At 41.5% G+C, this 144179-nt stretch overlaps 1 protein-coding gene and 1 long non-coding RNA gene across 5 annotated transcripts; both read left to right on the top strand.

The window, feature by feature from the left end:
- Nucleotides 1-26826: 26826 nt before the first annotated feature.
- Nucleotides 26827-105691, top strand: FAM193A (family with sequence similarity 193 member A). 4 transcript variants are annotated; one of them, XM_082051984.1, is made up of 23 exons: nt 26827-27304; nt 57860-57925; nt 60313-60558; nt 62795-62961; nt 63184-63351; nt 66068-66302; nt 69769-69893; nt 74412-74556; nt 79356-79433; nt 80666-80836; nt 81035-81144; nt 81297-81539; nt 83485-83638; nt 83740-83919; nt 87060-87311; nt 89600-89798; nt 91052-91324; nt 91631-91913; nt 94161-94347; nt 96099-96329; nt 98136-98976; nt 101289-101370; nt 104811-105691. In XM_082051984.1, the coding sequence occupies exons 1-23, from the start codon at nt 27038-27040 to the stop codon at nt 104902-104904; spliced, it is 4797 nt and encodes a 1598-aa protein (XP_081908110.1). In that variant the 5' UTR covers nt 26827-27037; the 3' UTR covers nt 104905-105691. The 4 variants fall into 4 exon arrangements, with proteins under 4 accessions (XP_081908110.1, XP_081908111.1, XP_081908113.1 ...); XM_082051985.1 differs by lacking the exon at nt 80666-80836; XM_082051987.1 differs by lacking the exons at nt 57860-57925; nt 60313-60558.
- A 21014-nt stretch (nt 105692-126705) lies between these two features.
- Nucleotides 126706-132901, top strand: LOC309439028. Its single transcript, XR_014183911.1, has 3 exons — nt 126706-126839; nt 129485-129758; nt 132609-132901. It is a non-coding gene; the product is annotated as an uncharacterized lncRNA (long non-coding RNA).
- Nucleotides 132902-144179: the final 11278 nt, after the last annotated feature.

Genomic DNA, 144179 nt, shown 5'->3' with positions numbered 1-144179 from the left:
CTCTACTCCACCCTGGTGAGACCACATCTGGAATATTGTGTCCAGTTCTGGGCCCCTCAGTTCAAGAAGGACAGGGAACTGCTGGAGAGGGTCCAGCATAGGGCAACCAAGATGATTAAGGGAGTGGAGCATCTCCCTTATGAAGAAAGGCTGAGGGAGCTGGGTCTCTTTAGTTTGGAGAAGAGGAGACTGAGGGGTGACCTTATTAATGTTTATAAATATATAAAGGGTGAGTGTCACGAGGATGGAGCCAGGCTCTTCTCGGTGGCAAACAATGATAGGACAAGGGGTAATGGGATCAAGCTGGAACACAAGAGGTTCCACTTAAATTTGAGAAAAAACTTCTTCTCAGTGAGGGTGACAGACACTGGAACAGGCTGCCCAGGGAGGTTGTGGAGTCTCCTTCTCTGGAGACATTCAAAACCCGCCTGGACATGTTCCTGTGGGACCTCACCTAGGTGTTCCTGCTCCAGCAGGGGGATTGGACTGGATGATCTTTTGAGGTCCCTTCCAATCCCAAACATACTGTGATACTGTGATACTGTGAACTGCAGAAACAGATGTCCTTGCATTGTGTCTGATTTACACTTGATGGCAGCGAGTGCTGTTTTCATATGTTCTGTTTAAATCAATTTAATTCTGTAGCTCAAGTGCAGCAGATTGAGCCTTTGGGCTTGTGAGGATGTTTTAACCTCCAAATGTTTTATGTCTTTTTGTCTCTCTTTTGCCTAATGATGAGAAACCCATCTTGGTTGGTTGTGTGGTGCTCTGTCTCATCTGAAGAACAAATTCATAATATTTTCTACATCTGACTTAGGACCTGCTAACAATGAGATGCATTAGAGCTGCTTCATATTCTTTCTGACATCCTGAGTCCTCCTATAGTTTCTCTTTAAAGATTCTGGGAAGTTAAGAGGAACAGGAATATCTAGTCTGGGGCTTCCCAGAGGAGAAGAGCCCCATCTGTACCAGGGAGACTCTCTGGTGCTGTGTCCAGGTGCAGTCCAAGGGTCCTTTCCCCTGACATGTCACTGCAGAGAGGGGTCCCCCCCATGCCAGGGGTGAAGGATGAATACAAACCTGATGCGATGTATCCTGGTTTCGTTCAGAATGAGACGGAGGTTTCTAAGACCATTTTTAAAAGATATTGAATAGTTGCAACATCTTTCATTCAGTAAAGCCCTCGATTCCAGCAGCAACATAAACCTGGAAGCTTCACTTCCCGCTAGTAACTCTGCTACCTAGATATTGTAGATGCAGACTTGGTATATTTTTACTTTCCATATTAGATGTTACCTTAAGGTTGTAGGCAAGGCAGTTAAACGCAGATACATTATGAATGAAAATATGAATGGGGACCCTGTTTCCTTTCTCAAATTGCATGATCAAGACATAGGCATTAAAAACCTTACACAGAAAAATCACAGGTTATAATAGTGATTTAATACAGAGGTAACAGAGATCGGGGGATTAATGGTCTCAGAGGCCCGCCTATGTAAGCAACTGCAGACATCCATTTTAAACACACTTCAATTATTCATATGGAAACTTGTTTCTCAGGGAGTGAGCAAAATGCATTCACATCTAGTGAGGGATTCTCTTTGCTTCCTGGGGAAGGTGCAGGACCTCTGCTGCCTCTGGCAGCTGTTTGTCCCTCGTTTCAATTAAAACTGTTCATTCCTTTGATCGCTGCTCCGATACCCTCTGCCCTTCCCAGTCCCCAGAGGCACATGTGGTGGCAGCTCCTGCAGAGCCCCTGAAGGTGCCAGGTTAAATATTCTCCCCAGCACAGAGATCCCAGCTGAGGAAAGGTCCTCGCTGTGCGTAGGAGCTCACGCTGCTCCGGATGGCAGAGACGTTCAATGTAGGTGCCTCGTGGCTCTGTGGGGTGGGCTGCATGGAGCAGCATTATTTTTTTATGCAAACTCCAGTGTAGCTCTCTTTGCGTATCTTGATTTGCAGCATCATGACAAGTGGGCACTTTATAATTAGCGTGATTAAAAGCGCACGCTTTGCAGTGGAAGGGAGCGTGTAAATCAGGCGTTAAAGCTCTGCTGCAAGGAGGTGGTGTGCTACGGCTTCTTTCCTTTGCCATAAATTCCTCTGTAAATCTCATTCCAATTCTTGCTCCGTGGAGGAGGGATATGCAGCTGTGGCTATTTCAGTGACCAATGTTCCAGCACCATTTCCCCGAATCATTTATTAATAGCCACAAAGATCATAGCTTATTTCTGACTAATTCAGCAATCAAAATTTTAGACATGGATCATGCATATATTTGTGCCTTCCTCCTCACTGGAGTGCAGACAAATGAATTCTAAAAATAGCCCGGGGTGAAGGTTTAAGTCATTCATTTAACAAGGCTCTTCAGAAGCTCCTTTTCTAACCTGCCAAATTATAGGATGGTTATAATTTGTTTAAGTCTTTCAACATTTAAGAAAATGCCTGCTGCATATTGAAGCATTAGTACCCTTTAGCTGAGCAAACTGAGCGTGGGGCCGCAGTGGCAGCCGGGACTCGGTGGGGACGAGAGCTCTCGGCTCCACGTCTGGACTCAGGAATTGCAAAGAGCTCATTAGAAGAAATGCTTGCAAAAGACTGATTTTCCAACACTTCTGGCTAAAAAATATTTGAAGTGCTTTTGTTATACCAAGGGCTCTCTGTCAGTAGAGATAATGTATTAGGTTTGCCATCCAGTGCTCCTTTTATTTTCGCCCTTTTCCTGCCTCTTGCATTTGAAGGCAGAGAGCACTGCATGGAAAGCAGTGCTGCTTGGCCGGGTGGCTTTCACCATCGCTCGGAAAGAAACGGGACTTCAGCTGGAGGTGCATGGAACTTAAAAACTATGTTTAACGTTATTTTTATTTGACCAGCAAAAATCAGCCAGTTCCATGAACTTCCACAGCCTTCTGCAGGAGCTGCAAATGGTCCCCCCGAGCTGTGATCCGAGGCGAGCAGCGGGGAGGGATTCAAGCAGTGCTGGAGGCTGATGACTCAAGAAATGCCTCCTGGTTCCCTACAGCAATTTCTGGGGCCCCCTCCCCTGCAAAGGTGCGGGGCTGTGGTTTGCCATGTGTTCCGGGACACCGAGGGGAAACGGCTGGTGCCCTGTTTGCGGGATCTGCTGTGAACCCCCCGCTGCCCCTGGCAGCAATAGGGTTCTGCAGGGCAATGCCTATTTGTCTCAAGAGAAGAATGGAATAATTGTGTTGGGTGTGCAGCAGCTCCTTGGAAATGAAAGTAGGATGAGTTTGATATTAAAGAAATAGAAGTAAATCTGTGTATACTCTTGTTACACCTCACCACTGCTACCTAGCTAGAGTATAGGATTTTATTTGGTTTATTGTTGTTTCATATCTGTTTGGATGTCTGGTAAAGTTTATTTTGAAATTATTTTGAAAACAGATATTTATGCTTCTATATATAATATAATAGAATCATAGAACAGTTTGGGTTAAAGGGACCTTCAAAGCTCATCCAGTGCCACCCTTGCCATGGGCAGGGACATCTTCACCCAGATCAGGTTGCTCAGAGCCCCATCCAGCCTGGCCTGGGATGTCTCCAGCGATGCAGCATCCACCACCTCTCTGGGCAACCTGGGCCAGGGTTTTACCACCCTCACTGTAAAACATTTCTTCCCCATGTCTAGCCTAAACTATCCTATACACTGACTTTACAGCTGAACTTGCAATGTTTAGATATTCTGGACTGGAGTGAGACTAGCAGGTCTAACATCCTCAGTCATCCCTCTGGGCTTCCACATCTCAATCAGCAAATATCCAAAAGCACCCTTAACATCCGAGAGATCCCCGGGGTAACGTGCTGTGTTTATAGGCTGGGAAATACCTGCGGTCCTGGGCTCATGTCCCACATCCCCCGTTTCCCACTGCACCGATGCCCAGAGCCATGGTCAGCTGGACCCCGACACAGCACAGTTCACTGGGACAGGAAACTCCATGTGTCCGTTTAAGCCCAGATCAAACACTTTGGAAGAGTTCGGGGCAAGCCTGGTGTTTGACGGTGCAGCTTTGGCTTGTTCCTAGACAGGCAGGGCTCCTGGGAAATGTCCCCTTCGATGCACTGACCTCTCAGAGAATGACACAAATGACAGCGTGAGGGGGGACTCTGTTTCATGCCAATCCTATGTTTGGGGTTTGGTGCCATGTCTCCCCATTTTCTGGTTGTGGGAATAACCGAAACATATAAATTGGATAAAAACAAGGTGGGGGAATGTACCATTGGCTGGTGCTGCACCATTTTGGTGTGGACATTCACCCTGCAGAGGTCTGAGATTAGTGATTCTAACCAAAATCCAAAGCGTATGTGTGCATATGCCGCCATTAGTTTGTTTCTATTATTGTGATGAAATATTGTTGGAATGTTGGGTTGAAGATTTTGTTCATTAAACGGTAACAAAATGTGATTAGGAAATAATGTCTCTGTAACTAGTCTATTTTTGCTTTATGCCCTGAGCAATTTGAAGAAATTAGCGGCGAATAGCAAATTTTGTCAGTGTTATGAATAATTATACCTGCAATTATCAAACACTTGTTATTAAAGCAGATGATGAAGCCGGCAATTTCTGGGTAAGCCGCATACTGATAGTATTAAAGGAAGGCAAGAGAAAAACAATGGAGATGATTAGAGATCTTGGTGGGATGTATGGAAGAAAGCTGACTTTTATTTAGCTTAATGAAAGAACTGTTAGAGAGGTTTTAACACAACTATTTAGTATATTGCAATAACAGGCTCAGTAAGAGAGCAAAGGGATTGTTCAAGGTTAATGGCAAATGTTAAAACACGTTTTTGTGGTTGAGCTGTGAGCCAGGCATCACACCAACACCTAACCTTATGTTTTACATGAGATAAGAGGAGAAACACCTGACCAATGCCCTGGTGGGTGGATGAACAGCAAAATGATTCAGCTCACAGAAGGGCAGTTTGAATTTAGCACCAAACGTAGTGGCCGAGTCCACTGGGACCCTGTCGGGAGGTTCCCAGCCCCTGGAAAACAATTTTTAAGAAAATGAATAAGGCTCCTCTGGAACTTTTACTTTCTGGGCAGCCTAGAAATGAAGCAAAATATTCTTCTTGTAGAACTAAGTATTTTGTCCTAAAGCATTTTTGTTTATAATTGTGATAGGCCAGTGCAGGACACTGATATTGCAATGCCCAGCGCTTGCTGACTTCCCAACACCATCGCACACAGGGCTTGTGAGCCCCTGTTCTGGCCCTAGGGGGGAATTCTTCCCCTCTTAGCTCAGATTTATTTCAATTTATGTTGATCTTAATTCATACTTATTTTGGTGTTGTACGAATTTCTCTGTCAAATAGGTAAGCACCCTTCAAGGCGGTGAGGGGTGAGCAGCAGTGTTGGGGTCCTGGTAGTGGTGGCTTTGCCAGATGTTCTGCTGGTGTGGACCAGCCCAAGAGCAAAGGCCAGACAAGCCATTTTCCTCATCCTCTGGACGAGATAGGACAAGAGTCACCCAACACCATCAGATGTTGCCACTGCAGAAACCAAGGGTCACTCTCCTACTTGAAGGTAGAAAGACCAGAACACCTATATATATATATGTATATATATATATATATAAAATTCAGAATATAAGACCACAATATATGGTTCATATATATCCAATTGGTAATGCAAAAGGGTCAAAAGTTTGGAAGGGAGCTTCATATCTGTCCTCAGTAGACAGGACAACAGTGATTTGGCTGTTGTGCATAGGTGCTGGGATCCTATGGATTTGCCTGTGACAGAAGGCAGTCGCTCATGCTCTGGTGTATGCCACCAGATTGCTCACCTGTGGGCCAGTGTGGATTTGGGACCCCTGTATCATAAATTCACATTGTATTTTGTTCCTGGAGGTAAGATGCCAGATGCGTTTAAACGGTGATGGGCTCTGTGTACTTGAGGATCAGTGCAGAAAAAGAAATTATGTCTCAGATTAGAGATCAGAGATGAGCAAAGTGAAAACTCATATTTTCCAAATGACCTCAGCTGCAGTGGAGAGATTAATGGGCAGCACTGGGATGTCTCCATTACACAGATCTCCAGTTAATGGTTCCAGCCAGACCAAAATGTTTTCTTTCTACTGCTGTAGAACAGAAGCAACTCTGCTAGAGGAAATAATGGATATTAACATTCAAAAGGATGCTGATTTGGACTGAAATAAAATTCATGTGGTTGACAATATGTGCTGGAGTTATAAGATCAAGTAGTGAATTAGTTATGAAATTGTTACAGAGAGGTCTTTGAAGCGGTGAATGGGGGTAAAGCATGCCGTAATACATTTAGCAACTGATAATGCAAATTGCAGAAGAAGAGAGGAGGAGAGGAAAATGAATTAACTCTCTAAAACGTTGCTGAGTATTTGTGGGGAGGTAATAGCTTTCCTGACACTTCTTATAAGAACCTGATCATTAATCCCGGGGTCCTGGAGAAATGGCAGTTCAGGTAATTGCTCTCTCTTTGCCCGAGCCATGGCCACAGCTGCAGCCGGTGCTGCTGGCTCTGCCTGCTCCGAGCCCCTCTGCCAAAGGGAAGCACTTAGAATCACGGAATGTCCTGAGTTGGAAGGGACCCACAAGGATCATCAAGTCCAACTCCTGTCCCTGCCTGTGACAACCCCACAGTTCACACCATGTGTCTGAGGGTGTTGTTCACTCTCTTCTTGAACACTGTCAGGCTTGGGGCCGTGACACCTCCCTGGGGAGCCTGTTCAGTGTCCAGCACTCTGGAACAGGCTCCCACCTCTTCTGCACCCTTGGGTCATTTGCAAACTGGCTCCTCCAAAGTTCTCACAATGTTTTAAGACCCTTAAAGATTAAGGACAAAACACCTGTATTCTTGCAGAAATGTGTCAGTGTTTCCCCGCCAGGTCCCCACCAGCAGCACCGTGGTTGGTCCCTGTGTGGGGCTGGAAGCTGCTGTTGATGCTGAGGAGGTGTCGGGTACCTTCACTGGCCTGACTTGGCCAAACAAGTGATGGGCTTGTTCTTTAGGGGGAAATTTCTACCAGTCATGGGAGATTTGGAGGACTTCTTACAAGGCATGTAGTGACAGGACAAGGGGTAATGGCTTTAAACTGAAGAAGGGTAGTTTTAGATTAAATATAAGGAAGAAGTTCTTCTCCATGAGGATGGTGAGGCACCGGAACAGGCACCCAGAAAAGCTGTGGATGCCACATCCCTGGAAGTGTTCAAGGGCAGGTTGGATGGGGCTTTGAGCAACCTGGGCTAGTGGAAGGTGTCCCTGCCCATGGCAGAGGGGTTGGAACTGGATGATCTTTATGGTCCCTTCCAACCCAAACCATTCTGTGATTCTAGAATTCCATGATGGAAGTCCAAACCATTAAGGAAACTAGTTGCCACTGTCCTAGAAGGGCATGGGCTGATGACTCAGAGATGAAGAAGTCACTGCTTCAGCATGGGAAAGCCATTCAGAGCAGCTTCTGTGACAACATCCCTTGGCCGTGAGCAAGGGGTTTGGCCCTGTTCTCTGGCTGGGTTCCCCATTTTCCCCCCACTGAGCTGCTCTGCCTACTGCAGCTGCAGCTTCCCACCCAGAACTGCTTGGCGCTTGGCTGGAGGAGATGAGCTTGGCGGGAGAAGATCGGAGGAGGCGGTGGGGACACCTTGCATTGTGCAGGCAGGTCCTCCCCAGGCTGGGGAAGAGGGTACATAGACACAAGTGGCCAAGACCTGCCAGGGAACCCCTGTCCCTGCATGGGCTGTTTCGGGATGGGGAAGCTGAAGGCGCAGTACGGCGTCAGTGGGGTGGAGAGCGGTGCAGGATGGGTTTAGAAGCAAAGCTCAGTATTATTTCCATGAGCTCCACTCATTGCAAGTGATGGATGCCTGGATCCGCTGCGCTTTGCAGGGAGTTGTGATTAGAGTCAGCTGCTTCTCAGCATTACACATCCTGGTAGACGACTTTGAATATGGCCCTTTAGTTCCTTTTAAGTTGAAATTCAATGGGTTTTACATTGCTGTATCTATGAAACAGACTGGCATATCTGTCAGGTCTAGACAGGACTAACTGAAAGGTAATGTAGCTCCTGAAAGCCACAGACATTGAGCTACACATTCACCTTAGTTGAGACCTGACAAACTCTGCAAAATAGCCTCACTCCTTCCACAGACAGCTGGGCCCTCAGATGGACACTGGCTTTATTTCCTGCATGGATTTAAAATCTCTTCATCTGAATCACAGAATTACAGAATGCCAGGGATTGGAATGGACCTCGAAAGATCATCCAGTCCAATCCCCCCGCTGGAGCAGGGGAGCTGGAGCTGTGGGTCAGGCACACACGAGTGAGTGTATCAGCATCCCCTAAGGCCAGCAGCACCCTTGCCACTTGCGCCAGGCTCACAGCCTGTGTGAAAAGTGAATATTGAATCTCATTCAACTGTTGCCAGCACGCTTTGAATCCCAGACTTCTATTTTCAGTCTCAGCATGATGCAATCAACATTTCTCACACGAATACATACATGTTCTTAAACAGTTTGACCACTCCAAAACCTTTGCTCAGCCTCTTTCCACCAAAGATAAAGCAATTTCTGCATTGAACATCCCCTTACAGAAGCATTGCTGCAGAGAACACCTCGATGATACCAGCCACCACAATTTAATTAGCACCCAATTTCATGCTGAGAAAGTCTCGCTAGGATAACTGACGTAAGAACAGGAAGCTGTGATGTAAGAACTTGCTCTACATAATACAATTAATAATTTGGGTGCACTTAAAGCAACAGTGTGTGACTTGAGTCTTGTGAGTGTGTGTGCAGCCTGACCCAAGCCTGCACACATGGGTCTTCATGATGTCAATCTGCGGGAAAAACACGCAGCTAGAGATGTCATCACTTTGGTTCACCACCTTCCTCCTTCTACCTCGACGTGCCCACTCTGCCACAGTTTTTAATTGCCAGGACTCACATGTCAGCAGGACCTGCAGCTCAGCGTTTGCTGCTGCTCCAGCAGCGACCTGAAGCTCTGCGCTGCCCGGAGAGCCAGGCACCTTGCTGCAAGCCCTGAATGCACTTTGAACAATTATAACTCAATAAAAATGAGCGTTTTGCAGAAGTTCAGTACGTCAGAGGGAGATTAAAAGGCCACAACTATCATGAACAGACGTAAGCATCAAGAGACGTTTATTTTGAAACAGCTTTGGTGCTCCCCAGTGCTCCCTGCACCAGTCTGAACTAATGTGTAGTAAGTCTATAATCTGCCAGTGACTACCTACTCAATATGCTGCTGAATTGATGCTTGCACCCTAATTCAGACACATATTGTGTCCTCTGGATGTACCACGGTGCTGCCTGGAACTCAGCACAGCAAACAAACGCACGTATTCCTACACAGGCAGAACACAGAGCTGCTGTAAGCCTAGGATTTGCACAGCACAGGAGTCAGGGTGGTTTTGATTTTGCACGTGGCTTTTCATCGTTTTCCATGGAAAACAAACTGCCAATATTTCCCTAGCACACCGCAGCCCAGTTTCTCTGGGTACAAATAACAAATACGTGAGCTGACGCAGCGCTGTGCTGCTGGATGTGGAGGCAGAGGGTTCACAGCACCCCATACTGATGGCCAGGCACCATTCTGCAGCCACCTGCAGCTTTTGTGTGGTCACCATCAAGCCACAGGGAGAATCAGGATGGGGTCAGCCCTGAGCTGAGGAGAATCAGAATCATAGAATCATAGAACAGTTTGGGTTGGAAGGGACCTTCACAGCTCATCCAGCACCACCCCTGCCATAAGCAGGGACATCTTCACCCAAATCAGGTTGCTCAGAGCCCCGTCCAGCCTGGCCTGGGATGTCTCCAGGGATGGGGCATCCACCACCTCTCTGGGAAACCTGGGACAGGGTTTCACCACCCTCAGTGTAAAAAATTTCTTCCTCATGTCTAGCCTGGATATCCCCTCTTTTAGTTTAAAACCATCACCCCTTGTCCTATCACAATTCATCTTGAATTCTACACAGCTGGGCAAAGCTGCCCTGGGAATAGGCAGCCTACAAACTGCACATGTTCGAGGCCTGGGGCTGGCTCTATCAATTTTCCTTTAAAACGTGGCGTTGGTTGCTCAGAGGCCGACAGCAGCCCAGACCAGGTCTTGGTCTGACCTGGACATCAAAGACTACCCTGCAACAACGTATTTTAATGTTTTAAAGAAATGCCCACTATATCCAAGTGTGGATGGTATATGCTTAAGGTTTCCCCACAGAATTACTAGAAGGAAAACCGAAAAGGAGACCGGCATCTTCTGGGGTCAGTATTCTGTTTGTTTTCTTAGGACACTGACTGAAATGTATCTGTTAAACCAAGCATCCACTGCTTGCAAAACCACAGGCTTTTATGAAATTTTGAGCTGAAGAAGGTCAGCAGAAAGACTCTAGTGAGGGTAAATCAAGCTCAAAATAAATTTAGCTTTGGGCTTGTGGCAAAACTCTGGAGACAAAATTCCAGAAAGATGTTTTATAGTTTAGAAAATGTTCCCCAAGATGTTAGGAGGTCCAAGACGCAGCGAGGGGCCAAGTGCTCCTGTAAGGAGCCCATGGAATGGAACACATGCCTTTTGATTTATAAAGCGAGAAACCTTAAAATCAGAGTCTTCCTCAGGCAACTCAAGACTTACTATTAGGCACGAACAACATTTGCAACCATCACCTTAGAGGACAGAACTAAACAAGGATCAAATGATTAATTTTGTTGTTTACAATGTGGGTACATTGCTCATTCCCAGGTGCAAGGACTTGAACTTTATTAGAAAACACTCACCATGGCATAAAATAATTGCCTTAATCTGTCTTTTTTTCTTACTGATCTTTAAAAAATCATTACAAATAGATCTTTTATTTCCATCTTTTTCTACCTCCTTTCAAACAATGCCCCATCCAAGGGCATCTCTCAGCTACAGCTGCTGCTACCTGCAAGAGAATATATCACAGGCTTCACCTCCAGGCATCACCTTGGAAACGGCAGAGCAGCTTTACGCAGTGTCCAGAGGAGAGTGGGATGCTTTGCAGGGAAATGAAAAAGGCATTGCCCTTCTCTGAAGTGCTCTCAGCCTGTTGTTTATAGCAGGTAAGGGTACCCAGGTGGCTGTGTGTTGGTGTGGGCTGACGCTTGCGGCTGCCAGCCCTGACTCCACGGCCCCGAGCGGGGTGAGCTCAGCGGGGTGAGCACGGCCAGGAGCGCAGCTCTCGCTTCCCAGGCCTGGGATGTTGTTTCCAAGACTTGCATTAATACTGGTGACAGAGGCCTGTCGAGCGTGTCTCTCCACGTCTCTTTTGTTATTGCAAGGAGGAGTTTTTGCACTGCGTCAAAATTTTCTGCACCGCAGAGGGAGCCCATGGCTGTTGCAGCAACGTAGCTCCGATTACAAGGAGTCGCATCGTGCTGAAATAAATCACATCTTCCACCGGCTGAAGTCACCGTGGAAAGGAATGGCTTCAGAGCCTGCAGATCTAAGGCTGGTAATGGACGAAATGGTGCTGCATGTGTTCAGCTTCTCATGGAAAGTATTTACCCGTTAAAGCAGAAAAGTAGTAGAAAAAATACATAAGAGTGACATGGACACTTACAAAGCTATAGAATAAAGTCAGGCTGTTGTTTCCATCTTCCTTTTATCACACATTTTGCAAGCAGCCCGGTACTGTCACCCACCCTGGCCCCGTGCAGACAGAACAGCTCTGCTGACTGCAATGTCTCCGTGATGGTGTGGCCACCCCAGAGATCACTCCTAACACACAGCCATAAATAAGGCAAAGTGAAGGTTGGGGAAGGCACCTGTGGCATAGGTCAGTCTCATAGCATTTCTCCTGCTGCAAACCAAGGGGATCCTGCTTGTTTTATGTAATTACTAAGGAATTTTGCAAGAGCCATTCTGTGCAAAAAGGGTGGCAGAGCTGGGGGAGATGTCACTGTGCTGGGGGAGTTTCGCAGCCTGCAGTGATGTGAAAGCTACGTGTGCCCCTGACAGAGTTGTGGTTTTTTATGAACTGAGCTGTACTTTGTAATATTTTCACAGCAAAACACAGTAATGGGGCTGATGGTGAGAGGGAAGCTGGAAAAACAGCCAGAAGGTCAACAGAAGTGGTGTGACTGTGGGTCAGAGTGAGCAGCACTAATCGGCTTCAACTTGTCAGCTGTCTGTGATATTTGTACATGCCTTTATTTCCAGGGGTGATCCAGGGATGCAGTAAGAATAAGGATCACTTCAGCTTGCAGGCAGAAGGATGCTTTCACTAAAGGCGAAATGTTTTGACAATGCTCCTGAAACTGAAAAGGCATTTTCCTCCATGCTTGGTCTTGACGAGACAGAAAAGCCACTTGGGTGAAATGTGGAGATGCTGCACCTGGAGTGGAAATTGAGCTTTTCCCAGCTTACTGCTGCTGCTGAAGGTGAAGGACTTGCTGTCCACACTGGGAGCTCCCATCACGCAGCCCTCAGCAGTCTGTGCGCAGTTTCCCATCATGGATGGAGGCAAGCAGGACTTTGGGACTCAGGACACAATCTCATAGAGATAAAGCCAGGAGAAGCTGCCACCAGCTGATGTACCAGGGACGTGTGCATGTTGGTGGCCCCCTCTGTACCTCTGTGAGCCCCAGAGGAAAGATGTGGCCACACAGAGCAATTCAGCAGCCACACAGGATGGCTATAAAACAGAAAGCAAGCAGGTTTCTTTGCTACTTTGACTCTTGCAGGCTGCCTCGGGCTGAGAAAACTGAATGATCCACAGAGCAAATGAACAAATATAAACCTCTGTCTCTGATGCTGGTGAGGATCTGGGAAAAGAAGGTCACCTGCATCTCGCGATGACGGAGGCACCAACAGGGCCTCAGGCTTTGGGAAGTGATGGAGTGCGACAACGGGAATGAAATGAAAACTATTAATTAGTATTGTTATTGGGCTCTTTTATCAGAATGAGGTAAGTTCATGGGGAAAATAACCTTTTTATTTATAGATGTTTGGGTTTTTCAGCTGAAGGCCTGAGCTTGCAGACATGTGCAGCCATGCATGGCCTCCCCGGTGCTGCAGTAAAGCCAGGACTAACTTCCCCGACAGTGGTTACAACTGGGGGGAAAATGGGTGCTTCTTGTTGTCATGGTTACTCTGAGGCTGGACTTGCTGTGAAAGAACAGGTTACAGTAATATGGATGTATCCTAAGCTTTTTTAAGAAAATGCTGCTTTTTTTTTTTTTTTTAAGAAAAAGTTTCCATCCCATGTAGAGGGGACATGGATGAGCTCACGTGTTGCCGCGGGGCATTTTGAGATGACCACTACACTTAACTGTAGCGCACAGACCCACAAAGGTGCTCTGCGCCTCGGCTGCCTTTGTACCTGGGCCTAATAAAGTGAAAAAAACAGTAGCTCAAAAACTCAGCATTTTTCCTTGTCCCCTTTGCCTTTTGTTCTTCTTTTTTCCATGGGCTGCATTTTCTGAGCTGTCTTCTCCTGGTCTCTGCTTCCCCACCCTCCCTCGTGCTCTCAGCTGCCAGTGAAGCTTGGTGGCTTCTCTTCAGGTGAACTTCACTGTAGCTGAAGGCCCAGAAACATCTCCAAGAATCCACGTCTTCCTTTCTTCCCTCCAGTCACTACCTCCCCTCCCATGACGTTCAATCACGGGACACTCATCTGCTCTCCCTGGCCCACCACCTGGGACGTACAGCCCTGTGAGGTCATCAGTTTCTCGGCCTTTTTTTGGGATACATCTTCTACCGCCGTGTTGTTTCTTTCATTTGCTCCTCGCCAAGTCCAAGCCCACTTTGTGCCCTTGGCCCGGCCACTGCTGGGGACCCGGCAGCTCTTCAACCACTGCTTCACTTCTCTGCTTGGTGTCCTTATTTCTTCTGACACAGGACATGGCAGCTTTGGTATCACCACCTTCTCCCTCTCCTTCTTCTCTTGGATTAGGCTTTTTCATATGAAGCAGCAAGCAAATCCAAACCTAATCCTGCCTTGGCCCACTGCTGAACCCAAATATGTTCAGGTTTCTCCACCAAAGCACAAAAGCCCTCCTGGTCTCCACAACAGGCACCTATTTGACACGGTGTCCTAAAGGTCACAGGTGGATTGTGATGTGCCCTAAGGGGATGCTTTTCTCATCTCTCCTCCACTCCCCCTCTTCTTTCTGTTCTTACCAATAATTACAGCTCTGGTTAGACAAAGCCTTCATTGTACCAGAGCTCCAAGGATAACAGAGGAAAATGCTGTAAAAACTCACCCAAGTTGCTGCTTTTGTGCCCAAGTTAACTAGGCAAAACAGATGAGACATTTTGCAGTTTAACAGCAACAGTGGGAGCTTTAGCCAATTTTATGCAGAACTTGAAAATACGATCAGAGATATTCTCCAGCAAACAGGGTCACATTTTAAAACCTGGGAGGGAAAGAAGATTTTGCTTTAACAGCTAAGAACATCCTGACTATAAACTCAGACAGATCTATTTCCCTGAGTTATGGGCAGATCAGTGTCTTAGAGGGCGGGAACTGCTGCAGCTCCTTTGGCTTCACATGATGGTGTTTGGACCCCAGCATCTCACCTGGGTGATGAAAAAGGGACTACAGGTTTTTTGTAAGGCTTTAACAGTGAGAGCACTAAGGAAATACTGTATGGAACTGGTAGAACTAGAACAGTTATTAAATTGCTATGAGATAGCCATTCAGTATTTTATTGCCATTTTTAAAAAGAAAAGGTTTTAAACTGTTTTAATAAATGCTTGAGCGATGGTGCTTTAACCAACTACCACAACTACTGTGACAAGGCAGTGGATCTATAACTCCTGACTGCAGATCTGAACTGCCCGAATGTTAAGCCATCCTAATGCAGGATGACAAAACAGAGTACAGCTTTTCAAAGGTTGTCTATATTGGATACCATTTCTTAGATAGTTTTATAGTTATTTGACCTGTGCCAGTATAATTCCACCGACTTCTTACATGATGTTCAACTACGGTAGGTTTTTTTACAGATCAACCTACTTTATAGGTCAGATTCATAATGTGCTTGCAGTCTTCAGTGGTTTATTCTGGAAACAGTAAGATACCACACTGGAGAAGATCAGAAGGAAGATTTGCACAATAGTTTTTATTTTCATTTTAACCAAGGGAAACTGAGGCCAAGGAGACTAAATAAACAGTCCTGGCCACACGAGGCATTGGGCAGAAAAGGAAACTCATCCCAGACCCTGTACGTCCTAAGCTAGAGCACGAGCAGAAAGTACCATCCAAGGAGTAACCCAGGCTGGATCAAATCCTAAAGGGTACCCTCCGCAGAAAGATATCTTCCAAGAAACACATTTCTGGCAGCTCTTCCCCTACCAGCTTTCTAAGCTTTCAAGCTGCCAGAAATGAATTGGTCTCTTTGACAAAGCTTTTCAATTCATTCAGGCTGAATCCGCTGCCCTTTCTGGATTAAAGTTATTAACCATTATTTTCTCTATGATGCATCTGGCTACCACACACTCTTAAATAAAGACGTTTTCCACTTTTTTTGTTTTGCACTTTGAAGCAAACAAAATTGCTGAAAAGGTAGAGAGGTGACCCTTCTTTGAGAAGTGCAGGATTTTCAAGTGAATCTTTAGCTCAGAGTACTTCTCACAGCAGCAAGTTCTTCTGCTGAAGCACATGATGTAGTGGTTTTGTATACCATTTATTTGCAGTCATGTAATCAAATATCTCTTCTTTATTCCAACTTGTCTCTAATTTAGTCACCAAGAAATAAAAGAATTGGGAGAATATACTGATGTCTTGTCCAGCACAACAGCATTGTCATATTTTTAATTTTGAATGAGATGACTAAAAGGGCTTCATTAGCCCAAGACAGGGAGCTGTTGTATGGCCTGTAGAAGCTGAAATGTGATGGAAAAAAAGTATAAATAAAGTTACTGTAACGAAACCAAACTACAGCCTACTTTCCTTGACTTCTGTTGGCATGAATTGCCTACAATAATGAAGGCGTTTTAAAAGGGGGAAGAGAAAATGTCTCATTTCTCAGTCAGCCTTGACTCAGGTACCTAATAGAAAGGATAGGAAAATTTACCCTTGAAAAAACGTTTCTGACTATTTAAAGTTGCAGCACTGCCTCAGTGTTGTTCAAAATTATTTAGGCACCACCCTGGAGGGAACTTAGTGATGCGGGAGGAACACTTGCACAGAAGAAGAAAGAAAGATGCTGCTTTTGTGCCCAAGCTTGCCAGTATATGCCAGGGGTATCAAACAGGCAGAAATCAATGGAGCGACCCAACTGAGCACAGCACCTTTCCAGCTGCATTGACCTGCTCTCTCTTGATGTTCTCTGTAATCAGTAGGGTAAAATATTTGCCCTTTTCCCCAACAAACAGCACGTGGCTGATGGTGTGATGCCCTCTCTGAAGGTGGACGCTTTGAAAACAAACAGGGCTGTACGACTGTGCCCTGACTTCTCTCTGGAGTTAAAGATAAAGGTGGGCTCAAATGTGGGCGCTAAACATCACCAGAGGGGCCAAGTTCCTTCTTATCCACGTACGTGAACAATCTGATGCACGTGGGGTTTTTACCACTTCAAAATACATACATAAATATATAAACAAACTCAGACCAGCAAAAGCCCTGAAATCCAGCAGCCGTAGCCCTCTGTTAATGGTTTGTGCCCAGAAACAGTGCATGTTAACAAGCCCATGTCTGATGAAGCTTTTGATATTGCTCTTGCACTTGACAACTCAGATACTGAAGTGGCTCAGAAAATGTCTCTGCCGGCCTTGCTAACTCACAAACGGCCTCCGTGCACTTACAGAAATGCCTCTTGTAAGCACGTACTGTGCAAACACGTCAGTGTTTATTAAATCCAGGGCTGAGATGTGGACCAGCCTCAGCCACCTCTGATACCAAGGCAAACGATGCTCTACCCGCTCCAGGATCAGCTCTTAGCTGGTAAATAATGCTACATTCTCATTCTTCGTCACGTAAATTCCCTTTCTCTGGCAATCGCACTCTCTTGGAGTGATGCCAGCCTTATCCAAATGTGACTTGCCCTTTGGGGAATTTCCTTGAATATTTTATCTTGTAGGGATGAGAGAAGCTCAGAATTATGACACCCTGTATTCATATAAATGCCGTGAAATGGTTGTTTACAGTGAACGGCTTATCAATCCGGCAAAAAGCCCCACTGTGCAAATGATGTAAAGTCATTAGAATAACAGGTAGCTCTTAAAGGACCTGTAGCTGAAACCCAGATGTATTTATACTTCCTGCTATGAGGTTTCTGGTGCTCAGCATCTTTTTGAATCAGATCATTATATTAACTGCTCAAGTTTCCTGAGGATTAAAAGACCTGGTTTGGACTTCAGGAGACAAGATAGAAAGAATTCAACAATCCAGGGGCAAGCCCAGTCAGTTCCAATAATCTCATCAAGCAAACTAAATATTTAAGTTGAAGTACAGATGCTTATTGTGGTAAGGAATTTGGTCTGGACTGGAATTTAACAGCTGGCTTTGGTATCTTTGATCTTGGACCAAACGCCAGCCCCCAACGCCCCAGGCTTGGAGGCATCTCAGTGAGGCCAACTCTGGATCTCAGTCTTCAGTGAAATATGCTGCTCTACCAGGGGTGGAAATAAAGTTTCCCATGGGGTTGGACTCTGCATCTCCACATTCCTTCCCTCCCCCCCAGCTCTCTCATTTCTCATTTCTCTCATTGCCCTGGTCGGGCAAGCGGCAGCATCTTTGATGCTGTGATCGTGGCTACGCACGGGCTGACCTGCTGACGGGTTCTTGCCTCTCGCTACGGATAAGAGACCAAAAGTGTTTTTCCCTTTTTGGGGCTACCCTGGGGATGTGAAAGTTAATGTCTGCCTAAAACGTGTAGGATGGCACATCTGGGGGATCTCTGCCTCTGTCAAACAGAACTGAAAGTAATCACTGGATTAAAAATAAATCTTAAGCATGTCACTGAGACAAAGTGGTAGTGTATGTGTTGGTTTCCTTTGCACAACATTGTTAGAAACAGCATTTTGCCTATAGAAATTAGCTTTTCTAGTTCACTTCTTTTTTAGTGCTTAAACTGATATGTTCTGCAGCCAAAAACCTCACTCCAAACATGGGATGTGTCTACTGTACAGTGTTGGGTGATTCAGATGAACCTTGTGTCAGAGGCAAAAGCAGTCAAACTTAGTTTTGGTGCCTTGTCCTCCACCATATCATGTAGCTAAAGATCATGGTTTGGTGCTGGGTGTCTGCACCCCAGCCTAGGGTGCAAAGGTAATAGGCGCATGGGGGTTTGAGCCCATTCCTGTAAAGGATCTAGAGGCTTTCGATGGACCTCTTCTCAGACTCTGCTCAGGGTGGGGACAGAAATAAGGACTTGCACATCGCAGAAGACTTGGGGAAGTGATAGGCAGAGATCAGGAACCTGAAACAACCAGGATTATCGGCTTCATCACGGTTCCTGCTGTTTTTTTTGAGCAAGGCACAGTGCAGTGCCTTGCTATGGTTTCAAAACTTCTTCAAAGTGAGTTCCTCATGTTTGTTGCCCTCAGCCTGCCCACCTGGGAACACGACTCCCACCCATTCTGCCACACCATGAGACCTACAGACCCTGCTCCTCGCCAAGTCTGAGTCTTTATTGCTTGGATTTGATCTGTGTGTTGCCTTCCCATCTCACTCTCCACCCACCCCATAATAAAGTATGGGCAGTGCACTCACTGTACCACCGCCCCTTCCCTCTTTCTGGGTGGTCATTCCCAGGGGAGCACCCACATGCTCCTCATTCCGTCAGTGGGGAAGCCACCAAGATATGAAATGAAGAAGGAGCATGTTCCAGGTGCATGAAATGACATTGGGCTTCCTGACGACAGCAGGGGACAACGCTCCAGGTGTGGCTAGTCCAGCTGAGCCGGCCTTCGCACCATGAACATCACCATTGCTCTCTGCCAGGCAAGGCCATGCCCAGCAAATTCTGTGTTATAGGAGAGTTACTAACATTTTAACAAGGAGTGTTATTTGCTTCCTCAGTAGAATCTTCTCCATGACCACATGTTTTTATTTGCTCTGTATTTTTAAGGCTGAGACCAGAGATCTTTTGGAAAACTTAGTGTCATCCAGCAAGTAATTTGGGGGCTTAGCAATAATAAGCGAAATTTTTAGAGTGATGTTGAAGGTGGTCAGGTAAATTGGGCTTTTCTTGGCTTAAAGTCTACGACTGCAGCATCCTAAGGCCCAAGTTCTCCACTTCTTTCTGTTCAAGCAGGATGGACAAACATGCTGTCTGTGACTGCTGTGAATGCCCCAGTGTCACACTGGTGGGGAGACATTCCTGTCCAGTACTCCCTCTCTGCTGCCACCAAAGAAAGGTGGTGTGAGTCCCAAAACCCCTTTGTTCTCTTATTTTGGGTTCAACTGCTTTACAAATGGCAATAAAAAATCATGAAGCTGATTGCTCAGAGACAAGCAGAGGGAAACAGGAAATTTTTAACCCTTTTCTCTGCTGGATTTCTCAGACACAGGATGGAAACCAGGGTGACCCATGGGCTCTGTTGAGCATACTAATTTTATGAAGATATCTGTCTGCTACTAAAACCACAAGTCAGTGATAGGGAAAAATTATTTGGGATATTTTGAGGAAACAGCTGACAAGGAGATATTATTTTTTTCCCCTGTGGTGAAAAATTTAAAAGGCAAAGAAGCAGAAATAGAAACTGTAAGGCTCACAAACTGCATTGTTCATTTTGATAATGTGAAAAAGCTACAAGTGAACAAGTGCAAAAGCAGAACATGCTCCTACGGGTACAACGTGCAATGAAATTGGACAAAGGTTTGTAGGTGCTAAGGGGTGCCAGGAGGCAGGTTCTGCTCTTTCAGCTGTCATACTCTGAATTAAAACTGATGGGTGGATTTTGAAAGATGAAATGAAAGGGTCACAAGAGCCCCAAACCGTATTATACAGCAGTAGCTGGAAACAGAAGAAACACCATTAGAATATTTCTGACCTGATGGGCAGAACCAACCCAAAATGCTGGGAGACCTCTCAGGGAATGGTTGCTTCATCTGAAGGATTATTGGCAATAATGATGGCAGCAGAAGGCAGAGAAGGTGACCATCCCTGGTGACTGTGGCCTTCAGAGGGAGCAGAGAGCTTGGGCTCCTCGGGGCACAGAGCTGGGCAGGCAGGACTGGAAACTGAGAGCAAGGAAGCCGCTGCTGTATTTTCCTGCTGCACGGGGACTCTGTGAACAGCGAAGATCACACCGTGGAAATATGGAAATGTCCTTTTCACTCCCCAGCGCCGCAGCAAAGCTCTGAGCGTGTTGCTTAACACCTGTGCTGAAAGGTGGAAATTGGATTTTTTTTTTCTGAAACTCCAGCTGGGAAATGAAACTTCATTCCCTGTGCACTTTATTTTAAAGGTTCAGAAGCATTTGAGGGCAGATGTGTCCAAGTTGCTCGGCTTCATTTTGAACTGCTGCTGGTATTGTAGGCAATACCCGCAGGCTGACCGTTCCCTACACAGAGGTGTATCTCATGGTCTTGTTAGGATAAATTGGAACGGGTAGAGAGTCTTATCTGTGTTTTCAGTACTGATGTGCAAAATGTTTCTTTGTAACTGTTTTGATAGGGATGGTAATGTGGCTTTTTAATGCAAAAAAGCACCACATTTCATTATGTAAACTGTTAGCTCGCACAGGGCATCATTACATGACATAACCTGTATTTCAATGGCTAGAATTAAGCAATGCCTTATAAAAATTGGGAGATGTCTCAAAAGACATTCTTCAGAAGAGGCTGAAAGCGTTTACTCTGAGGGGAGGAAAAGTTGAGAATCAAAGGAATATTGGGAAAAAGGATGCTGAATTAAGATAAGTTCAGTAGCCACACACATTCTAGCATTGCCATTGTAAGAAACAGACCTTTGTCCAGTCTATTTACTGAGGTACTCGGGAGAAAAAAAAAACCAATATCTTGCTTTTGTGCCTCAGCATTTATTGTTTATAAGTTCAGCACAACACAGGAGTCTGTCAGCGCTGGCACTGCAAACAAGCACCCAGGACTCACACATCTCAGCTACAGCAGGTACCAAGTCAGGGCTTCCCTGGGATGTTGTTCTCCATGGTGGATGCTCTGGAGCAAGTCTGGCTTTGGGTAAGACCTCTCTGCTTGTGGCTTTGAAGAACACATTTTTTTAAGGCCCAGTGAAGATTGTCTAGGAAAAAAGCCAACAACAATAAAGCCAAAAAGGTAACAAAGCTCCTGAATCCAAATTTTGTTACACAACATGCAAGATTCCTTTTATTTTACTCTAAACCTTTTCAGCATTAAAGTTTTCTCAGGTGAGGCATCTGGTTGTGAAACACATTCCAGAGGAGATGAAGTGAAACCGAATTTGGCCATCTAAAGGAAAACCTGCAGCCCTTTGCTTTACAGAAAGCCTTGCTAGAAGAACGACATTCCTTGCATCATTCTTCAGTTTAGTCCCACTAAGCAACCAAAAAACATCCTCAACCAAAGCAAATAAATCAATAACCTCATCCCAAGAACATGTTCTTTCTTTGACAAGGAGGCAGTGCCTAGGACACCATGAAGGCCACCCCAGAACCTGTTAATATCCATCGTATGCCAAAGGACCTTAGATGCTCTGGCAGTGGTGATGACAAGAAGAGGTGAGCTGATTAAAAGGTGCTCTGTGTAGATGTAGACTGTGATGCTGATCCAGTGATTTCCATGCCAGTTTGTCATCATGGTGCTGTCACTGTGTGACCACAGACAGAGCTCATCTGTGAGACCTCAGTCACCTCCAGGTGCTTTCCCAAAGAGTGGTGGGATGTGAGTCTGGGATGTGGATCACAGAGATTGGCTCTCACAGTGATGCTGATCCTTAAGTCGAAGTACAGTAGGTCCTCTTCACCCAATCCAGGGACAAGATAGAACAGTCTCTGGAGGTGAACGACATGGACCTCTAATGCCACAGCCCCTGTCAACACTCATGAGATGAAGTGTTTGCTCTCAACATTTTCTAACTGTTTTCACTTATGTATAAATATACACTACCCTAAACCCACACACATGCATGTTCACTCTCCTGTAGAGAAGCCTTTCAGAAAAATGAACTTGCTATTAAAATGACAGCTTGTTGGACAGCAAAGACAAATGAGTGCTCATTGCAGAATAACTACATTGACAAATTGCTTGAGTTGTATAATGTTCACGTCAATGAAAAGCCCCAGGTCCTCAGCAAAACTGTAGCAATATGGGAAAAATACAGTGAAAACCAGGATCCCAGAGTAGGTTTTGGAAATATAGATAAAACAACAGTTCAGTGAATGGGGATAATTAGAGAACGGTGTAGAACAGAAGGACAGCTTTAAACTCTTTGCCAGGCTGTCTTGCATGTGAGTTGTTCCTTTGACTTCTGTCTATCACTAATGTCACTAAGCTGCATTTGCAGAATTGGGAACTAATTGTGTAATTATGAACCCTTGAAATGAAAGAAACCATACATTTTAACCTCCTTGGCACAGAGACTATTATTTCAAGAACAGTAACAATTAGCAGATCTCTTATTTTCTAATCGCAGTTACAACAACAGTTCAGTGTATACATTTCTTATGTTGTTGTGTGTGCAATGGGAAATCAGCACAAACACTCCAGCAAGGCAGTAAAACCATATTGAGTTTTCCCAGCCACCTCGCATCTCGAAGGCAGAACTAGAAGGTAACTGTGACCTGCACAACTCTCCATACAGCTTCTTATTGACTTCATGGCTCACAGAGAAAACTCCAATGCTGCTGAAAGTCGTTTGGTTGAAGGAAGAGCATGGGAAAGCACTGCAGTGATTTGTGCCCTTTATGCTGTGAGTTTTTATAAAGTTTTTTCCTGGAAGATCTGAAAAATTTTCAGAGTATAAATAATTTTCCATCTCCAAAGGATTTTGAAGTGCAATGCCACACTTCAAATTAACAATGACGTAAATTAAAGTTAGTTTGTTCAAATCACTGAGTTTATTTTCTTAGTGATGCAGTAGAACATTTTAAATAATTTAATTCAAATAAGGGCAAGAAACTTAGTTGTAGGTCTTCACAGCAGGCAAGTTAATTTCCTCTCCCTTTTGCTCCGGTTCATACAAATGGTCAAATCCACAACCAAAGTGGCATGTTGATTTCTAAAACAACCTACTGGCTCAGCAGCTAATTGTAAGTTAGAAACAAGCTGTGGTAGTTGAGTTCAGTTCAAAACCATAGAAGTACTTCATTTCCCTGAGCAACCGTATTTACTCGCAGGTTTTAAAAAAGATTCTGACCTGCACAGTTTATAAAAACCTACTGTCTCATACTGTGGAACTTCTTTAATATTGAAAACTGATATTAAAAAGAAATCATCTGAATAGCCCTTATTTTCTGAAGTGTAAAAGGAAAACATCTATGTTTTTATAAGGAGAATAAGGGAATTAAACTCTGTGATGTCAGACTAAGTAGTATTACTTTAACTCCTGTATGGTTGAGTGATTTCACTATAATAGTTTCTCATAATAATGCTTTTTATCTGTAATACATAGGGGATAGAGAGACTGACAGAACTGTAATCTTTCTTTCAGAAGCATAGTGTTAAATGAACAGAGGCCAAGTGAAAATACAATTCTGAAAGGAAGATAAAGACAGTACTATATAAGACTGAAATAGGACATGAAATAAGACAAGTGAAAGATGTGAGCTCTGAAAATAGTGCCATGTATTAAGAAGAGATGTCACACAAAGTCAACTTTGAATTTATGCTACAAGGCCTAGAATGTATTTGTTTGTGGTAAAAGTCTGCATACAATTGCATGAGTTTTGTAAAGCCCCTACTCTTGCCACTGCTATTTGTTGTTTATGCGGCGCAGTGTGCGCTGAGCGTTGAACACGCTTCTGAAGAACAGGGCCCTGCCTCAAAAAACTCACCATTTACTAGACCACAAAACGAACAAACGTGTTCTCCTGGTTTCACAGCTGCCTGTGTGTACACACAAAGCTCCTCCATGTACGCCGATGTAAACTAAGCCTGGAGCAGCTTCAGCATAGATGGCAGCTTCTGCTGGAGCCGCCAACCGCTCATCAGGACTCACTGAAATTAGCGCCTTCTTCCACTTCCCTCCCAAAACTCCTGCGCTGTGTTTTCACAGAATCACAGAATGTTCTGAGTTGGAAGGGACCCACAAGGATCATCAACTCCTGTCCCTGCGTATGACAACCCCACAGTTCACATCATGTGTCTGAAGACGTTGTCCGGTCTTTTTTGAACACTGTCAGGCTTTTCCTTGACCTTTTAAGCATGGTGAACGAAAGGCAAATACACTGGTGCCCCTGAACTACATACTGACACACCATTGCTACCACACAATGCCATCAAAACTTTAACATTGCAATAAAGTTTTACACTGCCCTGAGTTATCACCAGGTATAATGTGCTTGTATCTGTTATTTTTATACCATGCCGCCCAGTCACGTCAAAGCCCAGCACTACGTAAGTTCATCTTTCCTGGGCCAGCAAGCGCACTGCAAGGAACAACCGCGGGAAACGATGGCGATGGCAGCAGTGGTTTGTAATCTGTGGACAGGGGTTGATGGCAGGAGGAGCAGCCTGACTGCCGTGGCTGATGGAGCTGGGGTACAGGAGAGCCGCCTTGGACTTAACCCAGGGGCCGGCACCTCAGGTGTGAGGAGCCCCATGGCTGAGCCCACTGCCTCACGATGGAGCACGAGGATGGGCTGGGAGAGTTGGGGTTGTTCAGCCTGGAGAAGAGAAGGCTCCAGGGAGAGGTTATTGTGGCCTTCCCTTAGTAAAAAGGAGCCTATAAGAAAGATGGGGACAGACTTTAGAAGAGCGTGTTACAACAGGACAAGAGGTCATGGTTTTAAACTAAAGGAGGGGAGATTCAGGTTTGTGGGAATGGCAGGATGTGCAGTTCCAGCTAAAGGGCCTTGGACAGATTATACAGAAGTACGTTGTTTATGAGTGTAAGAAGTGACAACCCAGAACAGTAAGAATGATATATCGGGTAGGAAAACTGCCCCTATAGGTATGATGTGTGAATGTTGGGCCTGGGCATCTGAATGAGTGGGTCGGAACGCTGCCCACAAGATACGCATGGGAACGTGACTGAAAACAGTCACAACATGAGTGTGGTGTGTTTGGGACAGCGTTCTTTTCAAAACTGTCTAACCTCTTTGTCCAACCCTGTATCTGTAAACCCTGTATCTGTAAACCCTGTATCTGTAAATTGAGAACTGTTAATAAAAGAGGGCTTCGCTCTGCCTGTCTCTGGTCTTGCTGCTAACAAGAACTTCGTGTGCGTGCGTCCCTGTCTGTGTCTGTATGAATTGTTCCTCATCACCACACAGGTTAGACAGGAAGAAGAAATGGGTGGTGAGACACTATCCCAGGTTGCCCAGAGAGGTGGTGGATGCCCCATCCCTGGAGACATCCCAGGCCAGGCTGGACGGGGCTCTGAGCAACCTGATCTGGGTGAAGATGTCCCTGCTCATGGCAGGGGTGGCACTGGATGAGCTTTGAAGGTCCCTTCCAACCCAAACTATTCCATGATTCTATTATATGATATATAGAAGCATAAATATCTGTTTTCAAAATAATTCAAAATAAACTTTTCCAGACATTCCAACAGATATGAAACAACAATAAACCAAATAAAATCCTATACTCTAGCTAGGTAGCAGTGGTGAGGTGTAACAAGAGTATACACAGATTTACTTCTATTTCTTTAATATCAAACTCATCCTACTTTCATTTCCAAGGAGCTGCTGCACACCCAACACAATTATTTCATTCTTCTCTTGAGACAAATAGGCATTGCCCTGCAGAACCCTATTGCTGCCAGGGGCAGCGGGGGGTTCACAGCAGATCCCGCAAACAGGGCACCAGCCGTTTCCCCTCGGTGTCCCGGAACACATGGCAAACCACAGCCCCGCACCTTTGCAGGGGAGGGGGCCCCAGAAATTGCTGTAGGGAACCAGGAGGCATTTCTTGAGTCATCAGCCTCCAGCACTGCTTGAATCCCTGACCTGGGTGAAGATGTCCCTGCTCATGGCAGGGGTGGCGCTGGATGAGCTTTGAAGGTCCCTTCCAACCCAAACTGTTCTATGATTCTATGAGCAAAGGCCTCGGGGCAATTAGAGCTGTAGAACAGGGCCCCCAGCCACGGGCCTGAGGTGTGTAACCTCCACTTTCGGCCTGCTCTGCCCAGGGCTGGGGAGGAAGGTGTCCGCGGGGTGCAGAGCGGGGCGGCGAGGGGCGAATCCCCAACGAAGCCGGATGCACCACGCAACACGTGACGCCAAAGCGGCTTCGCACCGGGCGGGTGTGTTCTCTGCGGCGGGGGGCGGGCTGCGGCCCCTTCCGCGGGTGATACCCTCCCCCCCGGGGCCGCTGCCCACCCGCCGCTCCGAGGGAACGCGGCCCCTGTCGCCTCAGCTCCCAGTGGGAGCAACCGGGAGCCGCGGCCCCTTTAAGGCGCGGGGCGGGGGGGGCGCGTCACGTGGTGCTCGCCGGCTCCTGGGCGGCGGTGTAGTCCCTAGGCCGGGGTGGCAAAGTCGGCCGGCGGGGCTAACGGCGGCTGGCGGGACTGCAGCTCCCAGCGGGCACCGCGGGGACGGATGAGCTCACCGGCCGCGCCCAGGCGGACCTCGCAGTGCACGCCGGGAGATGTAGTCCGCCGTCCCGCTCAGCGACGGGTTGTGGCTGGGGAGTGGGAACTACACATCCCAGCGTGCCCTGCGGGGCGGGTTCCCGTCAGCGCAAGGGGGAGCCCCCCGACGTAAAGGGGGATCACTTTCCCCTTGTGTCCGCCATATTGGACGGTAACTCTGGTCAGCGGCGCTGGGGCCGAGGGAGTCCCCGTTGCCGTGACAGTCGGTGCGCTCCGCTCCTCGGCGCCCGGGGTGGCCCGTGCCCCGGCCCTGCCCGTCCCCTCCGCTCCCGGGCGCTAGCGGCGGCCCCGCGCCCCTTCCCCTCCTCCTTCTCCTTCTCCCCCCCCGCTCCCTCCTCCCTTGCCCGGGTGTCAGGCACGATGAGTCCGGCCGACGCCAAGCGCGGAGCCAAGCGCCGGAAGAACAAGCGGGGCGGCGGCCTCAGCAGCACCGGCGGCCCGGGACCCAGCGGCGGCGCCGGCGGCCTGGGCAAGGCCGGGGCGGCGGCGGGAGCGGCCCCTCTGCGGGCTGCGACCCAGGCGGCCGCCGCCTCGCCGAGCGCGGTGGGCGGCCTGCTGACAGCGCCGGCGGCGGCCGCCGGCAACGGAGCCCTGGGCGGCGGCGGGGCCGCGGCGGGACACAGCGAGGTGAGGGGGGCGCCGGGGCGGGCGGCGGTGACATCCCGCTGCGGCGGGGCCGGCACACACACACACACACACACACACACACACACCCGGGCGGGGGGCGCTGGCAGCTGGGGGGCCGCGCCATCCGCCCTCCCGTCCTGCCCTTCCCGGCGGGTGTGGGCCCCAGGACCTCGCCCGGGCGGGGGGAGCGGGCGCTGGGCCCCTCGCAGCGCTGCCCTGCGCGGTGGGGCTGGGCAGCGGCCCCGGCTCCCCACCCTTTGTGGGGGAAGGGCAGCGCAGGCTGCTCGGGGCCGTGTCGTCCTGGGGCTTCTCCCGAAATCCCAGCAGGAACCAGCTCCAGGCTGCCCATCCTTGGGGCTTCTCCAGACTTGGGTTCTACCTCGGTGGAGAAGCTGTAAGAAATAGCTGGGCAGGCCTTGAAAAAGCAAAAATACAGCTTTGTGTATATTTTTTCCATTAATATTAGAGCCCTTTTTGTAGTAGACAACTTCATTAAGCAGAGGAGGTTCATTGTAGCTTGGGCTGTGGTTTTCACTCTGATGCCTCAGAATAATTTAGATCTGTTATATTATTTCATAATATAGTGAAATTTATTGGGAGCAGATTGTGTGGTTTAATTGACTATTTTTTTTTTCCCCAAGAAAAATTGTCAGGGATTACGCCTTTAGTTAGGTATCCTATTGGCTCAAGTGACAACAGAGTAAATAAGTTAATGTTCCTTTCTCTCATAAAGGTTACCTCCTTTTTTTTTTTTTAATCTATACAAAGCTTGTGTTTAGGCATCATATTTATAAACGTGTTTCCTGCTGACAGCATCTTCAGACTTCCATGTGTATGTCATACAGCCTGCTCTGTTTCCTTCCTCACTCTCATAAGCTATGAGGGGGAAATAGAAGAAATGGCTGTTGTGATGTAGAGTGTCTGAAATACCATGATGTAATAAGTAGCTTTTTTTGTTCTCCATGTAAGTTTGTGCCCATCTGCTTTGCGAGGTCAACAAGAAATTTTGTGATTAATTTATTTTTTCCCACCTCTATAAACTTGTCTTTCTACACTCTTATATTTGGTTACCTAAAATCAACAGTGCTTTAGATCAACCGTTTCTGTATGTTGTTTTGAATCTGACATTTATTTCAGGCATAATTTCCTTTTGGGGCAGTAGCCCTTACATGATTTAGATATCCAGCAGATCTATGCGCATAATGGCAGAGAGGTGTGCAAGTTTTTGTTTGTAGCTTTGCAGCTCATAACTGAACTCTGTTCTAGTAAAACCTCCAGCAGGAAGATGCATCTTGGTTTGTTTTTCACGTTAGATTGCAAGCTCTTCCACGCACAGGTTCCTGGGTGTTGGAATAAACATGATCATGCAAAGGGGTATACAACAAGCGGTGGAGTGATACGCAGAATGGCACCATGATGTGATTCAAATGGCGAAGGCTCCACTCTCCCTGATATTTTGATTCATTTATATCTTGTGGTTATGTGTAGTCCAGGACTTTGGTTCTAACCGAATTGCACTCTATCAGATAATTTTCTGAAATTCATCTTAAAAAGGCAGCATCACTTCTAGTCTTCCTACTTCATCTTTCTTCTTTTTTTTTCAGACTAGGTAGTTCCTAATAAAATTTCTGAGTCTTCACTTGGAAAGCGTAAGTCATATCTTCAAAGCTAAATACAGTTTTTCAGCACTAAGTTTATAGGAAAATACTTCTGTATATTATATGTAGCCATACATTATTCATACTCTTGGAAGTATGCACACCATTTTATTTTGAATACATTTGTAACTTTCTCCTAATTGATCTTTTTTGCTTATATTCTTAGATGTGTATGCAATTTGTCAGATATTTCCATTTCACTTAGCAGTGTGGTACAAGTGCTTCTGAAGACTGGTGGAGAAACAGGGAATTAAGAAGTCTGTTAGATCAGTGAGTTAAACTAGTATAAACCTGCTACATAGACCTCATTTAGTCAAACAGTAAGCATATTAGAATTAGATTTTGCAGATGGATAAGTACGTGTGCTCAGTTTCTGAAAGATAAATACTTACACTCTATAATGCTCCTTTAAAGTTGGTGTTACTTCCTCCATACTCGTTTCAGTGACATTTTTCTTGACATTTTCAATACCTTTTCAACCGTGGTGGCATATGAAAGTTGCTAGTACTTAAAAGTTAACTGATAATCTTGTTTCAAAGATGAAAGCAAAGATGAAACCTTAAAGCATCATTACATGACTATTACTTACATTAAAATGGGATCTCCTTAATGGTTAATAATTTGCTGGTTAAGGGTGCATGGTCAGAACAAGACTTGTTCTTTGAGTGAAAGACTAGAGTATGTTGTTTCTGGATGAAGTTGAGAAAGAAAACTTTATTTGACATGACTGATCACTTCTAAATTAGGTGCAATGTTTGTTTTGGCTGTATGGAGAGTAAGCAACGCACTGACAGCTGTGAAGTAGTAACCAGAGATGCTTTACTTTCATCTTACACATAATATTGTAAAGTTCTTTTTAGTGGGTAAGAGAAACCATCAGTCAGTTCTGTGCTGGACACACTTGAATGTTTACTCTCTGAAAAATATATAAAACCTTAAAAAAAACCACCAGAATTTCTTATTTTCTGCACAGCATAATGTTTTCTACTTATTAGCGTGCTTTCCGTTTCTGTCACTTCCCTGGTTTTAAGGCATGGAGTCTGGATGTGATGGGCACATCCTTCTACTAATGTTCTGTTAGATGCTTCTTCCAAAACGTGTCTAAAATATAGAGTGAAACAAGATGTTTAAGGAATGATCACATGGGTGCTCTGCAACCTTGTGTGTCAATAATTGTTCAGAATGAGGTATACTTTACATGTGCTTTATGAAACAGGTTGAACAGAGTTTTAAAATGGCTATATTTATGGTTGAAACTAAAAGCACATATGCCAGTATTGAAATTCTAGCTAAGCCAGTTAGAGCTAACAAATATATTTTAATTGAGGTTTTATCCGTTTTATCTGGAGGGTTTTTTAAGACTGTAGGCTAAATTCTGCATTAGAGTGCGTGCTAAGGCTTGTTCTGGGATGCAAGTGGGCAACTCCTCACGGAATCTTCCTGGAAGCTACGTTGCCCCGTGCACATGTTTTGTAGCATCCAAATTCATCCTTTCTAGCCCTGTCAGATGTTTTGGAATGATAGTGAAATTAAGGATGCTTTGGCAGTGCTTCAGCACGAGGGAGTATCTCAGGTTGGGAAACCTGTCACTGCGTTGACTATAACTGCAATTGGAAACAAAGTCATTCAGTTGTATGATTCTGCTGCAGGACTTCCCTAGAAGTTGTATTTTTTTCCTTACAGAATTATTTACGGTGATGTTATGGAGTGAAGAGTCAAGTATCCTATAAATAACAGTAATTTGTAACCATAAAATATATATTTTGAAGGTCAATGTTGTATATTTAAAGAAATAGATCTTGCTTGGCTTTTTTTCCCCCTCTCCATTCAGTAATGCATTGCATCAGGTCTTCATAATTTGATCCTATAAATTTTTGACCTACAGTTGGATTATTGATGCTGTGAGAGGCATCTGACTTTATCAACCACTGCATAACTCATACTGTAGTAAAATTGGCTGTTCCTTAATATGTTCAGGCACTTTGGAGTGACGAGTTGCCCGTCAGTGGCTGGTCAGCTACAGGACTAGTTTTTGTTACAGAGCTGACCAATCTTACGTTATTAAGGGGAAAAATTTAGTAGCCATTTTACACATCTCACATCACTTGCATTTTTTGAAGTATTGTTTGTCAAGTATAGTAATGTACTAAATCTCCTTACATTTGAGAGCTGTCTGGCTTAGAAGTTTCATTAAATATTTCACTGGACTATTCCTTTGTTATGAGATACTGCTTTTAAAATAGATATTCTGTACATAGCAGACCATACATTGCTACCTTTTAGACCATTTTTTTCAGCAGCTTTGTAGTACATTGCATTTTACTGACATCTGTGCTTGATTTCTTGTTTGAGATTTTCCCTTTTCTCTCTTCCCCCTCTATGATTCAAACATTCAAAAGAAATATTAATAGTATACAAAAGAGGAGCTTTGTTAGGAACTCAGAAGTTCAACAAATAGCTAGCTTTTGTACTTGTATGTAGAACCTCATTCTCTCCAAAAGCAAACTTATTTTGGCCAATTGTTGTCAAAGCTCAGGTAAAGTAGATAAATTCCATTAAATAGTCTTGTAACCTCCACTCTTCAAGCCGAGGAAACAGGTACTTGCAAACACTCGTAACACTTACTGGATGAAAAATAAGTCTTTTTGACAGTCTGGTAGCACATTTGTTCCTCTGACTAAATGCAGTTCACTTTTTTTTTTTAATAGACATGCAGTCCCTGCCCTGAAGAGCTTATGCTCTGTTTGTTATTTTTAATAAAAGGAGATGTAACAGGATGGGATGAAACTATTAGGATTGGGTTTAGGTGGTATGGTCGAGTTAACTTGCTAATTTAGAAAGATAATCTGTTGTGACTTAAATGAATCTAACTAGAACACTTCAAACTTTACAACAAGCTTAATGGTTGCATAACATTCGCATTAATAGCTCTTTCTTAGCTTCTTCCCGTGATCAGTTAAGGCATTTTTTCACTTAATAGATGAGAACACAGGCACATATATTAGTGGTTCGTTCAGATCTTGTAATTCTGCTTCTAGGAAGCGTGTGCCTGTGTGTACTCATGACCTTGACGTAGCTCCAATTCCCCAGCGCTCCATTTCTCCCCCACCTCCTGCACCTGCTACATCATGGCCAATTGATAACCGGAATAATCGGTTGTGAATTGTTAAATGAAACATGTGCGAAGTGTGTCCAAAAAAAAAAAAAAGGCATCTGGTTCAGTAGGGTCTTATCTGTACTAGTTAAGGATCCTCCTATGGCTTTGTTATGAGACATTTGATTCTGAGTGTGAAGCCAAAGGTTTGTGGGATTTTTCTGTGTTTTTTTTTGTTTTTTTCCTTGCTGTGTTGGTTGCAAAAGGGTTGAGAGAGAGGAATTTGGAGAGAGAAATCTTTTGCTCTAAAAAACATAGTGTCTCCTTTCACCTCCAACCTTATGTTTCCTGACTGTGGAAAAGAAACCTTGTTGATTGAATCTGGAACTAGATTAATATGAAAAGTTAGCTCTGAAATACAGGTATATTAATGAGAATATTTAGGGTTCTGTCCAGTTATTGTCCTGCCTTTTATTTTTTTTTAATCTCAAACAGTACCTGAAGCTTCATTTAGGTGTTTAATGCCACATTAATTTTTTTGGTTTTAGTATTTATCCTTTTGTAGTGGTTTTCTGTTTTGAGGGGAGCCCTCAGATCCCTTCTCCTGTACAGCCTGTGTAAGGAAGGGATCCAGACTTCCTTGCCTGGCAAGGAGAGCCAAGTGGATGTGGAAATTCAGTTTGATGGTGTTTTGTGCCAACGAGACTCATGTTTAGACCCTGATCTATGTGTAGCAACGTTGATCCTTAACAAATACAGGTCTGCTGAAGATGTGTTGTGGAGAAATTAGGAGAAATAACCGGGAAGTAAACTTGCTTTGTTTAGGATGTACAGGGCTTCATGGATTTGCTATGCAGTGTTTCAGGTTTATATGGATCTGGGTAATCAGAGAAGATTTAATATTTGTTGGGGCTTCTTCACTGGTGGGAAAGGAGGCTATATATCCTCTTGTATTAAGGTAATGAGACCGGTTCCTGTATTTTCCTTTCTTTTGTTAACTTTTTTTATTTTAGTAGCAACCAAGGTCGCTTTGGACTGCTCTGTTTTGAGAGTAATTCTTATGTGAAACTTTCCGAGCATAATTAAGCAGAAGGAAAAAATTGAGTTAAATAAATAGAAGAATGCTACAGTTCGGTTCTCTTTCTCTGCTAATATCTTAATCTACAAGTTCCAAATTTCATTTGCTTCAACTGAAGAGTTCAACTGAGAAAGGACATTTATGATGCCACTCTTAGTGTTATTATGGGAACTACCGAAATTGAAGCTTGTCTGAGAATGGAATAAAATAAATAATCCTTATTTTCTTGACATGGGAATTACTTAATTTTATATTGTAAAAATTCAAGGCAGCCTATGACGTTATTGACCTTTGCCTCCAAGCTGTGTGAGGATACTCACCAGAAATAGCGTTAAAAATAGGTCTGAGCAACATAGTCATTTTCCTGAAGTTTGTTTTTTTTTTTGTTTTGATACAGAATGTGCAGTTGCTTTTAGACCTGTACTTGATTGGTACAGTATCAGTACAGAAGTTAGTCTGAACACTGTTTCATGAAGTGGGTTTTAGAGGAAAAATTACTGGTGTTGCCTGTGAGCCTATTTGAGGCTGTCGAACTGAAGTTGTTCATGTTGGTCCAGTGATAGTGTTGGAGAAAAACTTTCTTGGAATGTGAACTTTGACCATGTTCTTAAATAATCAACTTACCTTCTGTTGCACAAGCCACAAATGTAGTTCTCTCCATCTCAAAATTCCTAGTAATGATAGAACATACTAAGACATTGGAGAGGGAGGAACTCCTGTTCTATATCACTCTGTAGCGTGGCTTTCTCACTCCAGTCTTTATTAAAGGAAGCCTTGAGGGACTTTGGTCCAAACTGGGTGCCCCAAGTTGCATAGTATGAAAAACCTCTGTAGGAGTCCATGCTTAACCTCGACTTGCCTTTGCAGTTATGGTTCCTTCCTTTTTTTAAAGAAAAAAAAAGTTGTAACTCAAAAACATTGGGATGAGTGACCCCCCTAGGTCATTTCTTAAAACTGAAAGAGTAGGTTTGCCCATTTATAGGGGGGAGACAAAAGATTGAATCCACTGTACATTTCTCGGAAAGAAAGCTCTGGACACTTCCATGAACTATTGCTGTCCATAGCCTCTTCTCAGGCCTAGAGAAATAAAACCAAGTATGTCACAGGTGCCTCTGGGACATGCCGCTGTAAGCAACACGACAAAGTTAACTCCTCAGACACAGCAGATCTTTACAATACTCCTAATGCATTCATCTGTTGAACTGGTTTGTAGTAGCTTTGTCAAGTATTTGCTCCTTAAGGAACTTCAAAAACACAAGACTACAGTCATGCAGGTAAATAATTCAGTTTTTACAGGGTTACAAAAGTCCTTATTTTGAAGTCTGGAGCTTTGGGCTGCCTTAATCTAGTGCAGATTTGTCAGCCAGGGCATCTGGGCTTTTGGGCTTCTCCTGTGGTCTCATCTTCTACTTGTCTTAGGACACGGCTATGGGAGGTGAATTACTGGTGGTGAGAGGAGGGACCAGGAGCCCCACTCTGCAGTAGGCAGCGGAGACTCATTTCTGGGAGTGTGCATGGATGGCAGTTGCTCTTAGAAAAATCTGCTGGATTTTTTTTTTGTTTTGTTTTTTAACTGTTTGGCAGCAGTTCAGTGGTCTGTGTTGAGCTGCAAACAGATGGAGGATGTGATCAGCTGTTGGGGCACTGTTTGTTGCTCTAAATAGCTGGTTCTTGTCTTCCCCAGGAAAAGGTAGCAGGCTGGGCAGAAGTGTCTGCCTGGCAACCCAGGGAACTCCACTGTTCGAGATCTAAACTTTCAGATGCCCATCCTTGTTCTTCTAGATGTTAATTATGCCTGCACTATCAAAAGTGTGAGTTTAGTCATGGCTTCCATTGCTCACTTTGATCCGTAAGTCAGTTGTTGCTCATTTTGGCAATAGCAGCTTCTCTTCTTAAAGGTTAAAGCAAAACTAAGCAATGTAGAGAGCTGAGCAGTTGTTGGTTTATGTCCCAAATCTGTGAATATGCTGAAGAGATAAGCTTTCTAAAGATTGTGTACAAATACATGCATTGTTAGCATATAAAACTACAGTGATTGATATCTGTTTATTAAATAATATATGGTTCATATGTTAGCTATAGTAATTAAATCCAACAGTTGTCCTGTAAAACCGGGAAGGGCTTCATGGAGACATAACTATCTGTAGTTTCCTGAATTAGCAATGTCAACACTGGCAACTTAAGTCTACGCTAAGGCTTTTAATACTTCTGTGGAGAACAGTGAAATAATCGAGAGGTGTTTTTGTGTAGTTTTCTCTTCCCGCTCCTCGCCTTCACTGAAGTCTGAACAAGACCCAGAAACAGCATCTGGATATACTTTGTGTGTAGCAAAATATTGCTTTCTCAGGGACTGGTGTTTTTTGGTCTGCTTTTATTCTCTGTCAGAAGAAACAGGTGGCAACTACAGATCTGATAAGTTAAGAAAAGTCTGTGGTTAGTGAATAAGGATGGAGGCTTTGGAAGGACAGAATAAGACTAAAATGGCTCTTTTTCTTTCCTGTTGGATGATGTAGGAGAAGAGTGAACGTGGATGGGGAGAGAAAGCTGTCAAAGAGCAAGCATTATTGATGTCACATGAAATATGTTTAGCCTTTTGAAATGGGCAAGTGAGTTCATGAAATAAAGACTCTTGAACATATTAACTGAGCATGACATTATGTAACTTTCTTTTTTTTAAACTTGACAAATAAGTTTTGGTCACGTCCTTCATAAGTTTTGAGTGTCTGTCATACATGACATCTAAAATAAAATTAATTATATCAGCATTGTAAAGTCAGGGAAAGAAAAGGCAGCTGTCAGTTGAATCCTACCTCTGGAAGAAGTCTATTCATGCAAGCCATGACTCTTTAAAAATCTCCATATTTCTTTATTACGGTATATCTCATTGTGTGTAGCAGTCAAATTTGTTGGAAACTCTATTAAATGTAATGTACACGTAATGTTCTGCAACATGCTGCAAGCCTCTACCTCGACTCCCATTCTGGTTTAAGCTTTGTGCTGCCAGACTGCAGCAATGACAGCTCCTTACAAACAAAAGGAATGGGCCCTGCCACCCTCTGCCCCCTGCTTCTGCTCTTGGAGGCTTTTTTCAGAGAGAGAGAGAGCTGGTGCACACAGCTGTATGGAGATGTGGATGGACTTGGTGCACTAACTGTGGGCATGGCAAACTTGTGGAGTTCTTTGTATCTTCTGTATTTTTGCACTAAAGTGATTTTGCTTTTAAACTGAGATTATTTTCTTTTTCAAGCAAAAGGTTGTTTTCTGTTTTGTTTTATTTTTTGTGTGTGTGGTGGTTTGTTGTTTTTTTTTCCCTTTGTGCAGAAAGAGTAGCTTTAGCTCTCAGAGCAGAACTCTGAATTGTACAGAATGGTAGTACAGCTGTTTTCTGATATTAAGTGCTTTTTTCCCCATTGATCTGAGTGCAACAAACAATGTTATTTAAAAATACCTTGAGTTAATGTGTTTTCATAGGTAGGCTTTGGTTAAGTTGCGAATACTACAACAAGTTAAGGAACATCTTTCAAATTCTGTAACCATATTAAAAGCGATAACTGACTGTTTAAAACTCATTGTAGGGGGTGTTCCACAGAGGTGGATGTGATGCTCTACATTTGGATAACACTAATGTTGATGCAAGCCCAGAGACACTTTGGTGGACAGATGCGTGAGCGAGAATGTGTGTGTACATGTCCACACGTGTGTGTGCACGTATCCAAGCTTTTTAAAACATGGCGTTCTTCAATGTCAGTTAATGATGTTGACATATAAGTGCAGGCATGAAAGAAATACTTGGTATGTGTGCATGTACTTTTTTATTAGGAGAACACATACACGTGTTAGGGCTGCTGATGGACAAAGAAGTGCATGAGTAAATGTTTAAAGGTTTTTTGCTACACTAAGTGTCATGGTGAAACTGGTCATTGGGAACAGACGAGTTTGCCTTAAAAATCAGTTCTGAGCCACAGTACAGTTTTGCCAGCCTTTAGTGTTTAATTGGTGTGGAGTTAATGACCAAAAGATTTCTTAATTGCCATAATGCTTTCAGGCTGCTTATCTTCAATAAGCTGCTGCCACGACAGATGGCAAGTTAGTGGTTTAGCTGAGGTTCACTAGCAGTTTTTCACCACTTTATTTTAATGGCCATAACTCATCTGTGACTATAAATAATGTGTAGTTGAAACCCAAATCTTCACTGCAATAGTCTTCAGATGAATTAAAGTTTTATTTTGTCACTCAGCAGGAGATGGAACACTCCTTTACTGTTAGAAGTAACTTTGCAGCTTTATCTGTGATCATCTGTATTTTAGCTTTACTTCTTTTTCCTGACTGCTCTCAAGATTCATCTCCACTATACTGTCATTCTCTGTTTCTTTTCAGGGAATCTGCAGGGAATTGTCCTGATGTCTGCTGTGATTTGAGACAGCTTGCAGCAACAGCCTGAAGCTGGCTGGGGTTTTTTTGTTAGTGTCATAACTGGCTAAGAGTTTGAACCACAGGAATAAAAGTGGACTAAATGAAACTTCCATATTTTTCAGATATACATTGCTTTGAAAAAGATTCTTATGCTTTCAGTTGAAAAATGAAACAAACACTTTTTTTTCTGTTGGCTACCATACTTGTACAGTATCCTCCACTAGCTATAAATTTGAAACCTTTATTAGGAGGAACTTTGTACTGAGCAATATTGCATAGTAACTAAGTTAAATATTAATTATTATTTAATGCTTTCGGAAGTGCTGTAATTGGCGACCTAGTCTACTGGTTTTAAGAATTATGGGGAAATCATGACACATAATCATGCATACTTTGAATATTATTTAGACTTCTTGTTGCATTTTTTAAACTTGATGGCTGTATCTTATGTCTTCATAATAAGAATGAAGAAGAATATCCTTATGTCAATATTTAAAGTAATTCTGAGCCTATGTTTTTGTCTTTGATCAGGTGAAAAATCTAGTGATTGTGTAAGGTTTAGGGGGTTGTTCTGGTCCCCAGGAATTTTAACTGTTAAAACATTACTAGTAATGGCCTGTGGGAATTGATTCCTTACGTTCAAGTGGAGCTTTCAAATAGAAGTCTGAATGTGTACTTGTCTTTGTGGCTTTTGACAGGACATAAAAATGAGTATTTGTCTGAATGCGAAACCGGTTCTGAAACAAACTCTGAATTCAGCGGGTTGCACCTAATGATGTTACTTCTTGGTGAGATTGGCTCGTCCTCCCTGCCGATAAGGAATTTCTAACGATTTGACAGCTAAGCTGAAAAAGTCTATGGTAGTCTGCCTCTGTTTTATGTTAAAGCCCAGAGGATCCTAACCAGCATTAGACCTCCCTTTATACTCAAGAACTGAAAAATTCCATTAAAGAAAATTGCTCCCAACCTTGTTAACATTTATGATAATCCTGAGAAAGTTGACATCCCAGTCATTAGCTTTTTTCATGAGGTCCTGGCTTGGCGAAATGCTTCATATGTAGTATGCATTATTATAATATGAGGATACTTGAGGGATTTTCCTAATATATAAAAAAAATTTCCCAAATAATTGTATTTTTACATTATTATTGTTTTCCCAAGTTAGGGATGAATTCTTCTGAGAAAATAATTTTCTATGGTTTCTTTGTGACTCGTGTATTTCCTTTTTTTTTTAATAGCAGGAAGTTAGTCTTCACTGTTTTATTTTGCTTGCATTGTCCTATCTCTGACACTTCTACCACAAATATGTTCTTTTGTATAGTTCGCTTGAGTAATTTAACTTTTTGAAGTTACATGCAAAGTTTTTTATTTAGTGTTTGTATTAGTTCATGATTAGCAAAAAAGAGTTGATGCTATAGAGTCTGCCTTTATTGATGTTTTTAAGGCTGTGTATTTGACCAGTGAATTTTTAGTGTTAATCTTTTTTGCCAAAATGGATATTTTGTAGGAAGGGCTATGACATGAGAAAATTTGGGTGAGTATAGCAATAATCTGTTAGCAAGTGTTAGTACATTGTCAGTGAAGTGTTAAATCTGTGATTATATTTTTTTTGTAGGTGTCTCTGTTTAGTGGGCTTTAGTTGTTAAACTGTGAGAGGATCACAAGAAGGTGTCTTTCTGGCACCTGTTGCATCTGCCCCTCAAATATGTTGTTGTGATTCTTCCTCTCCTCTTAAGGAAAATTTGACAGTGGTGAACAGGGAGGATAACTGTAGCTCCTCTTTCTGGAAAACCAGCTCTCTTTGTGCTCAGACATTCTCATCTAGTTGGCCTGCTTGGAAAGAAATCATGTTGGAGAAGCTTATAGCTCTACTAAAAGGCCAGAAAATAGTGGTGTAAAAAGCATAAAGGATGGCTATGTGTCCCGTGGCTGCTTTGTGGATTTATCTTTCTAATTAGGCTGGCTTTCCATCTTCCTAATCCCACTTTTGCTTGTCCATTCGTGGGTGAGAGCACACCTGTGGGTCAGCGGTGGGCAGGTGGGCGGCCTGTGTCAGAGCTGGGGAGGGACCAGGGATGCTGAGCTTTGTGGTCCTGTTTATTCCCTTTGTGAATTTGTCTTTGGTAGACTTTACTGATTATAGAGCTTTTAACATTTTAAAATATTAATGGATAACAGTATTGGGAAGTATCTACCTTGATACATGTTCAAAGGTGGGTGATTTATCTGAAAAATACAATTCATTTTCTTTAAGGTTGTTTTTCTTTGTTTTGTATTTGTCATTATGCTCTAGAAGATGACGTAAATGTAAGCAACCTCCTTTTACAATACTGCTCATAACCATGCTAATTTAACTATGCTTGCTTTACCTTTTAAATCTCATGCTGGCCAAGGAGGCGGGCTTGCTGCTAGTCTGAAATAGCTGCTCACCCTGTGCGAAAACGCTTTGCAACAATCTTACTGAAACACCAGTGTTCAATTTCATGCTGTTCCAAAGGTGCCCTTGCTGAATAGACCATGTTTGTGGGTTGGGGGATTTTTCTTGTTAATGAGCCCATTATAACCTGATGTTTTATTCTTGTGAAGGTAGTTTAGTGTAAGAGTATTACCCCTCAACTTCCGTTTTCATAATCAAAACTCTCAGTTATTCTAAGTGTGTACTCTGACTTTCAGGTAGTTCTTAGTTTAAAAAGTGCAGAAGGGGCCAATCTTCTTAAGTTTGATACCAGAGCTGAATGTAATATTCCACAATCTTCTGTCAATGCTATAAAATTTAAGTCCTTGGCTCTATCTCATTCATTTATCCACCTACTGGCTAGTGAAGACAGCACTGATTATACTTTTGTCACTTGTTTGTCTAATCTGCTCTTAAAATAACCTCATTGATGGAGACTCCACGGCCTCACAGAGCAGCCTGTCTTTGTCCTTAAATACTTCGCTGTTAATTTTCGATTGCATAGAAATCTCCTTTGCTGTTATTCTAGCATTCTGTTGCTTGTTCTGTTTACTGTGGATACAGAGAACTGACTCTTCGTCCCCTCGGTTTTCTGATCTCTAAGCTTGGTGTCTCCAGTTCTTTCAGCCTTTCCTGGCAGGTGATATTGTCTACATCTGGTGGTTGTTCTCTTGTGGCTTTTCTGCAGCTGTTCCTGTCTGGCTCGAAGACCTGTGTTCAGAATGAGTTGCAATTGTCCTTCTGAGACTTACCGGAGCAGTATTAGGTGGAAGGATTATGTCATGTGTCACATAAGCTATACACCCCCAGGTAGCTTTAGCCTTTTTCCAACAGCCTGACCTCGTTGAGTCCTCTTTTGCATATAGTCACCTATGCCTACTTAGAAATTCATGGTAGTTGAACAGGACCTTTCTTTTGAGTTTGGCTATGAGAAATTCTCAGGAATTAAGACTGTCACAAACTTTAATCAAGTAAATAATGACATTTTTTATTTCTCTCTTGTGTAACTGTGTTGTGGAAGAAAGTTGTACTGGTTTGACATGATGTGTATTTGACAAAACCAGGGTGGCTGTTCCTCCTTTCCATATCATCTAAGTGCTTAAGAAAACCTTTTTTGAATATATTTGACTAACTTTCCTCAGAACTTAAGCCAATATTATTCCTCAGATGTTTCTGCCCTTCACCGCTCCTTTTCTCTCCTTCAGGTTTTTTGTTTTGATTTTTTTTAGGGGTGAGGTTGTTTATTTGCTTTAAATAAAGGGTTTATATAGTTCACCCTCAGATATTGTCCGTGAGTTTTCAAAGACAGGATTATTGATTTTGAGATGGCTCAGGATTTCCTGAGTAACTTGGTTGAATGTTATCAGATCTAGCCAACTTGGAGGCAAAGAAAAGTAAGTATGGCTGTTTCCAGTAACAGGCCGACTCTGTGTGGGTATTTGGTATTTTTACCCATTTATTGGTGCTAATGGTGCTACTTACCTGTTTGTAGTTGATCTCTTTAGCGAGGACTTGTTCTTCATTAATCTGTTTTGCCTCTTCATTCAGTAATGGACAAATTCTCTTAGTAGTAGTGTACTAAAAGAGTGATTTCTTAGTAGCCTCAAGCACTTCTGTGAGAATTATTTCATTTTGTGCCTTTAGCCTTTTTGATTTGTCCCTGTATTCTCTTGCCACTGTTATGCTTGTTATTCCCTTTTTGTGTGCTTTTTCTGAGTCATCATTCTCTTGCCATGTTTTCTATTCTCTTGCTGTGCTTGGTTTTCTTGAATTTATTTGTATCTATTGTGTCATTTGAGAATTAGCTCTTCCTTGCTTTAGATTTGCCTCCTGCAAGCTCTTATTCAGTGATGTTAAATCTGTCTCTGGCTGTTCTTCCTTCCTTTCCCTATTCAGTAACCACTGACTTGATGGTTCACTTCCAATGAAACTGTCTCTTATTGTTTACTGTCAAGCACTTCTTTCTTGCTGGCTACAGCTAAAGGAAGAGTCTCTGGTTGCTTTCTGTTTTTTAATAAAATAAGTTCCTTGAACTGTCACTGGTGTTCTGCTATGTTCTGTTCCCAGTACCTGCCTGGGTTCTTAGTATCTCTATGTAACAAGAAGTCCTGTGCTTTTCTTCACTCTTTTGTCTGCTCAGAAAAGGTATCATCTGTTCATCCACCATTTTTGACAGTCCAGAGTAAGCTTGCAGCTTGATAACACTTGTGTGCTCTCCTCCTTTTATTATTGGTAGACCTCCAAGATACCTACCTCTGTGTTTCTGCTGCTTATGTCCTTTAGATATAGGGCATAACACTCCTAGGCACTTGGATTTATTTGTTTTGTTTTGATTGTTTGGTTTTGGTTGTTGTGTCTTTTTTATTATTTATTTATTTTTAATGAACTGACTGTATAGTCTTTCTGTTAGTATTCCAACTGGGAATGGACTCTTAAGGCTGTAGACTCTCAAGATTGTAGTCCTGATCACGTTCAAAGAATTCTAGCTCATTTTCTTATGTGGTTCCTTGTTGCTTATGAACTTTGTGTGAATAGTTACTTGTTCTTACTTTCAGGCTCTTGTTCAGGTTGCCCTGGTGTATTCTCTTTGGACTCTTGATGTTTTGCTTGTGATCTAGTATAAAATATTCTTCAGTGAAGTTAGCAAGTAGGAAGAGTTTCTTTTGATTGTTAATTCCTTGAAATCTTCTACATTCTCACCTACCAGCATGTGGAGCCTCATCCCATAATCGCAGAAGCCAAAGCTGTGCTCTGATAGCGTTTTCAAACACATGGACTTGTCTGCAGGATGAATTTGATCCTGGCAGTGGTAGGACGTGGAGGGCTGATGAGGAGCCTCTTATTCATTCTTGGTCACAATTAGCCATACAACTAGTACCCATGCGGATAAGCAACCACGAACAGTAGGTGGTGTGATGGGTGAACATTAAACAGCTTTCTGCAACACCTTCAAGGTGGGGCACATCTACCTGTGGTTAGGCCCGATGTGTGTCATTTCTGCTCCTCTTAGGAGTTGTGTCTGAAGGAGGCAGAGAACAGGAGCAGTATGCAGCCCTAGGTAGGGCCAACAGGCAGCTTGGTCTCCATGGCGTTTTCTCTGATATGGCTGTTTAGCTGCTTTTGTCCTTGACAGTCTTTGTAGATTACCTTAAAGACTTCACAATCACAGGTGTCTCAGCTCAGCTGCCTCCTGCTTCTCTCTAATGTCCCCTTCCATCCCCCAAAATTGCCAAAACCCACACACAAAACTGCTAAGTCAAGCTGTAATGAAGAATTTACTGCACTGGATGTTTTCCTTGTGATCTTCCTCAGTGCCAGAGATATAAGCAACTCTTCCTACAAATCCAGTCCATGGCTTCAGTTTGGCTCAATATCTGTATATAGCCATTATATCTTTGGGTCAGGGAACATTTGAGATGAGACTTGTGGAGATGCCGCTTTCCTTTTTTTCAGTTGTGTATGTTGGGGCCATGGTTGGCTTCCTGCTGTTAACATCCCTGCCTTTTGGTGACGGGTGGCTGAATAGACTCCCCTGGACTGTCTGATTTTCAGTCTCTTAAATTGTAGCAGTAAATCAGGTGCTTGGGTCAAGCTTTACATATTTCCTTAGTTAATTCAGTAAATTTCTGGTCTCTTCTATAGTAGTAGTTGAAGCACACCATGTGTGATGTTTCAGTAGTGTGTTTCATGTGGCTGTAAGAAATTTAAACAGTGATGTGATGTGTGCATCACATATGGTGGACATCTAGAGCTGGGGAGTTTGGGGATAATGAAGTGCAAGGACTGAGGTAGTCTGCTGTGGACATTAACTTAACTTGTGGTTTTATTAACTTTGAAGTGATTTGTTAGAAACATAACATTGGAACTGCATTCAAAGGTTAAAACTTACTTGCTGCATCTTCCCCTGTAATTTTTGTTTATTGCTCTCAAGTCCAGCTCTTAAACTGGGACTCTGCTTCTTATTGATGCTGATTTTTGCAGGACTAAAGTGACATAGAACTGGAGAATTATTTCTCAGTTTTCCATTGTCTGTGTTGTTTCTGAATACAGCATATGCAGTTGTCCTGACACTGCCGTTTCTGTTATGGTCAGTTTTAAAAATTGTATTTGGTGGATGCTTTTGGAAATGCCCTCTCCCATGCATGGCTTTATTTAATATTTTAGGAGATTTTGCTGTCAAAAGTGAATATGTTTAACTCTTTACCAGGTACCAGGTGAGGTTGTTTTCTTTTAACATAACTCCTGAAATAGAGCATCTACAGCTGTATCATTGAAGCTACATAGTCAAGTAATTAATTCCTAAGTGTTGTCTTATGCATCTTAAATTCGACTTTGGATAAATGTTTCTTACTGTTAATAGGGAAAGTGCTGGCATGTTTTGGGGTTTTTTTGTTTTGCATAACCCTATTAATTTTACATATTTCTGTTCAGGGTTGAAGTATAAACAACAGATGAAATCTCTAACAACTCTCTGCTAGTCAAAAATATATATGCATGGTTGTTACCTGCCAGGGCTAGCTGAGACATTTTGGGGTGCCTTAACTACCTGCTCAGAACAGTTTTGGCCGTTGAACTGGGGAAAAGAAATGATTGAATCATCTTCATTATTAGCTTTTGGTATTTTTTTAGCACATGTGACTGCATAATTGCTGGAAAAACACTGAACATCTTTCTAGTACAGGAAAGGCAGAATCTGGGTGGGAGGTGGATTGGCTCTGTTCTGCTGTGTCATATTTGGCTACAAAGAAGGGAAGTATTGCATGTGGGCTATGTGTGCCTAAAGAATTTGTGATGTGTGTAATTAAAACAAAATCTTCTTTCCTCCTTTCTTCCTCCCCTGGAGAGCCTGGGTTTTGTTGGCTGCACATCTGAGTATTACAGACCCAAGTCTTTTTGCACTCAAGTCTAAGCTTATTCACGCTTAAATTAGTTCTGTTATTTTGTATACCTGCTGCCATTTCACTTGTCGACTAAGGAATAGCATTTAATGCTGTGCAGAAAACTCTTTAAGTATAATTAATTACTATACTTCAACCAGTAAAAGACATTATTTCCTCCTCCTCCCTGTATGGCTTAATATTAAATTTGATTTTAATTTAGTTTCAGGTTTTCAAGTTTGCTTTATCTTGCAAATTGTCCATACCTTTACACGAAATTTAAAATACTAAATATTTTTGCTTCTTATTTTAAATGCAGTGTTAAAAGATATATTAGAGCCTTGTAAAAAGTACTGTAGGCAAATTTCCCTTCATTTCCCCTACCACAGATAGAATTTAAAAAATCACCCAGAAGACAAAGACAGCTCATATACTACAATAGAGTTGCAAATACATTTGACCAACTGCAAAGCTTTTTCATATGAATGGTGATAAAAATGTGAAGGGATCTGGGCAGGTTTTTTTTGTACTGCCTGTCTGTAGAAATACCATAAGATGCCTTTCATTAACTGAATGAATTTCATTTGAAATACATCTTCCATATCTGTATCTTCAGTTCTGCTTTGCATCCTTCATGCTGTGACTGATCGTCTTTTACTTCAGTTTGAATGTATTTCAGGACATTTTACTCTGCTTTCCCTGTTTTAATTCTTGCCTTCACAGAGAGGAAGAACTTCATTGCTTCACTAGGCTAAACGAACCAGGCCTCTTGCTGACAACCCTGTTTGGCTGTCGCTGTGTCTATTTCAGTTAGAGCTTTCTTGAGGTGGTTGACCAAATGAGGTCTCTTCCAGAGGGCTGTGAAGCAGCACTAATACTTCCTTGGAAACAGTGCGATGCATCTTGGAATCATGTTGCTTTTTTGGAGTCTTAGGGATGAGCATAAGCCATTGGTGTAACTGAATCCTTCTCCCCATTCACTTCCAAATCTTGGTAGAGAATTAATCTGGGAAAGGATATCCAGTTGGAAGTAAAGCACAAGACACTTGTCAGTGTCTATGACTTGTTTAAACACTCTCTTAAGATGTGAAATTTCTTGATTTGGAATTGGAGAGTGGAAAATTCTGACAATTGGAAATGTAAAGTATAAATAACTGCTTGAATGATGAAAAGGAAGAAGTTATAAAATTATCAGTACAAATCATTAAATATACCTGTGCCCAGTGATACTTCTTAAAAAATAGCTAATTTCTAATAACATATTTTTCAGTTTACATGTAGTAGCTCAGATTGATGCAATGCAAAATACAAAGAAGATAAGGATATTAATTGCTGCTGGCTTTAATCTGAATGGTTTTATTCAGCCAATTAATATGTTGCACACATATAGGCTTGCTGTAGTTTCTTGGTTGCACACAGTTTAAGAGCTGAGAGCCTCATATTTACTGTAGTTTGGGTTTGTTCTGTTTAAAAACGTTTTTCTTGAAGAGAAGAACGGAGATATAATTCCAAGCAAGATGAGCATAAGCTTATGTCATGATTGCAGCTTTCTTGTATTTAATTTTTTACTTCAAAACGTAGGGCTTTGATTCTTTCTGTCTTCACCATTTCTCTGAAGTGTCATTGTTTCCCTAAGCTGTAATATTCTATGCTGAATCCCATATTAACTTACTCCCTCCCTTAAGCTTAAATATAGATTTTTATTTTGTTTTGTTATTCTTAATGGCCTGAATTAATGTTTTGTTTTATTGTGGAAGTGATTTTTTCCTGTATTTATGGGGTATTTTCCTGTATTTATGGGCTCGTCAGCTGAGGGTGTCCATTTGCATAAATAGTCATGCTGTAGTTTACCAAATGAAGTTGGACAGTTGGATAAAAGTGTCGCATTAGGCTTCTACCACAAGGGCAGTATTTTTCATTTATTGTGATACAGTATGAATTTCAGTACAGTAGATGATATATGTTTTTCTAGTTTGTGTTTTTAGATTTAAGCATGGTATAAAATGTGAGTCTGATACTTGAAGTCTTTTGTAAGATGAGACAGGTGAGTTTAGGTTCAAAGGAAAATAAAATGACGAGACTTGTAAGCATCGGCACTTTTCGTGGCATGGGGGATTTGTTGCTTTCTCCTGTCGTGATCCCTCTCCACTGGAAGGCAATTAACCATTAACCACCAGAGACTTCAGCCGGGGCAGGTTCCCTGTGGCGTTAACGCCGTTGCTGGGAAGCGTAGTCTGCCTGGAGCAGGGACGTGTGCAGCGTGGGGGGACGGCCAGTGGGTTTGGTCTTCAGGTTTGGGGTAGCACTGCATCTAGTCTTGACTGCTTTTGGAAAAGTAAGGGTGATTTCAGCTCATTCAGTTTCAAATTCAGTAGTATTTTTGTTTCCAGATGACATCTTTTGTCCTGGAAAACCTTCAGCTGCTAACTGTAAATTAGTATATTGCTAGCGGGTTACGGGGAATTGTGACAGTGCTATTAGCGTTTTTGGATTGGCTTGGAATAAAATGTGAAGCTTTCTTCATAAAGCTTCCAGAGGATAGGATGACTTGGAAAGGGATAATAAGAGCTCTCAGCTGATTGAGGAAAACCGGTATTTGTTCATATGCTACAAACAAACAGTGTTCGTGCAAGTGTTGCCAAATTGCGTGCGACTTACCTGGACAGATCGATAGATTGAAGTGGCTGCGCTGATGACCCGTGCCTACCTGCACAATATTTTGTCTATTAAAAAAAGACTAGCCCAGTCCTTGAATCCATTCATAATGGTATGTTATGGAGGAGTAGGGGGGTTATTTGTTATCTGACAGGGATTTCCTCCTGAACACCAGTTCTTGTGGCTACCTAGTCAAAAGGATCGTGCTAATTGCCCATGTTCCTGACTTCCAGGAGCCTGTTTTCTAACTCTTACCAGTTTCTCAGAAGGTAAGGAATAAATGGCTCATCAGATAGAACTATCTGAGTATGTAACAGAAGAAAGTGATGGTGGAGAATAAACAAAGAATGAAATTTGCTAATTGATTCTGAGCCCAGATAAATTCTGTTGTAGATTATTTGCTCTTTGCAATCTTTATATAGGAATTACTCTTCTGGAAAGAGCACCCAAACAGGAATGAATTGAGGAAGGTCTTTGGCGTTTGTTAATACAAATTTAATGAGATTATGTGCCAGGAACCGCTTAGATATTTTTCTTAAGTACAGCTTCTATAGGTTTGGTTTTAGTGGTGGAATTCAACTTAGTGTCTGCAGAGTACAGCAGGACTTCTGGTGGGGTCTGGGCACTTCATTCTATGAAGGGTTTTATTTGATAGTGATTAGTTGTCACATCAGACTTATTTTTAAGAGCGGGGAGGGTGGATTTTATTGCAGCGGTTGAGGTAGAAATGAATGTGCATCATTGAAGTTAATGTCCATGGAAGTAATTTGTCCTTGTTCAATTAAAAACAACAAAAAAAAGAAAAAGCTCTTCTTTGAACATAACCTTGCTCTAAAATGCAGTTAAAAAGTTAAGCAATTGTAGATCATTCTTTCTTATAACAGGATACAGTTTTATCTTTTAAATTTTGGGTTATGAACGCTTTCCAGTTCCTGCAGAGGTCATACTTTTTCTGTGTGTGCTAATATTTTCATATTGTGGCACTATATGCTGTGAACTCTATTTCCTAACAGGTGCTCATTTCCTGAAGGATGGATTTTAGATTGATTCAGCTAAAAGAAAAATTGAGCGTGCTTTTGAAGAATGTGTGGGAGGAAGGTCACAGAATATAGATGTTGCTCCCATAAAACTCGTTACAGAATAACAATATCTGCATTCTTTTGAAAGCATGACTTCAAAGTTGTCTTTTTGAGGTACTACTGAAAGAAAACTTTCCCAGGTTGTTTTCAGGCAACTTTATTTGCAGTGTAGCTCATTTTATTTAAGACTGTGTTGTTTCTGAGTATAGCTTTTTGCAGGTTTGTGAATTTAAGTAGCTGTATAGACATCAGTTCTCTAAATCCACCAGAAGCCTTGGTTTTTCCTGAATCCTTAAAGAACTAGAAGTAGAAAGAAGGTTGGTTTTCTTCCTATTTTGCATTGTTCAGTGCTGTCTGATTTCCTTCCTCACTGCTCTATTTTGAGGCTTTTGTGTGTGTCTGGTCATACGGAAAACAAAACCTTGATTACATATACTTTTTGCACTGACTATTTAATGATATCTGTGTATTTGATCCGGCAGATGCTAACAGTGTACAACCAGCACTTTTCCAAACCATGGGGAAAAGATGTCTTGAACTCTTCCCAACTACTGATATTATGCCTTATGTTGAAAAGCAGGAGTGTGTACAGGGGACTTACCCCCCCTCAGCCCCTGCCCCTGTGATGAACCTATAAATACTTACATCTTATAAAAATTCTTTGGCACAATGTCTTGTTTGCCAAGTAACTTAGACTTGAGTTTTAGCAGGAGGTGGCAGAGACTTGCCACATTCTGTTTTAGGGTATCTCCCAAAATGGGTGAGATGGGGACAGCCTCCTCACCCACCTAAAACCTCACTCTTCACTCTTACTAAACCAGAAAGTTTTGGTCTTTTTGAACAAGTCCAGTATATACCTACTACTTATTATAATTCTTCTCCTTGGGTTGCGCATTTGTAGTAAGGGCTTCAACTGGAAAAAAAATATTTCCTTTGAAATAGTTGTAATTTCTGTTGAAAATTCTTTTGGTTTGAGTTAATATCAAAAATCCTAAGGGATTTTCCTGTCGGAAAGAAAGCAAATCAGGTTTGTGATCTTGGAGGTGTGGGAAGAATAATTTTGTTGGGGTTTTGAGTCATTTATAGTGATCTTGCTTTGTTATCTATATGCAAGGTAGATTAAGCTTTCTAGATTAAGCCTCCCCACCCTCAACTTGTCAGGTTGTTTGACATCAACAATTTGTTTTAGGAACAGCTTTTAGTAAGCTATGGAAATACAGTGTTATGTTTACTTAAATCCAAGTGATAAGTTTTAATGATATGACTTGTTGAATAAAGGAAGCCTTTGGAGAACCTGTCTTGCAGGTTGGTCATATTCTGCAATGGTGTGATTTTACTTGATAAACAAAAAGCTAGAAGGCGATGTTATTGTATTAAAAAGGTCAAAATTGTGATGGAAGTGTCACTAAAACTATTCAAGTCTCATAATGTTGATTGTGTATGAATAATGAGTATTACTCAGGAAATTGCAAACAAGAAATCTGTTTGTTGTGTTTACTAAAAAGAAATTTACCTGGGATCTAAAAACTGTATTTTAGCAGTAGCATAAGTCAAAAGGGTTAGAAACCATTTTGCTCGTAGGTATTTTCTGTGGAGATGCTTGGATAGTGAATACCTGATTTTGGAGTAATGTGATAACCGTTGCTGGATACATCTTTAAAACTTCTAATAGATTGATCTTAATATGTTGTGAAATACAATAATACTTCATATTAGAAACATTTTGGAGGGATAAATGAGTGACCTACTTGCCAACAGCTTTGTTAGCTCCTTGAACAAGTTATTTGTAATTGCGTGCAACAGTGGTGCTATCTGCTTGGCATTTTCCTATCTTTTGCTTGCCTTTGCAAACAAAACATGTGCAAATTCTCAAGTTAGATAAATCATCTTTTCCTAGTGCCAGCATTGTCTCTCTTCCTTCTTCCCCCTTCACAGGTTGTTTCTTGTGGTTGGTGCTTGAGTACATAGTCCTATCTGGCTAAGCATGACGGAAGGAGTGCGACATAGTGGGCCAGCGTGCTTTACAGTCGCAAGATTTCCAACCTGCCCTGTCCAAATGCATATATACATGATCGTACATAAATCAGTTTTAGTGCTTCTCATAGCTAGTTGCTACATCTCCCAGCCGACATGAGGATCTGCAGCAAATCTGCTGCCCAAATGTCCTCGGTGACCAGGAGGGGGCTGTTCAGTCAGGTCGTGCTGAGCTCCTTGGCTGTCCAGTGGAGTTTTGGCTTATTTCTACTTCAGAACAGTATGGTACGGTTATATATTTGACTGAGCTCTCTGGTATGATGTTAATGATTTCTGGTTAGTATGGTAGCTGTTGAAAATAAGTGTGCTGTGTGTTAGGTACCGGCGTGAAGAAGGGTTGAGTTGACACGTTGGCTGTATTGATGTGCAGTGCGTTCTGCCGTCTGGAGCCTCTGCCAGGTTTCTCACTAAGACTTTACTCTTGGCTGTTGTTCAGCTTATGGCAACTTCCCTTTCTCTTGCTGCTTAGTTATTTCATATCTATATTTGAGAGTAATGTTCAGATTTTGTATTTCAAATTTTGGATATCAAGAGAGTCACAAAAACCTTGTGATGTTCCTTGGAATGCTTGTTCTTCCACAGCCTTCACACTGATAATTAATGTAAAGATTTAAAGGTTCTCTGAAATTACGTGTAGTCCGGTAGCTTTTTAAAGGAGTACCAAGGGACTGCCTTCTTGCATCACTGACTTGTTTATTGATATATTTTTCTTCAGTGAAAAGTTTTCCAGTCTCCAGAGTGTGGACTTCACTCGAATGATAGAGACTGCTGGGCTGGGAGAATATAATTTAGGAGTTAGTGAGTATTAACACCCAGAATAAGCACGACTGGTAAAATGGATTAGTAGTCTGCGAAGCTGATAAATTGGCCAGATCAAGTGTTGGCTGCCTTAATATGGATATTTGAATTTCAATTTTTATCACCTCGTCTCTACTTTCTCTGGTTTCTGTGTGATACTTTGGCATCCCTAGCAAAAATAAGGATCTTTTTGTGCAGGAAGCCTTCACAGTGTTCTCTGTTCGTGACATTTGCAGCTAATCAATAATCGCTTTTTTCTGTCAGCTTCTCTCCTATAATACTGAGACTCCCTGGCAAGCGTGTGTTAGTGAGTATAACTGCTGTCACTAGAGATGCAGCATTATCACATAAACAATTTAGATGTTTATAATGTCAGCGTCTTAAGCAAGACACTCCTGTTTCTAAATCAGGGTGGGGTACTAAGATAGTTTGTTCACCTTTTATCTTTATAGTTACTAAACTATTTGGAGGTCTTCATTCATATACACCTACCACCACCTGAAAGGTGATGTTTCGCTATTGCAAACATGCGCTAAACTGTGATTATATTTGGAAGAAGAAGCCTCCAAAGTTTTTACTCACTGTTGCCAATCAAACATTTACTGATTTCCAAGCTACTGTTTAAAAGCTCTTTGGAATTAAATTTTATATAACTGATGTCAAAAGGCTTTTTTTTTTTTTTCCCTAAAACAATAGTTAGAAATTCTGAGAGCTTTTTGAGTTTCTTGAGCATTGCTGTGCCAATGAACATGGAAGTGCCTTGTGTATTGCTGATTATTTTCCTGCCTCTTGTTGGGTGTGTTAGTTTTACAGTCTCCATACCCCAGTGCTAGGAGAAAAACCTCTTACATTTAAATTTTTTTTTTGTAGATATAGTTTTAGCGTGCTTTTCTAGAACAGCATGTCCTCTTACTGCAGAACCTCTAGTACTTTGGGGGGATTATTTAAGGAATCTTTAGACTTGTAGTTTACCTTCTCTTAAATTTTCCTGTTCACTTGTGACTTTGGTGTCAGACTTTCATGACCATGGGCAGGGACCATTAGTCACCTGGGGCCAGCCCAGCCACGCCTCGCTGGAAGGAGGATATTTCTGCATTTCTTGGCCATGTTGGTATTGACCATAAATATTCCTGTAGTGGCAGTAAATAACATGGTCATCCTCTCTGAGAAGATTCCTGAATGTGGTTCTGGGTGATCATTCAGCTGATTCTAAGACCTCCCTGGACTGTTTCTTTCAGTGTATATCACCCTTAACAGCAAGTACTTCCATGAAAAAAACAAGCGTGCTGTTTTTTATCTCGCAGGTGATGTTCTGATTTATTAGGCACCTACTTTGTTTTTGCAGTAGTTGATATCTTGCAGGGTTTGTGCTGTTTTGGTGGGTGACTTTGTTCCTATTTTCAAGTGGTGCAGGGAACTGGTCTGTCCAGACTGTAACGAAGGCAACTTTTTCTCTGAGAAACTGGACAGTACTTTTCTTAGCCTCTTGGATGGGTACTTGTAATGCCTAAAAAAAAAATGTTCATGGATTTATTAAAATACAGCAGATGAAAAATTATCAGAAAGCTGCAACTCATGAAATCGCATGGGCAAGGTCATGACGCTGCCAAGTAGATCTCTTTCAGTTTGCTTTTCCTCTGAAAAACTGAGCTGTACCAGATGTGAACTAGGTATAATATAGACTTAGAAAAGGATTAAGGAAGGGATAAGTGGAGATAGTTGACTGCTGGTTTTTGCATTATAATATCTCTTCAGTGCTGTAATATATGCCCTGCAGAGGCTATTGTTACTGCAGAGACTGTGGTCACTACTGATGGTGTTCAGGAGCAATGTTCAAAGCAGAACAAACCCCCGAACCTTGCTGTGCTCGAGGTCTGCCCTGCATGCTGTCCGGTCTGACCCTGTGTGTAGAATAATCCTCTTCCCATGTGCCTTTCTAGGTCTTATCAGTCCGGAGGTGTCCTGCATCAGATTTTGTTTGCTATGTGCTGCTGAACCTGTCTCTCATGCATTTATCATTATTCTTTCCCTTCATCTGTGCATTTAACTTCCACAGTGGCTTATCCTTAAATCAGTTGGGGTTACGGAGGAAGGATCCTAAATTTTCACTTACTGAAATCAAACAGTTTCCTATCTCTTGAAAGGAAGGCACAAAGTAATCTTTCTCCATATCTGAAAATCACGAAGGACTTTGTAAGCGCCACTCATCTGCCAGCAGCAGTTCTGTGACAGATTTAGCTGTGCCTGGGAGAGGAGAGGAAGAGCTTAGCCTGCGGCTGGAGAGCACCCAACTCAGAGCTTGGTTTAGGCAGTGGGGAGGGAGGTTTTTTACTGGGGACTGAGGCGACTGAGTCGTCTGCCTCTGAATGGCCTTGGGCCACCGCAGTGGGCAGATGTGGAGCAGCGTTGTCCTGCTGGGACGGGAAGCACCTGAGAGGAGCCTTAGCACAGAGCAGCTGTTGCAAAAAGGGTTTTGGCACAAAAAGCGGAGGCAGGAGGGCAAGACATCTTGATGGGTTTTGTGGGGGGTGGCTAGGGTTAAGTGCACGAGGTTTCTTTAGTGTTGCTCAGACACTTAAAGAAAATGTGTTGTTTCAGATGTTTCAACAAACTTAATTTTTCTCCTCCCTATATAAAAGGGAATTTATTCCAGTGGTATGGAATATGTTTGTTATATTAAGACCTTGTAGAATAAAGTGTAGCCTTAACTGTCTTTCGGTAATGTTGTTTTTCTAGTCTATCTCTTTGCTAATGTGCCTGCAAAAATCAGTGCACTATTTTCTAGTGTTTTCCCCCAGGAGAAGTTTGATTAAGTCCCGCATTTGTTTTTGAGCATCACATTTCTGCTGGACTCTTCAAGGTTCAGTGATGATGAGCCAAATCTAAATTTTCTTCCTCTGTTTTTCCTGCCCCAAGCTCTCCCAAGACGTGGCGTCACTCTTGCCCTTGTGATGTTTGTGAGGCTTCACCAGGCTGCAGCTGCAACAACGATGGGGACAGGTTGTCTAGGAATATGTCACTTGGCCTGCTGAGGGTCTGATTTTGTGATTGTGACAGAGCAAATTATGGCAGTCTTTGGGTGTTTGTGTTCTTCTTGCTCAGCTGGTTCTTCAAGGACATTCAGGTGAAATCAATAAGTATTTTTTTTAAGCTGTGGTTGTCATGTCATACTTTCTGGTGCCAAGATGGTGTATGCCTTATTTTCCAAAAAATTAACATTTTAGAGAGGTTGAATTAGTGTGACAGCTGCTTCCAAGAAAAAAAGTAACTTCTTTTACGTTGTAAATAACATTTATAGAAAGAACAGAAAGGTTTTCCCTCCCCCTGTAGCCCCCCACCACTTTCTCTTATGGTGAAGAGATTCCCCTGTTCCTGGTCCCTGTCAGCCTTCCTTCTGGCACTTCACAAAATAGGTTTTTAAAACGTAAAACTTTATAATAATTAAAAAGGATACTCGGGACTGTAAAAATAAGTTTGTTTTTTTTTTTTTTTAAAAAAAGTGTTGTCCAGCAGTGACAGCTGTCGGGCTTGTCACTTCTACTTTAAATTTCTGCACAGTTATATCCGTCAACATATGGCCCAGTAACTAGATCTTGTAAGGTCCTTCTGCAGTTCTCCAGTTGTATTAGTAACATGAATTTAGTGCTATTAGTTATTATAACTTTGTCATCTCGAGCACTTTCTTGCTGTAGACCTTGAATAACTATGGTTTTCTAGATCTCTTTTGAACTTTCATAAATAAATATTTAGAAAATCATATTCTGTTCCTGTGGTACTGATGAAGTATAAAGCTAGCATTAAGGTACTGAAATTATCAGTGCAACTGTAACATCCTTGAGCTTCATTAGGACTCTTGGCTGAATGTTGTCCATGGTTAGTGGACTGCTAATTTTTGGGTTGTCCATTTGCACCATACTTTTTTCTAGCAGTGCTGTGCTTTGAAACAGATTCTCTAATGTGTCTTTTACTGGGAAGATATCTTTAAAATCCTCTACAGTGAACAAAGGGATGCAGAAAATAAATCTGGTGATTCTGCCATGCCCTTAGCTTCTTTGAGCATTTTTAAATGCATCTGTTTGTTTACTTACTTTAACCTTACAGATCCTAACAGGCTGCCTACTCCTTGCTCTTCATGTGCCTTGAAAAAGGATTTAGTTGTAGTTTTTATAGTTTTTCTCACTTCCTTAAATTACTTGTGAGACTGTCTCATTGCAATTTTTTTCCTCTCTGTTTTTAGCTTGCTATTGTTTGAGCCTCATTTGGACAACTTCTACAAGATTCTTCTAATGTTTTCTCTAATATGCTGTTTAGCCATCTTCTTCCATTCCCTGTCATGTCATTATTCACCCCTACTTAAGTCCTTTTTGCCATTATTTTTTTAAATATTTGCTCTAAGCCTCATACAATATCTTAAATCTCATTGCCTACAGCTATTTGGTTTTTTTATTATTCTCTCTAAGTTTCCTCCTATTTATCTAATTCATTTCTTTAAATTTCTTGGTGTTTGTTCCTCCTGCAGATATTTAGGTTGCTACTAAATGCTGAGAGGTTTACACTTATATTTTGAATGAAATCCTACCCAGTGCTTAGGATCAAGAGATGCCTTTGCTTTTGTTAGTAGCATGACAACTCTTTCCATGAAGCACTCACATCTGATGGTCAGTATTTTTTCTTGACACCCTGTGACATTTTGGGGATAACAGAAGGCTCCCACTGGTTTTGTCTTTGCTTCTGTAGCATTTCTGGGTCACTAAACATCTGCATGTTTAATGTGGTGGCTCCTGCATTTCGTGTTATCACTATCTTGAATGTAAAGAAGGTAAATGTACTCCTTTAATGAATAGGTAATGGGTTTGGATAGACTTGTCTTTTTTTGAATTTTATCAAAAAAGTTTTTTTCAGCCACAGGTAGCGATTTCATTCTAAACTTTCTTACTGGTTGCTTTATTCTTGAATGCATATGCATGCCAGTAAGCAGTGGACCTCCAGGACTGGAGGATGGCTTTTCTTGGCGAAGAGGACTTTCCTTAATCCAAATGACCTTTGCTTTTTTTCTCCACTTCTTGGAAGGTGGCTGAATAAAAACACATCAGCGTTGTTGCGTTGTTGTCCCACAGTTTTCTATATGAGATACTTGACTTGCATTTGACATTTTTTTTCTTAAAAACCCACTCTTAAAAGTTAGCATAGATTATCTAAATGAAGTTGTGTGGTTTCTTATTTGTATCTTGTCTAGCAATGATTTGAAGATTGTGTTTCATCCTCTACTTTGTGTTTGAAAAATCCATCTGAAGGCAGTGGCTTTGCAATTGCTGGCTTTGTAAGCCAAGCGGTCAGTAATCCTGTGCGTGTGTAAAACTAAAGGATGGGTTTTTGTTCTGGAGGAGGCTCCAGTTCAAGTTTGGTAGCAGGGTTAAAATATTTTCTGAACTCTGTAAATCCAACACACAAGATGTGGGAGTTCCTATGTTAAACAGGCTGGGTTTTATTGCGGTCCTTAGAGTAGTCTTGGAAGTATTAATATCAGGCAACAGCAGGTAGAAAACTGGAGGGCAAAAAGAGGTTGGGAAGAACATGTGAAAGGTGGAACAAAGGCATAAGGTCAATTACATCTGAAGTTCAAGAGATAAAACAGTGCTCAAGAGGAGGGAAAATTAAAAAAATAATTGATTGAGTTTATTTCCCCTCTCCCCTTTTTTTTTTTTTTTTTAAATCAAATGTCTTCAAGTCAGTGTGATCTAAGGCTCTTCATTGTCACCCACTTGAATTTGTGTGCCATCTTTACTCAGTTTAGTGTCCTTGAGTAATGCCATATGAAAACATTTGGGGCTTGTGAAAGGCGCTTGGTTGGTATCTAGTGGAGTGTCTGTAACACTTTTGGACAAACATGGTACAGAAGAAATCTCATAAAGGTTTCTGTGTGAATTGTAACCTGGGGCAGGAGGAAGGCTGAGTCGCTGAATGCCATTCAGAGGCTCGCGGTGGAAATCTTCCTGGTTAACACTGCATATTTTTCTAAGCAGTATTGTATTTAGCTTTCAAAAGGCAAGAATCTTTGGTAATTGTCTTGGATTCACAACAGAGGTTTGAAAGCTAAATGCAAACAATCAAATACAGAAGGAAAAATGTCATTTTGCTTGTGACTTCTTTTTTCCTGTATCAATTCTTTCATATCAGTTCCATTGCTAGTAAAGCAGCTATCGTGCAAAAGTTGAAAGTACAAAGATTGTAAACTTTTGCATCTGTAGAACTTTTATAACACAAGGGATTTTCCATCTCTGCAGTCAGTCATTCAAGTTTCAAAAGCTGTTTTGTCAACCCTCATATGCAGGGGAAGATTTTATTTAGTTTTTTTAATGCTCTTTTAGCATTAAACTCAACTATTGTAACCTATGTACTACAATTTTTTTCCAGGTTTCGCTAAATGGTACACAGTTCACGGACAGTTCTGTTGGATCAGAGTTCACAGGTGTTTCTCAGGTATGTGCAGCCACATTTTATGAGTGTGTATGACAGCTGAATTATTTGTAAACATACTAGAGAAAACTCTTCAGAAACATCTGCATCTCTGTATAAGATTGGGACTTAGCGAACTGAAGTCAGTTCCTCATGACTTCACTATTGAAGTTTAAAAAAAGCAGTGAAAGCTACTATTTCTAAAGTTAAATTTTATCATTATAATAAGCTTGAAATTGGACATAGATGTAAAAAAAGCTATGCAGTTTTATGGTAATAACGTTATTATTGGAAAGAAATCTAAATACGTGGCAGAGATGCAGTTATTTCTGTTCTGACTTGTCCTACTTCCAGTGTTCTCTTATGAATGTTGTATCTGAACATGTTTCAGAGAAAAAGTGAGACCGGGTGTTTTCTTTTAGGGGTGCATCACACCTTTTTTTTTGAAGCTTGACTAGTGGAAAAATATCTTGCTTTTCTTAAAATGTACACTTTGATTATACTGAAGACGCATAGAAATGTATATGTGACCTAATTCCAAGCTCATCTAATCCATGGAGAGTTTACCGCTGCTGTAGAAATAGTCATGTGAACAGTCAATACATTATCATATTTTGAATAAATAAGAAACTGCAATTCATAGCTTCATTTTATGATGACAAAGCCATAATGGAAATCTGAGATGTTTATGATCTAGATTTTGTCAAGGTTCTAATTGTCAGTTTTGTTAGAAATAAACTGCTTAGAAGTTTTTGTTCTTCACAGTTGATTTGTGTTGTGGTCTAGGAACCAGGTGCTTTCATTTGAACTTCAAATCTGTTATAAATATGGGCCCGGCTGGGAGATTGTTAAGGTTTTATTGAGTCTGTGAGTTGGCTGGAATTAAGATTGTTGTTTCCGATGTATTTGCTATTGCATTTTTAATGCTCATAGTGCCTCCTGCGTGCAGGGTTTGTAGCATCAGTAAGAACTGCAGTTGAATGCAGGTCAGCCAAGAGGAATGTCTAACTCGAGAGGTCTGATCATGTTTGTAGAGCCAGTAAGGTGAGAGGATGTTCCAGACTTTTGGGAGGCAGAGCAAGTCTTCCCTCATGAGAATGTTGTCTGAAAACCTGCAGTAGACACCTGGACAAATTATGTTTGTTTTCTTGCCTTAGTTCTTAGGTGTGAATTCCTGAAGTGGCGTCAGTGAGTAAAAAGATTAGCTCTTCTTGCTAAATCTATTAACTTATCTTTCAGAAGTCCATGAGAAATTTAAGAAGATACTTGTAGAAAGAAACTGAGTGTGTCTTTGGTTGTTTTATGTCTAGAATTCTCAATTTTGCTTTCCTATTACTGAGTCTGTCAGTTTTATAAATGCAAAGAACACAGAAATCAGAGGTCATAATGCTGTGCTGTTTCTCTTCAGATGGCAGCAGTAGGGAGTTGATTTGTTACTGCTGTGAAGACGGGTCAGTGAATTGTGCTGCAGCTGAACTAGTCCTTTGCCCTTAAGAACTTTTTACCTGTGCTTGTGCATGTCAGCCCTAATGGATCTTTAAAACAGTATTTTTGTTAGTATTGAGGTTGGAACAGTATCCAGAGGGATGCTTGAATGACTTACTTAAATTTTACCTTTCTTTTGAGAAATAGTGTAACTATTTTGCGGCTTACATAGGAGATCTGGCTAATTAAGGCAGAGCTAGCAGCTGTAATATCAGATAAATCTGAGATTCTGCCATTACAAGATGTTTTGTTCCATTCATTATAACGTTGCTTATCTCTTGTAAAGTTGGGTTCTGTTTGGTCTGTGCTGCTTGACTGGTCTTTGAGCATCAGTTTTGGTGATTAATCAGCATTTCGTGGCTGAAACAGAATTTCAGGCACTGCAGCATATGAAAGAGAAAGTAAGTTTTGACCTCACTCTGTTGCCTTAAGTTACCAAGTCTACTTTATTCAATAGCCGATAGTGGATTTTGAGACCCTACTGATTGGTTTCGTTAAAACCAAGTTAAGCTTTCATTTTGTAATAAGCTTAGCTGAAAGTGTCTTTGTTTCAGTTAGTATTTAAAAAGGCATTGACACAGAACTTCCAAGAGCAGTTATTTTGCTTTTTTTCTCTAAGAATGACAACAATAAAAGGAATTCTACTATACCTTTTTTATTTTACTTACTAGATTATTACATCTAGGCTAATTATTTTAGAGAGGATGGCTGTAGTCTATGTTCCCTGAAAGCATCACTTTTTAAATGGGGTGTATTTGTCATCAGAATTGTTTGCCACGTGGGGGTTAAGACGCCTGTGTTTGCTCTTGGGACACTGCACTTAGTGATGACTTTTAAAATGTATGTGTTTTTTTAAATATCAGAATAAGTTTTATTTCTGGTATGTATTCTGTGAATAACCAGTTATCTATCAAATTTATTTGTAGACACCGTTTACCTTTGGCTTGGGCCAAAGGGCACCATATACAACCGGGGAGCATTGTCTTCTCTGTAGAAGTGAACGAAAAGATAATTCGCTTTCAGAGAGCGGAATAAAGAATTCTAGCAAAACAGCACTTTCCACATCTCCAAAAGCAAACAATGTGCTGCATCTTCCACTGTGGGTGTGTCCAGACTGTCGAAGAACAGTCGAAAAAGAGGAGAGGCACACTACCATAGAGCAATCTCTTGTGGTAAGTGGAAGTACTTCTGTTCAGTACACTGAGAAGAGATGTTGTTATGGGCTGAATGCTACTTTGTGCTTTTGAAGCACTTCAGCTGTAAGTGCTTAGAAAGTGATTTAGAACATTTTGAGTTGGTTTTCTTTCCTATGAGCTAAACTGAACGGGTAATTTTTTCTGAAAATCAGGAGTCCTGATTCCGAGTTTTGGATTTTTGGGTAAAGCAAGTCTTGGATTTGTTTCTGGCTGTTTTTTTGCCCTTTCAGTTTATTGGATCTCATACTTGGTCCTTTCCCCCTTTACTTAAATTCTGTTTCTTATGCTCTTGCCAATGTGACTTTAATTATTACACGTTTTTTCTACTCTCTATCTGCTTGTGTACTTCCCCCATTTGTGAGGTAAACTGTCTGAATTTTCCTTTAGTGTTTGAGTCACTGCACTTGCGCTGCCGCCTTCTTGCACGTCTCTGAGTTTTTTCGTCTTTTCTTTCCTGTGTTTATTTAATATAGAAGCACAACTTTGCGTAGTATGCATATAACAATTTCTTTGGAGCACTGCAAACACTGATTTGAATACATGATGGTAATATTTCAAGTTTTTATTATTTTCTAGATTAAGCGTTAAAATATATTTTCAAATGACGATTCAAGTTCACGTAAGAGCAGTGTAGCAAAAAGACAGAAAAAGTTCATTGACAGGTCCAATAAAACTCTACTACAAGTAAAATATGATGCTGTCCTGCAGAACCAAATCTTCACGTGTGATCTTGGAAGCCACATGCTTCTGATAATTGGAAGCAATATAGATTCCAGGTGACATCTCCTTGTAGAGAGCTAACAGAATGTGCATGTGCCCATAGGCACATACAGATTTTTATTTCAGTAAACAAATAAGGGTGAGGAAAGGTTGTATTTGTATAGCATATGTTGTTAAACTCTTATTAAAAACACGGTTAATGGTGACAACCAATGATATGACAAGGGGTAATGGGTACAAACTGGAACACAAGAGGTTCCACTTAAATACGAGAAGAAACTTCTCAGGGAGGGTGACAGACACTGGAACAGGCTGCCCAGGGGGTTGTTGAGTCTCCTACTCTGGAGACATTCAAACCAACCTGGACGCCTTCCTGTGTAACCTCATCTGGGTGTTCCTGCTCCAGCAGGGGGATTGAACTGGATCATCTTTCGAGTTCCCTTCCAATCCCTAACATTCTGTGATTCTATATATTTCTTGTGTACAACTAGTGTTTAATGATATTCTTGCTATTAACAAGGGTTAGTAAAATTAATTAGAAGATATTACATCTAAAGGAATTATACTGTTAGTCCGGTGGTAAACACATTGTGGAGAATTTGAAGCACAGCAAGACTGAAGCACACTATTGTTCAATTGAGTCCAAATTTTTGACATAGTTAAGTTCTGTTTAATGAACTAGTAAAGAAAAGAAGTGCCCTAATAGTTAAAGTAAGGCAGGATTTGCTTCCTAAATGTTTCGTTAAGTTATAGATATTCTGGGTAAAATAACAATTGACAGTATATATTTTATTTTGAAACTTATCTCATTTGAAGAGGAATTTTTTAAAGCAATCAGCAGAAGGATTTTCCAAGTTGGGAAGGTTGACTTGAAAAAAAAGAAAAAAAGAGGAAAACAAATAAGTGGCCAGTCAAATTAGAGATACTAGCTGGGGGGGGGAAATGAGCTAAAAAAAGAAAGCTGGTATCAGTCACTGCAAGCCAGGGTGTCATCTCCTCGTACTGAGCAGCACTGGGTACCGGAGGTAGCATCCATTCCTAATGACAGCAACTCTCTAACATCCATTACTATGAGGTAGGATGTCTGGCTGTTACAAACAAGGAGATTTTATGCTTTTTGCTAGAAGGGATTGTTGAGCTACAAAAGTTAAACATACTGTCAAGTAGAGACTAAAGAGATCTTACTAGTTTATGCTTAATTGTGGGTGATGCAAGCTTTCCTTTACCCTACTTCATTGTTTATGCTGGGGTATATAAAGGTGATAATTACAACCAACATACTTTGGTTATTAGAAATGAAGCTATATTTCTATCTTTTGTTTTCTCAGCCCATCTCTTGCATTTATTAGGCTTTTTGAAGGTAAATTCTTTGTGTCTGGTTGAGTGTCCTCCCAAAATACATTCAGCACGAAGAATTGCCACATGCGTTTTTGCATACCTATTGTAGCCTTACAAACTAAAGGCTACCTGTGTTGCTTTTTTTTCCTTCCAGAGCCAAGATTTCCTTTTGCACATGCCTCTTGGAAACAGTGGATCACAGCAGGAATCTGTAGGAGGAGGAAGAATAGCTGTTGGTGCGCAGACAGTGCCTGCTGCAGATCTTAGCAATTCCTCTCCTTCAGACATAGCTTGTAACTGTGAGGCCTGTAACGAGCGCAGGTAAGAACTCAGCTCAAGCTCAGCAGTTTGGTGCCCGTAGTCAGGCTATCTGACAATAACAGTAACTTGTGGATGGCAGCTTTTATCCAATTTTATACTTTAGACATGTACTTTATTTTCAGATGTACGTTGTTTTTCCTGAAGAGCATCTTCAGAATACTAAGAATCAATACACCTATGTGATGTGCAAATAGAGAGTAATTTTTTTGTCATCGTTTGCAGAGAAAATTCAGCAGAGTCTGAACGTGAACCTCAGCAGCTTCAAAATTACTGGTCAGAAGTAAGATATATGGTTCGGTGTATATATCGCCAAGCTGGGACCCCGTTGGCAGATGACCAAGACCAGTCTTTGGTACCAGATAAAGAAGGAATGAAAGAGCTGGTGGATAGGTATAGCACTATATTGCTTTTTAATAGAATGTTATTTACCATCTGTAAGTCTGGTTGCTTGAAGTGGTTGCATCTCCATTAGAATGGGAAGTCAGAACAGTCAATTCTATTTCATGCAGGATTTTTAAATGCTAGATTGAATGCATGGGAAGCTATATTCTATTTATACGCTGTTTGGAATAGGAATATTAATATATAATTATGGAAGGGTGCCAAAATCTTAATCTTCAAAAGACCTTGAGATGTTGGTGGGTAATAAGACTGTTTAGTTTGAATTGCGCACAGGAACTAACCTGAGTTGTTATAGTGCTTGCTTCTTACTGTAGTTGTAACAGCTAGAAGAGACTTGTCACACACACACAAAAAAGTAATAGTGGCAATTGATCAGTAGCTTAGGCAGATTCTGAGAACCTCTTTCTCACTTCAGAAGTTGAAATTGTAGCTTTTCTAGGCGTGAAGGTGAGGATGTGCTTAATGAGATTCTTACTTGTGGGGTTTTACCTTTTAAGAATAGCGTGGCTGTCCTTAAAGTGCTCTGGGAGGTTCATCTCCATTGCTGGCTAACCAAATGTGTGGTCAAGGAATAATTGCTCTCCTTGAGTCTGTACACACTTAATATACTACAGTCTGACTAGTCTGACAAACTGCAGTTCTTATGCAGAGTTTCTAGATAAAGCTAAATTCTGGTGAGGTGAAAAAACTTTTGAAATTTTATAGTCATCTAGCATTGCTCTTCGTATGACTGTGCTGCTGAATCAGCCTTAACAGATCATTAAATAAGCATATTGCACTTCTGTTATATAAAAACTCAGTGTTTGGTTTTGAACATGAGTTGTGTAAATGTAGAGTAATGTAGTATGCCTCTCTATTAGTCACACTTGGTTTATTTAAGTGATCAAATCATGCAGTGTAGGTTTTGAAATCAAAGATGCTTAAATATTGCATAGTGTGTAGGTAATTAAAACTGATTCACAGCTAAAATGGTGGTTGATTTTTATGCAGTTTCTCTTTAATGGAAAAATTTTGGAAACTGGAACACCTAATATGTACCTTTCTTATGTACTTGATTTTTCTAGAACTGTTTTTCACTTTTGAAAGTGATTATTAAAATACAAAGGCAGAAATGAAACAGGATCTCAAAGAAAGAAACCTTATGTCAGTATCCTTATTTTTCACTTGAGTTTCTTATCATCTCCAAAGTGTGAAATAAAATTAGGATGCTGTGTTTGAGCAGACACCGGTGTATCCAGACTGTGGTGCTACTATCTTGCAGATTTTTTTGGCAAAGCTAGTCAATGTAGGTATTGAAGGTGTAAAACCAAACCAAACAAAACGAAACAAACCGTGTAGTTCATGTGCCAAAGATCATGCTGTAGCCAAGAAGATCTATTTTTAAAAGGCCGAAATTCCTAATTCCATGCTCAGCTCTATTAGATACCACTGGAAAGAAAAAGACTGTCTGGTCTTCTTACCTGAAAATGAGTAGTGGTGCCAAGTACTGTCCCTATGGTATGTTGGAGAACTTTGTGGCTTTCTGCTAATACTCTATTTTGTGAGTGCTGAGGAGAGAGCAGGCACTAGATAGCAGCAGACTTCTATTCAGCTAACTCTTAAGTACTTATCCCTTTCTTCTTCCCCACCTCTCCGTGCTGTAAAAAAAACTGAGGCAAGCACTTAAACTCCATGCACAGGACTTTAAGTAGCAAGATTTCACCCTGAAGTGCCTCAAAGCAGCCATCGGGTTCAGTTTTCTTCTGTGTGGGCTGGTTCAATCCCATGGGTCAGGTCTTGCAGGTACTGAGTGGCTGAATAGAGTGCATGGAGGGCTATATGCTGCTGGAGCTTCAATGTTAGTGTGCTTCCCTGGGACAAATGAGTCCCAAATTCTGATCCCTGTTCTAGATTTTAAAGAAAATAATAAAAAAATACACCAATCCGTGTAACGATTGCAGCTTAGGCACTACCACAGTAGAGTGCCCTAAGTCATGTTCCTTGAAGGACATTCTTTTCAGCCCTGAGAATCCCACGTCTCTGCTATGCAGTGACACAGCTTTAATAAAAGGTACAAAAAATGTCCTTGTCCAAAGATTTACAACTTGGTTTAAGAAACTCTCCATAAAGGTGAGGCCGAGTTTCATTAGTATCTTAAAAGCTTAGTAATTGTATGAAATGTCTTTCAGTTCAGCTGAAAGGGTCCCCCATCAGCAAGTCCTGTCTGGTCAGTGTATATTTAGAAATGTTCTGGCTGCTGAACAGGTGAAGCTCCTTCAGTTTGAAGTAAAGGCCTGTCCTTCTCCAGGAGATTAATTGGGCCTAGGCCTGGCTGTTCCAGCTTGGACACTGTTAGGGCTGTTTGGAAGAACATGGGGAACTTGTGAAGAAGCTTGTCTGAAGAGTCTGGGTGTCTGTAGGGTTGTATGCCAATTGAGTAAAGGTTTTTTAGCTCACAAGTTGAAGAGAAATACTAAGGTGTTAAATTAATTTGTTCCTCGGGTGTGCAAACATCCTAGTCCTAAAGCTACACAGAGGCTCAGTTCCACATTGTAAAAGTAAGGAACTGGACTGTGTTCTCCCAGATTTAAGGTAGTTCTGTAAACTGTAGCCATTGTTTCCTTTTGATGATGATGATTGTAACTGGTCAGTATTTTTAGGAAAGTAAAAGTTGTTGATGACATGTCTTTTTTTTTTTTTTGTCACAAATACTCTAAAAATACAGGCTTTGTGAAAGAGATCCATATCAGCTTTACCAACGATTGGAACAGCAAGCTAGAGAATATGTGCTTGAAATGAAGGTTCGTCTGCTCCGACACTTGTCCCTGGGATCTAAAGTTGCATCAACATTAGCAATACAAGGGCCACCACAGGCCCACCAGTTCATCTCACTCCTACTTGAAGAATACAGTGCACTCTGTCAGGCAGCGTGTACAATCAGCGCCTTTCTAGTTACTCTGGTAAGACTTGAAAAAATAACCTATATGCTTCTACTTGCTAGCAGAGTAATGCTAGCAGAGCTGTTTTGGGCTCTTTCTGGTGTCTTCTGTGGTTTTTAAGATGTAAGAGTTTTTGTGTGTGCGTGCCTGGAGACAGGGGTAGTCTGAAAATGCAAATTAAATTCTTCAGAGATGTGTATTAGGCATCTCTTACAGTGAACTGATGAAATTACCTTGTAAAGAAAAATGTGGGATGTGGTTTGTGGCTCTTATTCTGAAACTAATCTTTACACAGATTACAAAATTTTAGATGATACTGCATTTGGAAATGTGTGAAACACTTCTCTATCAATCTTTAACGGTCTCTTGACAACCATGTTTACAGCACACAAACTTTTATGTGTAGCACTAATTTAGATTGTTTCGATGTTTGGTTTTTCATTTATTTGAAGGAAAGAATGGCTAATCGAAAAGATGATCTGTTGCCTTGGAATTAATCTGCTGTGTTATTTATGATTTCTAAACTTCTTGTTCTTTCTTAAATGCTTTTTTGTCAACTGATTGTGATGTTAGTGTTAAGATTATATTGCCAGGTAGAAAATAAGCAACAGACTTAAATGTATTCTTGAGTAACTTTCCATCATGAGTGAGTAATACAGTAAACAAATTCTGTAATTCTCTTCGTCTAAGGGCTGAGAAGGTTATTAATCCTGTTTTGTTAATAATCCTTTCCTGTACATCCTTTGTTAATGTCCTTATCCTGTACATCCCTTTTCTTGTGTATACTTTGCACAAGCAAAAAAAAAAAAGTGGATAAACTGGTAAATCTGGGGTTTATTGCCAATTAGCTGAAAGTGACTGTCTAGGTGGATAAAGAGAAGAAAATAATAGACAGAAACAAGACCATGGTGGGCACAGGTGAGAAAGATGTAAAATGGAGGGAAGCAGAATGTTGTTACTGAGTTCGCGCTGTTAGTAAAATTAACTGGGCAAAGCAGGAAGATGTTTCTCTTAAGAAGCCTGAGCATATCTGATGCTTTTCTCTGTTGTCAGTGCTCTGTATTTGCTGTTGTCTGCGTTGTCCTCCCCAGCTTTATCACTTAGATACAGACCTGAGGTTACTTTCATCTTCTGTTTATTGGCTGCTCTTAAGTCATCAAGTCTCTACCAGCGTGCTTGGGAGGGGTTTGCTCTTTGGGTTGATTTGCATTGGAATTTAGAAATTGGTTCAGCTGAAAAGCAGATGGATTACAGTACAAATGTTAGCTTTCTCAAAGTAGATCCACAAATAATTAGCATATTAGTGCCATTCCATAGCTAATCAGAAAATAATATTTTCATATTTTTCCCCTGGTTATTACTGTCAACTAGTAATCATGAAGACTTAGCAGGTATGAGAGATGGAGATAATGGCTATGAAGAGACAGAAGACACTTGAACACCCTAACCTACCCATTTGCTGACAAAATTCAAAGTAAAATAAAATTCCTGTTCTCTTTTAAAAAACAAAGCATGAGAAAACAAAATAGCCCAAACTTTCTGGTCCTTTTCCTTCTGCAGCCCAGTATGTACTGAAAACTTTTTTTCTGCTAAGCTGTGACATTCAGAAACTGCAATGTGAGAAGGTGGAATACTGTCTCTCACCATAAATTTCTTAGATTTATTAAATAACCTTTTTATTAAATGGACAAGTATGTCACAGCTTCCAGTACAGGTAGTCACTAGCCTTTTCAGTGTGCAGGGGTGCTTTCTCTCAAGATACCAATGCACTATGGAAGAAGGAATCTTTTCAGCTGAAATACTTTCGAGGCAATCAAGATCTGTACACATAGTACAGCCTTCCTTTTTAAGGTAAAACTATTGCACATAGCGTGCTGTACAAAGGCATATAATGCTTTGAACCTCCACCTGTGACAATCTAATTTCTCAATGAAATTATGAACAGCTGTCCTTGCTTTCAAAGGAATCCCTCTAACTAGTGAAGTTCAAGAGTGGGAACAAAAACCTTGTGCCCCATCAGGGAATGACAGACACTGAGAACAAGCTAGAAGGACTGTAGGCAGTACACAGAAACCCTCAAGTGCAGAGTAGAGCAGACTAGAAGGGAAAACTTACCCATATTTCTTTGTGAGAAATATAGAATAATTTCAGTTGGAAGAGACCCTCAGGATCATCAAGTCCAACCATAACTCTAGCACTAAACTATGTCCCTAAGAACCTCGTCTAAACGCCTTTTAAACCTCTCCAAGGATGGTGACTCCACCATTGCCCTGGGCAGCCTGTTCCAGTGCCTGACAACCCTTTCAATGAAGAATTTTGTCCTGATATTCAATTTAAACCTCCCTTGGTGCAACTTGAGGCCATTTCCTCTCGTCCGATCACTTGCTGTCATACTCTGCACCATCTGATATACAAGATGTTTTTTCAGTAAAGTGTTGACTGTTTTGTTCACAGCATAATATGGAAACTGCTTAGAAAATCAACCTTTCTCAGTGTTGACCCTTGAGAAATTTTTAGCAATTTATAGAAATTTTCAATGTTTTTAAGACATAATATTCTAAGTGGAAAGGTACGTGTGTCTTTTAAAAATTGGAAAAACCCCACCCACCCTTCTTAAATAACAATAAAACTGCAAACTTGATTCTTTTTTTTTGAATACAAATAGTCTCATATTTGTCTGATATAAATATGTATGTGGTTTTTCACCCACTATGCTTAACAAAACTTTGAAATTCCAGAGTATTCAGGTATTTCGGGATACTCAGGGTTATAGTGCATAGGGCTCACTTGCTGATCTGATAGCTGGAATGCTTGCTTTTCATTTTGCTGTGTGGTGCTGTGTGTGCTGCGTCTTGGTGCAGAAAACCTGCATACTGCTGGCAATATGTGGGGAAGCTTACTGGCGTGAACAAGTATTACACTTGTCTTTGATTCTTATGTTTTGATAATAACAGATTTATGTTTTAGGCCTTGAAATTAAACACAGCTACATGTTAAATAGAAAAACATTCTGCTTACTAGAGAAGCTGTTGGTCTCTCATATATTTAGAAAACTTCAGTTTTGAAGCTGTGCTTGGAGAGAACTGTTGTTTTTGGTCAGTTTTGAATAAAGACTAGATTGTGCCATTATGTATGTGTTTGTTGCTAGATAAGAACTGGAAAATAGTCAGACAAATATTTGACAAGAAAACCTGAGAATAACTGTTTCAGATCATAAAATACGTCTGTCAGTGCAGAAATGAATGGAAGCTTTTAACAACGTAGTCTTTTTTTTTTTTCCTAATCCGTGACAATTTAGAAAAACAAGAAATGAAGCTATGGTTATTTGAGTCATTAAAGAATTACTTAAATTCTGAGCTTCTGGGCATTAAAACTGGATCTGAGTTGGATAACCTGGCCTGTAGGTTGGAGATTAAAATTCTTGCCTTGGACTTTTTTCTTTTCCATTTTCTTGGCTTATTTCTGTTTTTTTGTTTTGTTTTTATAGGAAAATGAACATTTGAAGAAATTTCAAGTGACGTGGGAATTGCACAATAAGCATCTGTTTGAAAACCTGGTATTTTCCGAGCCACTCCTGCAGAATAGCTTGCCGATGTTGGTGTCACAGCTAAGGTAGAGTTGAAATCTTCTTTTGTAACGTTAAGGAGAAATCAAAACCCATGTTTGCAACCAGAGTTTAAAGAGAAAAATATAATCTTTGCTGCTTCTACAATTTAATTGGTTGTTCTGTCTTGAAAACAGTATTGTTAATTGAGTGGGCTGCTGTCATAATTTGCTTGTCGGAAGAATAACTACCCTAATCTGCTTACTTGTAGGTTACCTAGTAAAATGGCAGCATGCTATGGAAACACTGATGGTAGGACTGAATAGCGCTGCTTTCACTTCTCTTCCAGCATTGCTGTTGTCTTTACAGCACTACAAGCGAATTAAAGCCTCAATGCTTCCCATAGTGCACAAATAACTTCCTTTGGAGTTTTAAGCAATCTTTCCATTGGAGAAGGCAAAAGAAGCAAAATCCCTTGCTATGTGCTTGTAGGTCTGATGGCATATTGCGTTTTCTAGGGCTTTAAAGTGTATGTTTTGTTAGCAAGGTTGCTCTGCTTGTAATTTGTGTACCTGCAAAGTGTTTGGGTTTTTTTTAGGGGAAAGGTATTAATTAATAGAAATTTGATTCTTTAAATCTGAACATTTTTAAAGTAAAGTCAGGGATCGTTCCTGTTGACCTTTCAATATAATTTCTGACGACGAGACATTTACACCCTGTGTACATGTTTATTAAAGGAATTGTCTTGGGTATTTTTCCATGGTGCAAGAGCAGTTTAAGTCTGTCACAGGAGGTGTTTCTCAGAGTGCATAAAGATGTTTCTGATGAGTTCTTCTTTTGCTAGTAGATACTAGAAAGAAAAGCAAGCAAAACCAAGAAGTCTTAGTTGTCACTGGGCCCAGCAAGTCTGAGGTCCCTCAGAATAAACTGTCTAATTGGTTTACTTTAAATTGGGTTGGTGCTGATTTTTTTTTTTTTTTTTTTTTTTAAACCTCTAGGTAATTTTTTTGCTGTGTTCAATACCATTTGTTCAGTTGTGGGGTTGGACTAGATGATCTTCTGAGGTCCCTTCCAATCCCTAACATTCTGTGATTCTGTGATCTGTGTTTGAGTTCCCAGTGCCACTGATGCTGTATCCCTCATTCATCTCCATGCTGTCTGACAAGGCTTCTCTGCATCACTTACTGCAGCAGGTCCTGCCTATATCAAGACTGTTTATATTGCCTTCATCTGCAGTAGCTGAGAATAGTCTTAGTGAAGCTTATAGTAATTTCTGAACAAAAGCATTGGATTGTTTTCACTTATCTGTTGTTCTCAAGTGCTACTGTCATTAAAGTGAGCAACAGAAGGTGTTTCTGCGCAGAACTTCAATGTAGTGACAGCTGTCTTCAAGGCTTAAATATGATGAAGTCAGTCTGTTCCTGCAGGAATTCCTTTTCAGGATATCTATGTTCACTAGATAACTTTAAGGCTGTTTCACATAAGCTGTAGTTTTGCCTACATTGCTTCACATGAGCCTTTTTGAAAAGGGAGGTTCAGTGCAAGCTTCTTGTTCCATAGTTTCTAGTTTATATAGAGTATGTCTTGTTTTTCTTTAAGCAGAGATTACTTCTATTTTTGTGGACTCTCAGGGTTTTACTGCTGAGTTCTCTGGGTCTTGAAGTAAGAGAATTAGGTAGCCTTCCCTGAGAAGTTTTTCTGGGGGATGAACTGCCTTGTATTGGGAACTGATGGAGGAATGTTCCATCAGAGAGGCCTGACATGGACAAGCAGGGATCAGCCTAGTCCCCTGATCATTTTGTTAGTAGAGAATCATTTGAACACAGTAGAGAAGGTGTTAGCAGAGTTCCCTTACAAAAGAACATTGGCATCATTGTTTTCTCCTCCTGAAGAAGAAATATGAAACGGTGTTTTGACATCTTAATTTCACTTAGATTTCGGGTGTCCACACTTTTTCTTATCACTTATTTAAATCACTAAATCATTTGTATATCTCCGGCTTTTTAAAAAGATATAGTTGCTGTGCTGTGATTAGTTCCAAGGAGGCTTATTAGATGTCAGACTAGAACAGGTGTTCACTTAGGGAGGGTTTAACATAGAGGTCTTGTGGGGATGGACGTTACTAGCTGATACGAGATCAGCTGTGTCAGTATTTCACAGGGCTTGTCATCTACTCAGGGTAAACTACCAGGGTCTTAATGTGTTGTATCTCGTTCTCCTACCTAGTGACCACCTCTGGTTTGTTTAGGAGGCACACTCAGTTGTACCACCTGCAGACCAGCTCTAAGAGCTGTCCCTATGCTTATCAAGAGTTAATGAATCAGCAGGGTTTCTAGATCAGATGCAGCATTTCATAAGGCTGTATTTTTGTAATCAGTTTTCAAGGAAATCCAGTCAACCTACCTTTCATAGATGAGTGACCAGTGCTTCTTGGAGATTAAATGTGTCTTGGGTTAACATGCTTTTCACACTTGCCTCCTGCGTTCAACAAACTGCTTTATTGGGGGTTAGTAATGAAGTAACTAACTGATACTTGGTGCTTTTCTGTCCTCTTTGCTTTCCCTGTATGGGATGGGACAGTGTTCAAGGTACATAGAACCATAGAATCATTTTTGTTGGAAGATACCCTCAGGATAATAGATTCCAACCAGAACCTAACTCTAGCACTAAACCATGTCCCTAAGAACCTCACCTATATGCCTGCGCACCTTCAGTTAAATGCTGGTGGCCAAAAAATTTTGGGTTCCTAATCAAGGTGTGGAGGCATACAATAGGATGTATGTCAGCAGGTATGCCTTGGAAGATTTGGCTACTGTAAAGTAAGAAATTCTTGTTTATTTTATATATATGTGGTGCTTTTTATTACCTTTTTTGTACTGCGGTTCAGGAATATATTCTACCTCTGTTTACAGGACTGAAATATTACCTAGACTCGTTACTTTATACTTGCCTTAGGGGTGAAAGTACATTTACTAGTTTCATGTTAACCTTTACTCAAGGGTCACAATAAAAATGCAAAGTGTAAATGCTGTTGCATTGCTAAGCTAAATTTTTAAACTTTTAAGTTCTTTTGCTTCTAACTGAGAGCTTATTTAAAAAAGATTTTGTACACACCTACTGTTTGAAAGAATAGTGCTACTCAGCAGCAGTTATGAGAGCAAATTATTGACTTCTGTTCAGTAGGGATCAGAAATTCACATAACTGCATAATACCAGAAACACAGGCTTCAAGAAAAGTAGTAAATCACGGTCTAGTAACAGGAATTGACACTGTTTGCACTGACTGTGAGGAGGTGTTGCATCCCTGTATCCCTTTAAAGTCCTTGTATCCCTTTAAACTGTGTTTTGTACTCTACCAAGCATGGAGTTCTCAGGTTTCTTTATGTGCAGAACTGCTTCTGCACCCTTCTAAAGTGCTTGTGTTGCAGGTTCTGGACAAAATCAACAAAATAAAACAAACTTGGATTTATTGGCGAAGTCACGCTAACAGCTGTAACTTAATGCTTACTGAGTTGTCTGTTTGCTCAGCTCTTCATTATGTTTAATTGCCAGGATGGTAGGCAGAAGTATGTAGTTCTTAGGTTGGGTTAGCAGCCTGTTGCAATAGAAATCTGTAACAGACCTCTCTGAAATGTTGGAACTGGGCTTAAATATCAAGTATTTGATGCTTGAAATTTTTTTTTGTTACTGGGTTTGACTCACGATACAACCTCTGTGCCTAATTAACTACCAACCAGTTTGCTCTTAATTACTAAGTAGGAGGAATGTTGGAAAGCTTCAGTTTATTTCTGTCAGTTACAGGTCATTACAATTCAATGTGCTTTAAATACACATAATCAAATAGAATTTTGTATTTCTATTGGTATCTGAAGTCAAGGTTTCTGGAGTTTGCTTATTTACTGAAGAATCATCTAATAGATTTTTAAAGGAATTTGTTTTACAAAAACGTAGTAGTAGGAAGGGAGGTGAATCTGCCTCATATTTCTGGGGCTCCTCACAGACATGTTCAGCAGTGAACAGTAAAACCACATTTTGAATGTGATGCTGCTCAAGTGATGGTAGATAAGTGCAAGCAACCAAATTCTCTCACTTGCCTCATTCTCCAGCACTTCTCCCAGCTGGAACTCCGACTCGTCTAGTCGTCTCTTCAGCATTGATCATGAGAGTTCTGATGAACAAGCTTCTGGCTTTATTTTTACTATACAGCTCTTCAGTAAATAGTCAACATGTATATTTAGCCCATGGAATTTGGAAGGATAAATATATCAAGCAACAAAATTTCAATAAATACAGCTCAGTAGGTTTGACATCTGGTTGCTTGTGGGAAAGAGGCTGTAGAAATGTTGCACTTCCCACATTCTTGCTATTGTTGGTTACAGAACATTGGAACAAGCAGTTGTTGAATATTTTTTTGAAAAATGACTACAAATACCCATTTTTGGGATACAAGCAGCTATGTGGGCCTAGGTGTATCAGTAAATGCGCTTTAACGACACTCTTTAGCGGGCAGGTCTTCAAAGCGTGATTTTATTTATTATTTTTTAGTGAAATGTCTGTTCTATAACAAGTGCTGTTTGAACTTGCAGGCTTGGAACAACACATGATTCCTGTAGCGAAGACATGTACAGTACCTTGCTACAAAGGTACCATCAGCTGGAGCAGGAAATGGGTCAAGTTGCTGAAGCTTGGCTGGAATGCCAGAAAAGAATAGATGATTATGTTGATGAACAGGTAAGAATCATGTGAAGAGTCACAAGACTGACGTGGGGAGCAGCCCGTGCAAGTGGAGAAACTCCAGTGGAGTTTCTGTGGTCTTTTTATCCAGAGCTTTGAAGCAACAAAGTGTAACTTTTTTCATTGATGTCCATATTCAAGAATAAAAGCAGAACACTAACATACCAATATGTAGTGGTGATTGTCCAGAAACATCTTCAAATTGTTGAAGCAGCTGATTGTGTCATTATTTAATGATGGTCTTTGAACATTTTTGGATGACTTTAGCCTGTAAATTATCCATAGCACAGTAAACTGAAACTTTCTTTTTGTAGTTGTCACTAGGAAAAGCAAAAAACCAAAACCCACCTCATAAAACACCTAAGATTCCAAAATAATAATTGCATAAAATGAAATTCAGAGGTAGATATTGCTTTTAAAAACTGTTGCGTGTTGCAGTGTGATGATGACCTTTGTACAACTGTCAAAATCAGAACTCCAGAGTCTCACTGCATAAATATTTGAGACCTCTGAAGTAATCCTTTTTTAATTAAGTGTATGTTCTGACAGCTGATTATTCTGAGTGTGTGCTACATTTCAGAAAATAATCACTTTGTTGTGCTGACTCCCACATTGTCAAGAGCTTAATTTTCCAAAAAACAGTGGTTTATTTTGCAAGTGGTTGTTTAAACTCTTCTGAAATTGCTCATGTGTTTTGTCTCATGTCCAAAGAACTTGTATTTTTTTAAAACACTTCAGGATAAGGCTTTGAATACTGTTTAGTTCAATCTTAAGTATACTAGAAGAAAGAAGATGTATTGAAATAATTGAAGGTAAAGAATTTTATAGAACTTTTCTTGTATTTTGAAGTTTTATGAACAATAGGAATAGGGAGATCAAATTTGAGATTTAGCAATGCTATGTTACTCCTATAGATAACAAACATTTTATACACTGTAAATGTCTTCAGAAGCTGTTCCCTGTGATAAAGATTTAAGTGTACTTTTACCATTAATTCCAGTATTTTCAAGATGGAGACAGGATATAACTAATTTTATTTTCTGAGATGGGTTTATATTTGGGGTCTGCATCTGTGAGCTGTCAGTTAACAAAGTTTTCTCTTGGTCTGGGTGCTTTTCCACACCTAGATATTTGATGACAGCTCAGTAAATTTTCATTGTCTCACATGTTATGCCAGTAGAAGTAATTTTCTCCATGCTGTCAGTGTGTTGTGTCCGATACTGCCTCACCCATAAGAAAGGGAGCCCAGTTCAATTCTCATCATTCACTTATTTTTCCAAAACATGGAATTACTGTAGAGTCACATTCATATCAGACTTCTGACTTGGTTGATCTGCACCACTTCAAAATCAACTCTTACCTGATTTTTCTGTATTTCTTTTCATCAACTGACCATGCAACTTCCACAAGTACTGTCATATAGCGTATTTTATCTGCTCAGTGAAGCCTGTATCTTGATGGAAGCAGAAACCCCTCTTCTTTTTTTGGGAAACTTAATATGATGACTTCTTATTTCCCAATAATCAAAAAAAAATCTGCAGGGGGGTGTTTAAGGGAAACAATTTTAAAACTTTAACCATCAAATTTTAAAGGAGATACTGGTATTGGTGTTTATATTTAGAACAAGCATTTTAATAATTGCTCCTTAGGCCCTTTGGTGATAAGCTGTAATTACTCTTGATCAAAACCACATTTAGGATGACCACTTTATCTGAAGTTGCAGTCATATTTTTGCCAGCAAGGTAGAAATCAGGAGGCCTGGCTGCTATGGAAACTGGATCTTAACAGTAAATGCATGTTCGTTATTTGCTACCCCTTGGCTTAGCAGAATTAGGTTTTACTGCTAGTGTATCAAAGGTTAGAACATACACCATCACAGAGGAAAACTTCAGAGTGGTTCTTATTTATCTACTGTGGAACTATACCCAAAATTTTAGACGGGGCGTCAGCAGAGAGAATTCATGGACCTTCCACTACTGTATGTTATGTTACTTGTTCTTGGAAACAAAAAGTTAATAACTTTTGCAAGCAATACAAATAGTACACTTTTTTAAAGACTGTAAGACAGCTGTGTAATGCATAGACATGTAACTTAATGCGCTACTATACCATGCATGTACACTGTAATAAAAATAGAATAAGGATTTGTTCTTATCAGCACCTGTATTCATCTCATTAAAATCTGAGAAAGATGAGTACAGGAGAGTTTAAATGTATGCAGCCTGTACCTCCAGATCCTGTTTTTCTTACCAAATTTAGACTACATTTAACTTGGAAGGTCCTAAATATATCTGGAATATTCCTATAGCTATGGCCAGGTAGACATATGTACTTTGTCTGAAAGTGTTTCTGTTTTATTTACTTGCTGGCTCCCAAGAAGAAAGGAAAGCAGGGATGCAAACAGGAATGCCTTCGCCCAGCTCCACAAGAGCCCAGGGAGAGCTTCTTACTTGTCTTTTCATGGTCATTTGTGGGTTTTTTGGTTTTGTTTTGATTTTTGACAGTCTCGGTCAACACAATAGAAAAAGTAATATTGTATGGGCATAATGGTTTTCTGCCTTTATGGTAGCTGTATAAATAGTTGAAGCACTCACTATTTTTGGATGCTGAGACTTTGTGATAAGAGGAATTATTTTTATTATTTCTAGTCAAACAGGCTAGGAAAACAGATTGGATTCACAGGTAGAATTTGGGCTGCTCAAATGTGCTGTTCATATTTGGTGGAATTTAACATTTGGAAGAAATGGGTGTGATGTATGAACGTCAGAGTTCTCGCAGGTGATGTAGTGGTATGTGTCAGTTCTGACTAAACGGGTGGCTTTGTTTCATGATTAAGTCTGTTTCAGAATGGAAGAATATTTGTTCACTTCTCTTTCTCACTTCACCATGTGTTGTCTGATTGGATCTCAAATACTTTTTAGCCTCAAATATACAGGGAGGAAGGAGGAGGATGGCAGTTGGCCTCTCCATTGGGCAGCAGTGACAGTGTATTCATTGCAGATGTGCAAGATTGACGTGTACATTTTTTTCCTTTGGATGGCATTTGAATTGATGTCCCACTCCCTAGCAGAATTCTTGGGCATGAATCATGTGGTTTGTATTGCAGCTGCTGTGCTCTGCTGAAATAAATATCCATTGGGGAAAAGAAAAGGGAGAAAAGGTATTTCCCATTGTTTCTGGAATTAATAACTTAAGATACTTGCAGACTTGGGGTATTGGAACGGCTGCAAAGCTGAAAGTAAGGAAACTTTCACTTCAGCCCTTGTTTCCATTAATACTCAAGAGCATCAAGACTTAAACCGTGCTGGTTTCTTTGACGGTTTCTTGGCAGGCTGGAGCAGGCAGCTCCCAGTTAATGCACTGGCTGTTTTAAACTTCATTCTTTGGCACTGAGGTCTTCTCTTACACTGTATAGCAAATGTAAGTGCCTGTCTCTGGTGCTGAGGACTCAGCTGGGTGACAGGGCACCTGAACCAGTGAGTGGTGCTGGCTTTGAATACATCAGTAGCTCAGGGGTGCTCAGAGCCTGATAGTACAGCCAGGATGGAATTTCTGATGTTCTTGGCCGCAGGCTCTGCAGTACCTTTTAGTGAGTCTAAGAAATGGTTCAAGAATATTTCATACATGCTGGCTTTTTTCAAACAACACAAATACACATGATAAACTCATTTTTTTGGTGTTGGTGTAACCTCACTGGAGCAAGGGAAATCAAAATCCGCAGTACTAATTAGACTTACCTGCTGCTGAATCTTCCAGAAATTCATTAGGCAAAACTTTACTCCTTAATACCGTTTCAAATCCCCAGCTTTCATTTTGCCAAGTTCAATAATGATAATAGCAATAATTCACTTTGGTTAATGGTAAAACTTTAAACATTTGATCAAGTATGAATTTCTGGAGGCAATGCTTTTGAAGAAAAAAGGTTGCTCGTAGTATAACCTACTGGACTTTGGCATACTGACGTATCTTTATGAAGCATTTTGTTACATTCTGTAAGGTGGTAGATTTTTTTTATTTATTAGACAAAACAAAACCCTGTAAAAGATAACCTAGTTGGTTGTTTTTCCTCACTGATGAACTAGTGCTCTAAAAATGTTGCGTAGTACAACAGGAGAAGCTTTGCTCTGCATTTTGCTGTGTTTAAAGTTCATGGAAGTTTTTGCATTCTGTCAGAGTGAATTTATTTACTAAATCAGAAAAATGTCATTTGTGTACAAAAAGCTACAGACTCTATGTGGATTTACAGTTATATGATTCAGGGACTAGTAATTACAAAATATTTGTCCAGGCTTAGATAAATCATGGGCATGAAATCCATTGAGGAATAAAAGTGATAAATAGTGTCAGTGTAGGTCACTGCGTAATTTTCTTTACTCTAATTTTTTTTGACTCTTTGGGTGATTAGTCCCACATGTGGTACATCAGAGTTTGCACTTGAGCCTGCCTTGAGACCTTGCAGAAAGTCCTGCAGCTCTAGATTTTAGTGGATGTTGAGAATTTAATGCCAATCACATTTTATTGAAAATGCTGTGAAATATTTATTGAAAATAAATATTATCACAAGGAATAACTGGAAAAATCAGACTGAAAAATAGTGTCAATTAATATCAAAATCTTATGTTTAAGTGACTCGAATCAGATGATTAGCAAATAAATTACACTTCATTTTGACTAGGTATGTAAGTACAATCAAAATAGCACAGACAAGCTAAGTTTTAGGAAACAGATATACCAAGTGACCACAGGACAGAAGTTCTCTAACAAAAACTCACTGATTGAATCAAATTCTGTTTTAGATGGCAATGAAAGCAAAACAACGCATGCTGAAGGAAGACTGGGAATTTTTTAAACAGAGACGTTTTATTGAAGAGCAGGTAGGATTTTTTTTTATACCTTACTAAGTTATACTAATGTTTAATATATTTGTATTTAATATATTTGTAAAATGCAAACCTGTAAGTGTAGTATATCATTTTAGTTTACATGATCCAATTTTGCGACTATTGCAGGCATGAAATTTGGTCAGCTAAAGTACAGAAAAGCAAGATCGAGTAAGAGTATGTAGTAATATGTAATCGCAGTTACTACAAAGTGCAAATCTAAGTACCATAGTCTTAGGATTGGTTACCAGGTGTTAAAATTCTTTATATAACAAAAGGGGCATTTCTGATGCTTTTAGAGTGGGATCCAAAACAGCCAATACATTAAGTGTGGGGCTGCTTTGATGTATGTGACAGGGAATGTTGTGTTTGAGAGTTAAACAAGTTCCCTCGTGTGTGCAGAGCTGGGGAGTGTGAGCCATGGCAGCAAGGCAGATGAGCCCATCTCTTATGGCTCTGGAGGTGGCTCCTCCGTGTGTTTTGTGGGGAAAAGGCTGAGCAGAACCGTCTGCCTTCTTTAAGATGTAGCCAGATAGGGGCCTGTAGAAGTTCCTATGTTATTATAAAACGATCTCCTGTTTAAGACACACCACTCTCCTCTGTAGCCTAGAAGTGTTCAAATAGCTCATGCCTTCCGTAAGAGTACAGAGTGACCCCACTGGAGTCAAGGCTGGATGGGGAACTGTCCGTTCCTGTACCGCTGTGCAGGAAGAAATGCTGGTCATGAGCCAGAGAAAGAGAGAGTATGATAGTACATTTTAATAAACTTAAGCTTAAATTGACAATGCCTCAAATCAGTCATCAGTAAGTACTTTTTCTTATAAGGAACATAAGCCTGTGTTAACCACATCTTTGGAACATCTGGCAAACAGGGCTTCTCAGAGGACTCGAAGAATCCTCTTTTTCCTTGATCCTAATTGGGCTTAAGTGAGCTGTAAGCCTGTGTCTGCTTAGGTAAGGATCAGATCTGGGCATATACAGAAGTAGAAGCTTAGGCACATCCTTATTTAACCAAAGGTTTGTAGGTACCTAATGAAATTAGGTACTTTCAGGATTATGCTGCTGCCAGGTGGAGGTTATTTGCGTTATATTTTTTCACTAATACAATTAAGTCCTGTTTTGGTCAGCTGCTTTGTTCTTGAAACTACCCCATTTTGGCTACAGAATTAGCCCTAATTCTTTTCTGCAAGCTAAGGGTGAGTTTGAATTCTTTCTCCATTTGCCAGCAGTGTCCTTTTGTGCAGACCATGAAACAAGACAAGAACTACTCAAGTTCAGAGTGCGTCAGCAGAAGTACCATGCAAGATGCACATACAAATCAGTCAAGGAGATGGACTTGGCCACTTTACTGTTTCATAGTAGAAACACACTTTCTTGGAAGAGTTTCAGTGCCAAATGTTTGTTGTTTGTAACTTTAAACTTCTTTTCACTCATGATCGAAACACCACCTTCATGAAATTATTGTGAATGCTTCTTTTAAAAATCTTTTACCTAAAGAATCTTTTTCATTATGTAATTTGTTAATCATGATGTGCCATTTAATTGTTCATTAGAAACTTGCACTACTAAACCACCACCTTTATAATTTACTTCAGCTTAATAACAAGAAAGCACTAGCTGGGGAGAACAACTTCACAGACATGAGACACATGCTGTCATCACGTTTGAGTCTGCCTGACTGTCCCAACTGTAATTATAGAAGAAGGTGAGCTGATGTTTTTAATATAAAATCATAACAAATCGTTAATTTCTTGTACGAGGGAAAATGAAACACATTATTGGAACCAAGTGTGGTTACTTTAAATAAATGCTATTTAAACCAGGTCACAAAAATCTGTAATCTTAATTCTTGAACAGATGTACTTGTGATGACTGCAGCCTTTCGCACATTTTAACGTGTGGCATCATGGATTCTCCTATAACGGATGATATCCACATTAACCAGTTACCGCTACAAATTGATTCTGCTCCGGATTATCTATCTGAGATCCGCCCACCCAGTATGTCTTCAGCAAGTTCAGGATCAGGTTCCAGCTCACCTATTACAATTCAGCAACATCCCAGACTGATCCTTGCAGATAATGGTTCTGCACCAACGTTGTAAGTTCTTTTTTTCTGTTTTTAAATTTTGTAGTGAATTGAACTTAAGCAGGCAAGTTGCATTGGTTGACTATTACTATGTAATTCTAGTTTTACAGCAGAAAATTCTATAATATTAATCATACATTCAACAGACCACAACTCCAGTGCTGTACGTTGTACAAACATAAACAGCTTGTATAGTTCTTAAAAATTCTGAAGGCCTTGACTTAACAGTATAGCTAGAACTGTGTGTAGTATGTACTTTCCTGCTTTGAGACTATAGGGAGATCAGATAACTGATCTGTTAGAGCATTGTTTAAAAAGGTCCCGTTTTCTTAGTCTGAGCAAGGGAACAGGTGATCTTTTCTTTGAGGAATGGTCATTTCATATGAATCAGTTTAGTTCAAAAAAAGCCTTTATTAGGAGGCTTTTAGGATTGTTGAAGTTGTGTTAACTCAAGCCTTGCATCAAAAATCATCATCCCTGTCAGAAGTATCTGCCAACCTCTTATTCAGATCATGATGACCCTCAGATTTGAGGCATTAGTCTAACGGTAGACTTCTGCCTATTCCATAATTCAGAGTTAAAACTGCTTGGTGGGCTGTCTTCTGTACGTGGTTAGGGTACAGCTAACCAGCAAGCCTCCTCTGTCATGTGCTGTTCTGAAGGAATATTTTAAAACCTGATTTCAGTGCTGGCAAGAGCACTAATGAAATTCCTGTTGTTGGTACAGTCAAGGGAATTGGCGTTAGCCCCATCAGTGTGGTGTGATGAACAGGAACAGTCAGATGTGTGGGATGTTTCTGATGAATATCACTTCATGACGTTTAATTTCCTTTAAACGTTTACCTTTGCATCCCCTACCATCTATGGTTTAATCTTCCTTAACAGGACTTGAGTTTCTGAACCCATTTGGGAAGCGCTTGAAAACAGATTATGTGGCAGTATGTTCAGCTATATATTCTTAAATGTGTAGTTTGTGATTTCTGTAAACTCTCGTTAGTTTTGGTGCTGAAATGTCCAAAATTGTTCGATTTGTGTCTTCAGAAGCTAGTTCGGTTGAATTCAAGTATTATTTACTGTAAGAGGCCTATTTCTAGGGAAATACCACTGCTCCTTGGGGAAGAGCCATTTTATGTCTCATAATATCCGCTGTATTTTATTTCCTTGTTGCACATTTGAAATATGCCTGATGGTGCCATCATGTAATTAAATTTTGGCACAGTATCTCATGGAATGCAAAAAGATAAAGTGCACAGTTTAGGAGCTCTTTTAAGAGCTCTGGGTTGCTGTAGAAACATGAACTAACCAATCTTTGCAACACTTCCCTGGAGCGGGTAATTAAACATTCATGTTCTTTTACTACCTGTCTCTACAGAAAAAAAAATTGCATTAAGTATTTTAGAGCAGATTCTGAAAAGCACATAGACATGGGGTTGTCTAGGAGCTAATTGCTGCTGAGAAATTTAAGTTAGTGTGATGTGTTCAGTGTTCCCTACTTACTGTTACTGGTTTGACATTTAATGTGTGGAAAAACTTGAATTTTATATTGTACTTTTTTCCAGTTCACATTTTGTGTGAGGGAAATCATTGACATAAACTTTATTCATCCAGTTAAAGGTCATCTATATCCTGTCATTATTAATTTGCTAGATTCTTGATCAGAAAACAGGAGTGGAAAAGTATTTTACACAGAAGTAGCAGAGAATCTTATTTTCAATGCAGTCTGTTGTTCAGACATGCAACTACTCTGTTCAGTAGGATTATATGGCAGGTTGCTTGATTTTTCCTTGCTTGAAAAAGTAAGTTCAGTTAAACAACTTGAAAGACAATCCTTTGACTCCTGATTGAAGCATTTATACAAGAGATGCCCTCAACTGTATTTCATTTTGGTGTTCTACCTGCTTTTACAATAACTAGGTTACCAAGTGCTTTGATTTATCTAAGCCTCTTTTCCTCTCAGTGGTAGTGATGATGAAGATGTTGCACCATTATCAGCAAAATTTGCTGATATCTACCCACTGAATAATTACGACGATGCAGAGGTTGTAGCCAACATGAATGGAATTCACAGCGAGCTAAATGGCGGAGGTGAAAACATGGCACTGAAGGATGAGGTACAGCATTTACAGTGTCTTATCTTTTTCTGGCTGCTGGGTGTTCTTGCTGGAGAAAGACCCATCCTTCACCCCCAAGTTAATGAGTTAATGTTGTCCAGTCTCCTCAGGTGAGCAGCACCAGCAGCAGTTCCTCAGAAGCAGATGATGAAGAAGCAGATGGGGAGAGCAGTGGTGAACCACCAGGGACTCAAAAGGAAGAAATGTCTCTAGGAAAAAGGGCATTAAGGAAAGATGAAGCAAAAATGGATAGTCCACCACCCTCTTACCCCAGTCAGCAGGTATAGTAATCTAAAAGAAAGCCTTGCACTAAATTAACACTTTAAATGTAGCTTTTTGAATGATAATACATTTGGATCTTCATTTAAATATTTACTTTTAATATATTAAGTTATCAGTAGCTAGGTATGATATCTAAAATATTTTCAACTGATTGTATATTGTCATGGCTAATATCTTCCTTTAGTCAAAATTTGGAATTGTTAGTTATATTAAAGGTGGCTTCAGTAAAAAGGTGAAAAATGTCTATTCCTGTCTGTATGAGCAAGAAACAGAAGCTAAAAAGCATTTCTGCTTGGAAGTTTGATCTTGGTCTGTGTTAAATGTTAAGTTATTTGAAATTAATTGAGGAGTTAGGGGGAATTGATGCGGGTACTTAATTAGCAAGTACGTAATACTACATCTGAGAACTAACTTTCCCAGTTGAAACCCTGTGTAGTTAAATCCGTTGCATGACTTATTGGTCTTGGGGTCGTTGATGGGGTTTTGGTTGTGTGTGTGTGGTTTTGATTTTTAATAGTTTAATAATATTAAGTTTTTTGTTGTAAGATCATCACACCAGCCGAAGAACAAAGCTGAGAGTATCTGCCCAGCAGGTCGTGGTATCTGGTGTAACAGCTGAGCACCAAAGCAAAGTATCCAATGGACTTGCCTTTGTGGCTGTGTGGCTTTTAATCCAAGTTACCCTAGTCACTTCTGTTGCTTATTGTATTAAAGAATCCACATTAGAGGGGGCATCTTTGCGAGCTCAGGCAGCGGTCAGGTGGGAACTCCCATTGGATGTTTCCCTGTGGTTAGGGTGTTTGTAAGGCCTTCCACTGGATGTATTTTCTGACATTTTAAGAGTGTTAAGCTACTTTTCTTTCAGTAAGTATATTGAGATGTGTTTTCTGTGTATGGCTGACCAATGGCATAATACTCATGGGCTGAGACCTCTCTCAAACTAGTTCGAAACTGATGAACAGATTCAGCATTTGTTGTGGAAAATCAAATGAGATTATATAAGTCCACTTGCTTTAGGGAAGCAAATTAAAATGCAGGATTAAAAGTCAAATTTAACCTTTCTCTTTTTTGTTTATTTCTTGTAAGGCAAATAATTTTCTCAGAATTATTCTGAGGAACCCCTAATGATTTCTCTTTTAGCCTGATTTTTCTAATAACAGTTGAATATCTACCTTGTAACACTGCATTCAGGTGATTGATTTCACTGGTACATGTCATGTGCATTTGCGATATTTTGGCATTACCTGTTGGGGTTGCTCATTTACTTGGTATCTTTATTAGTCTTTGGTTTCCTTTTCATGCTCAGTATCCAAATATTTGTCAAAATTTGATTATTAATCTCACCATATTGTTTGACATATTTTTTTCCATTTTCACTTGTTAGTAGATTAGTATTGGTTTCTTGATAATACTGATTTTTTTTTTTTTTTTTTACTAAGAAAGTTACTTTTTCCTTTCTAGACACCTAATTAATTAATTGTATTTGGTTTATGCAGTCTTTGGTTGTTAAAATACACCTTGTGTCAAAGGCTATAATGCTTTTAAATGATAATGAGTTATTTGTTTCTGAAGGAAACACCTGTCAACTCGTATTTAGAAATCTAAGTTAGCTAATGTTGCTTTTTGGAAGAACATGGTCTGCCACGTTGCTGTGGAAGAAATAGCAATTGGGAAGTGTTCCTGGTATTGCTTCTGGTAAAATGGTTTTCCAGTGACATGTCAGATGACAGTGGCAGGAGAAAGTACTGAGCTGAGAGAGGGAAATGGAGCTGCTCTTCCCTGGGATGCTTTTCTTCCAAAGTCTTGAATCCTTTTGAGACAGAGGTTAATGATACCTTGAGATCAGTAAAAGGTTCTAATAATGCATGGATTTCTTATGGTTCATGTGATTATGAAATTTTTTGAGGCAAATAACTGGTTCACACAATCACAGAACAGTTGAGTTTGGAAGAGACATCTGCAGATAGTCTAAGCCAGCCCTCCTGCCCAAAGCAAGGTCATCTAGAGAAGGTTGCTCAGCACTTGGCTGGTCGGGTTTTCTGTACCGGGATGGCGGCTCCAGAACTGCTATGGATGACACATTCCAGTGTTCGGCCACTCTCACAAATAAATAAATGCTTTAAGTTTGAGTGGAATTTCTGTATTTGTCTGCACCCATTTCCTCTTGTCCTTTCATGGGATGCCACCGAGCAGAGTCTGGCTCTGTCCCCTTGCTCTCCTCTTCCCCGCATGGTCAGGGGACACACACTGATAAGATCCCCCGAGTCTTCCCTCTGGAGGCTGGACGGTCCCAGCTCTCTCAGCCTCACCTTGCATGACCTGCTCCAAGGCCTAAATCATCTTTGTGGTCACTCACTGGACTCACTCCAGTAGGTCCATGTCTGTCTTACTGGGGAGCCCAGAACTGGCCCCAGTACTCCCAGTGTCTCACCAGTGCTGAGCAGGGAGGATCACCTGCCTTGGTGTGCCAGCAGTGCTCTGCCCAGGGCAGCTCAGGACTGCTTCCAACTTCATCAGCTAACAACCCTTATTGCTACTTGCTACGCAAACTGTTTTTCTATATGCTTGGAAAATTGTGGGAAATAATAATACAGTTTGATTTTTATAGTGGGGTAATTTATTTTTTATAGTGTGGTAATAAATGCTGTTGAGGTGCCTTTTGCTGTCTGTCCTTGATTATCTGTGTCAGTATGTCACTTGTTGTCCATGATACATTAAAATATGTGTGCTATGAAACGCTGTCAATTTTTAGGGCATTCTTTTCTTAACTAAGATAAGGATTCCTCCATTAATACTTCACTATGAAGTTTTTTCCATTGGTATTAGATGAAAGAATTCTGTGGCTGCTCTGAAAATATTAATTGATGTATGGAAAATGAAATATTAATTAATAATTACTAAGAAAAAAAAAAAGGATGGGGAAATATCTGGGTTTATTGTCTGTCAAGTAGATAGATATTATTATTATTATTATTATTATTATTATTATTATTATTATTATTATTATTATTTATTACTTATTATTATTTATTACTTATTATTTATTACTTATTATTTATTACTTATTATTTATTACTTATTATTTATTACTTATTATTTATTACTTATTATTTATTACTTATTATTTATTACTTTGCAGGCTGACCAAGGTCCAAATGCTTGTGAATGTCATGTTTGCAAACAGGAAGCCTCAGGTCTAACAGCCTCTGCACTTGCAACTGGACGCCTGCCTGCTGGCCACCAGTTTATGAACCCTGAAAAACCTGCACATCCTGCACTTCATCTTTATCCTCACATCCATGGACATATACCATTGCATACAATTCCTCATCTGCCCCGTCCACTTATCCATCCCACCCTGTATACAGCTTCTCCCTTTACACACAATAAGGTAAGCCTGGCAAAAGAGAGAAATGCACCCTGGCCTCAGGAAATGTTCTGTACACTTGTATAAACCAGTATGACTGAGTATCAAGCAACCATGAAAGTTGCTTAAATTGTGGTCTGTTTATAGTAGCACTTTGGAGGGAATACTGACAGGTAGGAATCAGGGCAGATGCAGAACTGGTGGAAGATTCATGCAGCAGGGCCTCAGGGTAGCTCTTGTCAGGAAGACTGATAATTTCCTTACTGTGATTAGAAAGAATGTGAAGTCAGGTGAGTCTTCAGTGGTGGAAACAATAATGGGACTTTAGTCAGTGTGATAGGACTAATTATATCTTCATTTCCTGTATATTGAAGGTCTAAATTTAATAGTCCACTTTGGCAGTAATATTGACAATAATATTCTGAGGTTTCAAAATACTAGTAATTTAATTTTTTTTCGAGACAATTGAGACATAGTGGTTTTGTGCTTTGAGAGAACTTGCCTTTTTGCAGGTTCTGCAAAATTCTTTTGACCCAAAACTTCTAAGTTATAAACAAGAGGAAGATGTGTAACAAAAATTGGGAGCAGGTGACTGTTTTTCAGAAGTATGAGTCAAAGCAAGCATTACTGTTAATGCGGTGGTGTTTCACATAGTGCTTAAATCAGTCAAACCCTGGGTGATGCTGAAAGGGGCAAAGCATTTGTCATTTGACACATATTCTTGTTGTCTCCTTTTCATCTGGCCCTGTGATCTTGTGGTTCCAGGGAGAGTAATTATTTCACTAAGATCATTATTACTTACTCTTACCATCCTTCTTAACATGAACTTTGTTTTTTCCTGTCTTATTGGTGTCCCTTCCTTATCTTTGTTGCAGTGCGCCCATTCCTTACCTGTCATTTTTCAACAGCCCAGTGCTGCTCTTCTGAAACCCCTAACTGTTGTACCCCACCTTCTGTCATCTTTCCAGAGCTCTTTTTGCATCCCTTAGAGCAGTCTGCTCAAGCTCTCCTCCATCTACTCCAGCTCTCATCCCCAATCTCTGCTGTCTTTCCCTGAAGCAACTGGGCTCCGTGTATCTATGTTGTGGTGGAGCTAGAAAGACATATGTGGAAGCTGAAGCTTTGGGGAGCTTTCACCTTTGAAGAGCCAGCTGAATTCAGCAGAGCTGGTGGTAAATGATCTAACAGTAAGCTCATAATCCCTGCTGGATCAGGCTTGGTTCATTATGGACAGGCCGTTCTGCCCTGTGAAGTTTTTCTTTGTACCCATGTATGTGAGTTTTCTTTTTTGCAGGATATTCCAGCCCCTCCCACCTTCACCATTACTCGGATAATGAAAGTACTTCTGTATAGGAAAAGGAGACTGGGTATATAAGTAGTTTTCTTGGCCACGAATGTTTAGACTTTCGTGTGAGAAATGTTATTGGACTCAACTAATATTTTTAATGTCTACGTCTACTTCTGTGTAGCATCTTGTTGCGTCAAATCTAGTGCAAGAGTAGAACAAAATCGCATTCCTTGGCTTTTTTTTTTAGAGGTGACAATAATTGAATATAATACTTGCATTGCACAAGGTCTCTGGAAGAAAGTTATATTTGAGAAAGAGAGTAAATAACTTCAGCTAGAAGAAATAGGCTGAACGAGAGCAACTTACCTCTATAAACAGGAAAAAGTGTGTGTTCTTTTTTATTCTTCCTCCCTTGGTTGCTTCTTAGAATAAAAGAGTGTATTCCTTACCTGTTAAGTTTTAAGTTGTGAATCTGTTAGTACTTGGAGATGGAAAAAAGAATAATATAATCAAGTTTAAAATTATGTTTTCAAATAATAAGTGTTATTTTTCTACTGCTCTTACTTTCAATTCTGAAGTGTTTGTAATCCCTTTGTCACAATTGTCTCATGTGATGATGACCATTTCACAGAGGATTGGTTTTAGCAGCTTGGGCTTAGAAAGATAATTCCTAACGAGTTCTACATTCATACAATGTAGAACATACAATGTAGTGAAAAATGAGGCCTACCAATGTATGTTAACCCAAGTATTTTTTGAGAATGCTTTTTTAAAATTCATATCTCAGCTGAATCTAAAAGCGATGTTTATGATGATAAATTATATGCATATACATACAATCTGTGTAATATATTATCTGTACTAAAAATGAACAAACTAGTCTTTTTATCATTCAGGGAAATATTATTTATTATGCTGTTTATAATGCCTTTACAATTGAAACACTGTGATTTGAATATTGCTGTTGGAGTGACTGTGTAAGCAAACAGAATGTTAATGAGGAAAATACTCTTTATTTTTGTAGGCATTACCGCCAGCTCCAGTTCAGAATCATACAAACAAGCATCAAGTATTCAATGCATCTCTTCAAGATCATATTTATCCAAGCTGTTTTGGGAACACTCCAGATTGGAATAGCTCTAAATTTATAAGTCTTTGGGGATCAGAGATGATGAATGACAAGAACTGGAATCCTGCTACGTTTTTGCCTGATACAATTCCTGGTGAGGGTTTCTTACTACTTCACACTGACTCGTTAGAAGTGTCATGTTTTGAAATAGAGTGTGGCACTTTTTTCCAGGAGTGGCAGGTTTCATCATCATGGTTTTATAGGACAGGATTCTGGCAGAGATTTGCTGCTATTTCTGCTCCAGTGGGGTTGAAAATTGAAAGATAAATTCTTATGTATTGGGGAGAGGATGCTAAAGGCAAAAGAATAGCATGCTATTTTTCACCTGCAGTCATTGTAGAGGTATTTTTGTCCTCAGAGGTTTGGGTTTGCATAGAAATGAGAATTAAGGGGAAACTTATATAACTTTTGGTCTTCTGGCACAAAGGCCTGCTCTTTTTCTACAGGGTCATAAGAGCACTGTTAACATGGTACTACATCCTATTCTTATAATGTGCAGAGATAACTGCATTGCCATGCAAAAAGACAGAGGCCAGGAAACCTTTGGAAGTGCTGATCGTTGAAGTGAATAGAATAAAAATAACAACATATATATAGATACATCTTTCAGTTTCATCAGAGCAAATATGAAAAGGCCTTTTTTATTTGATTTCTATGAAAAAGGAAGCTTGGTTTTGTGTGTTGGCCTTTTTTCAGGCTGATCTGCTGCTAACTTGTGTCAAGCTACTACAGTGATATTTAAAAGGAAATGCATTAAAAACCTCCAGAAAACTTCCCCAGTAGCATAGCTCGTGCACTTACAAATGTAATTATAGGTAGCTTTTCCAATAGATGGTTAGCAGTAAGCTTGTGTGGAAGGTCTGTCACAGAGGTGTTATTGTAGTTAGCTGAAATTATCAATAGTAAAGATTTATGATGATATATTGATAGAAGGCTATGTTGTTCCTGCTTATAATTGTTGCATGGCTAACCTGTGCTTCAGATATTGAAGCTTATATACTTAGCATGTAAAATGGTGACCAATTTTATTTTTTATATTATAAATGGTTAAAGGTATATGTAGCATCTTTGCTCTTTGCTAACACACATTTAGTAGTGTTCTTAGAAAAACCTTAAGGTTTTTGACTTCAGCTCTGGGACTTCTTAGTACTTTTTTGTTACAGCTATATTGTTTAGGGGGAGGGAGGGAGGGCGAAAGGAGGATCACTTCGCTAATCCTACTAAGCCATCACTAAAAATATTTCCTTGATTTTCTGCATGTAAATTATTCAATGCTTAATTCCAAATGCCACAAAGACAATTCTGTAATTCTGTGATTCTTAATTACTATGTGTGTTTCAATTGAAGGGAGTGATATATTAGCACCAGCACTCTCAGAAATAAGACCCGAAGCGCTTCCTACTACGTCTAGCAATGAAGCAACAGCAGTTACTGACAGCAAAGAGAAAAAAAATGCTGCGAAGAAGAAATGTCTGTACAATTTCCAGGATGCCTTTATGGAAGCTAATAAAGTTGTCATGGCAACCTCTTCTGCCACTTCTTCTGTCTCCTGCACAGCAACCACAGTGCAGTCAAGCAGCAACCAATTCAAAGTATCATCCAAGAGACCTTCGTCAATAGGTAAGGATTTATAATGCACAACTAGCCTTAAAGATGGATATGCGTTTATTTTAGTAATATTATGTATCTTGATGATTTTTGGTAATTGCTGTTCTTACTACTCTTGAGTTATAGTCTCTGTACACCTGGATTAAAGAACTTTGTAAAATACCTTGGTGTTAGAGTTTAGAACTGAATAGAAAGCTGTTGAAATATTACCCCATTTTTACAGAAACTGAGAACATCCAGGGCTTTGTGTGATTGTTGGGTACTTAATGGAGACTTACAGTTACGAATAATTAATTAGGGTTTTTTCCCCCAATTTAGGTGAAGTGTTCCACAACATTAATAAAGAGGACCATAGACATTCTGCACCAGTTGCACCACGAAATAGTCCTACCAGTTTAGCATCCCTTCCTTCACTGTCTCCTGCTGCACTGTCTCCAGCCTCCACACCACATCTTCCAAATCTTGCTGCTCCTTCCTTCCCCAAAACTGCTGCAACAGCCCCTGGATTTGTGGATCCTCATTCAGGTCTTTGTCCTACTACAGTTGCACCTCCCACTTCAACCACAGACAGCTCTGTAAGTGCCCCACCAAGTGTCTGCAGGTAAGTTTGCTGTTATTGTTGTCTTTGTTTTTTTTTACAATGGAAACAAAATTAAAACAGAGATACCTTTTCTCCTTTGCCAATAGTAATAGCATGAAAGAAGAGCTGTTGGTGTCTTCAGCAAATAAGACTGAGTTCTGGTACTTAGTACGTAACTTGGTGTGAGACTTTACAGATGTGATTTGCATTGCAGAATGTACGTACTGAGTTTAGCGGTTTAAAAACAAATGTTTACTCACTTCTAGAGACGTGACCTGGGATAAATAAGTCAAGGTCTATTCTTTATTACTCTGTCATTGCCAGCAGTGATTGCTGCTGCAAAGACACAAACCTGTTGTATAATGTATCTGTTTTCTGTCATGTTGGCATTACAAGGCAAGCAGGCATGAAAAGCTGTGAAAACTTAAGGAGTCTGTAAACAGATTTAGCTCAAACTATAAAAAGGTCACACGTGGTCTTGAAACCTGCCGCATAGTAACACATTCTCCTGACTGCACTTCAGACTTCTTAGGCATAAGTCCCACCATTGATACAGTGGGTGTAATGTGGAAGGATATTCTTACTTCTGAAGGTTTTCAAGGGCTGTGGAGGTTGGGAGGAGTTTGGAGTCGCCTTCTGGTAGCGTCATGTACTGTGGCAAACAGATAGTGGTGCCAACTCGTTGGTAGCTCGGAGTGCAGGCACAACAGAAGAGCTGTTGGGTCATTGTTCCAAGTACTCTTGTGACCTCTAGGATCGTGGTCACAGTTGCTATGGCTGTAGTCTCCTGGCTGCTGCAGTGGTTTTCAGGAGATGGTGTGAGATTTAAGCAGAGGTAAATAACTGCATACCTGAGGTGCTTCTAAAAATGCACTTATTTCTGTTATCAAATGGTTTTATTGATGATACCACAAAATAAGTATCTGTTCTTTCACGCTTGAGAAATTATTGCAATTTTGTAAGGAAGCTTTCATGTCTAGTGCAGGGAGAGAATTGAATATAGGTTATTTAATGCAATAGAAATCCAACTTCTGTCATTGTCTCCAGGTGCTAACATGATAAAGTAATTCAGTTCATAAAGCGCAAACTGGGAAAGAACCCAGAAACAATTATTGTACTCTATGTGAATCAGTGTTGTGCTATGATGAGAAAAACTGCTTTATGTTCTAGTCTTTCAATCTAGCAACTGAGCGAGAAAACTAATGAAGCTCTGATTTCTGTGGAATTGTATCTGTTACCCCAGCACGTGCTTCTCTCTGTGCCACTGGGCACTGTGATGCTAATGCTGCGAGGGCTGCTCAGACTGACTGCTCAGTGTTTGCGCTGGCTGGCAGGATCTCCTGTGATGTGCAGCCGTTTTGCTCACCTTTTCCCTAACCAGGATGCTGAAGTTGAACCATTTTTCATGCTCACAGACTTTTGAAAACCTTACTGGTGGGGGGAAGTGAGGCTGGAAAGAAGACTTATGTGTATTTTTCAGATAAGACATTTTATGGCCTGTTTTCACCTTTCTAACGTAAAAACAAATAAATACTAATGCTAGATGAGTAGATCTTAAAAAATTAATCGTTTTTACTTTTGAAGCAAGATCACATCAGAGTTAGAAGAACTGAGGAGTAGATACGTTGGGTGCACAATTATGCAAAGTTCTGGAGGGAATGAACTGCTCTGTACATGCTTTTTGAAGAGACATGCTGGTATTGCCCCTTCAAAATAAGGCTGCGAACAGGGTGATGGGTACATTTTGGTTTTAGCTGACCTTGAATTTTTTATTGAAGTCAAGAGCTTGAAAAGTTGTCTAAACCCAGGGGATTTTAGAAATAAGTTGAGAATATTGCAACTGCACAGGTCTCTTCAGACCACGAGTGATAAGATTGGCAGCAGTTTCAAAACTACTCAATTTAAAAAAGCTAAAATCGCTACTTCTGAAACTATTTTACCTGTTTAAACCCATGAAGAACAGTTCCAAAACTCATTCTCTAGTCTGTTCTTTCAATGAGTCGCTAAATGAGTTTTTACAAATCACTTTTCCATGTATTGCTTCTTGGTTTTGAGCATCTCCATTTGCAAGCTGCTGGACGAAGGGTTTAGGATTTGATGCATCACTGGTGGCTGTTATCCCAATTTGAGGGTCATTGTTGTTGGTAGTTGGACATATAACTGTATATGGGGTATTTTTGTTTGATTTTTTTTGTTTGTTTGAGTTTTTTAATACCTTATTTATCATAATCCAGAGCTCTTTACAAGCATTTTCTTAATTTAACGTAGTGACCCTGACTGTGAGGGCCATCGCTGTGAGAACAGTAACACATATGACCATCAACAGTATGATGGAGAGGAGAGCCAGGATGAAGACAGCTGTTCGGAGCATAGCTCCAGTACCTCAACTTCCACAAATCAGAAGGAAGGAAAATACTGTGACTGCTGTTACTGTGAGTTCTTCGGCCATGGAGGAGTAAGTTGTTGGATTTTAAATTTTTATTTGTTTTTTTGCCACTTACTCATTGGTGATTATATGTGATTTATCAGATTGCTACTAAGGGGGTGGCACTGGAGCTCACTCAAGAGAAGTAGTAAAAGGAGCACGGTTAGAAAGTAATTTTGCTCTTTGAAATGTAGAATTGCAACAAACTTTTCCAGTTGAAAGCAATTCAAGAGCAATAAAAATGACTAAAAGATTTAGGAAGCAACTGACTTGGATAATACCATATTTGACTGAAGCTGCAAACAGGGGCATTGAGCTATTTAAATAACTTCACAAAATTAATGCACTCATCTGTAGTAGCGTAATTATAAATAATGTGATGAGCTTGGGTGACAGTACACTTAATATGGGATATTTTTTGAAATGTTCATGGCAATTTATGAGCCTTTCTCCCATTTGTAAAAACAGCAATCCTCAAAGTATTCACTTTAACTTGATTTAAAAGAAAAGAATTACCTAGAACTTAAACAGTGTAAGTTGAAATTATACTTTTATGAAAGGAAAACCCAAACTGCATTTTCGCTGTTTTCAATATTGCAAACAATTTTCTTTACTGGTATATTTTGATAGGCACTGACTTGTATTTAAAGGGTGTTTTGAAGAAATTATGAAGTTCTAAAGCATGCAAATGATATAAAATCTTTTCCCTTATGTTTATATTTTAATATTTAACACTTTGTTTGAAGCATCTTTAACTTCATCCCAGTAACATGTCCAGTGAATTCTTGTAACCATATCTTTTCATTTGCACAAATTAAATTATAAAAGCTATTAAGTTGCCACATCAAGATTTTTCTTCAAATTTCATTTTCCTACTGGCCTCATTTGTACATCCTATGTACAGACTGTTTTAGCCATCAGTTAACTAGTAGAATTTGAGTCTCTGGCATTTTTTTTCCTATTTGAAGTAAAAGCTGAGTTTATTGGCCATGTATTTGGTCAGATGCAGTTTCACCTTAGAGCTTGAGGGGAATTAGAAGCCCCTGCCCTGTGGCTGACAGGGGCAGGGAGGAGATCCTGTTTCTTGTTGCACATTCCCACCATGTCCATGGTTGATCTGTCTTTGATAGTTGTCTGATTGCACAGTACATGATTCATTTTGCTGAGGTGACAGAACGCTACAGGATCTTTAAGTTAATGGGCTTTGTTTTGCTGGTTTAATGAGCTGAACTGGTGTCACTTCAAGCAGATGGGCACCAGATCGGATGCGGGAGGGCAGGGGGAATGAGGAGCAGAGGATGGGAGGGGACATGGGTAGGAAATGTGACACAAGGATTCAGCTTGCAGCACCGTTAACAAGTAAGGTATGATGTGACTCAGCTGGAGGTGTGTGGGCACATGTCAGGGTCATGAGCCTTCGCAGTTATTGCCCAGGGGCCCCTGTAGCCCGAACTCTGAAACAGACTTCAGAGCAAATGGAAACAGCAGCAAAAGTCTGCTCCTTTCACATTCTCAAATGTGGTATGCCAGTCACGTGAGAATAAGGAAATTTTTATTGCTTTTAAAAGCATTTCTTTGTCTTTTCATTTATGCATTCCTCCATAAGATCAGTCATTCTTTCAGTTGGAAAATATACATACAAACAATTAGCAGTTTGATATTCAGGTTTGGATCTTCCAAGTTATTCGAAGGCCTATAAAATTTCAAAGTCTCAGAAGTATTAGGTCAATGAAATACGTACATTTAGTCACTGATTTATTTTTTTGTCTCGTGTCCTCCAGCCTCCAGCTGCACCAACCAGTAGGAATTATGCAGAGATGCGAGAAAAACTTCGTTTACGTCTAACAAAAAGGAAGGAGGAACAGCCCAAGAAACCAGATCAGATCTCTGAAAGGGAAAGTGTTGTTGACCACCGAAAGGTGGAAGACTTGCTACAATTCATAAACAGCTCTGAAACCAAACCAGTAAGCAGTTCTCGGGCAGCCAAGCGAGCCAGACATAAGCAAAGAAAGGTAAGACATAAAAGTATGTTTATCCTAGACCTCACGGTTTTGAATCTGTATTCTGCTGTATCCAGACTTCGTAATAATGCTGTAATTGTTTTCTGTGTGGTTTGTGGTACGCTGCCTGTTTGTACATACACAGCTTCTTACCTGTTCTGATGCTGCCTGAGGAGTTATGGAGTAGACTGGGAAGATTCCTCACAATGTCATTGTCATGGGTTTTGTTGCAAGTCAGCTTTATAGTGGAATTTCCTGCACTTTAGAAAGCTATTTCTAAGTGTCAGAAATGTTGAGAATTTGATTGTTTTGTAGAATCGATGCTTAAAAGTGGAGGAGGTTAGAAAACTAGTGTTTCTTTATTGCGATAATGATTATGATGAGGTATCTCTGTAGGAAGCCAGGAAACATAAGGTCAGTGCTTTTATGAGAGTGGAAAAGTCAAGATTTCATATTTTTAAAATGATTGCACGGGGCACCTTGCTGTCCTGATTGAAAGAGATGAAGTGCTGTGCCACATGATGACACGAAGGGCCATCCCGAGCTGGAGCAGCAAGCTGCAGAGAGCAGGCAGGGAAGAGGAAAATTACAGGTTGCATTCGAATGGAAACTGGCAAAAACATTTCTAAGAAACTCTAAAGTGTAACAGTGCATTATCTTTTGAAAACAATATTTTTTTGAGTTAATAGAGGAAATATATATATTTAAGTTGAGCAAGCAGGAAACGGGCTTTTCTTACTGCAATTCAAGTATAGGTGGGGAGTTCAAGATGAAATGAGATTGTTTTTGAATTCTGGTAAGCGTGTTGTGTGACTGCACTGTCAGTATTTCTTGTTTGTCGATTTGCTTGCCGGCACTAATTCTGCATTCTTTACATGCTTCCGTGTATTTGGAAGACCTGATGTTCATAAGTTATGTTCTTTATGTTGATGTTGTAGCACTGTTCATCAGCTTGCCGGCTTAGTGAGTTATTTATAAATGAAATTCACTTTGCAAAATTCACTTAATCCTTGCAATGCAGTGTGAGCATAAGAAGTAGAAGGTTCTTATATTTTTTTGCATTACTTGTACAACTGTGCAAAAGTAGTCCCATACAGGCACAAAATGTACAAGAAAATAAACGGACATGATTGTTCTTGGTGTACAACTTTCTTTCATTTTGCTAATGATGCAAGATCAATGATGCACAACAAAATTTTAGGCATTTGCAGTAATGGCTGGCAAAAAATCGTGTGCATCTTTTTCATGTGGCTAATGAACTCCTGGCTGACAACAGAAAACTTCACCATCCATATTGTTTTTGACAACTTTTAATGTAGCTTTAGTGTGCTCAGTGTTTTTCTGTAAAATGTTTTTAACTATTGTTCTTCCTGATGTTCCTGAACATTGAAACAGAGCAACTCTGCTGTCATAGCAAGAGAGTGGACAAACCACGTGGCATGACGCAAACCTGAGTCACCTTCGTAATACACGCAGTTGTTGGGAGTGAAGCTGAATGTTTTGTTTTCAGCAGGTTTTTGTGGTTGTAGAAAACTTTGATATAGAGATAGGCTTAGCAGTAGCAGAAAGATGGTATTAACAGCAGTCAAATATGTTACAGAAACATAGCATAGAAATATAGAAGGGGTTTTAATGTACTTTAAAGGGCAGCTTTTGTATAAATAGCTATTTATGTGCTGTGCAGGCTTCTGGATTAAATATGTTCATATGTTAACATCCTAGGATTTATAACATTCATAGAGAAAAGTAGTAATAATCCCTAAAACTCTCATTTCCAGAATATTTATCACTTTCAATAAACCTATTGGTATTTTGTAGCTTGAAGAAAAAGCTCGACTTGAAGCAGAAGCCAGGGAGAGGGAGCATCACCAGTTGCTTGAGGAACAGAGACGGCGAGAGGAAGAAGAAGAGAGGCTGAAACAAGAATTACAACGGCTTCAAGAACTCCAGCAGTTGCGGGCTGTAAAGAAAAAGAAGAAAGAACGAACAAGTAAAGACTGTCAGAAGGTGGACATGCTCAGTCGAAACTGCCAGGCAGTGAAGGAATCTGTCCCAAACGCACCCGAAGACATTCAGAATGGTACGCTTGAGCAATCGGAAAAGATAGAAACCTCCTCTGGTTCACTGGCAAGACATGTGAATCATACGGAACAGAGACCGGTTTCGGAGACGGGCTGTGAACTCTCCAGTCCTGTAAACGCTAGAGACTCCAAGCTGCTTTATCAGAAAGAGGGGGGTGTAAAGCAGCATGAGCCCCTCTCCTTTCTGCTTGATATTATGCATCAACATAAAGAAGGAAACAGCAAACAGAAACTAAAGCAGATAAACAAACAGTGTGCTGAGCAAGTGAAAAAACCTGTTGAATCCCCCAAAGCAGCTGAGATTCAGACTAAAACCAGAAACCAAATAGAATCCAAAGCAAAAGCAGCAGAACTCCCAACACTTGCAGAACCTAAAAAAGAGGAGAAGAAATTAAACAATAACAACAGAAAACAGTTGAACCATGTAAAGGAAGAGAAAGCACCTGTAACAAGTGAATCCCCTTCACCAAGTGAACAGCAACAAAATAATAAGCTAATACTTGCAGATTCTCCTCAACCAAAAGGCAAGAACAAGAAAAACAAGAAGAAAAAAGGGGACAAAGTCAACAATTCCATTGGTGAGTGTATAAGAAAGTTGAAGAACTCTGGGGTTTTTTTTATTGTTACCATTTAAGTTCAGAAGTTGGAAATCTTTATCTTCAGTTATTCCTGCCAATGTAAATTAGAGAAACAGAAAAACTGGTGTCAGGAAAACTCAAGTCATTGTAATTATAGCAATTAGGAGATGCATATAGTTTTAATAAAGAGGTGTAGGTTACTTTAAAGAATGAATACATTAGCATAGGCTAATGGTTTTCTGTGGGGGTTTTGTCAGTTAAGAAAGTCTATCTTGCTTGAAAGAAGTACTTAAAATAATTCAGTAGTATGCTGAAATCCATTTTGAACTTTTTTAAAAACAAGGTTGTTTCTCATTCAGCCTTGAGAGTATAGTCTGAAGTTTGTCTTAACTCTTTGAGCAAGGAAAGGAATGGGTTTCTGCTGCCGAAGAGTGATCATTCATGACTAAATATGCATTTTCGTAGTGGAAATAATACCTTTCATGTAATTCCCTTCACATTAATAGATGACATAAATAAAACCCCTAATTTACTATTTTTAATTTGCCAGAGTGAAAACTTGGTGGGATCTTAATTAGTTGATAATATTGGTGTTTTTTCCACATGAATACTAGTATGTATTAGTAAACAGATTTGTAGGGGTTTTATTTATCTGATAGAAATAATAAAGCTATAGAAGATTGAATTGACTCAAGTTGCACTTGCATAACTTTCTTTCCAGTGTATTTTTTTGGTTTTTTGAGAAGTGAATGCAGTGCCAGCTGGTTGCGCTGTCAGCAGCTCATCGAGCTGCCATTCTGGGGCACCAGTTTATTCCTGCACGTGGTCCCTACAGGGACTGCCCCTCGGGATGGCAGTTCGGGGGTACAGACGTGTCTGCTTGGAGCAGCCGGTCATTCCCTGGGATCACCCAGTAACCGAGTGGTAATGGTGCATAAATTAAATGTCCGTTCACCAGAATGACTTAATATTGTAGTTCTCACTGCTGTTCTGTCTGGTAAAGCACATCAAGATACGAGAGTTTAATCTTTTGGCAGGTTCTGCCAATGTTCCAGAATACTCATGTTTATTCATTTTGGATGCATTTATTTCTTTTGGACACATTCTCCAGAGGTCCCTTTCAACCCCAACCATTCTGTGATTCTGTGATTAAGCCTTGTTACAAAAATGTAAACCAAATTCCTGTTTGTTGCAAGTACTAGGTGTAGAGCCCGACTTCGGTTTTGTGGTTTCTGGCTGGGTTGAACCAGCCCACCAGTTTGTCTTTTTAACTCTTATGATGCTCAGTGTTTCCATTCACTGTCAGTCAAGCAACAATATAAGTTTGAACCCTTTGCTTTGTTTTTAATTTACCCGGAAGAATGTACTCCAGTCATTAGAGTAATACCAAACTCTAGAATTAGGAGCAGAAAGAAAAGACTGAATACATTTGAAGGGGACCTACCAGGAATGCCTTTAGAAGAAACTTGTTTGTTCTCATAATCTTAAGGATTCTAGAGAGTGCTGATGTGTACTGGGTGTTTTCAGTTAGTTTCTTTGTCTCACCCTTTTTGGAACAGGTCCCGAAGCTGCTTCAGAAATGAGGTTAGAGTATATATGTAGTAAGAAAACAGACTTTAAGAGGAAAAAGATCAAATTCTACAAAAATGTGTGCTTTCTGAAGCATAATGCATGAAGAGAACCATACACTGAGGCAGTGTGATGTACCAGCAGACTTTAGAGACTTGTTGCTGTAGCTGAGGCCTAAATTCAGGCTGTATTAAAATGTTTAAAAATCTGAAAAAAACAAATGCTAGTTGTAGGTAGCATGACTTAGGCTCCTCCAGCCAGCCTGGTGATCATGTCCCAGGTGGAGTACAGCAGCTCTGCAAACCCAGAATTTCTTTATAAATACCATTTTAAAAATATTTCTACAGCTGCCTTTTTAGTAGTAAGGCCAACAAATTTCAGGCAGTGAATGCTATTCATTAGGTGTCTGATTCATTGAGCACGTTGTATAATTTGACCATTTTCATGTGTATTCCAGGTTTATGGCATCTTTTGCTGTGCATGTGATCAGTAGATTTACTGTTGATTCATCTCTGCCTGGTTCCCCACATAACGACTTAAAGGCTGAGCAGAGACACTAGTACATGGGGTTTAAGTGTCTTTCTAAGTTTGTATTAATTCAGACAAAACATGAATAAACAATAGTCTACAAAGCTCAGGCAGTTCTCCTAAAACGTCTTTAATACAACTACTTCAAGTTTCTTCATCTGTCATTCCCCCCTCCCCATGGATTCTAACGTGGTATCATCCTTTTTCCTTTGTAGATGATGTGTTTCTACCCAAAGACATTGATCTAGACAGCGTGGAAATGGATGAAACAGAGCGAGAAGTGGAGTATTTTAAAAGGTAAAGTGCTGTAATCTGTCCATGCAAAGCTGTTGTGCTTCTTCTCATATGCTGTGGTTTAGATAAAAACAGAAACCCTTGACAACTTAATAACTGACTCCTAGCAGAAAAGTGTGTGTTGTAAGATAGCAAATCCTGTTCCAGCAGATATTCTGGATACTGTCACAGTCACTAAAGCTGTAGGTTTAAGGGCACAGATCATAGCTGAGTAGCACAAGTACAGAAATGAGTGCCAGAATCAGCTGTGTGTCCCCCAGTTTCACATCAAGGCTTTCAGAATATCCTCAGTTACTATTTCGTTTCTGTAAGCGAAGTTTGCATGACTATTTCTTTCATTATCCATGCAGACTAAATACTGATCAGTATTTAAAAAATAAAGAAAAATGCTATGTTAGGTGTTAAGTGTTGAACAAATAAAACTTTGTTTTACGTTTCAGAAAAGACACTCCAAAAGGTTTGGTGATGGTTTCCTCCTTGTTTATAGGAGCGATTAGTTTGGAATTTTATACTGTACATGAAGTAGAGATGGCACAACTGTGGGATATTAGCTTGTGCTAGTCATAAAGAGCAAATGCTGATGATAGTCCAGTGAGAGTAAAATAAATATGAACCTATGCATGTGAAACTACTTCTGTGCATTTTGGTTGTTTTGGGGATTAGTTACATTTAGTCATATCAGTTACATTTAATTTCCTCAAAACAAGCTCATGTTTAAGTAGTGTAGCACATGTTCTTCCATAATACTCAAATATACTCAAATTTATAGCCAAATCTGAAATGATACAAATAAATCAGTTTCCTGTAATTGAATCAGTGTTATGGTTAAAGGCAAGGTGGCAATAAACCGTGGCAGATGCTCCCTGTTATCCCCTTTACCTCCTGTCACCCCTTCCTTTAGATTGGAAAGATAAGAAAGGTAAGGGGAAAGGAAGAGAGACTTCAAGTTGGAGAGTTTTAAAGGGTTTTACTAATGCTACTAATAAATAGAGAATATATATATAAAATATACAAAAACGATCTCAAGTGCTCGATGTGCAATTGGCGTCACTCCAGCAGCAGAGCTGGGTGTGCGGAGCTGGCGGCTCCAGCTGCTGCAGCTCAGTCATGGGTGGGACTGCACAGCCAACCGGAACCTGTTTGCAGGATGCAGGGCCTGAGGCCTGTGGATCACAGACAGACAGACAGAGGCCTCTCCAGATACCGGCCATGGTCGAAGAGAGCGTGACCCTCGTGATCACCCTCTTATATAGGGGGTATGACGATTATGGGATGGAATACTTCCGTTGGTCAGTTCTAGTCACCTGTTCCATCCACCCCTCCTCAAACACACCCCTCTCACAACGGAATGTGGGAAAACTTATCAGTCTTTCTTAACTACCATAGTAATAAATGTAAACATGAGCTTCTTCAGCATTCCCTTGGTCTCTTATCAGCACCGAGTACAGCATCCTAGGAAAAATATGCAGGCTAAAACTCAGAAAAGTACAGCCACCCAGAAGAACTTAACTGAAAGAAAAATCACTAAAAGAGAAATGGTCTTGTTTTTAACAAAACCAGGACAATCAGTCAGAAATCAACAGTAATATTTCACAAAACAACTAAAGCCATTTGTTTGAAGGGTGGGTTTTTTAAGAAAGGGCTTTCAGTATGGGTTTCAACTTCTAAATTTATGTAGCTTTGATAGTCTGGGATGCAAGGTACGTCTGGGTCTTGCAAAGGACAGAGTACCACTGCTTCTCTACGCTGCTTATTATTACTATACAAAATGCATATGTCTGTGATTGTTTGTGGAGTTATAATGTACTAGAAGATGTAATTTTCAAAAGGACATACTCTATTATTAGAAATTATTTTTCTGTGTGGTGCCAATTAAAGGGTTTTTTTAATTAAAATTTAGGTTTAATTGGTGAAATGTGGCACATACTAGATAGTGCTGGTGTTGGTATAGTATAAGCCTTTGTTGTGGATTTCATGGTGTATTCTTGGCTTCATTGAAGTTTGCACTATCTGTAACAAGAAAATAGAAAAGTTCTTTTCACCAGTTCTCTCCTCTCAGTAGGATAAATGAAGCAGTGTCTTGTATTTGTGGAAGTGCAGCTGAGGTTTGGAGATAAACTTGTCAAATGGGATACCAAATGAAGAGTTAAAACTTCTAATTGTACTGTTTTATAATCAAGTCAGTAATTGGTGTAATCTGCTCCTTTACTGTAATCTGTTAGGAAGTGTGTGTAGCCATCCAATTTTCTTATGTATATCTGTTTAAAAAGGTGTCTGAAATGCCCTGATAGGTGCTGTTCTAGGGGAGAAATACAGCTACTTAATGTTGTGAAGCACCTTTAATGCGTATGTTTTCTATAATTCAATAATTTCCAGTGACATCGCTTGTTTTAATATCTCCATGGCAATGAGCTGAACAGGCCCACTGAATTCATACTTTGTACTAATGGTTTGTTAATTCATCATTTTGTCTTCTTGCTTTGTAGTGGTGTAAGAGATGGATACATTAATTACATCCTGACTTCAGAATTAATTTTGCAAGCTACTTCTAACTTTAGCATTGAAAGAACAAAATAAATTTAGTTCTTCTACCCTTCCACTGTACCTTTCTATTTCATTCCTTCTGTCTGCTCCCTTTTTTGGCTGTGTAGCCTTCCAGAGAGGGGTTTGCGCACCCTCAATGCTGTTGTGCAGCCTTTAGCCTGAACACACCACACCTTGCCTCGGTAAAGGACTTCAGCCTGAATTCACTGTCACTGAAGTGCCTACACGAGCCAGCCTTTTTCAGAAGTTCTTCCACAAGTTGCGTTTAATGAAAGTGAATAAGTGGATTTTTGTTCTAAAGGTGCTTTTTCCACGCATGTGGGTACTTATCTGCTGTGTTATAAACAAACCTCCTTTCCCCGGGTGTTTGCCTCCAACACAACTGTGCCGCATTCAGAAGAGAAGCAGCCGTGTCCAGTGCCATTGGTGCTTCTGTTTTACACGTGACCTACCGCTCGTTCTTACTGTTACCAGATTTGTGGTAAATACAGCACTGCCAGCTCTGTTGCCTGTTCTGCTAGATATGCAGTGTTCTTTGCTGCTTCATTCACTTACTTTTGATAATGCAGTGGTGTTTGAAGTACCTGGTTTACAACATATTTGAGCAATGGACAAGTGATTTTTTTGGTAAAGGCGTTATCAGGCACTGGAACAGGCTGCCCAGGGCAGTGGTGGAGTCACCATCCCTGGAGGGGTTTAAAAGGCATTTAGATGAGGTTCTTAGGGACATGGTTAAGTGCTGGAGTTAGGTTATGGTTGGACTTGATGATCCTGAGGGTCTCTTCCAGCTGAAATGATTCTATGGTTCTATGAATTTTTTAGAGAGTTGTCTTTCTGAATGAGAGCTGCGCTTCAAAAGGAATTTGATGTTTCACTTTATCACTTTTTTTTCTTTTCAGATTCTGCTTGGATTCTGCCAGGCAGACAAGGCAGAGACTTTCCATCAACTGGTCCAATTTTAGCTTGAAAAAAACCACCTTTGCTGCACATTGAAATGACACGATATGGGGAGTGAACCCTGCAGGAATCAATGAACGGCAACTCCACTTACCTGTCCTGCTGTGCTGAGAGCTTATCTGGTCTTGAGCCAGTGCTGCCTTGCCTTGTCCCCAGTGCTGTGTGGATCTGCACTGAACCCTTTGGCCTGATAATTCTTGCGGACTGAAAAATTGCCACTTTCTACCTGAATTTGTTAGCTTGTGTGCTTGTAGTCTGTGAGTGAGACTTACTTGATTGTAGCTGTATGCCGTTGGAGTTGGAACAATAGCTCTTTTCCATCTCCTTCTGAATGCCTTGGCCTCAAAGACTTTAAATTGCTTAGGCTTGGGTGGAGGCCAAAATACTAGTTTGCATCATCTGCAGTGGCTCCTGTCACTTCTGCATCTAGCTATGTTTTGTCATTCTGACTCCTGACAAAGGAATGGACCTAGTCAGTTGTGATTTCATCTGCTCCAGAATTCTCCTGACATGACTTCATGAAAAAGAGGCTCTTATGGGACAAGTATTTCCTCGGTTCTTTCACAATCTACTGTTTAAGAGTGTACAAGTTACGCTATTTGTGTTTTGATTTTTTTTCCTGACTTGTAGCCAGCTTGTGTAAGAATACTTGCAGAATGAGAAAATTTAAAAAAGAACAGTACTCACACTATCAAATCTGTTATAGAGTGTATAATTGTATTAACACTGAAGCCTAACTGGCTACTTTTTTAACATATTGTTAAGTAATATTAAAATCATGTCTTTCTTTTTGAAAGATGGAATACATTAGTATGGCAGAAGACTTGTGTCTTGCTTTTTTCTGCTTGGGTGGGGAAGGGAAGAAAGAAACATACCAAAAAAAATAATGGTCTTCCAAACTACATTTCATCTTGTATCAGAGTGGGTCAGTGAATGCTACTTAACTTTAGCATATTCCTCTATGAACACTTGTTTCCCAGCTCACCTGATGGGTAAAACTGCTGTCTGAGCAAGAAAGACTCCTGCTGAATGCTAGAAAGAAGCTTGTGGATTCTGTGAATTATTGTAATGCTTTGATCTCAACAGACAATTTGTGAGGAACAAGGTAACACACGAATTTCCAGTTTAATGTCAGTGCAGAAGTAGGTAGGCTCAGCGCTACTATCATGTAAATAGGTAACAATATAGTAATGCTTTACAGGTTGCATAGTATTGCCCAGCATGGAAGAAAACTGACAATTTAGGATTTTGATCTGTATAAAGATCTTGTAGAAGTTTCTGATGCTGTGCTGTTAATTCAGAATAGAGACAAAAGAAGCTTTCTTTTTACCTCTAGATTATCCACACTTACCCAAATTATAAGGCAGTCTTCCCCTAAAAAATAAAAATTCCTTCCACTCAGCGTGTATTTAAAAGGACTTAAAGCTTCAAAGCCCACTAGTGTCCTTTTCCAGAACCATTCCACATTTTTCTTACTTCTGCTTGTTAACACATTTTCCTGTGATACACCCGCTGAGCTTGGGGCTGCTTTGCAAGACAGTGTAATTACACTCAGCTTTGAACTTGAGCAAGTGTGCTGGGTGATTGCTTCCATGGCCCTGGGAGGCTCAAGTGTGGCAGGAGGGTTGGGTTGGCTGCAGACCACTGAGGTACCTGCAGCTTCACATCCCTCTTGTTGACCTTGGAGCTCCTGCCTTGGCATGGGCTGCTGGGGCAGAACGTTGGTGCTCAGCTTGTCCCCAGCCATTGTCGGTAGATGGGTTCTCAGCCTCCTCATGTAGACACAATACCTGTTCTCAAAATACAGTCCTGGGACTTACAGGGGACAACTATTATTCTTCAGGTTCAGGTTGAGGAAGGGATTAATAACTTAGCCTCACTCTTTTTGTCAGTGTGGTATTGTAACACACATATTTATTTGCTTGTGCTGAAGGAACAACATCTCAAGCCTAAGAGGTACTATCTGTGCCACTCAGCAGCAGCTGTCTCTGCAAAACTATGGAATGGTGAAGGTACCCGCGGCAGGTAGTGGACAAGAATGAACTTTGTTTTGTGAGATCATGGAGGCTTAGATCTGTTACAGTCTGAGTTAGATCTTAGTCATGTAGAAGTGGAGAGGCTGCTCGTGCATGACGGTGGCTGTGGACAAAAATGCTGCTAAAACAGCCAAAGTTTGATGTTTGTGTGAAATCCACCTTTTCAGGCTTTTTCAGTTCTAAGCTCTAACACAAGGTGGCAGTCTGTGTCATCACTAGTAGCTTCTGTGTCAGTGATCTCAACAAAGTGAGGCATGGGATGGACAAACTAGTTGTTGTCTGTCACACTGGCAAATATTGGTGCAGATCCAGCTGCTCTAGAGTAGGAATGCTTTGAGAGTACTGAGATTTTTAATGGTGCTAGAAAGCTTGTTTCATAGCAATTGTTTTCACTAGCAAATGGAGAAGAAAGCTTTATTCTCTACTAACAAAGCTGTTCAAAGGCTGACACATGAATATTGCTTCTATTTATTTTGAAATCCTGGGTTAACACAAGAGAAGTTGTCCTTTTGCATTTGAGGGATGTGTGTATTTGTAATGGCCTTGTGCTCTATCATGGCACATCAATACAACTGATATGATTCCACGCACTACACAGGAAGCATGAAGAATGGGTCTCTATGGATCTGCTGTTGCCTCTCGATGAGAACTTAAAGGCAAGTATTTGGGGTTTTTTTTTTAATTCATAATTAAGTGAAGATAAGCATGGACCAGTCTGGGAGCAGGAGATTTGAACGTACTGGCTTCTGTTCTACCACTTTTGGGGCCTTGAGCAAGTGAGTTGGTTACTCCATTCGTTAAGCAGTTTTATTAAGGCTTTGCTGTATTATGAGTATGTTTCTTAATCTCTAAATAAGTAATGATGGGAAATCTGTTTAGGTGCAACACTGTAACCTCCTGTGGGAAGCACAAACATTCTGCACTGATATTTGTGTAGTTCACGTGCATTCTGTCCAGATAAAATGCTTCCAAAGTTAACTTCAACTAGAGGAAATCTCCATCATGACAGACTAAATTTGAGCTTTTCCTGAGAGTTGGGAGGGGAAAAATTCCACTTTTGAGAGTGAGTGACTTCGATTATTGTAGTGTAGCTTGTCCCCCTGTTCCTTACTCATCTTAACCTGTATGAAAGATGAATGTCCAAGCTCCGGAGGTGGCTGATGCGATATCTCTTCTAGGCCTGTCTGCTGATACCAGTGCTGCTGAATCTCATGTCCGGTGGCTTTTCAGGAATTTGCTTAATGGAAGACAACATTATCACACAAAGCGTTTGTATCTCACACAGTGTTGACACTGGACACTCTAAGACAGCTCGTGGACAGGGATGTCTCATCTCTGCTTGGTGTTCACTGTTGCTGCTTTCCACGGTAACGTACCTGAGAGCTCAGCAGTCTGCAACTTGCGTTTTTGGTGTGGTATCATTGGTACTTCAGACTTTGTAGCTGGGGTTCAACATGCTGGCTCTGCAAATCTTGCCATAACACGGGAAGAAGATTGATGTGTTAAAAATGAATTTACATAGTGACTGTGGAGCCCGTAGGCGTTTGGTGTGCTCTCCTGCAAAGCCTTTTGCAGCAGCAGCAGCTGCTTTCCATATCAGTGAAAGGTTGGCTCAGCTTTACCATGGATCATGAGAGAGAAAGTAGTGCTTAATGTTTATTGGGGTAAAGGTTTACGCTAATATTCACAATTTCAAACATCTCCCAGTATAAACGGAGGTGTGCAACTGGTAACTGAACATGCTATTCTAAAAAAAATAAATCTCTGCTTGTGATGTTGTAATACACATCTGAGCAAGGTAAGGTGTGTAGTATTTGTTATCTTTGGCTCTTTCTCTGTAGTTAAACCTCCAGGAAATCTGAAGACTGAAACTTTTGGTAGGGGAATTCTCTGAAGTGAAGTCACAGAAGTGTTGATTCAGCATGTCTCCCTTCCTCTTCCTGTACTTCAGAAAGAACTTTTCAAAAAAATTCCAATTTTCCAAATTTTAAGTGCTGCCTTCATCTCCAGCATCTTGTGTGTCCTCTGTTACCTCATTCGTCATTAACTGAAATGTTAAATAATCATTAAAATGTTGTACTGCTGCCACAGGCAGCTGATATAAGTGAACTTCCATTGAAAGGAGGATGTTTTCTTCTTTTCCCCACTGAACAAAGAAGTAATAGCAAACCTTTGGGCCTCACTTCTATTCTTCACAGGTCTGTGTGTTTAGTTTCAGCTTTGCTGCTTTTAGCTGTACAGTTGGGCCTCTTCCAGCTCAGCACTTAGAGATACAGAAGAAACTGCCTATTGATGCACTCTGGATCTACATAAACTGTCGGAAAACACAGAAGGTAAACCTGTGTTCTCCTGTAACTGTACTCTTGGGTTTTACTGGTTTGCTTCTTAAGATTAAAAGTACAAATGGGATTTTAAAGTGGATGGTGTCTGATTTTTATCTCTGTGGAAGACATTAAACAAAAGAGGAGAAGGTATGCATCGATTGTGTCATCTTCTCTGATATAGTTTTTAGTGATTATTTTATTATTTTTACCTCTAGTATAGTAGTTTGAATGTCTTGCTTTAGGGAGGCTTGGAGCGTTTTTCACATTTCAGCCATAGGCTCATAGCCTTTGACATTGCTGTTTCACCAGGTGTATTATTTGATCGGAAATATGTAGTTTTATTGTGCTGTTAGCAATTCTTTAGGTGGAGTTGCCAGGAGAGCGAACTGTATGTAGTCTGGATGTTTGTTTAACCTAAATTTTCCTTCCAGTATATCTGTGTTACAGAAGTACAGCAATTGACACATCTGCATAGATGCAGAGTGTCAAGAGACATCTATGGGCTGTTCTTTTCTAGCAATGGCTAAAGACAAACCTCTGCCAGCGATGGGCGTTCAGGAGTCTCGTGTCAATTCCATGTTCTTCACTGTTTTTTCTGGAAGCTGAACAGATAAGTAAAACCAACATCTATCTGACAATACTGTAATACCCATAAGCTGACAATTTCAGATGTTAACTGTCAAGGAACATATGAGAAGGTAATCTTTTTGCTGCAAAAAATACTTATGTCCAGCCTGCCCTCTATGAAGAGAGGAGGCAGTGGGCAGATGTATTACCTGTGAAGAAAGTGTCACCTAGTATTAAATGGAAGAATAAATAAAAATCTATACTGATGTACTCACAAATGTTTGTCACTTATGTTGCATAAACTATCATGCGTTCCACACCACGTATGTCACTCAACCAGCTTATACAAGCTTGATTGTTTCTTTTTTTTTTCCTGAGGGAAAGATGTCTAGACTTGTTTTCATACTCTGGTTTCTTTTAAACAGGCTGTTGACTCAAATCAAGTTATTATAATGGTTTGTGCTGGTTTTGAGATGGTTTTTTGCATGCAAGCAGCATGATGTTGTCTAAGGTTGTTTTGCTTGTGACTGAAATACAAGATTTGAATCCAGCGTCTGGAGCAGAAAACCTGGGATGCCAAACTCATCAAATCAGATGGGTGTATTGCTGCCTGCTGTTGCTTCAACACACCTCATGCTGCAGATTGTTCATCTGCATCAGCTCATGGGAGAGTGGATCCATATTGCCTGGAAACAAGTAACCAGTAAAGCCCTCTTCTTCCAAAAGGGAAAAAAGGCAGGAATCAAGTCACTCAGAGTCAGATATTTGCATATATACATATATATACCTGGTGTCAGGTATATGTCTCTGATTTCAAGACCTTGTACAAGATTTTTGCCTGTGTATTGCTTGGCCATTAAATGGATTCTGCGGTGCTGCTAAGGGCACTTAGTTGAGGTTTTAATTTTTTTTTTCATTAGTTTGTTTTCTATTAAGTTCAGGACAAATCAGAACTGGCCAGTATGTGAGAAGTTCTCTGGGGACAATCTAACAGAGAAACAGGGTAAGATGAGTTTTAAGTAACATAATGTCAACCTCTTCACTTATACATGTTGGTTTTATCAGGGTGTGAGCTCTTTGCTGTAGTGAGCGAATTCTGGAGGCTGGCAGCAGGACCAGAGCCGTGTCGTCCTGCTGACTGTGAAAGATGTGATTGCTAGAACTGTTTCTGAAAGTGGGAGGGGAAGAGAGTGAATTGGTTGTACTCCTGCTTTCTATAACAGTCTGCAGGTAAAGTCTTTGTCTTCTAGTTAAAAAGTAAACAAACTTTTCCATTTGAAGAAAGTAATGAAAATGCAGTTTGCTGCCATTTATCTTATGTGGGGCTTCTACTTATTCTTTCCTGTGCCATCAATCTGTCTTAAAAGCTTTAAAAGGTAATGTCTGTTTCCCTCCTAGACTCAGAGTGCATGTCTGAAAAGTCCATTTAAAGAATTAATGAACCTTTTCAGTAATGTAGCTGTGCTGAACGTCACTTGCCTGAGCCATTTTGTGGTCTATAGGGAAATATTTTCAGTCATTCATTCTCCCCAGCTGCCTCTGAGCCTTTGTGTCATTTACATTGGTCACACTGTATGTGTTTCACCAGGTGGGGAAATTTTCTGAAGGCTGTCTTGCAGAAAATCCTATCCTTTCTGTATCATGAGTTGGGCTCTTTGACTCAAGAGGCATGAAATTGTGTATTGACTGCCCTTTTTTATTAAAAAACAATTCTAGGACTGCCTGTGGTCTTCAAGAGTAATTGCGGCAGGAGCTGGCATGATGTTGGTGGAGATAAACCGAGTGGGTAAGAACAGAATTGTAAGGCAAAAGGCTGATTTCTGCTATGTGATGTGTTATTCCTTATTCATACTACAGGGCTTTTGTTTAACGCCTAGAAAAGCAGTTCATCGAGCAACCTGCCAGAGAAAGTTGTGAGTACATCCCTCAACCTCTCTGTGCTGTGCTTTGCTGCTTTCTGAAGTGGTGCAAAAACATAATCGGTAGTTGAGTGCTGGTGAAAGAGTTATGTAAATCCACATGGGAAGTCGTAAGAGGTTTCAGATGTTTCTGAAATTCTCTGAGCTACAGCTGGGGATTTAATGTGAGATAGTGAGGTGAACAAGTGGAAATGCAAGAATTAAGCAGGTTGGTGTAATGATTATGTGGTGTGAGAAATAACTGTCTTGCCAGATCAGAACTGTTGGTCTCTTCCAAAATATTTCTTCATTTCAGTTCATTCAAAGACCGCCAGTTGTGATCATTATGGTAACTGCTCTTCTGAAATCCATTTTTAACCCATCTTAACAATTGGGCAATCCAAAGTGGTCTCATCTGAGTTACTGGAGAGAGTTGGCTCTTTCTCATGTGGTCTGGACTTTGTCTCTTGCTCTTGTCAGTGTTAGCCAGTGTAGCCTGATTGTTTTTCTCTTTCTTCATGCAGATGCCTTTTTTGGACACTAATCTACACTTGTGCAATACGAACGTCATCTCTACACGTCTCAGAACATCTCAGGCGTAGGAGACGCGGCTTGACTGGATTAGACTTTGGCAGAGACAGACTTTGGCAATGCCTTGAACTAAGACATGGTTATCTGTGTGGTGTGTGCAAGTAGACTAAACATGGAATAGAATTCTTAAATTTTGAAGTCATAACCCATACAAAGGGGTATGTTTGTCCTTGGGTTGGAATCCTTTAAATTATGTGATGTATGGACAGATAAGTTCTGGCACGACCTGCTGCCAATTCCCTTTTCTCGTACCAGCAATGTGCCAGCATGACATGGTATCATGTTGTGGGAGAAGCACTTATTAAAAACAGCTGGAACCCAAATACAGTTGTAGATCACAATCTCCAAGCTGGCTGGTTGATTTTGGTTACTGCCCAGTTTTGTTGGTGGTTTTTTGGTTGGTTTAAAGAAATAAAAAAGCAACACACAAAAAAATCCCCACCACTTACGTATTTAAACTGGAAGATTATCATCTATACTCTGGATTTTGTTTTGATGCCAGTTGACACTTTGTAATGTTGCTGCTGGCAACTTAAGCAAACTTGAACTTGCAGTAAGACAGAATCACCCAAACAAAAGTAGCCCAATGAGGAAACAGCACAGCTGGTTGAGAAATTGTGGAAGTGATAGTGTTTTGAAATTACTAGGACAAAAAAAAAGGCAATTCTGTTTGGGTATAGCCTGGAATGCGTTCTGTGTGTTACATTGCAGGAGATAACGCAGTATAAGTATGAAAAACAAGCATGTTGCTTACTTCAGTTATGTGTGTTAACGCGGATGCCCTGTTTTAATGTGCAAGGATCTTAAAGATGATGTTGTTTTAATGTGGAAGGCTTAAGTGTTGTACAGAGATGACTTCTTAAAATCCTACTTCCTCTTTATTTTTTGTTTTTGGCGGGGGGGTGGTGTAACATTTTTATAGGCCTGAACTTCGTAAGAAGTGTGATTGCATGGCCATTCTGAGCAAGTGCCTCTGCACAGCTTCAGTCATTGTATGATAACAAAAAGCAGGTAGCTGTGGGTAAATGAAGAAGGGAAAAATAGCTATTTTAAATTACTTTTTTTTTTTTAATTGGGTTTTTTTTTCTTCATCCTAAGGTCTTCACCAATTCCTTTTTGTGTTTTAACTTGATTTGTAAAGCTTGTAAAAAAAGATTGTTGTAAATTTTTAGTGCAAACTTCTATGTTCTACAACTCTTCGGAAATGTGTTATTTCATTTTGGTAAAGGGCTCTGATTTAACCCACTTAATTTCTTAAATAGCTCTTGCGTTGACCTGCTGACAGAATTTGTGGTTTATTGTTGTCCATGGAGTTCAATAACTCATCGCTGCACTGAGAACTGGTCTTTCCTTAGGTGGATTATTAATGAATATCTAAACTGTGGTGGAGTTGTCTCCACGCTGACACTGGTGTACAACTGGAATAGATGAGGCAGGGAAGGCAGGAGGCCACTGCAACTTTACTCCATTCTACAAAAGAAGCATCAGTGCCGGGATGAAGCAGCTTTGCCTCAGCTACAATGCAAGTCTGAAACAGAGCTGGAAACTGAACCCCGTCTGGCTGAACTGGAAGCCTGCCATATGTCATGAGGAATTGTACAAGAACTATCACTGGATACAAAAGAGAAGCACTGTGAAGCATTAGCCCCTTACTCCTTGGTGATGGTTTTTTTGCACTAGATGTTCTGTTCCTCATGTGCTCACTTGCACCACCTCCCAGACCATCTCATCGATCCTTCTTGCTCTGACAGACCTTGGGACTGAGGTTCCCTGGGAATACCTGAGGAGCAATTGGGTTGTGTGAGTGGTGATGTGTTCCTGAGGCTTTTTGGCAACAGAACTTAATAATTAATACTGTGGAGTGTAGTTTATTCAGTTAAACTGTTATCTCATGCGTGCCTGAAGTGCCACCATCACCCTGTAGTGTTTGCTGTTGTGTGTGGACAGCTGTGTGGCCAAAAGGGATGGAGTGCCCCATGCTGCAGTCAGACCATGCTGTGAGTGAGCTCAGTGGGCTCAGAATGAAGTCAAACTCGTGGCTGTTCTCTAAACAGTATTGCATGGGAGAAAGTGGAGGGGTCTGGTGTGTGTTTCTTACCTCATTCTTTCCTGGTGCAGTAGCAGCGTGTCCTGTGCTGGAGGAGGCCATCACTGGATGGACAGGAGCTGTGGATTTCCTGGTCTGGTGTAATCTCTCGTGATACTTTCTCATGAGGAAGCGTGTACCTCACAGCTGTGGCCATATGGCAATCCAGACCCCTAGTGCTCAGTTTTCTGTGGGCTGGTTTCACCTCTTGCTTTAGGTAAATTTGTCTTTCGTCGTACCGTATCAGGCTATCAGGTTAATCTGGTTGCTGTTTTCCATCACACGTGACCATGTTTCCTTGTAGGAATAGGAACTCTGAAGTGACCCTGAAACCAAGTATCACTTTTGTACTTTTGAAAGATGGCTTAGTCACTATTAAATACTTCTTTTATACCCTTGAAGGGTACTTGGTCTTCAGAGCATGGAGCAGGTGTATGGGGGAGTTTTCATCTGAAAGGTGTTGTGCAGAAGTTCAGCAGCAGCTATCAAGTGAGGCGATGGAAACATTAAATGCTAATTAATGGTGTACATTCGATTCTGAGATCAGTATCATGTCAACTGGCTACCTGCCGCAGTATAGCCATCCTATATATGAGGAAATGAATCAGCTCATATTTAATGCTTAAGAAAATCTAAAGGAACAGGACTTCATGTATCACAGAAGCACAGACTGGCTGAGGTTGGAAGGGACCTCTGGAGATCATCCAGTCCAACCCACTTGCTAAAGCAGGTTCACCAGAGCAGGTCACACAGGAAGGTGTCCAGGTGGGTTTGAATGTCTCCAGAGAAGGAGACTCCACAACCTCTCTGGTCAGCCTGGCACGCTCACAGTCAAGAAGTTTCTCCTCATATTCAGGTATAACCTCCTGTGCTTCACTCTGTGCCTGTTGCCCCTCATCCTATCATTGGGCACCACTGAAAGGAGTCTGGTCCATCCTCTTGACACCCACCCTTGAGATATTTATAAACATTGATGAGATCTCCTCTCAGCTTCTCTTCTCCAGGCTGAACAGACCCAGCTCTCTGTCTCTCCTCATAAGATGCTCCAGACCCCTCATAATCTTTGTAGCTCTGTGCTAGACGACCTTCAGTAATTCCTTGTCCTTCTTAAACTGGGAGCCCAGAACTGGACAGAGTACTGAAGGGTGTTGGTCTCTTCTCTCAAGTAGCAAGTGATAGGACAAGAGGAAATGGCCTCAAGTTGTGCCAGGGGAGGTTCAGATTGGATAGTAGGAAAAAATTCTTCATGGAAGGGGTTGTCAGGCACTGGAAGAGGCTGCCCAGGGCAGTGGTGGAGTCACCATCCCTGGAGGGGTTTAAAAGGCGTTTAGACGAGGTTCTTAGGGACATGGTTTAGTGCCAGAGTTAGGTTATGGTTGGACTCAATGATCCTGAGGGTCTCTTCCAACTGAACTGATTGTATGATTCTACCCCAGATGCAGCCTCACTAAGGCAGAGTAGAGGGGGAGGAGAACCTCCCTTGACCTGGCAGTTTTCCTAATGTACCCCAGGTACCATTGGCCTGCTTGGCCACAAGGGCACGTTGTTGACTCATGGTCAACCTGTTGTTGACCAGAACTCCCAAGTCCTTTTCCACAATGCTGCTTTCTAGCAGGTCCACGCCTAACCTGTACTGGTGCCTGGGGTTGCTCCATCCCAGGTGCAGGACCCTACACTTGCCTTTGTTGAATTTCATCAGGCTCTTCTCTGCCTGGTCCTCCAGCCTGTCCATGTTTCACTGAATGGCAGCACAGCCTTCTGGTGTAGTTCAGCTATGGTCTAGATATGATCTCCAGCAGTGATTGTGTACCGTGTCGAATGTCAATGGTTTCTACCCACTAGAAATGAATTTCCAGGAAAGCATGTGACTTATTTTGTTCACCTTACTTTTGCTAATAGAAAGAAACAGAGATTTCATGAGCGGCAGCAAGTTTTGCATTGAGTGAGGATCCTTGTCTGGTAGCAGATGTACTCATTTGCATGGGAGTGAGCTAATTGCCAATGATCAGCTCAGAATGGGCTCATCTATTTCAGCTGCTAAGTCTGCCATTTCCCTCTGAGAATTACAGAGAGAGAGTTGAAATCATCTTCTGCTGTGCAAGGACAGGGGCAGGAGAGCAGGTGTATGCAAAGAGCTTGGCCAAGTGTGCTTAAGCATCTTGGTCTTGTGGGATAGCGCGATTCCAACATAATGAAAAGTTTCCTCTTTAAGCTTTGTATTGAGAGTTCCCTGTGAAATTTGGCACTTAGTTTTCCAGTGTCTTGGTCTTCAGGTGAGAAAATAACCTTCCCTTTAACCAGCAAGACAGGATACTGGTTGTGAGATTTCTCTAAGGCACGTGTGATGCTTTTAGATCCCTTAAGAGTTGCCATAATCGCTGCAGAATATTAAAACCTATCCGTTGCTGTGTTTCAGCCAAAGTGGACTTGCCAGGATAGCAAAAGCTGTAACTTTTTTAATGAAGTGAGACCTGAAGGTTAACCTGAAAGGTTTAGGTGCCTTTTCAGGAAGATGTTCACTTAGGTGCAGCTTGGTTTGCCTTTTTCTTCTGTGTAACCAAGGCAGAAGCTTGGTTACGTTGGAAACCTGGCTTTCAAAATACAGCAGATCTGAATTTTGCCTGTTGGCAATACAAAAATAATTTATGTGGATCCTGTGTTTCTGGAGTGAGGAGATTATGTCCTGCTCTTTCTCTAGGATGAGTTGCTGAAATACTTCTGCTCCCTTTTATAGGGGCGTTCTTGGCTTCTTTTTGGAGTATCTGCTCTGGCCATAGTGGTGTGGCCAGTACAGAAGTTTTTGTGCTTTGTGGACAAGTGAGCTTCCTTTTTATGTTCACTGTCATCTTCCCCTGCTGTTTTCCATTGCCAACACTGGATGCTATTTCATATTTAAGGATCGGTATCAGGAATGTCTTAAATTTTATCCAAATTGTAAATAATTTTGAGTTCTTTGTGTTTTGCCCCATGTGTGGTGTCTCAGTGGACATACCTCAAAGGACAGATTTCTTTGAGCAGAACTTAGCTGTGCTCTCAAGGGGGACGGGGAAGTGGTGAATTTTCATGTCTCTGAGCTTTCTGTCTGTATGGGTAAAAGTAATCCATGGCTTCAAAGCAAGTTCTGGGAGAACAGTGGGGACTAACCCATGCATTTCAAGAATTTGCAGGTGAAACCACATTGCTATTCCAAATTTTCCTTTTTCTTTGTGGTCTGTCCTTTTGATTAAAACCTCCTCTGTCTTTTTCTGCTTCTTTCTCCTTACATGGTTCCTCACCCAGCCCTATAATAGTGGTAGAGCAAAGATTCCATGTATTTTGGGCTGCTGCTAGGACCTTTGTGGTACTTTCAGATCTCTCAAACTGTTCGATGATGCTTCTAGTAAGCTGGGTGTAACCTCAATTCCTGAGGAACCGAAGAATGGGGGAGATGAGAAGGGGATCCAGCTCTCATGTTCCTAGGTACTGCAGTAAGCAGCGTTTCATGGATTTGTACTCACACAATGTATTTCAAACGTTGAACATAGGATGGTGAAGCAGCTGGTCCACTATGTGACAATAATGGTGTGAGCACTGCAATGGTTGTGATTGTTCGTGGTGGAATGGTGTGATATGTGGCATGTGGTGTGATATGTTTGTTAATATTGTCCTAGGCTGGTTTTGTTGATAAAGAGCCTTGTTTCATTTTGGCTACATCATGGTTGTCTCAGGCCTTTCCCTTTTTAACCTACTCACTCTGTAAGTTACATTAAGGAAATAATAAATAAATGGCAATGGGCTTTCCCTGGCTGAAAATAGCTGTTGACCTTAGACTACCATAAGCTACATCTGCAAAAAGCCCCTGCTGATTTTCCTGGTGGGCTTGAGGAAACCTCTGAGCAGCTCTTTGTGAGTTCATGCTTACAGAGGAGTAGTGAGGATGGTGTGAACGTTCTGTGTTCTGCTGCAGGAGCTGGCGATTGCTTGAATGAGTGGACTTCCTGATTCAGAGGTAAAGAATGAATGGTCTCTCCTTGTAGTTTCAATTTTATTATTGTAAAAGGTACTTCAGCAGCTCGGTGGTGTCTGCAGCCCCACGCAAGTGCTGCCGAGACTGTTGTTTCCACTGCTTGAGAAAAAGTCCATCTGACGCACCGATGGGAAGTCGACACTTTCGGTTCATTAAAGTGAGCGTCTGTGAGTGGATTGTGCTCAGCTGAGGATGTCTCAGCCTCTAAGATGGGTCTGAAAAAGGCTTGAACTTTAAAAGCTTTAATTGCCTGAAGGCACAGGCTTTTCCAGCTCAGCTCCCTCCTGCTGTAGCGCTGGGACCAAGTGTGTAGTTGCTATTTCATTGCTCTAGCAGCCTTGCTTTATTGCTTGACCTCGCTTTATTTAAAAATAATAATTTAAAATGTTGCTTTCTGTGTTTGCAAAATAATGGTGCATTTGGAACACACTAAAAGAAAGCTACCTGGCTGTGGAGGGACCTTTAGAGACAACTGATGATATTTCATGTTTTACTCATTTTCCTAATATTTGTCTGGTTTTTTCTCTTTGCAGAGCTAGTATCTCTGCCTGTATTTGCAGACTAGCTCCTTCAAATTGGTTATTACTGTGATCCAAGTAGTTCTGGAAGGTGCCCCTGTAGGGGCTTTTCTTCCCTGTTTTGCTCTGACAGTTACTTTGACATTAGTGACCTCTGGGAAAGGTTTCTTAATACATTAGCAATTGCATCCTACAGACCAGACTTAAAGGGAGCTCAGGTACTCTTGAAGTGGTCAGCAAACACAAAGAGCAGGATGGGATGTATTCCGCATGGGAGCTGGTATTGCCTTTTCCATCCTAAACGAGTTTACTGCTGAAGCAATGGACACGCTCTAAGGGCTTGGGGGCTCTTTAATATTGGAGTATTATAGGATTAAATATTCAGCCACCAAAATCTCAGATGCCAACCCCTTGGTAATAGGAAGAAGCAATTACATTAATAGCTTTTCTGATACAGTTTAGAGCGCAGCACTCTGTTTGGCCTCATCTTGTCACCTGAGATGTCTGAAAACTCGAGGGATGTCAGCATCTGACAGTACAGCGTATATGGATAAGAACCCTTAGTGAACCTGAAATGACCATTTCTAGTATGCATTGTGATATTATGTCTTCTGTATTTAAATATAGCAGCTTTTCAGCTTTGTCACAGCTGTGGTGAAGATGACAGGCTGAGATGACACTTCTACCTTGATTTTTTTCTTAAGATAGCCAGAGTTTATGGTGATCCCTGGGAATTTACAATCAAGACTAGTTCAGATTAAAAGGGACCTCTGCAGGTCATCTAGTCCAGCCTCCTGCTTTCGTTCATGATGTCTAATTTACTGAAGTGGTCCCTAATCCACTTGTTCTACTCTGGATCATGCTTCACTTGCACAGACTCTGCTACTACCTTCAGGGAGGCAGACCTTCCCAGTCAAGTAGACATTCCATACCTGGGCCTTTTTTTGTGCCCTTTATCCGCGGACCAACTTTTTTCTTGCTGCTGAGATGCTTCTTGTTGCCTTCTGCACCCTGTCCATGTTTAAATTCCAGCCAAGTTTTTAGTTTCCCATCCTCTGCATGCTCAGGCATTTACTCCATATTTCTTCTAAACAGCCTGTCCCCAATTCCACCTCTCATGCGCTTCCTTTGAGGGTTTGAGCTCAGTCAGGAGTACCCCCTGGAGCAGAGCTGGCCCCCTGCTATGTTTGCTTGGCTTCCCGCACATCAGAACGGGCTGTTCTGCTTTGAGTGGTTGTTCTCGTAGATCATCCGGCTCTCCTAGACCGCTTAGCCTCAGCCTCCGAAGGGATCCTGCCTACCAGTTCCCTCAACAAGCCTAGATCTGCTCTTTTTTACAATGAGGGTGGTGAAAGCCTGGCCCAGGTTGCCCAGAGAGGGGGTGGATGCCCCATCCCTGGAGACATCCCAGGCCAGGCTGGATGGGGCTCTGAGCAACCTGATCTGGTGAAGATGTCCCTGCTCATGGCAGGGGTGACACTGGATGAGCTTTGAAGGTCCCTTCCAACCCAAACTATTCCATGATTCTGAATTTGAAGATCTCAGTTCTGTTACCTACCTATGTCACTTCTTTCAGGATCTTATATCACCATGTTACGATTGCTGCAGCCAAGGCTGTGATCAACCTTCCCAGCTTTAACTGGTTCATCTTGATTAATGAGTAGCAGGTTGAGCAGATTGCCTCTCCTAATTGACTTGTCTATCAGTCTTTTCAAGAAGCTGTCCCCCAGGATTGCTCTCTTGTGTTGCTTGGACCCTTCCTGGTTGCCTTCACAACAGATAGTGAGGTGGTGAAGACCCCCAGGGAGAAAGAGGGCCTGCAAGCAAAAGGCTTCTCCCAGCTGATTACCATTGATTTAATCCACTTTAGTCTTAGTTTTGTTGGTCTGTAGCAGACACTCATCACCCTATTATGCTTGTTGGCCTTCTCTCCTCTGGACCCATAAGCTTTTGCCCAGTCTCTCACCAATTGCTTTGCAGAGCTCTGCATGTTCAGGTCACTTCTTTGCACAGAGCACATCCCCGGCCTCTCAGTTTTCTCTATTTTTTTCCTTCCTGAAGAGCCATCATCCATCACAGCAGGGCAGTTGTGTAAACTGTCCCACCACATCACTACTCCTGGAGATACCACAGCTTTCTGTCTGCACATGGACTTCCATTCGTTCTGTTCTGCAGCATTAGTTTGTGTAGAGACCCTTCAGAGAGGCTCCTTGTGACCCACCTTGAGAGTGGGAGCGTATTGGGAAAAGATTCGGGATGTTGGCTACTATTTGTTTCTTAGTTTTACTTTTCAGTGGAGCTGGTTCTGGTGTCACAGGAAAGGATCTGCTCCACTTGCTGAGGAAATGTCAGGAATGTTTCTCCCAGGTACTGTTGTATCCTGGGAAAAGACTCTTTGTAACCTCTTTCTCGGACCCAGCGAGTGAGCACACAGACATTTCTAACCTGGCTCTTGCCTATGCAACTTCCACAACATAGGGTGGGTTTGTGTACCTGTAGAATGGTGCTGGTCTACCACTTATGGATTGGTCACTCTTTAGGACAGTTTGCAATGTATTCTAACTTCTGTTCAGCTTTCTTCAAGCAAATTTTGCTTTTCTTCAGCATTTTTCCATGTGGTGGACTCCGACTGTCCCACAGTGGATTTGAGAATTAGTCCCTAAAGAGGAAGACCAGAGGAAAACATTTTCTTCCTCTCTCCAGTGTAGGGGAGCAGAATCAGCTGGCGCGAGTCCCATACTTCTTCCTCCTCTTCTCAGAAGCTGCAAGGCTGCAGTTCCCTCCTCCCACATCCTCATCTACTCAGATGCATGCAGCTATTGATGATTATAAGTTTGTTTGGTTTTTTTTCATGTCCAGGGTTGTTCAGGTGAATTCCACCCGGGCTGTGATAGCTCCTAAACCATGCTCTCGCTATCTGAAGAGGAACCGTCCTAGAACAATTGCTAGGAGCTCAGTGCACACTTCCCCTGAGCACTTCTCCACAGCTGTGGAAGTTACGGTGTACTCAATGGCTGTAGTATCTTAGTAACTTCTCTTTGGCCTTTCTCTTTGATGGGTTCTGTTGTATGTAGTTTGAGAGACTCTTCTAAAAGAGAAATGAGCCAGTCATTGAGGTGTCACGTGTCTGTCCATCTGCCCCCCCAAAAAATTCTGTCCACTGTCAAATGGGTTTCTCTCATGCTGGTTAAAACTCAAGAGATGTCTCCATGTTCTGTAACATATTTTGAACTCTGTGGTTTTATGGCACAGTAATTGTCTTATGTTGTCACACCTATAGTGTTCCTTGTGCTATACAGCTGCTGTGACCAAATGGCTCAGGTTTATGTTCTCCTTTACTGTACCTGCCCATAGCCAGGACAGTGTGTCCTGCAAGGCTTGGCTGTGGTGAAAACATTGTGGTAAAGTAAACCAGAGACTGATGGCAGCTGTAAACCTTGGGTTGCAGTGCCTTGCTGTGTCATGTTATTGCATGCAGCCTGTCACTAGACAGATGTGGAGGTGGAAGCAGCCTGTTATTAGTGGATACCTTTTCAAGAAGGAGTAGACCTTTTCACATGCTTTGACAGTACAGGAATATCTTACTGTAACTTCCTCAGCTTATCACTTATCTGAGGGCAGGTATGTTTTGATTAAATCACAGTGATATGTTCTCCTTGTTTCTATTGTTAAAGATTACCAGAGTAGCGTTTTGGGTAACTTCATTTTGTGATCTGTAGTGTGATGACCACTCTGTCCTTGCTCACTTCTCCCATGTTCCATACAGGCACTGAGACTTCACATGCAAACAGTTGTTGTTTCCTTTCCTCTTCTTTTATTAATGCTTTTTCATCTGTTTTATCGAACTTCTAACTTTTCCACACTTGTAGGCCTCTTAAAACATAATAAATCTTCATGTACATTAATGGTTACTATATTGCAGTAACAGGGAATTTGGTCCGAAGTAACTTTTAATACCAAGGTCTGACAAAGCAAGCTCTGGCTCCATTCAATCTCATGTGCATGTTTACTCTTCCACACCCACTACTGCGTTAAGCTCTATCCCCGTTCAGTGCCAAATCAGCTTCACCCTCCCAGCTACGCTGTGGTTTCTGAGCTGCCGGTGCATCAGCTGCATCAGCCGCGCACCTCTGTGCCGGTGCGTCTGAGGAGAGTCATGGCATCATAGCACCATTTTGGTTGGTAGAGACCTTGAGATCATAAAGTCCAACCATAACCTAACTCTGGCACTAAATTATATGTCCCTAAGAACCTTGTCTAAACACCTTTTAAACCCCTCCAAGGATGGTGACTCCACCACTGCCCTGGGCAGCCTGTTCCAATGCCTGACAACCCTTTCCATGAAGAATTGTTTTCTAATGTCCAATCTAAACCTCTCTTGGTGCAACTTGAGGCCATTTCCTCTTGTCTTTTCACTTGTTACTTGGGAGGAGAGACCAACCCCCTCCATGCTACAACCTCCTTTCGTGTAGTTGCAGACAGCGATAAGGTCTCCCCTCAGCCTCCTTTTCTCCAGGCTGAACAGCCCCAGCTCCCTCAGCCCTCAGAGGAGCACAGAGGAAGAGTCTTGCTTCTTAACGCTCTGCTACTTTGTCCTGTGACCCCTCCTTTCTGGGAGAGGGGACACAGCTGCCAGAGCGTATCTGCACCATGGACAGTAGACCTGAGCCCCAGGGGGAGGCCAAAGGAATAAACGAGGCAGCCCAGACCCAGATGGGCTCTGCTGCAGGCACAGTGTGCCTGAGCTTCAGCCTTGGTTCAGCTCATCCTCAGCTGAAGCAAATACAGAGCTCCTGTATTTGAGGAGATGGAAGACAGGGAGTACCAGCAAAGGAGGAAGAATTTTTATTAGAATTTCTTATTTCTCTGTACCATGCCTCATGCCTCAGCATAGAGAATGCCTAGTTTGCCGGCAGTCTTGTCCCCGGCTGATTCCGCTTATCCTTTCAATGAAGCAAGAGTCTCCTGGTGATGATGTAGTTGTAAATATGCAGCCGTGAAGCATATGTGAGGGAGCTGGACTGTTGTTTTGCTAGAGAGAGTAACTTCTTAACTTTGACTATGTATACTTGCAACCCTGATAACTTTTCACTATAGTTCATGCTAGTAAACAACTACCAAAAAAAAAAAAAAGTGCTCTGATAAGATTATATTGCACTTTTCATATACACGTTCATGCTGAGGGCATGTGTTACACCTGTAAGGTAGGGTAAACTGCAGAGTGGGGTGACTCACTGAAAGCAGTACAGTAAGTTGCTGTCAGAGCATGGAGCATCCCTGAAGGAGAAGATCGGGTTTGAGACCATCTAAGGAACCTGAAGGTGCCCAGGTCCATGGGACCTGATGAGATGCATCCAAGAGTCCTGTGGGAATGGACAGATGAAGTTGTTAAGCCACTGTCAGTCATATTTGAGAAGTCATGGCAGTCTGAAGTTCCCAGTGACTGGATGAGGGGAAACACAACCCCCTTTTTTAAAAGGGAAACAAGGGGGGCCAAAGGCACTGCAGGCCAGTCAGTCTCATCTCTGTGCCTGGCAAGATTGTGTAGCGGATCCTCCTGGAAACTACACTGAGGTACATGGAAAATAAGGAGATGATTGGTGACACCCAACATGGCTTCACTAAGGGCAAACCTTGCCTGAAAATTTCAGTGGCCTTCTGCACAGCAGGGTGATAGGGCTGGTGGATAAGGGAAGAGCAACTGATGTCATCTACCTGGACTTGTGCAAAGCATTTGATGCTGTCCCGCATTCCATCCTTGTCTCTAAATTGGAGATAAATGGATTTGACAGATGGACCATTCAGTAGATAAGAAATTGGCAGGATGATCTCTCTCAAAGAGTTGTGGTCAATAGCTCACTGTCGAAGTGGAGACCAATGACAAGTGGGTTCTCTCGGGCTTTGGTATTGGGACCAGTATTTTTTAATTTGTTTGTCAGTGACATGGGCAGTGGTGCTGAATCCATCCTTGGCAAGGTTGCCAGTGACACCAAGCTGTGTGGTGTGGCTGACACACTGGAGGGAAGGGTCCCCGTCCAGAGGGACCTTGACAGGCTTGAGAGGTAGACCCATGTGAACCTTGTGAAATTCAACAAGGCCAAGGTCCTGCACACAGGTCAGGGCAGTCCCAAGCACAGATACAGGCTGGGTGGAGAATGGATTGAGAGCAGCCCTGAGGAGAAGAACTTGGGAGTGTTGGTTCAACATGACCTAGTAATGTGCACCTGCAGCCCAGAAAGCCAACTATATCTTGGGCTGCATCAAAAGAAGCGTGACCAGCAGGTTGAAGGAGGTGATTCTGCCCCTCTACTCTGCTCTCATGAGATCCCAGCTGCAGTACTGTGTCCAGCTCTGGGGCCTCCAGCATAAGAAGGACATGGACCTGTTGGAGTGGGTCCAGAGGAGGCCACAGAGATGATCAGGGGCTGGAGCACCTCTCCTGTGAAGACAGGCTGAGAGAGTTGGGGTTGTTCAGCCTGCAGAAGAGAAGGCTCTATGGAGACCTTACAGCAGCCTTCAGTACCTCAGGGGGACCTACCAGAAAGTGGGGAAGGACCAAGGGATAATGGCTTTAAACAGAGAGTAGATTTTGATTGGATATTAAGGAAGAAATTCCCCACCCTGAGGGTAGTGAGACACTGGAACAGGCTGCTCAGAGAAGCTGTGGATGTCCCATCCCTGGAAGTGTTCAAGGCCAGGCTGGAGGGGGCTTTGTGCAACCTGGTCTAGTAGAAGGTGTCCCTGCCCATGGCAGGGAGGTTGGAGCTAGACAATCTTTAATATCCCTTCCAGCCCAAACCATTCTATCATTCTATGATCCCTACCTTGTCCATGGGATCCTCTTCATGTTCAAACAGGTGACTCATTTAAATACGGACTAAATAATTTTGTAGTGATTGTGAAACATAGAAGTTGCTCATGCATCAAGCCGGCAGCTTCTGTGTGTGTTAGTATGGGCCGATCATTATTCCTGGGAAGGATTTTCCTGTTATGAGAAGAAAAGGTACTTTTCAGTTTTTCTTCCTGTAGCTTTATTGTTTCTTTTAGAACAAAATTATTTTTTTTACTTTTCTCACTTATATTGTGAAAATTATACAATGAGGAAAAGCTTTCTCATCATTTCCTGCAAAGCACTGTTTTGCCTTGGTCAGATGAAGGTCTTCCAATCAACTAATATATATCTGTTTTTGGTGTGAGATCCTGCTTTAGTCCTTAGCAGAGCAATCACAATTTGAAGCTTGTTAGGTGCCCGTGGTTTCCAGCTTTGCAAGTGTAATGTAAAGCTGGACTTCAGCCTAATGAATGCAGTGTTCTGTGTTTTTTCACTGCTAGAAAATGAATTTGAGCCATGAGGAACAGAGGGAAGACCAGTTCGTTGTTATTTGCGAGCCATTAATTTGATATAAATGCTTTCCCTCTTCTAGCTGATCTCTTTTTGAAATGTTGCCCAGTTTTAAGTGTCAAAACCAAATGAAGCAAACGAGCCGCATTCCCACGTTATTTCTGCGAGCTACATGTTTCTCAATGAGCTTTTGAGCTGGAGCAAACTTGGACCCTTCTGCTGGGGCAGTGTTGAGGCTGCACTCCGCTCCTGACCAGGAGGCTTCCAAACCCTTGTGGTGAAGGCTAAAGATACACCAAGGGTATCCCACTAACAACTTCCACATCTCGTTTGTCTTCCCTGCTACGCAGAAGACCTACTTAAAATATCACCATCCCTCAACCACAGTCTGTTTGTGGTGACTTAGCCTTGCAGTACCTCCAGCCAGCTTGGTAATTCCAGCTCATGGTTCACGCGTGGCTTGCTCATCGCCACAGGGGCATTCCCGTGCGGGGCTCCCGCGCTGACAGCGGGTGTCTGTCTTTGTTCCTGTCTAGAAGGATCTTCGGCTGTGGGTGCAGCCCCGGCTCCATGAAGCTGCTGATGAAATTCCCGATAACTCCGGTAGGGTTTGGCATTCCCCAGTTGTTCTTTCCTTCGTGCCCACGTTCCCTCGGCGTGTGTTCAGCTCTGGTTTCATGCTTGGCTCTTCTCTAGCCTTTCCTCCTCCACTCTTGTCTCCTTAAAAGATGACAGAGGCACAGAATTAGTGCTTTCTGCAGTCTTCAGAGGGGTTATTTTGTGGTTTCCTGGAGAGTCTAAGCTTGCAGCTAGCTTGCTTGTTAGTCCTTTTTTGTTTTTTCCCTCTCTGTCTCTTTTGAAACATATATGCTGAAGGCCCAGCCTCACAGGAAACCATCTTTAACCAAACCACAGCAACAGAATTATCATCCTTACCCCCTCCCCAAAACTGTCTGGCAGCTCGCGTGTGTCACAGTGTCACAACCCGCAGAACCTGGGTGCTGTGCGCTGGGAAGGAATGCACAGGCCGGGCAGGAAACCCCGCGATGTTCCACTGTCTCTGCCTCAAGGGGCCGGCGCTCCTGGGGCTCATATCGATTCCTCTCAGCGCTTTGTGGTGGGGGTTTTTGCTGCAGTGATGGGAGGGGGAACGTTGCTTCTGTCTGCATCGCGGTGAACTTCAAAACAGCAGGAGCTCTCTGTGGGGTTGTGCGTGTGCTGAGGAGGTCACGAGTCAAGGCCAAGCTGGGATTTGACTTCAGCGGATGAAAATTCAGACACTAGCTGGAATCTTTTTGAAGTTGCCATTTGTTGCCGACTGTTATCATCCTTTTCTTTCTTGTGCCTGATGGCATTTTATTTTTACTAACGTGTAAGCTCCCTTAGCATTAGTACAGAATCAGGGATTCCTTTGCTTAGTGTGCTAGTTACCCATAATTGTGTTCTCTAATCATCTTTGTCTTCCACAAACCTTTATGGTTGGGTAGGGTTGTTTTTTTCCTGCTAAAAGGTAACCTGTCAGGTGTTCTTTTAATGTGCCGTCTCTGATTTTAGATAATGCTGTTATATTGGCTAGTAAGCTACTGACCACAAACAAAAGATCACTGAAAATATCTTCCTCAGCAATTATGAGAGTTTCATATTTGATTGAACTCTTTAGTTTTAAATACTACATTTTAACAAAAAGATGTGTTTTTACCACTTAACATTAGTTAAGTGGTAACTCTCCATGGGATCAAGGGAAACAAAATTCTATGTTTTCCCTGTGCCGTAGCAATCACAAGTTGTGTTGTATTCACTTTGGTGGCTCTTAAAGGATGGTAATCACTCATTAGCTCAATTTCATGGTACAAGGAATCGTTTGAACAAAACCCAAAAGAGGAACCATAGTAAGTCAGCACCAAGTCAGAACTGGAACTTGAAATTTATGTTAAAATCTCAGCCCTGTCTTGTCCAGAAGTTAAAGGGCACCAGAAGCTGTTCCTGTTCTCTCTCTTACATCCAGGAATATTTGTACAGAAATTACAACATCCTCATAGAACAGTAACATAACTTTTTCTGATAAAACAATGAGGCCTTTTAGATCAAATAAGAAACCGTGGGTTTGCGTGACACTCCAGGTCATCCATTGGAATGCTCTCTTCCTGTGCCCTTCCTTTTGTTTAGTTTGGTCTTCTCAGAATTATCAAGTTTATCTGAATTTTCCAACTTTCCTCTGATTTATCCAGCTTTCACAGTTCATTGTCTGGACTAATTCACTCTCTCTCCTTTATTCTCAAGATTTATAACAAGTTAGTGGAAGGCCAAATTGTGCTTCCAGTGTTCGCTGACCATATAAGAAATTACTTTTTCCACCCTTTATGAATTAGTATTTGTTTCCTATAATAAATAATACCTTTCTTATAATCCCTTTGGGTCTGGTCACTATACTGCATTTTTTTGTAGCATGCTGAGTAACCTATATTTGAATTAAGGGCTTGTTGGGTTGGTGTGTGTTTGTTTGTTTGTTTTCTCTCCTCCGGTGTCTTTTCTGTGTTTGTCCATACCTTCCTTGGAGAACAACTTTTTTCTCCTGGTTCCAGAAAATGGGAAAGAAGCTGCATGGTCAAGGCACAAGTGCCTTTCCTATAGATGCCCTGCCAGTGCTGGTCACAGACAGAATCTCGGATGGGGTTATTCAATTTGCCTTCTCAGGGCAGTAATAAGCGGTGAGCCCATGGGCAGACCTTGCTGACCTGGAGGATCTCTCTATGCAGCGACTGGCAAGGAAAAAGGACCAAAACCAGCTGGATTTAACACTTGGGAAGCAAAGAAGCCTAAATGCTGTGATGCATATAAAGAGAGACAACAGATTGTCTTTTCTATTTATCTCCCCCCCATCTTTGGAGTCTCCTTCTCTGGAGACATTCAGACCTGCCTGGACACATTCCTGTGTGTTCTGCTCTGGTGAACCTGCTTTAGCAGGTGGGTTGGACTGGATGATCTCCAGAGGTCCCTTCCAACCCCAACCAGTCTGTGATTGTGATCTTTCCCATTGAGTTTTCACAGGGTTGATTGTTGTTCCCATGTACATCTCAGTCTTGGACTGGTGGCTCGTGCCAGAGTGAAAATGGAAACAGTTTAAAAGCATGAGGAGCATGCTAGGGCAGGAGAAAAAAGAGATTAGTGTGGGAGAAGGGTGATCTGTTGTCCATGTGCTGTTTCAACACTGTCCTGCACCTCTAAAGCCTTCACACCTCTGTCTCTAGGGTTCAGAAAGATGGTCTGAAACTTGTTCTTGGTTTGTGGCCCATAACATGAACCTGCTCATGGTAACATCTGAAGCCTGTTCATGGTTCTATGATTCTATGGTTCATACCTCTGCTGTATGTGGTCCTGCATTTTTGGGCAAGCAATCACCTGGTCATGGAGTGGGGACAAGCAGCACCAGGAACCTGTTCAGGATGGGTGACACAACCCATGTGGCTGTGTGATATGGCAGACCAGCTCTGTGAATGTGAGATAACATCTGGCACACGGCAGGTATGTAGTTCAGTCACTGGTTGGGGATATGGGGGGGAAAACCCAGAAGAATTTGAAAATCTGCTTAAAAAAAAAAACCTCTTGGCCCTCTGGCTGCAAACACTGAACCAGAAAAAACCTGCACACGGAACCGTTCACTTAACAAGCCATAAAAGAGGCCACACTGTGAGATGAAAGATTTTTTTTGTTGACATGAGGTACCAGTGATGAAAACTGCCGGAGGATGTCGCAGTCGATGACTTAAGGATGGAATTTCCACATTGCTTCTGGGTCCTCTTGGTTATGCAGAGTGACGCCAGCCCTTTGGGGTTAGTTGAACGCTGATGGTTTTGTAAGAGCCTTTAACACGCAGGGATTTTATTTTGGACATCAGCAGTCCTGTCTCGGGAGTGGATTTGGGTGACATTTCCACGTTCCTGTCCAGGAAACGTGAGAAATCATCTCCTGTTCCTGTATGGGCAGAGGAGAGCACTTGGTGAGCTCTGAATGCATGAATGAAACTGGCCCTGCCAGGGCACAGTGCCTGCTGTGTTTAGAGATGCTCTTTGGAGCATTTCCAGAGATGGGCTCTGTCATAGAATCATAGAATGGTTTGGATTGGAAGGGACCATAAACATCGTCTAGTTCCAACCCACCTTATCTGCCAGGAACGAAGAGCCACGTATGACTCTGTTTGCAGTTCTGAGTACTACTGCTGTGATTTTGCTTCTGATTGCTCTGAGCAGACGTGAGCAGAGCTGCTCAGCGGTTGATACGGGGTAATAACACAAGCAGCTGATGTTTCTGCATGAGGTTCATGTGGCTGGCAGTTTGCTTTGAAGGTGGACACCTCAAGACTCACCCCTCCTCTTCTGATGTGCTGTGTGGATGCTTTTAAAATTGTTTAAATGAGGAGATGAGAGGAGGAGATGAGAGGAGGAGATGAGAGGAGGAGGAGGAGAGGAGGAGGAGGAGAGGAGGAGGAGAGGAGGAGGAGAGGAGGAGGAGACGAGGAGGAGGAGAGAGGAGAGGAGAAGAAGGAGAGAGGAGAAGAAGGAGAGAGGAGAAGAAGGAGAGAGGAGGAGGAGGAGAGGAGGAGGAGGAGAGGAGGAGGAGGAGAGGAGGAGGAGGAGAGGAGGAGGAGGAGGAGGAGAGAGGAGAGGAGGTTTCCTCAGCCCTAATTTCAGGATTTCAGCTCCTGATGTATTGGTAATTTCACCAGGTCAGTACTGAGATATGTCACCTGAAGTAATTTTTCTAACTTCCAGGAGGATTTTTTAACCTATTTGTTATGGGCATAAAATATGTCCCACTTTCAGTAACACAGAGGCATTATGGTATTGCAGTGACAAATGGGACTCTAATGCTGCTCTTTCTTTCCCAGGACAGTTTGAAAACCCTGTGTCAGATAAAAGTTAAGCTGGATGTGATCAGTGTTCCCTATTGCAGCACGTTTTTGTGGCATGAAGAGTTTGAAAACACAGTGTTCCAGGAAAAGTTTGTGGCTGTGGCAGTAAATGCTCCTTCTAGCTGTCACCCCAGGTTCCGTGATACATCTGTGTGTTCCTACGTGTGCACGTGCCCCCGCTCACGGCTGCTTGCAAAACTTGTTTGAATGAATTAAAGTGCCTGTGAGGCTTTCCTGGGCAGCTGTTGTTCAGAAGCTGTTGTCCAACAGCTCTTGTTCAGAAGCAACTTCTTCACTGCCCGTGGTGAAATGAGGGAATTTCAGCAAGACAGAGAAGGAAGTGAACGTTCTGTCCTCCTTCGTGGTCATGGGCAAAAGTACCCAGGTATAACTGGGGGGGTGAGGGGGAGTATGCTCAATGAACTGCGGGAAGCAACTCCTTTTTTCAAGCAAATAGATGGATTTTCAAAAGTAGAAATGCCCAGCGGTGGAGTTTTGTAACAGAGCTGTGGTGTCTGTGCCTGTGGTGAAGACTGGCTGTTCAGCAAATGCCATGTTTGACAGCTAGCAGGTGGTTAACCAGAGGGAATTTCACTTTGCTGCGGAGATGGGAAACCACAATACGTGTGTCTTCCTCTGGGTTATTCAGTGGGCATTCAGAGAAAAAATCCTGGGGGTGGAGGATGTGGGGAAGATACTAAAAATTTCAAGTTTAGGTTCTTCTAATCCATTCAGAGACTGTGTAACAGGTCTGTGGGGTGGGTGGAAAGGGATGTGTCCTGCCACAGATACCTCTCCTGTCTTTTGTTAGTGGCATTGAGATGTGTACACAGATTGTAGCCAAGCATAACTGCTGTAAAGGGCACTGCTTCCAAGTACCTTCACCAAATTATGCATTTATAGTAGGCCTTTTAAAATGAATTCCTCAAAAAAGGTACCTTTTATAAGAAACAATAGAAAACTGCAGGTCTTGCACTATTTGCTTTGTGTTGATGCTACCGGGGTCCACTCTTACTGAATGGCAACAGTAAGCAAGATGTTATTTCTTCTGCTGAACATACTAGCTGAAGGTGGCCTGAAAGTAAAATCTAACTGGTGATGGTTTCGGGTTCTTTTTTAATAAGAAAGTATAATACTTCCAGGGATTTTAAGGGGAGGAGGCAAGGTAGATGAACAGCCAGAAACCAACTTATTCTGTTTGCTTTGTACCGTAGGGATGTCTACCCTTTGAGTTTAATTGCTACCTGGATTTGCTCTTTTTGATGTGTTTTACAGAAATAAATTGAGTAAAGAGGTATGTGGATCCAAAAGAGCATTACGCAATGTCAGACTCTTAGTAATTTCATTATGTCCTGCAGGTCCTTACGCTGTAGTGGTGTTACATATGTAAGAGCAGATAATTTACAGTCATCAAAATTAATTGCATCATCTACTAATCTGATTTTTTTTCTCCGAAATGTCAGTTTTACAGATCTTCAGAGACAACTGGAATGAACAAGACTAAAATCAATTCTACAAACCTCCAGACTAAGAAGGACTTTCCGTAGGGATCTCCCAGAAACAAGAAGAGGTACGGAGCTTTGTTCCTTTTCTCTACGTGCCAATACAAGAATGTGAAAACTGCAATCCTTGATAAAGAGCCTAGGATCAGCCTCTGACTGAGAGCAGTAATGAATAATAAAGTAATGACCGTATACTTGCTCTGTTTCTAATCTCATTTCCCTGAGGATTCCCTGCTGGCTTTTGTCAGGCAGTGATTTAGGGGCTTCCTGAGCCAGATGCTGCTTCCACATGTGTGCTTAAAAGCCAGCAGACCTCTCTTTCAGTTCATCTGATCATTTTTGAAACCGTTTATTCTTTTGCCATCCAACACATCCCATGGCAGTGAGTTCCCCAGTCTGATGATGTCCTTTTTTTATGCAATAACCTTTTGGGTTTGCGTGGGTGTTTTTTGTCCCAACTTCATAATAAATTCTTGCATTATGAAAACCAGCAAGTACTAATCCTCCCTTAGCCACCTTTTCCACTTATGATTTATAAACCTCAGACATCTCTCTTTCTACTTCAGAAGTCTGAGTTTATTTAACCTTTCCTTGTGCAGAAGCCTTTCTTTATCTCTGTATCTGATTCCCTCTCTATATATTTTGTGTGTTGTCTGCATCTCATTTATTAGAAGGTGACTGTCATGGTTTTGTTAAAAAACAAGTTTCTCTTTTAGTGAATTTGCCTGTCAGCTAAAGCTTCATATTAGCTGCATTTTCCTGGAGAACCAGATACATGTTTTGGTAAACATAGCAATAGAATGCGAAGTTATTGGTAAGCATGGATGGACATCTCGTGAGAGGGGCAATGAGAAACAGGTGACCAAGAAACTGACCAACTGTGTATAACATTCCATTCACATGAATACTTCATATAAAAGTGGGAGATCACGAGGATCTCGTCCCTTTTTCCTTCTTTTCCCTTCTGCTTATGGCCGACATTAGGAGAGGACCTTGCTAGTCCTCCCTGTGAACTGAGGCCTAGTGACAGACTGAATCCAGCTCCGGGTGGCTGCAGAGTCCAGTCCAGGACTTTGGGTGCTGGCTCTGCAGTTGCTGACACTTTCAAGATTGGTTTTGTATATTTGTATTCTTATTAGTAGCATTAGTAAAACATTGTTAATTTTTCCAACTCTTCTCTCCCTCTCCTTCTTTCCCTCCCGATCGCCTGTCTGCAGTGGGAAGGGGGGAGAGGGAGGGGCAAAAGGGGGAAGTGGGGGGAGGAGAGGATGTTAACAATACACCTGCCAGGGTTTGATTGTCACCCCGCAATCTAAACCCTCGACAGTGACCCAAGCTGTACAGTGATGATGAGAAAAGGATTTATGAGTTAGCACAACATCTTTGGTTTCTGTCTCTAATTCCCAGCTTCTTTTGGCTTTGTGGTGGCACCTGATCCCTGCCCTGGAATGTTCAGAGACCTTAAACTAACCTGGAAATGGCAAAGGATGCAATGTTTCCTGAATGACTCACAAAAGATCCTCTGCCTGTAAGCACTAGTGCGGACTTTCTGCACAAGGGCATCCCAATACATATCAGTTGAGACATGGATTTGTGATTTTTACAAAAGCTGACTTGCCAGAGAGGGAGAAGATGGCTTTACACTGTTATAACTTATAGTCCTTGGTCTTCTCCAAGTTCCATGCCTGTTTCCCTCAGTTCCTCTCCCCCTGCTGCAAATGACACAGCTCCGAGAAACAGAAAGGAAAATCTTCCCTAAAACTGTTCATTTTCTAATTCTAAAGGAAAACACACGAGTTGTGCTTCAAAACACCACTAATTCCCAGGATTACAAAAGCAAATCACTTTATTCTCTTGATGTAAGAAGAGGAGCTGAGAAGAAAACAAGGAGTTGATCCTGACAGTCTGATCTGTGCTGTGCGAGAGGAATTTGATTTCAAAAGCCTTCCCAAAATCAGACCTAAGGGATGGAAAGTGCTGTTGTTTTTGCAGCAAATGAGGAATTTTGTCATTGGCTTTACTGGTTTGAACTACTTTTGGTTTTGTGGGAAAGCAGAAGCATAAAGAAACTTTAAGTATCAATTATATATGCATATACATCCTTGATCCTACAAAAACTTTAAGCATTGGGTCTCTTTTGCATATATGTTCAAGTGTACTGGAAGATCCAAAGGTACGCTAAGAAATGTAGGTGTTCAGGACAGCTCTGAGAGGTGATATTATGAGAAAGTTACTGCAGTGCTATTGTTGAAACTTTTAATGATTTTTTTTTTTAAAGAATCTTAACGAGTTCATTAATGCTACTCTTACTCTGAAACTGTTCATCCATTTCTTTTTGGAAAATTTGGAGGAAAAATTTGGTTTTTCAGCCTTACCACAGGAAAGGCCAATGCTGGGGTCCTGCTGTCCCCAAGAGGTGGGACAAGCTGCATTTATTATGTGGAAAAGGATGAAATATTATTTCGGACCAAACTGAGATAGAAGGCTACATGTTTTTTTCCAATGTATTTCTTGATCTAGTGAAAGATACCATCTTTCTACAAACTCTTGTCCTGAAATAACAGGATGCCGTCCGACCTTAGCGTACAGTGTTTAAGTTCCATTCCTGCCGAACCGTGACCTTCCAGCCCCTCTGCTGTGCCCCTGTGTGAGGTCGTGTTGTGTTTGGGCTGCGATGCAAAGCCAGCGTTAAGTGAGTATCACACACCAACCCTGGAGGTCTTGAAAAGATGTGTAGAGAGGTTCTTAGTGACACGGTTTAGTGACAGTTTTAGGTTAATGTTTGGACTTGATGGTCTTGAGAGTCTCTTCCAACCAAAATGATTCTATGTTTTCTTCTGTGTCACTTGATTTTTATTCTTTTGTTGGATGATTTTTTGCCTGCTGTTCCTCTTATTGTCATCAGACAAAATCTCCTTTGTTTTCCTGTCTTTTGTTTTGATCTCCAGCCCCTTTTATTTACTTTTCTCAGTCCTCTCAAGTGTTCTCCTTTCTGGCAGATGTGTCTCAGTTTCGGGTACGTGGTACCTCTGCTTACGAAGCCAGAGGGACTCCCCTTGGCTGGGACACATTGTCCCTGCTCCAAGAGCCACCCTCCGCCTCTGCAGGTGTTGTCCCCAAACCAGGGTTCTGTCACCCGGTGTGCAAAAAAAAAAGCCAAATTGTAGCACTCAGAGATATTGTTTATTACAGAGTTGCACAAGCCTGGATGCTGGAATAAAGCTAGGATGCCAGAAAGAAAAGTGACAGCCATTATATACAAAACCTTATCACTACTCAGGGCAGTCCTAAAGACTCAATTGCTTACACATTTGTGTATTGCATTACATATTCATTTTAGTGGATAACGAGCAACATTCAGCTAAAGGACAGTTTATCTGACAGTCTCGAGATACATGTTAAAGCAACACTCAGCTCATTGTGAGGTTCCAGAAAGTCTGCACAACAAGGACAGTATTCTTTGTAGTTCATGATCAGGTGTTTTGCAAGTCACGCTTATCTTCATCAGACTGACCTAAAACTGAAAAGATTTACCTATCTTTAAGTTAGCAATTGCAGACAGGATTAATTGTTTTAAGTGGTAATGAGAACACGGGGTACATGGCAGGGAAGGAGGAGGTGAAGATAGGATTGCTTTCTCAGCGTTCCTTCCATATCAGCCCTTCCACTCATCATCATCTTGTCCATACATTTAGTGCCTTTCTATGCTGTCCTTTTTTTCAGCAATGCTGGGCACTCCTTTAGCAACACCAAACTGGAGGAGTCAGGGTTATTGGGAAGCTCTGAACCTGGCAGATGTTCTGCTGCTGCAGAGCTGCATCCCACTGGGTGCTGCCCCATGTCACCCATTGCAGCCTCTGCTCTGCGCCTTCCCCACCCGTCCCAGCCACTGAGCGGTCCCTGCCAGCAGAGGCTTCTTGGAGTCATGGAATCACAGAACAGTTTGGGTTGGAAGGGACCTTCAAAGCTCATCCAGTGCCACCCCTGCCATGAGCAGGGACATCTTCACCCAGATCAGGTTGCTCAGAGCCCTGTCCAGCCTGGCCTGGGATGTCTCCAGGGATGGGGCGTCCACCACCTCTCTGGGCAACCTGGGCCAGGGTTTCACCACCCTCAGTGTAAGAATTTTCTTCCTCATGTCTAACCTGAATCTCCCCTATTTTAGTTTAAAACCATCATCCCTTGTCCTGTCATAACAGGCCTTGCCAAAAAGTCTGTCCCCATCTTTCTTTTAGACTCCTTTTAAGTGTTGAAACACTGCAATAGGGTCACCTTAGAGCCTTCTCTTCTCCAGGCTTATGTGTTAAGTCACTGCCGTCTCAGCTGTGATTTTAAGGCTTTAGCCACTACAAATCTCTGGTAGGAGCAGGACTGCCCTGCTGCTGTGAGGCTGAGATCTAGGAAGAGGAGCCTGGAAAATTGGATCGAGGCATTAAAAATCCAGGAACTACATTCACTGGGACAAGGATTTTTTTGTTACAGATGGGGGGTGGCACAGGGAGTGTACTTTTTTTTTTTTTTTGTCCTTCCCCTCCTAGTCTCCAATTGTGTTGCATTAGTCACCAGTGCTGATTAAAGCCCAACCCAGATTAAATATATTAAAGTGACTTCTTTACCACTGTGTCAAGGAACACACGGACGCAATCACTGAGTCCAACCCTATGTGTACAATAGGTGTCTGTATGTCAGGTGCTGGTGGTTAGTGGAAAGGCTTGTGTAACAGACAGGACAAAAGGAATGAAGGGGTGGAGGAGGGAAGAGGTGGGCTCAAAGAGGAACCGAATAGCTGGCAAAGGGGATTCAGCTTCTTGTAAACATGCAGCTTCATGAAAACACAACTTAGATCTGTGTAGCTGAAGGTTTTTGGAGGCTGGAAGAACAGAATCTCATCATTTGTAATTTCTCTAGTCCCGACTAGTGCAATGTGGGTGCAACGTTTTTGTCTGTATTTGGTGTCCTTGGATTGGAGAAAGCATGCAAATGATGCAGCTCCCAGACATGCACTTTGCAGAACATGGAACCAAGTCATTTCCAAATTGCAGAATTTGAGTAATCAATTAAGCCAGGTTGAGGTATTTGAAGGAATCAACAATAGCAGGCCTGGAGACACTTAGGAGGTTTTGAAAAGCTGATTTTGTTTTTGGACAAAACTCACTTAGCAGCACCAAAACTTATTTTTAAACTTAACCTCAGTCGAACCATTGACTCTCCCAGAAGAAACGCAGAAAGAATGAGCGCCTATGAACCAGAAGGCCAAGAGTGGGCCTGTCTGTAGGTCAGGAGAGTCAGGTTCACATCTATTTCCAGACAGTCTGTCTGTGCCCCTGTCAGCATTTGCATGTGGAGTGGAGAAACTTCATCAGGACAGAATAGAAGAGGTTTCCCTGAAGAACCTGTCACTCAGAGCACTGCCCTGCGGCAGGACAGGTTCCTGCCTTACCACCAGATGCACATATGCACATGACATGATCAAATATACACTGTTCTGCTGTATGCATATATGGATTTTGGTGATTCTTCACAGGAAATATAGTGAGAGGCTGTGGGAGGTGGCACACAGTGTCATTTCTCTTCAGTTTGTTGCAGAAGTGCTGCATTATGCACATGAGATGCACTAGAGAAGTGATTGTCCCCCTCTACTCGGGACTGGTGAGGCTGCACCTTGAATCCTGTGTTCAGTTTTGGGCCCCTCATCATAAGAAGGACATTGAGGACATTGAGAGTGCAGAGGAGGCGACAAAGCTGGTGAGGGGCCTGGAGCACAAGTGTGATGAGGAGCGGCTGAGGGAACTGGGGCTGTTCAGCCTGGAGAGAAGGAGGCTGAGGGGAGACCTGATCACTGTCTGCAACTGCCTGAAAGGAGGTTGTAGCATGGAGGGGGTTGGTCTCTTCTCCTGAGTACCAACTGATAGGACAAGAGGAAATGGCCTCAAGTTGCGCCGGGGGGGGTTTAGATGGGATATTAGGAAAAAATTCTTCACGGAAAGGGTTGTCAGGCACTGGAACAGGCTGCCCAGGGCAGTGGTGGAGTCACCATCCCTGGAGGGGTTTAAAAGGTTCTCAGGGACATGGTTTAGTGCTAGAGTTAGGTTATGGTTGGACTCGATGATCCTGAGGGTCTCTTCTGACTGAAGTGATTCTATGATCATGTCTGAAAAGAGGAGGATGACAGGAGGATTCTGCTGGTTCCTGTGGTCCTGGGGTCACCTGGAGTGCTGGGGAGGGATTGAGGGATTGCTCTGTCCCTGGGGTGCCTGTGCTGGCCCTGGGGATGCTCACATGGAGCCAGGTAGAGCTGGCAGAGAGCTGGGCTGCAAAGGCTCCTTGTTGGAGGGAAATACACAGCACAGTGGCAGAAAAAGGGGGTGAACTTCTTGTAGGGACCAAGTGGACACAGCATGAAATTTGCTGTAGTGGAAAGACTGGAAGGCAGGTCCTGTGGTTTCCTTGCTTTCTGCAAGGATGTAGCTGAACTTCCCTCAATCTTCTGCTCCCTTGTCATATTTTTATCATCCTTTGTTGAAATCCTGTGGCCTTTTGTCCACTTTTTTTTATGTGTTTCTCCTGATGCACGGTTTTCAAAGCACGATTAATAACACCACATGGAGCAGAGGGCTTTTTTCACATCCAGCTGACAGCTCTCCTGTTTATCCTCTGCGCTTTGGTGCCTGGGCTGACTCACAGCAGCCTGTGATTCAATCCAGCCTCTGAACCTCTCAGAGGAGTTGCTCCATTACTGATCCCTCATGATGTATTTGTGCAACTCAGTGTCTTCAGACTACGTAAATTTGTATTTGTCCTTGCTGAATGGTCGGTCTTTTCCGAACCACCTATCCAATTTGCTAAAAACATTGATTCACCACTGCACTGACACCTTCTTTTCATTTGGGATCTGCAGGTGTATTTAATACATCTTCTCTGTCCCATCCCCCGTGTGGTAATGCAAATATCTGATTGTTAGCTCCAGGACCAGTCTTCAAGGAGCCTTGCTGATATATTCTCCCAGGCTGATTTTTGCCCCCTTTGAGATAATGTTTTTCAAAGTTTGTTTATTGAAATGGCATTAAAACTCTCAGTATCTCTCACAATATCTGTTTTTCTTCTGTTCACAAGAGCTGTTATCCTGAAAAAGGAGGAAACAATCAGTTTGACCATGAGTAGCAGCCAACATGGATTTGTCAAGAATAAATCACCCCCTTGCTGTCAAGTAGGCACTTAAAATTCACCTGCTATTCATTTGAGGGGGAAATGAAGTTAGTTTGTTTTCATTTTAAATATGTTTGTCTGTTCAGGGCTTCAGGACTTTCATCCATGACTTTCCAAATAAGATTGAGTATCTTTAGGAATTCAAAAAATTCATTTTTTTTTTTATCATAATCTTTGATTATTGTCATCCCAGTCACTTTGTAAAACCTAATGTATCCAACAAATCCCAAGTTCATACCCCCTTGTTATCACTTGTTTGTTATGTTACAGAAGTCAGCTGTAACAGCGGGTAAAGACAGCAGGAACTGTGCACTTCTTGTGTCAGATTTCAGCCCTTTTCTCTCTGTCAGAGTCCAACTCCTTCCTCTTTCCGTTTAACACCAGAGTTATAAATGCATCATGCACACAAGTGAGATTCAGAAGGAGAGGCTGAAGTTCGATGTAGTTGTAGGTAGATTGACTGCTGTACTAAGATCAGAAATTCAGTCACATCGGTAGTGAGTATAGCCCTTCTTTTCTTCACTGTAAGTACCAGCAGTTCAGATCCTGGCTTAGAAAACAACACATGTGCTTTGTACTTGATCTTGCTCTTGTTCTTCGGTAGACGTAGATCAACACCTCAGGGCTGCCTTCGTGCAGCCTCAGGAAGCGCAGAGGTTGTAGGTTACATTGATGATCACAGAATCACAGACTAGTTGGGGTTGGAAGGGACCTCTGGAGATCATCCAGTCCAACCCCCCTGCTAAAGCAGGTTCACCAGAGCAGATCACACAGGAATGTGTCCAGGTGGGTTTGAATGTCTGCAGAGAAGGAGACTCCACAACCTCTCTGGGCAGCCTGTTCCAGGGCTCTGGGACCCTCACAGTCAAGAAGTTTCTCCTCATATTCAGATGGAACCTCCTGTGCTTCAGTCTGTGCCCATTGCCTCCCATCCTATCATTGGGCACCACTGAAAGGAGTCTGGTCCGTCCTCTTGACACCCACCCTTGAGATATTTGTAAACATTGATGAGATCCCCTCTCAGCTTCTCTGCCCCAGGCTGAACAGACCCAGCTCTCTCTCAGTCTCTCCTCATAAGAAAGATGCTCCAGACCCTTAATCATCTTTGTAGCCCACCGCTGGAATCCCTCCAGTAATTCCTTGTGCTTCTTAAACTGAGAAGCCCAAAATGCACTTGCAAAATCATGGGACAGTTTCCACAATGATTGCTTGGTTTTAGTCAATGCCTTTGTTTCCTCACCTTTGTGAACAATGAAGTCACATCAGCATTGTAACACAGAGGACAGAATATTACAGGTGCTGTCAGTAAGTGTGAGGGATTTTAATGTTATCGCCCACCAGTTTGCTCATGGTCTGGTGTGATTCATCATATTCACAAAACGAGAGAGCAGCTGCAGAGAGCGATTTAGAAATCTCATCCAGTTGAGCTGTGAGGAAATCAGACATAACAAAAGAATTGAAAAAGTCGCTGTACCCAGGCTTGCCACATAAAACCTTCACAACTTGCAAAAAAAATACAAGTGTCATGGTTTGCGAAGTCAGGAAAGAATGGATGACTCTCATCAATATCCAGCCAGGAGAGGGTCTCATGTATGTATAGTAAAACTATACTATACTGTCAGGATTTTAACTTGCTGTGATTTGGGGGACCTAGTTATAAAAGAGACACCTATATTAGACCTCCCAGGTTTTTAAGGCGCTTTCGCTTTCTACCCGTCTGTTAGCGGAGTTTTCAAAACAAGCCTGTGTGTTTTGAATTCAGGAATTTCTACAGTCTGCCAAAAAAAGTGGAGAATTTCTTTCCTTCCTCTTAACCCTCCATCCCTGCCAACAATGGACTGTGTCGTCTTTCTTATAAACACCTCAAGAAGTGTTTGTTTTGGAAGCCATGCGGCCTTGCCTTAAACCTTGACACCGAAGTACCAAATACACTGTTCTTCTGAATATTCAGCACTGCTTCCTGAGATAAGTGTGTCACTTCTTTGTCTAGTGTTCTAGCTGGAGTTTCAGATGTCTCCATTATATCTCCGTAGGGTAGTTATTTACCTCTAAATCTTGAATATTTTGAATATGACAGTTAATAAATACATATAATTCCTCTCAGGATTAGGGTTGGCGGAGGCAGAAGAAAGGGAGAAATAGGTCTATTTTTTTAAACAATAATAATTCATCAAAAACAAGTGGTTTGAGTTGTGTTTTGTTTGGGGGTTTTGTATGTTTGGGGGGTTTTGTTGTTGTTTTGGTTGGGTGGCTGTTGGTTTTGGTTGTTTTGTTTTGTTTTCCTCTCTTTTTCTTGATTGGTGTCAAATAGCTCAAGCTGAGGTTAACCTGAAGGTCCTGGTAGACAAGTTGAACATGAGCCATCTATGTGGCTGCCATTAGACAGAGTGTTGCCAGCACGTTGAGGGAGATGATACTTTGCGTCTGCTCAGCACTGCTGAGACACATCCAGAATGGTGAGTTTGGTTCTGGGCTCCCCAGTACAAGAGACACATGGACATACATGGTGGGAATCCAGCAAAGGGCCACAGGGATGCCTCAGGTCTTGGAGCATCTGTCAGACAAGGAGGGGTGAGAGCTGGGACTGTTGGGCCTGGAGAAGGCTCAGGTGGTCTCCCCAATGTGTATAAATACCTGACGTGAGGGCAGTATAGGAGGTGGATCCATATTTTTCTCAGTGGTGCCCAGCAACAGGACAAGAAGTACAAGACGAAATACACGAAACTCCATTTAAACATAAGCAAAAACTTTTCTACTGTAAGGGTGATTGAACCCGAGAGCAGGTTGTATAGAGATGTTGTGGACTCTTTGCCCTTGGCAATGGTCAGGACCTGGCTGGCCACAGCCCCAGGCAACCAGGTCTATCTGACCCTGCTTTGAGCAGGGCAGGGTTGGACTTAGATGTTCTTCAGACCTTCTCCTCCCCAAGTTCAATTATTTGCAGATTTTTGCAAACTTGCCATTGATTGTGACAACTATAAATTTGATTTAGACAAATAATTCATGCCTAGACCTGCTGTCTTCATTCAGAAGTTCCAGTAAGTTTCTTTCCGTGTTTTCTTTAGGTACTGGCTCTATGCCCATGTCCTTTTCTGTGAAGTTTAATTCCTATCAGTATTCTTGCGTGCATTCAGAATTTTCCATTATTGATTTAACAGATGCTTATGAGCTATTCTGTTGTTTATTTCCTAAAAATCTCTTCCTTCATGGTCAGTCTTGGCTTGCGAATCAGTAAGTTTTTATAGCCTTTTGATGTGTTTATATTATCTTCTTTCATATTTGACCTCTCGCTTGCAAAGAGGTGGAGTGGAAATCCCAACCTCCAGGCACGCAAACACAAGTTGACATTTTCTGAGCCTGTAGTCCACAGCTCTTGCTTCAAAGAGATTCTGGCTTTCCAAACATGAAGGATCCTGCATTATCTACCCCAGGGTCTGAGTTTGTTACCTGCCCCAGCTGTCAGCTTCATGTGTGGATCAGACTCATCTTGACTCATGAGCAATTGCATCAGTAATTGGAGTAATTGCACCAGTATAAACACCTGTGTGGGTGCAGGTTGTACTGGTTTGGTACTGAAGACCTGAAAGGCTGTTGCAGGTTCATTTGCCACTACAACTGCTCCCTGAACTCACCAGTGGCTGAGCTTTCACTTTTCAAACCATGTCTGTTTGGAAAGAGGTGTTAATGATGTGTTGATATATTGAGTAAGGCAGGTTTTGAATGACAGCCTTTTAGTGGACCTCAAGTCATGGGATGGGGTTGGGTGTGCTGGAAACCCGTTCGTTGTTCTGTAGCTGGGGGTTTGAGTCAATATAGTTTTCAGAGTTGTGGAGCGTTTTTTAATGCACTTTAAAAGTTGCATGATCATTGTAATCAAGTACATAATCCCCAAATGTGGGCACCTCTCCAACATAGGCTGGTTGAATCAGTGGCTGCCTGAAAGCACAGGAGGATGCAGCTTGCTGGTCCTTGCAAAAACCAGCTGAAACACCTTGGGTACAGAACCAGGCCTGCCTGTTTGCTTGTTCTTTGTCAGCCACAGGGAGGAGAAACATTCAAATAATGTGGAGAACCATGGAAAGAAGAGCCCAAATAGAGTTTGTAGCCTGTGACCATACAAAGTGTCTGTACAAGTGACCCAAGGCTGAGAATTTTAGTGTACTCGGCCCGAGGCTTTCTCCATAAAATCACAGGGGTGTCTCATTGAAAAGATGTCAAAACAGTTGCACTGTTTGCAAAAAACTTGTTCTGGTTCGTGTTAGCACCATCTCTAAAAAAGCTGCAGGGATGCCCCTGTGTTTTGCAGAGTGCCATGAAGCACAGTGC

The sequence above is a fragment of the Streptopelia decaocto genome (assembly GCF_964273445.1).
Source record: "Streptopelia decaocto genome assembly, chromosome: 4".
Lineage (NCBI taxonomy): Eukaryota > Metazoa > Chordata > Aves > Columbiformes > Columbidae > Streptopelia > Streptopelia decaocto.
This window is presented reverse-complemented; position numbering and strand designations above follow the sequence as displayed.

Excerpts from the sequence above, each read along its gene's own strand:
- FAM193A (XM_082051984.1), top strand. The coding sequence starts at position 27,038 with ATGAGTCCGGCCGACGCCAAGCGCGGAGCCAAGCGCCGGAAGAACAAG. Across the intron at positions 81,145-81,296 it reads AACTGTAATTATAGAAGAAG|ATGTACTTGTGATGACTGCA; the intron begins GTGAGCTGATGT and ends ATTCTTGAACAG. Across the intron at positions 91,325-91,630 it reads CAAGAGACCTTCGTCAATAG|GTGAAGTGTTCCACAACATT; the intron begins GTAAGGATTTAT and ends CCCCCAATTTAG.